The sequence below is a fragment of the Phyllobates terribilis genome, unplaced genomic scaffold (genome assembly GCF_046119375.1).
Source record: "Phyllobates terribilis strain yellow unplaced genomic scaffold, ASM4611937v1 Scaffold_5__5_contigs__length_657084704, whole genome shotgun sequence".
NCBI lineage: Eukaryota > Metazoa > Chordata > Amphibia > Anura > Dendrobatidae > Phyllobates > Phyllobates terribilis.
Window position 1 is genome coordinate 57164834 of NW_027362765.1, and position 129032 is coordinate 57293865.

The 129032-nt window shown below is 43.8% G+C and overlaps 2 protein-coding genes across 3 annotated transcripts; both read right to left on the bottom strand.

Annotated features, from left to right (window-relative positions):
* Positions 1 to 1354: 1354 nt before the first annotated feature.
* Positions 1355 to 84548, bottom strand: LOC141271967 (uncharacterized). Of its 2 annotated transcripts, none has more exons than XM_073682221.1 (7): positions 84490 to 84548; positions 64116 to 64249; positions 63807 to 63986; positions 13682 to 13805; positions 13506 to 13603; positions 13217 to 13307; positions 1355 to 5881 (listed from the first exon to the last, which is right to left on the bottom strand). In XM_073682221.1, the coding sequence occupies exons 2-7, from the start codon at positions 64191 to 64193 to the stop codon at positions 4728 to 4730; spliced, it is 1725 nt and encodes a 574-aa protein (XP_073538322.1). In that variant the 5' UTR covers positions 64194 to 64249; positions 84490 to 84548; the 3' UTR covers positions 1355 to 4727. The 2 variants fall into 2 exon arrangements, with proteins under 2 accessions (XP_073538322.1, XP_073538321.1); XM_073682220.1 differs by lacking the exons at positions 63807 to 63986; positions 64116 to 64249; positions 84490 to 84548 and adding exons at positions 13889 to 14068; positions 14198 to 14336; positions 33394 to 33462 and having other exon boundaries at positions 1356 to 5881.
* A 7820-nt stretch (positions 84549 to 92368) lies between these two features.
* Positions 92369 to 118726, bottom strand: LOC141271993 (uncharacterized). The gene is made up of 7 exons (XM_073682263.1): positions 118655 to 118726; positions 115120 to 115269; positions 114811 to 114990; positions 114605 to 114728; positions 114431 to 114525; positions 106140 to 106227; positions 92369 to 94939 (listed from the first exon to the last, which is right to left on the bottom strand). The coding sequence occupies exons 2-7, from the start codon at positions 115195 to 115197 to the stop codon at positions 93834 to 93836; spliced, it is 1671 nt and encodes a 556-aa protein (XP_073538364.1). The 5' UTR covers positions 115198 to 115269; positions 118655 to 118726; the 3' UTR covers positions 92369 to 93833.
* Between the last annotated feature and the right edge of the window lie 10306 nt (positions 118727 to 129032).

Genomic DNA, 129032 nt, shown 5'->3' on the forward strand with positions numbered 1-129032 from the left:
TCCAGCAGAGCATTGTAAGAAACTCATTGATAGTTACCGGAAGCGGTTGTTCGCAGTTATTTTGGCTAAAGGTTGTGCAACCAAGTATTAGGCTGAGGGTGCCAATACTTTTGTCTGGCCCATTTTTGGAGTTTTGTGTGAAATGATTTGATTTTTGCTTCATTCTCTTTTGTTTTTTCCTTGCAAGCAAATTAAATGAAGATAATAATACCAAAGAATTTGTGATTGCAATCATTTTCAGGAAGAAACTGAGTATTATCTGACAGAATTGCAGGGGTGCCAATACTTTTGGCCACCACTGTATACTGTGTGGAGCACCATGTGGGGCCATGTATACAGTACGGAGCACCATGAGGGGCCATGTATACTTCGTGGAGCACCATGTGGGGCCATGTATACAGTACGGAGCACCATGTGGGGCCATGTATGCTGCGTGGAGCACCATGTGGGGCCATGTATACTGCGTGGAGCACCATGTGGGGCCATGTATACTGCGTGGAGCACCATATGGGGCCATGTATACTGTGTGGAGCACCATGTGGGGCCATGTATACTGTGTGGAGCACCATGTGGGGCCATGTATACTGTGTGGAGCACCATGTGGGGCCATGTATACAGAACGGAGCACCACGTGGGGCCATGTATACTGCATGGAGCGCCATGTATACTGCATGGAGCACCATGTGGGGCCATGTATACAGTATGGAGCACCATGTGGGGCCATGTATACTGCGTGGAGCACCATGTGGGGCCATGTATACAGTACGGAGCACCATGTGAGGCCATGTATACTGTGTGGAGCACCATGTGGGGTCATGTATACAGTACGGAGCACCATGTGGGGCCATGTATACTGCATGGAGCGCCATGTATACTGCGTGGAGCACCATGTAGAGCCATGTATACAGTACGGAGCACTATGTGGGGCTGTGTATACAGTACGGAGCACTATGCGGGGCCATTATACTGTATGGAGGTCTATGTGGGGCAATTATACTGTATGGAGGACTATGTGGGACCATTATACTGTATGGAGAACTATGTGGGGCCATTGATGCTTCAAAGGGTCCAGGTGATTTTATGTATCTAATGTTCTGTTCTGATATTCATACCTTTTGGATGAAAATAGATAAACTTATTTTCTGAGGTCGTCCAAACTGCAGTACTAGTTATTCTTGGGGTATGCCTGTTACATCTTCTTGATGAAGAGCTATAGCAACATGTCGGAATATTGCCATGTGATTAATTTTTTCTAGCATGCAAAACCATAGTGAAGAGATGGATAGTAGACTCCCTAGCCTGTGTCAATTGTCAAGAAAGAATAATTTCTAAACAAAGTGTCTTAATAAATTTTACACAGTCTGGGATCCATGGTAGTCTGGGATCTAATCTGATACAGTTAAAAAAAAAAAAAGAAATATAGATCCAAACACGAGGATATACGTTTAAAAGTTTATTCATTCATTTGTAGTATGTTTTAAGGGTAATGTCCATTGCCTTTTCTTTACCACTTTGATCTGACATCAAACATGGGGAGACATTATGATAAGTGATTGGGACAGTTGCTCAGCTCTTATCATCTTTCATGTGACAAAATAGGCATCAGGTGAATGTCTCGGCTACTGCTCGATCATGTATAGTAGCATCTTTCCATGACTGATGTCAGATAGGGCAAAAGCGTTATTGGACAAACCTTTTAATATGCAGTTAAACAGTATATATAAATAAGAAATGTTTTATGGACAATATTCATAAAAACTGAATGCTGACTTTATGGTAAACATATATCCCCCTTTCAAGATTCATGCAGTTGCTATAAGCTCCGAAAAAGACTACGGTCAACACACATCAACTAATATACTGCTATGCTGGAATTTTTAAAATGTGAAAGTTCAATATAAGTTTACTTTTTTGAAGAAGACAAATTCTGAGCTTTTCTACATAACATGAGGAGCACATTTCAGAACAAGCAGGTCAACCCGTCTCTCTTTGTGTCGGCCTATTTAGAAAACTGCCAACCTTGTGGGGTTTTCACATGCAGTGATGGCATAATTGGGACAAAAATAGTGTAATTGGAAAAAAACACCAGGTGAAAAAGGATCCTGAGGAAGTATAACTCATCAACTTAAGGGGGATGTTAAGAATCTCTCTGATGACCAGGCGGTGTTTAGTGACGCAAACAGCGGATGAACACAACATTGCCGCTCTAATTAACTTATCTGAACACAAAACTCATCTTTCCTTAGTACTGATGGACTATCACAAGAGATGACCTGTTTCAATGCAATTGCTGTTTCAGGGAAGCAGAAAGTAAAGACTACAGTAAGCAATGTCCTAGAAAGCCAATTTTCGCAGCCACTATGAGAAGCTCTCCTTTCGACATGGGCCAATATTCCTGCAGAAAAAAGTTTCCATACTTGAGTAATTCTACTCCACAACAAATTGCTGTTGTTCTGTAGACCAAAAGAGGTCCAACATACTATTAGATGTATCTCTAATATGGTGCCCATTCAGTATCTAAGTGCTTTTTTTTATTCTATTTACTTTTCAATAAAAATATATTTATTGGAATCTAATTCTTAATCATTATTTAACATTCTATATAGCTTTTCCTTTCTTCTGTGTGACACGCAACTTTACTTTGAATTTAACCGTTGTAGTTTTTTTCCAATTTATCAACAAAATGTTAAATTAAAAAAAATTGAGAGAATGGCTACTTTTCTGTGTGAGTTCTTTGATGTTGAATAAGGTGTGGGCTTTGGCTACAACACTTTCCACCTACAATACATAAAAATGGATTCTCCCATTGGTGAATTATGATGTTTAAGAAGAATTTAATTGTGGTTAAAACATTTTCACATTCTAAACATGATCATAACTTCTCCTCCGTGTGACTTTTCTGAGACGTAACAATAGTTATCGTTATAACATTTCAACATTTCTCTCATTCTTCACATGAAAATTCATGTTTTTTACCCCACCCCTCACATGTTAATTCTTTGATAGAAGAAGCGTTGTGTTCCAGGATAAGTTTAAGTAATAAGATTTTACTTTAAGAAGTTCAAAACACCAAGGGCAGCTATGTATTTCGGGTTCCATGGTTTTATGTAACTTTTATTGAAGATGGAAATAAACTGAAAATGTATCACTTTACCTCTCTTGATACAGGGTTGGTGCTGCAAAATTGGAGGATGGCTGACGTGGTACTGATATTTAAGAAAGGTAAGAAGGTGGATCCAGGTAACTACCATCCGGTAAGTCTGACATAAGTGGTCAGCAAAATTTTGGAGCGCATTATAGAGATGACATGCAAAAATATATTGCAGAGAATAATAGAATAACTGACAACCAGCATGAGAAGTCACGTCTAACCAACATGTTGGTTTTCTATGAGGAGGTAAGTGCAAATCTGGATGTTTGTAATGCGACTGATGTGAGTTATCTGGACTTTATAAAGGCATGTAATACTGTACCAGACAACAGCCTTGTACTAAAGCTTCAGAAGCAAGGGCTGGGAATACTGGGTAAAGAACTGGTATAGGGAAAGAAAAAAATGTACAGGTACAGTAAATGGCATAGTCTCTTAATGGGATAAAGTAAGCAGTGGGGACCACAAAGATCTGTACAGGGAACAGTAGAGACCACAAATATCTGTACAGGGAGCAGTGGGGACAACAAGGATCAGTATTTGCTGAGGACACAAAACTATGTAGGATAATAAAAACTGAGTGAGACTGTATATTACAAAATGACCTGGATAAGATGTCTGCATGAGCAAATACATGGCAGATGAGATTTAATGTTGATAAATATAAAGTAATGCACCTAGGACAGAGTAACCATTTTTTCTGCATACACATTACATGGAAATATACTCAGGGCTACAACTACAGAACAGAAGTAGTTGGGCATTCTGGTTACAATAAGCTAAGCAGCAGTACTCAATGTCAAGCAGCAGCTGCAAAAGCAAACAAGATTTTTGGGTGTATAAAAAGAGAAATAAAATAATTTGATCCAAAAATATTATTACCCCTCTATAACTTACTTATAAAGCCACATCTAGAATATGGGATGCAGTTTTGGGCTCCACATTTTAAAAAGGATATTCGGAAGTTAGAGTCAGTTCAAAGACGGGAAACTGGATTATTACATGAGATGGAAGGCCTCTCCTATAATGACAGGTTGGAAAAGTTGGGCTTGTTTATTTTAGAAAAATGATGCCTAAGAGGAGATCTCTTTCGCATAAATAAATACATGTGTGGTCAATACAAAGGACTGGCACATTACTTATTTCTTCCAAATACCTTACAAATGACCAAGGGACATTCATTACATGTGTAAGAAAGGAGATTCCGGCAGCTAAATAGGAAAGGGTTCTTTATAGTTAGAGTAGTCAGATTGTGGAATGCCCGACCACAAGAGGTAGTAATGGCAGATACTATAATAGCATTTAAAAAGAATGGCTGGATGCTTTTCTCACAACAAATGGCATTGTGGGTTATTAATAATCTAGCAATAGAGAGTGTATAACTGATGGAGAAAGGTTCATCAAGGTCCAACACGTTCATTTTCAGCCTATATAAAACTATGTTACTGGTGCTGGACCGTAACAATTTCTTTTTCCGCTATTTAACTGGAGACTGGCCTGAAAATGTCCATGCATCAAACAAATGGCCTTTCACCTGTATTTCTCCTAGAAGATGGGTTGAGCTGATACAATTATTTCTTTATTTATAGTGAATTCTCTGATGTCTAAGAAAAGATGATCTCTGGTTAAAACTTTTCCCACATTCTGAACATGAAAACGGCTTCTCCCCTGTGTGAATTCTCTGATGTCTAACTAAAATTGATTTCTGAGTAAAACATTTGCCACATTCTAAACATGAAAATAACTTCTCACCTGTGTGACTTCTCTGATGCCTAACAAGATATGATTTCTCTGTAAAACATTTCCCACACTGAGAACATGAAAATGGTTTCTCCCCTGTATGACTTTTCTGATGTCTAACAAGCGGAGATTTCTCTGTAAAACATTTCCCACAATATGAACATGAAAATGGTTTTTCCCCTGTGTGATTTTTCTGATGTCTTGCAAGTTGAGATTTGTCTGTAAAACATTTCCCACATTCTGAGCATGAAAATGGCTTCTCCCCTGTATGAATTCTCTCATGTGTAACAAGATTTGATTTTTCTGTAAAACATTTACCACATTCGGCACATGAAAAAGGATTCTCCACTGTGTGAATTCTCAGATGTCTAGCAAGTCTTGACTTAATGGTATAACATTTCCCACATTCTGAACATGAAAATGGTTTCTCCCCTGTGTGAGTTATCAGATGTCTAAGATGATCTGATTTGTGGGTAAAACATTTCCCACATTCTAGACAAAAAAATGGCTTCTCCCCAGTATGTATTCTCTCATGTGTAGCAAGGTTTGATTTCTCTATGAAACATTTTCCACATTCTGGACATGAATATGGCTTCACCCCTGAGTGGCGTTTCTGATGTCTTGTAAGTCTTGATTTAAGGCTATAACATTTCCCACATTCTGAACATGAAAATGGTTTCTCCTCTGTGTGAATTCTCTGATGCGTCAAAAGATTTAATTTCTCATTAAAACATTTCCCACATTCTGAACATGAAAATGGCTTCTTCACTGTGTAACAGCTTTGTTGTTTTCTATCCCTCATGTTATTTTTATTTTGCATTTTGGGTTCTAATGAAACAGAAGATAGAACCTGTTGAAAAGTATCAGATGATAGATTTGGAGACATAACTGGCATAATGGCTTGCTCTTCATATGTATTTGGTGTGATGTCATGATTTTCTTCTTTAATATCTGAAAATATCAGATGTCCCTCAGAGCTCCTAGTACAGTCATCTGCCAAAAATAAAAATGACTTTATTTGTTTTTAATTACACTTTCTTTTGTAAATTATTACACATTTTATAACATTTTTATAAAAATTTCTACACAAAATTGTAAAATAGTAAAACTCAATAAAAAAAATGAACAAGTCAATGATGGCTACTTTTAGTTTTTCACTTTGCTGCTGAAGCCTCTTTCTTCATAGGTTCATGGTTTAGTGTTACCACTACCAATATTTTATAGTGAAATGTTCAGTGGAGACTCGTTAAAGAGCCTGCAGGTCAGTGATGTTAGGTGGTCTCCGTCTCATACCCTCACTGAGAACTGCATGCAGTCTCGCACAGAGCAGCTAACAATGGATGAACAATATCGTCATATATACAGTGGTGGCCAAAAGTATTGTCACCCCTGCAATTCTGTCAGATAATACTCAGTTTCTTCCTGAAAATGACTGCAATCACAAATTCTTTGGTATTATTATCTTCATTTAATTTGCTTGCAAGGAAAAAACACAATAGAGAATGAAGCAAAAATCAAATCATTGACCATTTTTTTGGGGTGTTAAAACAAATTTTTAAAATTTAGATTTCATTAAATGTTTTTCACTCTTTGGCTTTTAAAGGGAAGCTTTAACAGAACACAAGTTATTATTTAAGTCAGGTTATTGTGTTGTATTTTTTAAAAAAATTGTCACTGCTTTTTTTCTCATATCACAATCTTCATTAAATAAACAATCCACCGATCATAATTGGCGATGTCAATGCTAACTCTACTCCCCTCCGTTCACAATGACCTTTACGCAGGCATATTAGATAATTCAACAGAAAAGTTAGGGTCGAGTACTGACCATTCTGGCTATGTACAGGTGTTGTTTCCCGAAACAACAGGAAGTTAGAGTCGAAAAAAAAACAACCCAGAGGCAAATGTGAATATTACAAGATTTCTATTCTAATCTTTATCTTTAATACAGATTGTAATGTGAAGAAAAAAATTGCCAAAAATAATAGAATTTTTTTAACACAAATATGATTTAATTCCTTCCCAACATATGACATACTATTACATCATATATCAGGTCCCCTTCTTTGATGCAAGCTGAGGAGCCTGGTTTTCCCTATACAAGCTGTTTTCATCACGTTCTCCAGACTTTCAGTACATTTTTAAAAAGCGCACTATATACCCTAGGCAGCGCCATATACATTAGAAAAAACTTTTAAGCTGACCAGCGCTCCATTCCATTCTAATGTGCATCTAGTGGTCTGGCGCATGCGTGTCATCCCTTATGCTTGATGTACTCGGGAGAGAAAAGAGCCTGTGTATACGAAAGGCTTTGCTGGTTGTGTGGATGAAGTATATGTCCTTCAAAAGTTGAGGAGCAGAGTTTCAAGGCAAAGAGCAGGTGTGGGGCACATTTAAGAGAAGCCCATTGGACCGATTGGTGCACATTTTAATGCAATGCAGGACAACTTAAAAGCTTTATTTTTAAGGTATAATGCACTGCCTGGGGAGTAATGTAGGCTTGTTAAAAATGTATTAAAAGGCTGGAAAACATGCTGACAACGACTATTATAGGGAAAACCTGATGACAGGTTCCCAGTAAACGTCTACTTTAGTGTATGACCAGACTCCATATTTGACAATATTTTGCAAATCACATGTAAATTACCAGTCAGCGACTCCTCTAGGATTTCTCACCAAAGGACTCCTTGCAGCAAAGACAAAATCCCAATATAGGAATTATAGTATAAATACCAGCTATCCCTTTAACCCCGACTTCTTTTCCTGAATGACAGAATACTCCTTTACCAAAACATGGAGTAGCTCATACAAATCAGGGTTACTCATATCATGCTATTTATCAAGCTACAGTATGGGTTATGCATTAGGAAGAGGACAAGAAGCAATGCTACTATAAAAATAACAATTTTATTAATATACATTAAAAAGATAACAAGTAAACAAAAAAACATCAAGAGAATATAAAAAATGAAATGAAAATGGTCATAGGGCAATGTACAATATCAGTGAAAAAGGATCCCGGAATGGCAGGGTCAAGGATAATGCGAGGCTGCAAATAGTTAATGCTAGCGTTCAAGAAAATAATAAAAATCAGGTGACTATCATGGCATACATAAAGAGCATTAAAGGGAAGTTCTCATGGTTAAGCTAAAGTAGATTAGTAAACATTGAAATTAAAAGATGCCTGTCATTCAGGAGTGGGGGATAGTCAACCACAGAAGAGAAAAGGGGAACCAGTGAGGACCCAGTGCTGGATGTACCTTCCTTTTCTCTTCATTGTTCCGTGCTATAATACAAGACCGTCCGTGCAGAGGAGATCCTCGTTCCATGGGTGAGCTGAATACCAGGTTACAGCAACGTTTCCTATGACTATATATATAGTCAACCACAGTTACAGACCTTAACCCCTTTACCCCCGAAGGTGGTTTGCACATTAATGACCAGGCCAATTTTTTACAATTCTGACCACTGTCACTTTATGATGCAATAACTCTGGAACTCTTCAATAGATCCCACTGATTCTGAGACTGTTTTTTTTATTTTCACAAGGGTAACAAGAGAAATTGTACCCCAAAAGTTGTTGTGCAATTTTTCCTGAGTACGCTGATACCCCATATGTGGGGGGAAAACTACTGTTTGGGAGCATGGCAGAGCTCGGAAGGGAAGGAGTGACGTTTTGGAATGCAGCCTTTGATGGAATGGTCTGCGGGTGCAATGTCGCGTTTGCAGAGCCCCTGATGTGCCTAAACAGTGGAAATGCCCAACAAGTGCCCCCTTTTTGGAAACTAGACCCCCAATGAATTTATCTAGATATGTGGTGAGCACCTTGAACCCCCAAAAAATGCTCAGCATTTCGGGAGCAGGCAGAGGTAAGACAGCCACTCTTACCTAGGATCGGAGACTCCGCGACGTGGATTACAATAAAAGCTTCGACTCAATCCACTAAAAAAGCAAGTCCCCACTCAGGTCCGTCATCTGTTAACGGAAATATAGGGGGCTTCCATGTTACTAGTAGCACAAAGGCTCTGGAAAAGCAAAATGCTTCCCCCCCCAAAAGAAATTCAGCAAATTCTGTGCTCCCAAATACAAATGCCCACCTCCCTTTTGAGCCCCACAGTGTGCCTAAACCGCAGTTAGCGTCCACATGTTTGGCATTTCTGTAGCAATGAGAGCCCACCTAATTTACGGGTACATGTCTCCAGAAGCACAAGCTGGGCATAACGTACTGGTCACTACAACGGCAGTCTGCAATTTTCACTCAGTAGCATCCACTGCTGCTTGTTTCTGGAAACACCCATGTAGTTAAAATCCTCACCACTCCTGTAGATAAATTCCCAAAGGGGTATAATTTAACTTGAGGCGAGATTCTGCTCTTCTAGCACTTAGGAGCTGTGTATATGGAGCCTGCATACTACTCTAGGAAAATCTGCGCTCCAGGAGGCAAATAGCACTCCGTCCCTCCGGAGTTTTGCTGTGTCGCTAGGCAGTACTGCACAGCCACATATGGGGTATTTCTACATTCAGCAAAAATTGTGTGACACATTTTGGTGCCACTTTTACCCATTTCCCAGTGTGAAAATGTGAAATCTGGGGCTAAAACAAAACTTTGGTGGTAAAAATGTAATTATTTTGTGAGGCACATGTAGTATCAATATGCTCACTGCACCCCTAGATCAATTAATTGAGAATTCCAAAAATTCCTGTGAAGCACTTGAAGGGTTAATAAACTTCTTGAATGTGATTTTGAGCACCTTGAGGAGTGCAGTTTTTAGAATGATATCACTTTTGGGTATTTTCTGTCATAAAGGCCCCTCAAAGTCACTTTAAATGTGATGTGGTCCCTAAAAAAATGGTTTTGTAAATTTTGTTGGAAAAATGAGAAATCGCTGGTCAACTTTTAACCCTTATAGCTCCCTAACAAAAAAATGTTGGTTCCAAAATTGTGCTGATGTAAAGTAGACATGTGGGAAATGTTATTTATTAACTATTTTGTGTGACATATCTCTCTGATTTAAGGGCATGAAAGCTCAAAGTTTGAAAATTTCAAAATTTTCTACATTTTCGCCAAATTTCTGATTTTTTCACAAATAAACGCCAGTCATATCAAATTAATTATACCACTATCATGAAGTACAGTATGTCACAAAAAAACAGTCTCAGAATCAGTGGGATCCTTTGAAGCCTTCCAGAGTTATTACATCATAAAGTGAAACTGGTCAGAATTGTAAAAATTGGCCTGGTCATTAGCGTGCAAACAGCCTTCGGGAGTAAAGGGGTTAATAAAATTGTTATTATTATAGTAGCATTGACTCTTGTCCTCTTCCTAATGCATATATTCATTTGAGTTGCTACATGTACAGTATATGGGTATTAGTTATTAATGATAATTACCGTATGTTAAACTGAACTTATTTATATATACTGTACAGTATGGGTTAGCAGAAAAATGAATATACAGCTATATCAAAAAGTTTGGGCACCCCTATTAATCTTAAGCTTAATGTTTTATAAAAATAGGTGTTTTTGCAACAGCTATTTCAGTTTGATATATGTAATAACTGTTGGACACAGTAATGTTTCTGCCTTGAAATGAGGTTTATTGTACTAACAGAAAATGTGCAATCTGCATTCAAACAAAATTTGACAGGTGCATAAGTATGGGCACCCTTATCATTTTCTTGTTTTAAATACTCCTACCTACTTTTTACTGACTTACTAAAGCACTTTTTCTGGTTTTGTAACCTCATTGAGCTTTGAACTTCATAGCCAGGTGTATGCAATCATGAGAAAAGCTACTTAAAGTGGCCACTTGCAAGTTGTTCTCCTGTTTGAATCTCCTCTGAAGAGTGGCATCATGGGCTCCTCAAAACAACTGTCAAATGATCTGAAAACAAAGATTATTCAACATAGTTGTTCAGGGGAAGGTTACAAAAAGCTGTCTCAGAGATTTAACCTGTCAGTTTCTACTGTGAGGAACATAGTAAGGAAATGGAAGAACACAGGGACAGTTCTTGTTAAGGCGTGAAGTGGCAGGCCAAGAAAAACATCAGAAAGGCAGAGAAGAAGAATGGTGAGATCAGTTAAGGACAATCCTCAGACCACCTCCAGAGAGCGGCAGCATCAACTTGCTGCAGATGGTGTCACTGTGCATTGGTCAACTATACAACGCACTTTGCACAAGGAGAAGCTGTATGGGAGAGTGATGCGAAAGAAGCCGTTTCTGCAAGCACGCCACAAACAGAGTCGGCTGAGGTATGCAAAAGCACATTTGGAGAAGCCAATTTCTTTTTGGAAGAAGGTCCTGTGGACTGATGAAACCAAGATTGAGTTGTTTGGTCATACAAAAAGGCGTTATGCATGGCATCAAAAAAACACAGCATTCCAAGAAAAACACTTGCTACCCACAGTAAAATTTGGTGGAGGTTCCAACATGCTTTGGGGCTGTGTGGCCAATGCAGGCACCGGGAATCTTGTTAAAGTTGAGGGACGCATGGATTCCACTCAGTATCAGCAGATTCTTGACAATAATGTTCAAGAATCAGTGATAAAGTTGATGTTACGCAGGGGATGGATCTTTCAGCAAGACAATTATCCAAAACATAGCTCCAAATCTACTCAGGCATTCATGCAGAGGAACAATTACAATGTTCTGGAATGGCCATCCCAGTCCCCAGACCTGAATATCATTGAACATCTGTGGGATCATTTGAAGAGGGCTGTCCATGCTCGGCGACCATCAAACTTAACTGAACTGGAATTGTTTTGTAAAGAGGAATGGTCAAAAATACCTTCATCCAGGATCCAGGAACTCATTAAAAGCTACAGGAAGCGACTAGAGGCTGTTATTTTTGCAAAAGGAGGATCTACTAAATATTAATGTCACTTTTCTGGTGAGGTGCCCATACTTATGCACCTGTCAAATTTTGTTTGAATGCAGATTGCACATTTTCTGTTAGTACAATAAACCTCATTTCAAGGCAGAAACATTACTGTGTCCAACAGTTATTACATATATCAAACTGAAATAGCTGTTGCAAAAACACCAATTTTTATAAAACATTAAGCTTAAGATTAATAGGGGTGCCCAAACTTTTTCATATAACTGTATCTAAAGGGTTCAGATCACTGGCACTTGTCTCTCTTCTGAAGGATCTTCTAAGCCGATTCATGACCAAGTCAAAGCTGAACTTCCCTACTCTAAAAGTTGATACTCCTCATCCTGCGGTTTCTGATCTTTTGGATACTCTTTGGCAAAGAGAATAGAGAAATGGAAGAGTCTGATAATTTAAAGAAGAAAGCAACTGGCAAGGGGAGATCTGGGTATCTTTTTTAGTGTAGAAGACAAGGTGTGGTTGTCTACCAAAAATAGGTGTAAGGTTTACTCTGCTAAAATCAACTGATTTCAGAACAGTAAGAGGTTCTCTACAGAATTTAGTTCACTGGAAAGGTTGGTGGACCAGAGGAACGATTCTGGGTTCTGTCAATGCTGACGTCTTAAAGACGAGTTTTCAATCTAAATATCCTCTGACCTCAGTCCACCGGGTCTACAGTAATCCACTATTTCTTGTAGTTTGTCATGTAATATTTATCAGTTTGTTTCTTGTCCCCGGTGGCCTCCATTAATGCAGAAAAACTATTTTTTCTGTGAAGTGTAAAAGCTGTTGTGTAGAAGAAATATCTTAGGAACCAGTGTAGAAGATCAAAAGGGCTGTGCACTCTTAATTGTTTTTTTTGTGTGCAGCTTTTTCAAATATCACCCAGCATGATTTATATTAAAGGTACTCACCGATCAGCTGCCTAGCACCCTACTGACCTCCGGCCAGGTGGGCATGTAACTGCTGCAGACAATCACTGACGGCAGCAGTGACTGACCCATCTCTGCCATCCCCAGTAATTTACTGCAGCGATCACATGGTAAACATCCAGAACAGAATTTGTAGATTGTAAGCTCTTACGAGCAGGGTCGTTATTTTTGCTTTAATTATTGTATTATCTTTAGCTATGTTACTTATGACTGTTGTATATGAACCTCTGAATTGTAAAGCGCTGCGGAATATGTTGGCGCTATATAAATAAAGATTATTATTATATTATTATTAACAGAATGTATGTAGATCGTCACTATATTTATTTTCTGAGTGAAATAATTGTCATGTAAATTTTACTAATGGAAACATTGCAGTTAAAAACATGTTAATAAAAGGAGTGTAAAACAGCATGTTTTTAATTTACAAATCAGATTTTTCTGATAGGTACAAATGTAACAAATTAAATTTCCAACAAAAAATTGGATCAGCCTGTGAGTGCAAATTAGAGGTTACTACTGACCTGTGCAGCTATCTGTAGGAATCTCCTCTTTACAAAGCTCATCACCCATCACATATGTCTCTGTAGTATTAATATGGGGCAGATCTTCACCCTAAAACAAAGATTGTAAAAGTCATAGACAGATGGAGAAGTCACATCTATGATCAGCTCTAATCCTGCCATCTCCACCGTTCTCATTACACAAGTATAAAACATATAATACTGGTGGATAAAACAAGACTGAGCACAAGACCTTCACAACCATCTACACATCATAGGGGAGATCTCATGAGAACTTCTCTCCATCTACCTGATGATCCTGAGGAACATTGGGATCTTCTTGTTTACAGTCATGAGGAAGAAGAGGACAGGGACATCGCTCTGGTGTTGTCCTCTTACTGAATAGAACTAGAGGAAACACATACAGGACTGAATTCATTCTTTACATACAGATAATTATAGGCCGTGTGTATTTCGTCCTATTACCTGGTGATGTGATGGGCTGGGGAACCTCCATCATGACGTCCTTGTACAGATCTTTGTGTTCTTCTAAATACTCCCACTCCTCCATGGAGAAATAGACAGTGACATCCTGACACCTTATAGGAACCTGACACATACAATGATACCGTCATCCCCCTGATCCCTTCATAGCGTTACTGTATTATGTCTCAGCATTCCCAGCAGTGTCACCTCTCCAGTCAGCAGCTCAATCATCTTGTAGGTGAGTTCTAGGATCTTCTGGTCATTGATGTCCTCATGTATCAGGGGCTGAGGTGGAGGCCCCGAGATTGGGCTCAGGGGTCTTCCCCATCCCTCAGACACAGGGTCCTGACAGCGCTCACTAGAGGTCTTCTTCACTACTGTGTAATCCTGGTTATGGAGAGACACATTAATAAATCTCACTACAGACATTTCCAGAGTCCTCACCTCTCCAGTTCTGTCCATCGGTTATTCCCATAGATAAGAATGATGTAATGTGACGTCATCAGAATCTCTCACCTCTCCAGTAAGCCGGAAGAGGATCTCTAGGGTGAGGTGTAATATCCTCTCCGCCATCTTGTCCCTGTCCCTATCCATCATTGACGGTCAATCAGGAAAATTCTCTTATATAGAAGATCTCCACTGAGAGGATCAGATACTGAATAGAAACAGTAAAAACATTTTCATCCTATACTTGGTTTTTAGTTTGCAGTATAAATTTTAAATATAATTTTTATGGATAACTTACACATATTACATGGCCTCAGTTTGCTATAGATAATTGTAGTATAAATATTATGTTTACATTGTTTTTGTGTATAAATCTCAGCTTGTATCTAATTGTTATGCACAAAAACAGAATTTCTATTTGTCATAAAATTTTGTGAAGTTGACATAGCAAGTCAGGAGAATATCAATTGCCAGCTTGTCTGTTTTCAAGAAATGTATACCTTTATAAAAAGTAAAAGTTGCAATAAATGATAAAACACTGGGTAAATCGGTCTTGGGTAACCGGGTGGACGGCAAACTCAACTTTAGTGAGCAGTGTCAGGCAGCTGCTGACAAGGCCAAACAAAATCATGGATGCATTAATGAGTGAAGCATAGTATGTATTTCCCTTATTGTTAAAATTACTTGATTAGATTTACAGTATATTAAAATACCACTCAACAACACCAAAAAATAGATAAATACAGTATATATAAATCTCTAAGGACCAAGGATCAAACATATATAGGATGAGTAGATATAATGACCTGACCTTAATGCACCCTATTGCTGACAGCTATATAACCGTGGAGGTTGGCACCCTAGTTGTGGACGCAATAGTGGCGCCCCGCTGAAGAGAGGAACCCCCAAAGGGCCATATTTATGTATGAGGAAAAACTGCTCACATAGCTTGTATGTAGAAATCATTACTAAGACTAGATCTTAAGACTAGATTCCTACAGAAAGGTTATCCCATTAATGTCCTTAATTTAGCCTTTAAACAGGCTTTAAGTAGAGATAGGCAGTCTCTTTTGGGAACGTATGAACAACAAAGGAAGGATGGTCCTTTTAGGATAATAGGCACGTTTAATAATCAGGCAAGTTGTGTATCGGCAATCATAATAAAACATTGGGGGATTCTTATGAATTTGAGAAATGTCCTTACCCCTAGACCTAGTATCACTTTCAGGAAAAGACTTTCCTAAGGAACCAATTGGTACACAATTATAGGAGACCACAATAGCCTGGTACCTGGCTTGATCGTAAAATCTGAGGGACTTTCAGATATAGAAACTACTTTTTGTGAGCGAGTAGAACCATGAAAGATATTCTCTGGTGTGTTTTCAGGTAGACCATTCAATATGAGTGATTTTTGCAAATTGTAAAACTAAAGGAGTGGTCTATTTGGCAACTTCTACTTGTCTCCTCAACTATGTTGGAAAGACTAAGCGGGAATTCAGAAAACACATAGGTGAACATATGAGCGTAAGACATTCTAGGGACACACCCATCTCTCGACACATTAGGACTTTACATAAGAGGGATATCAAGGATATATCTTTTTGTCCAAGTGAGGTTGTAGCTCCATCTCCAAGAAAAGGGGATTGGAACAAAAAAATCTTGCAGAAAGAATGTCAGTGGATATAGGTTTGATTCTTTAGCTTCAACAGGATTAAATGAACATTTATCTTCTGGTTGTTTTCCAGAATTTTGGTATTTCATCTTGAAGATACATCATCTGTGCCCCATAGGGGTGTGATTTGTAACTTATCTGTTTTCCTGCTATTTTTCATATATTGGCTTGTAAAAAAACACTGTTATTTGTGCCATTGTTTATAGTGACCTGTGTCACACATGCTAATCTCTACATACATATATACAGGTGCATCTCACTAAATTAGAATATCATCAAAAAGTTAATTTATTTCAGTTCTTCAATACAAAAAGTGAAACTCATATTATATAGAGTCATTATAAACAGAGTGATCTATTTCAAGTGTTTATTTCTGTTAATATTGATGATTAGATGATATTCTAATGTAGTGAGATGCACCTGTATACAGTTGTGCTCAAAAGTTTACATACCCCGGCAGAATTTTTCCTTTCTTGACCTTGTTTCAGAGAATATGAATGATAACAAAAAAACTTTTTCTCCACTATTGGTTATTTGTTGGGTGAAGCCATTTATTGTCAAACTACTGTGTTTTCTCTTTTTAAATCTTAATGACAACCAAAAACATCCAAATGACCCTTATCAAAAGTTCACATACCCCAGTTCTTAATACCATGTATTACCCCCTCTAACATCATTGACAGCTTGAAGTCTTCTGTGGTAGTTGTGGATGAGGTTCTTTATTTTCTCAGATGGTAAAGCTGCCCATTTTTCTTGGCAAAAAGCCTCCAGTTCCTGTAAATTCCTTGGCTGTCTAGCATGAACTGCGCGCTTGAGATCTCCTCAGAGTGGCTCAATGATATTGAGGTCAGGAGACTGAGATGGCCACCCCAGAACCTTCACTTTGTTCTGCTGTAGCCAATGACAAGTCGACTTGGCCTTGTGTTTTGGATCGTTGTTATGTTGGAACGTCCAAGTACGTCCCATGCACAGCTTCCGGGCTGATGAGTGCAAATTTGCCTCCAGTATTTGCTGATAACATGCTGCATTCATCTTTCCTTCAACTTTTACCAAGTTTCCTGTGCCTTTGTAGCTCACACATCCCCAAAACATCAGCGATCCCCCTCCGTGCTTTACTGTAGGAATGGTGTTCCTTTCATCATAGGCCTTGTTGACCTCTCTCCAAATGTAACATTTATGGTTGTGGCCAAAAAGTTCAATTTTGGTCTCATCACTCCAAATTACCTTGTTCCAGAAGTTTTGAGGCTTGTCTCTGTGCTGTTTGTATTGTAGGCGAGATACTTTGTGGCATTTTTGCAATAATGGCTTTCTTCTGGTGACTTGACCATGCAGCCCACTTTTCTTCAGCCTTACTGTGCAACTTGAAACAGCCACACTGTTATTTGTGGGTTTTTCTTTGCATCCTAAACAATTTTCCTGGCAGTTGAGGCCGAAATTTTTGTTGGTCTACTTCGCCGTGGTTTGGTTTTTACAGAGCCCCTGATTTTCCATTTGTTAATCACAGTTTGAACGCTGCTGACTAGCATTATCAATTCCCTGGATATTGTTTTGTATCCCTTTCCTGTGTTATACAGTTCAACTACCTTTTCCCATAGATCCGTTGACAATTCTTTTGCTTTCCCCATGACTCACAATCCAGAAACGTCAGTGGCTGGATGAAAGATGCAAGAGTGAATGGATCCCAGAAACTCACTCAGCTTTTATGCACACACACTGATTACAAGCAAACAGGTCACAGGTGAGGATGTTACCTTTAGTAGCCATTCAAACCCATTTGTGTAAAATTCTGTACATGTTATCAGGCCAAAAACACCATGGTATGTGATCAGGGTCATTTGGATGTTTTTGGTTGTCATTAAGTTTTAAAAAGAGAAAACAAAGTAGTTTGACTATAAATGGCTTCACCCAACCAATAACCATGAGTGGAGAGAAAGTTTTTTTGTTATTATTCATACTCTGTGAAACAAGGCCAAGAAAGGAAAAATTCTGCTGTAAACTTTTGAGCACAACTATGTATGTATTATATATATATATATATATCTCCACTGCTCAAAAAAATAAAGGGAACACTCAAATAACACATCCTAGATCTGAATGAATGAAATATTCTCATTGAATACTTTGTTCTGTACAAAGTTGAATGTGCTGACAACAAATCACACAAAAATCATCAATGGAAATCAAATTTATTAACCAATGGAGGCCTGGATTTGGAGTCACCCCCAAAATTAAAGTGGAAGAACACACTACAGGCTGATCCAACTTTGATGTAATGTCCTTAAAACAAGTCAAAATGAGGCTCAGTATTGTGTGTGGCCTCCACGTGCCTGTATGACCTCCCTACAATGCCTGGGCATGCTCCTGATGAGGTTGTGGATGGTCTCCTGTGGAAACTCCTCCCAGACCTGGACTAAAGCATCCGCCAACTCCTCGACAGTCTATGGTACAACGTGACGTTGGTGGATGGAGCGAGACATGATGTCCCAGATGTGCTCAATCGGATTCAAGTCTGGGGAACGGGCGGGCCAGTCCATAGCTTCAATGCCTTCATCTTGCAGGAACTGCTGACACACTCCAGCCATATGAGGTCTGGCATTGTCCTGCATTAGGAGGAACCCAGGGCCAACCGCACCAGCATATGGTCTCACAAGGGGTCTAAGGATCTCATCTCGGTACCTGATGGCAGCCAGGCTACCTCTGGCGAGCACATGGAGGGCTGTGCGGCCCTCCAAAGAAATGCCACCCCACACCATTACTGACCCACTGCCAAACTGGTCATGCTGAAGGATGTTGCAGGCAGCAGATCGCTCTCCACGGCATCTCCAGACTCTGTCACGTCTGCTCAGTGTGAACCTGCTTTCATCTGTGAAGAGCACAGGGCGCCAGTGGCGACTTTACCAATCCTGGTGTTCTGTGGCAAGTGCCAAGCGTCCTGCACGGTGTTGGGCAGTGAGCACAACCCCCATCTGTGGACGTCGGGCCTTCATACCACCCTCATGGAGTCGGTTTCTAACCGTTTGTGCAGGCAAATGCACATTTTTGGCCTGCTGGAGGTCATTTTGCAGGGCTCTGGCAGTGCTTCTCCAGTTCCTCCATGCACAAAGGCAGAGGTAGCGGTCCTGTTGCTGGGTTGTTGCCCTCCTATGGCCCCCTCCACGTCTCCTGGTGTACTGGCCTGTCTCCTGGTTGCGCCTCCAGCCTCTAAACACTACGCTGACAGACACAGCAAACAGTCTTGCCACAGCTTGCACTGATGTGCCATCCTGGATGAGCTGCACTACCTGAGCAACTTCTGTGGGTTGTAGAGTCCGGCTCATGCTACCATGAGTGTGAAAGCACAACCAACATTCAAAAGTGACCAAAACATCAGCCAGAAAGCATTGGTACTGAGATGTGGTCTGTGGTCCACACCTGCAAACCCACTCCTTTATTGAGGGTGTCTTGATAATTGCCAATAATTTCCATCTATAGTCTATTCCATTTGCACAACAGTATGTGAAATTGATTGTCAATCAGTGTTGCTTGTTGTTGTTTGATTTCACAGACGTTTGATTTATTTGGAGTTATATTCTGTTGTTTAAGTGTTCCCTTTATTTTTTTGAGCAGTGTATATATCTCTTATATATTAGAGATTCACTCTCTCTGGTAGGCATTAGACATTAGGCCTTAGGTAGCGTTCACACAGTGCTGTTTTTGTCCAAACACATGCAATTTTATTGCTTTCCACAGGCACAGCACCAAAACAAAATCATAAGCATAATTCCATAGCCTTGTCCAGTCGCAAACTAAAAAGAAAAGACCCTGGCTACTCATACACTGCTGAGCTAGGCCAAGCTCCGTCAAACAAAACAGCTACTGTCCATTGTAACCACTGATACTTGTGGTTTCTCTGCACAGGACCTGTGCAGACTCTTCTCAGAAAGGGATTCTTGCTTCTGCTACATCCAGCAGACTGATTGACTCCCCAGTCACTCTATTCAAAGAGAGACCCTGCCAAGACCTCTCTCTCAGCTACAGCTATCTTCTTGGCTGGTACCACCAGTAGCACACTCAATTCTGCTTCATCCAGCAGACTCACACTCCCTCAGGAGACGGTCCTTTCATGAAGCTACTTCCTGCTTCTTAGAAAAACCCTACAGGTGGCAAAGCTGGGGCTAGCTTAGCAGTGTCTGAACAGCCAGGGTCCGTATTGTTCAGTTTGCACCTGGACAAGGCTAGGGATTTTATGTTTATGGTTTTATTTTTGGTACTGTACAACCAGTGGAAATAAACACTACTTCCGTGTGTGATATAAAAAAAATCCTGTGGCTTGTGTTCCAAGTGGCTACCCGAGAGTGTGACCTGATATACAGGTGCATCTCACTAAATTAAAATATCATCAAAAAGTTAATTTATTTCAGTTCTTCAATACAAAAAGTGAAACTCATATATTATATTGAGTCATTACAAACAGAGTTATCTATTTCAAGTGTTTATTTCTGTTAATGTTGATGATTATGGCTTACAGCCAATGAAAACACAAAAGTCATTATCTCAGTAATTTGGAATAATTAACAAAGAAAACACCTGCAAAGGCTTCCTAAGCATTTAAGAACACCAAGATTACTTACCGGTAGCCGTTTTTTTCCTGAACCCATGACAACACACCTTGAGAGAGGGATCTGCCCCACCAAGGACAGGAAACCGTCTGAAATAAAAGGGCGGTACCTCTCCCTTGCTTCAGTTGGATTACAGAGCATTGAGAGGACCTCCAGAAAAGGTTAGACACATAACCAACACATTATATATATATTACACACACACACACACATATAGTCACCCAAAACGTAAAGTGTTCACCAGGGTGTGAGAAAGAGACAGGGGGGGGGACTACGGGTGCTGTCATGGGTTCAGGAAAAACCGGCTACCGGTAATTAACCTTGGTGTTTTCCCCTCACCCATGACAGCATACCTTAAGATAATTTTGGAGAATATGAGCACCCTAGGGAGGGACCAACGCCTGAAGTACCCTTCTCCCAAAGGTAAGGTCAGAGGAGGATAGATCCAACCGATAGTGTTTGTAGAAGGTGGATGGTGCAGACCAAGTAGCAGCTTTACATATCTGGTCAATCGAGATGTCTGCTCTCTCTGCCCAGGAGGTCGCTACAGCTCTGGTGGAATGAACTTTAATACCGTCCGGTTCCGGAACACCTGTAGATATGTAAGCTAGACAAATGGCCTCCCTAAGCCACCTAGAAATAGTTCCCTTTGACACCCCGTGACCTTTCCTACTCCCTTGAAAGGCCAGAAACAAGGAGTTGTCCTTCCTCCACTGACTAGTCATGTCTATGTACCGTAGTAAAGCCCTTCTAACATCTAGATTGTGGAATCTAACCTCCCCTGGGTTTTTCGGGTTACTGCAGAATGAGGGAAGCACAATCTCTTGATTACAGTGGAATCTGGAAACTACTTTCGGAAGGTATGCTGGATCTGTACGTAGGACGACCCGGTCATCATGAATTTGGGTGTATGGGGGATTAACAGAAAGGGCCTGCAGGTCACTCACCCTACGGGCCGATGTTAGGGCCACTAGAAGAATGGTTTTGAGGGTGAGGAACTTTGGAGAGATAACCTGCTGGGGTTCAAATGGGTCACCAGAGAGTGCATTTAAAACCAAATTCAGGTCCCAGGGAGGAACTCAGAGCCCGAACTGGCTTAGCTTTGGAACAGGATTTAATGAATTTAGAGACCAACATGTTCCCCGCCAGATTACAATTATATAGTGCCCCTAGGGCGGACACCTGAACTTTAAGTGTTCCCGTAGCTAACCCCAGGTCACGTCCCTTCTGTAAAAACTCTAGGACATCTTTAATTGGAGGTTTATCCGACAACGAGGAGTCTATAAGATCCAGGAATTTTCCAGAGATTCTGCTATAAATCTTAGTTGTTATGGACTTCCTACTACCCAACAGGGTGGAAACTAAGCCTGGTGAAAACCCCCTATTGCTCAGTAACATCCTCTCAAATTCCAAGCAGCCAGATGGAAACCTTTGGCTTGTGCATGGAACATCGGCCCCTTAATGAGAAGGTCCAGTCTGTCCGGCAGGACCCAGGGATCCAAAACCGACATTAGGAGAAGCAGGGAGAACCAGGGTCTTTTTGGCCAAAACGTGGCTATCAGAATTATCCTTGCCCCTCCTCCCGAATTTTCCTCACAACTGCTGGGATCATTACTATTGGTGGAAAAGCGTAGGCCTTCCTGAACTTCCAGGGTATCTGTAGAGTGTCTACAGCATAGGGATTCTCTGCTGGATCTAGTGAACAGAATCTCTCCACCTTCGTGTTCGCCCTGGTGGCGAACAAATCTATGTCTGGTGACCCCCATAGTTGGATAATCTGTTGGAAGACTATCGGGTTTAGAGCCCACTCTCCTTGTCTTCAAGTGTGGCGACTGAGGAAATCTGCCCTTGAATTTTCTACCCTCCGGATGTAAAGAGCACTGAGGGATGGGAGATGCTTTTCTGCTAGTTGCAGGATTCTGTTTGCTACTACCATAAGGGAGAGTGATCTTGTTCCTCCTTGATGATCTATATAAGCTACTGTCGTCCGATTGTCGGACCTGATCTGGACATGGCGACCCTGTATGTGGGGAAGTAAGCCTATCAGGGATTTCTCCACTGCTAAAAGCTCTTTTAGGTTCGATGATGTCCCTATTTCGTGACGTAGCCAGAGCCCCTGAACCGAGAGATCTGCTAGATGACCCCCCCAGCCGGAGCCACTTGCATCTGTTGTAATTGTATGGTCGACTGGTCTGGACCACTGCAGCCTGAGGTCAGATTCTCCCTGTTTGTCCACCATGAGAGGGAGTCTACTGTCTCCAAAGAAAGAGATAGTCTTTTTTCTAAATGTCCGTTGAAGGATTTTTGCGCTGACAGGACCTCCCACTGAAAAAGCCTCATATGACCTTGGGCCCATTTGACTGCTGGGAGACAGGAAGTCATGGAGCCCAGTAGGGACATTGCTCCTCTCAGGGACATCACTGGAGACTTTATGGCCCTTGAGACCAAGCTGATTATTTTGCAAACCTTGTCTTCCGGGAGGAAGCAGGATTGGAGTTGGGAATTTAGGGTCAAGCCCAGAAAGATCTGAGTCCTTGAGGGGGATAGTGTTACGCTCACGCCAGTTAGTCCCACTGGACCATGAACCGAGGAGTGCCTGGAGGGGCGTAACTAAGTATCAACTCGGTCCGATCAAGGTCACACGGCGGCTCAGTCGACTCCGTGAACCATGGAGGAACCGAGCAGAGGGACCAGGTGCTACTCCAGGTCAGAACCCGGTCGCAGCTGTTGACCCACACCGGGGAATGCAGGAACAGGCAGGTTAGGCTGGCATACAGACAGGTGGGTACTGGCAGGCACGGCTGGTATGAAGACAGGTGGGTATTGGCAAGCACGGCAGGCATGCAGACAGGTGGGCACTGGCAGGCACGGCAGGCATGCAGACAGGCGTGTACTGGCAGGTAGGAACGCACGCAGGATAGGGACCAGTAGAGACTGGGACACAGGAACGGAGCCGCAGGTGCGGTGGACAGCAGAGCAGAGCGAAACCGCAGATGCGGTGAACAAGCAGAGCAGAGCGATACCGCCAATGCGGTGAACAAGCAGAGCAGAGCGAAACCGCTAGTGCGGTGAACAAGCAGAGCAGAGCGAAACCGCCGGGGCGGTAAACAAACAGAGCAGAGCTAAACCGCCGGTGCGGTGAATAAGCAGAGCGGAGCAAAAAAGCAGGTGTGGTGAACAAGCAGAGCGAAGCAAAACCGCAGGTGCGGTGAACAAGCAGAGCAGAGCAAAACCGCAGGTGCGGTGAACAAGCAGAGCGGAGCAAAACCGCAGGTGCGGTGAACAACCAGAGCAGAGCAAAACCGCAGGTGTGGTGAACAAGCAGAGCGGAGCGAAACCGCAGGTGCGGTGAACTAGCAGAGCGGAGCGGAACCGCAGGTGCGGTGAACAAGCAGAGCGGAGCGGAACCGCAGGTGCGGTGAACAAGCAGAGCGGAGCGAAACCGCAGGTGCGGTGAACAAGCAGAGCAGAGCGGAACCGCAGGTGCGGTGAACAAGCAGAGCAGAGCGGAACCGCAGGTGCGGTGAACAAGCAGAGCAGAGCGGAACCGCAGGTGCGGTGAACAAGCAGAGCAGAGCGGAACCGCAGGTGCGGTAAACAAGCAGAGCAGAGTAAAACCCGCAGGTGCGGTGAACAAGCAGAGCAGAACAGAGCAGAAGGTGCAGGCAGACAGGACAGGGCTCTGTTCACATGGAGCAGACTGGAAAATACAGGAAGATAGTTAGAACACCCCGGAGGTGGATACGGAGGCAGGGAAACGGGACAAGCAGAACCAGATACACACAAGGTACTTACAATGAAGTAGCGAGTGGACACAAAACTCACAAACAGAAGTACAGAGACAACGAGTTGGAGTTAGGTGCAGGTTCAGACACTGCAGGAAAAGGGAAGGTTCGGACATAGAGACAAACAGGTAACTGGCTAGGACACTGTTCAGACAGGAACTGAACCAGGAACAAGATACAGGAACGAGCCTGGGAACTCAGCCCCCAGGGTGGCGGAAACAGACGAAGTCACAGATACAGGCAACAGGCCTGGGTATACAGCCCCCAGGGTGGCGGAACAGACAAGATACAGGACAGGATCTGGCAACTCAGTTGCACAGAACACACTGAATGAAAGTGTTGCTCAGGCACCCCTTACTGGGTGGAGGGGGTATAAGTATCCAGTGACTCACAGCAATAGGCTGGGGAGGCATTAGGAGTGTGCACACAGTAACTATAAGAATCAGGCAGTAGCCGCATCGCCGCCCTAAGCAATCAGACAAGAGACACAGCAGGTACTGGAGCAAAGTGTGCAGCCTGGATTGATAGGTAAGATGGCGGTCTTGCATGGTGGGAGGTGGTAAGTCATGCCAGCACGCCGCCAGGGATGTTACAGTACCCCCCCTTTAGGCCCCTCTTCTTCAAGCCTGCAAGGATTTTCTGCAGAGATTTTGGAGGCCGATCCTTCTCTTCAAGAAGATTACCTCTTCTGTCCACTAGAGGGAACGAAACTGGTCTCACCATCTTGGTGATTAGGATGCTTCCTCCCATCGAGCCATCCTCAGCAACAGATGAAGTGAGTGAAGTACCAGGAACAAGACACAGGAAAGTCTCTCTCCATTTGTTAAAATCGGATAGCACCCCAAAAGATTCACAGGACAACTGGAGATCCTCCACCAGGTTGGAGGGGTGCAGAGACTCGGGGGTAACCACCGCCTTGACGTACACTTTGCCAAGCTTACTGGATGAAGTGGGCGAAGTACCAGGTACAGGGTGCAGAAAAGTCTCTCTCCATTTGTTATCAGATAGCACCCCGGAGGATTCAGGAGGCAACTGGAGGTCCTCCGCCTGGTTGGAGGGGTGCATAGACTTGGAGGTAGCCACCGCCTTGATGGACTTATTGCCAGATTTGTTAGAGATAGAGGATCCTAGCTTAGGGACCAACTTCAGTCTGGTTTCTGAGATGACACGTCTGCGAGGCGGGGCAGTGCCTAAAGCCAGATCATTGGTACAATCGTCGAGACTGTGTGGGGACAATGCCTCCGCTTCCCTTCCTTCGGAGACTTCAGCGCACAGCGAGTCAGCGACTAGCAGATCTGGTGAAGAAGAAGAAGAAGACACGGCTGACTGTCCTGAAGATATGGGGACTGGACACCCCTTGTACCTCAGCAGTCCCCCAGGAAACACCATGCAGGATCTCCAGACCTGAGCGGGCACTAGATCTCTCGGCTCTGGACGACCTGTGGGTAAACCAGACAGCACCTGGAATGTGAACTTCTTCATGTATAATGCTCCAATCTGGAGCTTAATTTGTACAGACATATTTTGACTGTTTCTGAGTAGGGCTCGTCCTTCCGCTGACAATGCCCAAACCAGATTCTGGAGTTGTCGGACGGGAATCAGACACTGACTCTTCAAGGCTTTACGCCCGGAGCCGCAGGTGCGGTGGACAGCAGAGCAGAGTGAAACCGCAGATGTGGTGAACAAGCAGAGCAGAGCGAAACCGCCGGTGCGGTGAACAAGCAGAGCGGAGCAAAAACGCAGGTGCGGTGAATAAGCAGAGCAGAGCAAAACCGCAGGTGCGGTGAACAAGCAGAGCAGAGCGGAAGAGCAGGTGCGGTGAACAAGCAGAGCAGAGCAAAACTCGCAGGTGCGGTGAACAAGCAGAGCAGAACAGAGCAGAAGGTGCAGGCAGACAGGACAGGGCTCTGTTCACATGGAACAGACTGGAAAATACAGGAAGATAGTTAGAACACAGGAGATAGATACGGAGGCAGGGAAACGGGACAAGCAGAACCAGATACACACAAGGTACTTACAATGAAGTAGCGAGTGGACACAAAACTCACAAACAGAAGTACAGAGACGAGTTGGAGTCAGAAGCAGGTTCAGACACTGCAGGAAAAGGGAAGGTTCAGACATAGAGACAAACAGGTAACTGGCTAGGACACTGTTCAGACAGGAACTGAACCAGGAACAAGAACACTGGTCCTCCGATTTCCCTATTACCAGAAAGTCATCCAAGTAGGGTACAATCACCATGTTTTTGATTCGGAGAAAAGCTGTCACCTCCGCTATAACCTTTGTAAACAATCTCGGTGCTATCGAGAGTCCAAAAGGTAGGGCAGTAAATTGGAAATGCCTCAATTCTCCTAGGATGAATAGGGCTACCCTCTTGTACTTCTGGTAGTCTGGATGGATTGGTACGTGATAATAGGCATCTTTTAGGTCGATAACTGCCATGAAACAATTGTGGTGTAGGAGTTTTACTGTCGAGTTCACTGATTCCATCTTGAAAGTCTGGTTCTCTATCAGCTGATTTAGACTTTTGAGGTTGATACTTCCTCCGAAAGTAGGACCTTTTTGTGTCCCCCGTGAACCCTGGGAAACCTCTCTTCCTGTCGACAGCCTTCTCCAAAAGCTCGTCCAGTTTTTGGCCAAACAAGAGTTTACCATTACGAGGAATGGAACATAGTTTATGTTTAGACTGCAGGTCTCCTGGGCAAACCGTGAGCCACAGGGCTCGTCTGGCAGCATTACATAAGTTAGCAGACCTGGAAGCGAGTTTAACCCTAGAACGCATGACCATAAAAATCTACATTTTCACATACCTGGGACCTTTTAGGCCCGTGTGCAAATAACATGGAATAACTCAAACAAAAATGACAAAACTATATACCTGAGGAATACCTAGAGTTTCAAAATTCTAACTAAAGTAATCTTGCAGAAAATAGAAAACAATGAACAGGGCGGGCCTGCGAGGCCCCAGGTATGCGTTCTAGGGTTAACCGAATCCGCTGAGGAGTCGGCAAGGAAAGCGAACGCTGCTTGTAGTAAAGGTAGATTGGAGAGGATTTTATCTCTGGATATCTTTTTATCCTTGAGCTGGTCTTCTAATTGTTGAAGCCACACCATGAGTGACCTAGCGACACAAGTGCCCGCTACTGCTGGTTTCAGGCCCCCTGCCGCCGCTTCCCAGGTGTGAAGCAGGAAGGAATCTGCCTTCTTATCTAGAGCATCTTTTAGACTGCCCGAATCTTCCAGGGGTAGGGACGATTTTTTGGATGATCGGGCAACAGACCCGTCAACTTTAGGAATTTTATCCCAGGACCCAGAGACACTATCCTCAAAGGGGTACCTTCTTTTAGAGGATGAGGGCAACACTCCCGATTTCTCAGGCTTCCTCCATTCCCGGTCTATAAGGGTCTGAATTTCAGGATTCACTGGAAAGGAGCGTCTCTTTTTTTCCTCCAGGCCTGCGAACATAATGTCTTCCAGGGACCTGGCTGCCTTTTCCTCCCTCAACCCCATGGTAGATCTGACTGCTCTGACCAACTTGTCAGTACCCTCAATAGGGAAACAGGGCCTACCACTGTCTGATGAAGAGGAGGATGATGAATCACAGTCGGAGGAGATATCCTTATGGGATCTCTTTTTCCTCATAAGTAAGTCTTTCAGGGAATCTTGAACCTCTGTACGGATTACGGACCTCAAATTAGAAGCAAAATTCGGGGTGCTCTCCACTATGGTTTGGTTAATACAGCTAGCACAAAGCTGTTTCTGCCAATCTATGGAAAGGGGGACTTGGCATAAGGCGCAAACCCTGTGCTTCTGTTTGGCACTACTCTTCTTAGGTTCCTAAGGAATGAAGCACATAATAACTTTCGATTACTATTAAGTGACATTCACGAAGATCACTCACCCCTGAAGTCACAAAAGGGTACCGGATTTAGAGGCTGTGGCGGGTCATAAGATGAATCCCTTCTGGATGGCCCTGAAGCGTCCGACACCTTACTTCTCCTGCTACCATTGCTGGAGCGGCTGTCCGTGTGAGAGGCGTCCAACTGCTTCTTCCGCTGGAGTTGTTGAGATGGAGGGGTCAGCTGCTGCTGCTCCTGGCTGTCCTGGTCTGCCATAACTGCTATACCGCAAGCATGAGTATAGGCAGCGTTTGACCAGAACAACCCCTCCACCTTAAATAGGGCACATTCGGAACCTCCTCTGGTGCAGGTGTCCTCCCCCCTCCTGACGCCCGCCGGCCGAGGTTTGAAAAAGCCGGCCGGCAAGCGCTTCCAGGGCGCCGCCATGCTAGATCCGGGTGCCGCCCTCCGACTTCATCGGGCACGCCTCTCCCAGCATGCACCACGCCGTGATGTCAGGCGCGTCACACCCGGAAGACGCCGCTCCCGTGCAGCCAGCCAGGAGCCTGTGGCAGGGAGAGGACAGCGCAGCCGTCTGCGGGGAGCCGGAGCCCTCCTCACCGCCTGTGCACGCTCGGACAAGGCTCTAGGGAACCAAGGACGGCGCTTCTGGAACCTGGAACCCGGTGCACAGGCTGGTGCCCGCTCTTCCACACCGGAACAGACCTAGGTAAGTATGGACATCTTCTTCAGACAGGTTCCCATCAAGGACAGGAAACCAAACTGAAGCGAGGGAGAGGTACCGCCCTTTTGTTTCCTGTCCTTGGTGGGGTGGATCCCTCTCTCAAGGTGTGCTGTCATGGGTGAGGGGAAAGGGTCCCTTAGTCTGTTTCAGTAGGCTCCACATTCACGGGGAAGACTGCTGACTTGACAGATGTCCAGAAGGCAGTCATTGACACTAAGTAAATGGAAAGAAAATTTTGCATTTCATTTGGAAATCAAGGTCCCAGCGTCTGGAGGAAGAGTGGAGAGGCACACAGTCCAAGCTGCTTGAGGTCTAGTGTGAAGTTTCCACAATCAGTGATAGTTTGGGGAGCCATGCCATTTGCTGGTGTAGGTCCACTCTGTTTTATCAAGTCCAAAGTCAGCGCAACAGTCAACCAGGAAATTTTAGAGCACTTCATGCTTCTCTCTGCCGACAAGCTTTTTGAAGATGGAAATTTCATTCTCCAGCAGGACTTGGCACCTGTCCACACTGCCAAAAGTACCAATACCTGGTTTAGAAACAACAGTATCACTGTGCTTGATTGGCCAACGGACTCGCCTGACCTTAACCCCACAGAGTATCTATGGGGTATTGTCAAGAGGAAGATGAGAGGCACCAGACCCAACAATGCAGACGAGCTGAAGGCTGCTATCAAAGTAATCTGGGCTTCCATAACACCTCAGCAGTGCCACAGGCTGATCTCCTCCATGTCACGCATCATTGATGCAGTATTTGATGCAAAAGGAACCCCGACCAAGTATTGAGTGCATTTACTGAACATACATTTCAGTAGGCCAACATTTCGGATTCTAAAAACATTTTTTAAGCTGTTTTTAAAAAGTATTCTAATTTACTGAGATAATGACTTTTGTGTTTTCATGGGCTGTAAGCCATAATCATCAACATTAACAGAAATAAACACTTGAAATAGATCACTCTGTTTGTAATGCCTATATAATATAGGAGTTTCACTTTTTGTATTGAAGAACTGAAATAAATTAACTTTTTGATGATATTCTAATTTCGTGAGATGCACCTGTATATATTATATTGTAAAACATTCATAATTTTCAAATGGACCCTGAAATATAATTGTTTATGCGCCCAAATAATTGGTCTCTTTACATTTTATTAATATGAAGGCCTGCCATGTCTGCTATGTGGTGCGCGTGTGCATGCGATTATGGATGCACCTGTATGATACAAACAAATTGGCAGTATTTCTGCGTGTGCGCAGGATCGTGTCATGAACTGAATATCATTAAAGATGGTGGCAATACTCTGCGCATGAGCGAGATTAAGTTACTAATTGAAGAGAGCCACACAGGAGCGGTTTAGTTAGGAGACAAAGTAGTTCAACTAAGCAGTCTCTCCTTGCCCCAAACAGGATTTGATGTAATCTCTTTACTTCCTTTTAAATGATTGTGTCCAGACCAAATTCTATCCTGTTGCAGTAATGGCCTCCAGATGAACCTTAATTTAGAGGGGAAATGTGTAGAGGCGTCACTTGTTTACTGGTGACAATGAACCCAAGTGCACTTAGGTAAGTCTGGTTTCTAATATCTTAGGACCTGGTCTTTTATATGTACTGAGGGGACATTCCTGTGAGTTTGTTCTCTGGAGCATCTTCCCATAATCTTATGTATAGGGTATCAGCACAGGGAGAGACAACAGCTGAGTAGGGGCACCACTATTGCATCTACTATTAGGGTGCCAACCTCCACTGTTAGGTAGCGGTCAGCAATAGAGTTCATTAGGGTCAATATACTCCCTCATCCCATGTATGTTTGCGCCTTAGTCCTGAAATATAATAGATATATATGCATATACAGTACAGACCAAAAGTTTGGAGACACCTTCTCATTTAAAGATTTTTCTGTATTTTCATGACTTTGAAAATTGTACATTCACACTGAAGGCATCAAAACTATGAATTAACACATGTGGAATTATATACTTAACAAAAAAGTGTGAAACAACTGAAAATATGTCTTATATTCTAGGTCCTTCAAAGTAGCCACCTTTTGCTTTGATGACTGCTTGGCACACTCTTGGCATTCTCTTGATGAGCTTCAAGAGGTAGTCACCGGAAATGGTTTTCACTTCACAGGTGTGCCCTGTCAGGTTTAATAAGTGGGATTTCTTGCCCTATAAATGGGGTTGGGGCCATCAGTTGTGTAGTGCAGAAGTCAGGTGGATACACAGCTGATAGTCCTACTGAATAGACTGTTAGAATTTGTATTATGGCAAGAAAAAATCAGCTAAGTAAAGAAAAACGAGTGGCCATCATTACTTTAAGAAATGATGGTCAGTCAGTCCGAAAAATTGGGAAAACTTTGAAAGTGTCCCCAAGTGCAGTTGCAAAAACCATCAAGCGCTACAAAGAAACTGGCTTACATGAGGACCGCCCCAGGAAAGAAAGACCAAGAGTCACCTCTGCTTCTGAGGATAAGTTTATCCGAGTCACCAGCCTCAGAAATCGCAGGTTAACATCAGCTCAGATTAGAGACCAGGTCAATGCCACACAGAGTTCTAGCAGCAGACACATCTCTACAACAACTGTTAAGAGGAGACTTTGTGCAGCAGGCCTTCATGGTAAAATAGCTGCTAGGAAACCACTGCTAAGGACAGGCAACAAGCAGAAGAGACTTGTTTGGGCTAAAGAACACAAGGAATGGACATTAGACCAGTGGAAATCTGTGCTTTGGTCTGATGAGTCCAAATTTGAGATCTTTGGTTCCAACCACTGTGTCTTTGTGCGACGCAGAAAAGGTGAACGGATGGACTCTACATGCCTGGTTCCCACCGTGAAGCATGGAGGAGGAGGTGTGATGGTGTGGGGGTGCTTTGCTGGTGACACTGTTGGGGATTTATTCAAAATTGAAGGCATACTGAACCAGCATGGCTACCACAGCATGTTGCAGCGGCATGCTATTCCATCCGGTTTGTGTTTAGTTGGACCATCATTTATTTTTCAACAGGACAATCACCCTAAACACACCTCCAGGATGTGTAAGGGCTATTTGACCAAGAAGGAGAGTGATGGGGTGCTATGCCAGATGACCTGGCCTCCACAGTCACCAGACCTGAATCCAATCGAGATGGTTTGGGGTGAGCTGGACCGCAGAGTGAAGGCAAAAGGGCCAACAAGTGCTAAGCATCTCTGGGAACTCCTTCGAGATTGTTGGAAGACCATTTCCGGTGACTACCTCTTGAAGCTCATCAAGAGAATCCAAGAGTGTGCAAAGCAGTCATCAGAGCAAAAGGTGGCTACTTTGAAGAACCTAGAATATAAGACATATTTTCAGTTGTTTTACACTTTTTTGTTAAGTATATATATATATATATATACACAGGACAGACCATTTCCCATGTTGTATTTCATAAGTTTATTGTCTATGACAACTTCGTTTGTTTTGATGTCGTCTTATAAACACTGTATCTGATATATGCAACGATTTATGTGATACTTATTGTTTTTTCATCTTTGTAGTACACCGATGACAGTCTTATACGACCGAAACGTCTGCTTTTTGTACTACTTTATTATTAAAAATTCAAAAAGAATATACGAGTCAATTAAGTGCCAGGTTATTTACTGAAATCAGCATGACATGGGCAGCCATGCCCCATCAACAGAGCAGAGCGGAAGAGAAGTGGTTGAGATTGGCAAGTGTCACAGTTTCATAACTGATTGTGGCCTAGGTACGCTGTGATTGACAGATCAGCCGCCCTATGGAATCTGGAGTGTGCTAAGCTGTCAGCATTTTGATTGTCAGCCCTGCTGTCCTATCTGGTTTAGTCTCTGGGCGTTTCCCCCAGGTGTCTACCATCCTTAAATCATTTGCAAGGTATTTAGCTGGCTAGCTGCTTGGGGTATGTGTCAGTTGTAACTCTGCTTAACTGGATGTGGTTACTTAGCTCTGTCTCTTTCCTCTGACCCTGTTGCCGAACCTAGGATTTGTTATGACTATTCTTGTGGATTCCCCTTCGCTTTTGACGTACCCTCCTGTCATCTGACCCCAGATTTGACCTCTGACTATGTGATTGTTGTATTTTATGGTTTTGACATGCTTTCCTTTTAATAAAATAATACACAAATGTAGTATAGTCACAAATTCTAACAAGTGAAAAAGTGAATCTGCACGGTGAACAATATCAATGACAAAAAAACATGTAAAATAAGAAAAAGAAGTCTCCCCCTCCCCCCCCAAAAAAATATATATATAAAAGTTAGTCAATAATTTCTATGGGCCAACTTTTCCCTAAAACTAAACAGATTAATAGATGCAAAAAGAGGAGAGTGCTTAGAGGGAGCTGCTGTCACAAAGCACATCAGTGGAAATGTACAAGGGAGGAGTCTGTGGAAGGAACCAGATGTGTCACACTCATTATTCAACCAGTAAATCATATGATCCCGAGAACAGCGCCAAGATAGAATACCGACCAAGACAAAGGCTCAGACAACTATAACAAAGGAAAACAAACACCTTATATCAGAGGCAATGTGACAATGAAAATAATGACAAACAAAAGCTCCACAGTTAGGACTGGTGCTTCAGGGGTTAATACCCCCTGCCCCAGTAATGGGGAATCTCCACATACCTCCACCTGCAGAGCCGCCACCACATATATGGCTGTTCTGTGCGCACAGGACCTGTGATGAGGTCACAGGAGGGGAGGAGTCAGGGGTCACATGATCAGGGGCCTCAGTGGATGCAGGACTCTGCTGTGCTGGTTGTCATGGTGCTGGATGAGGTGAAGTTTATGAGTGGGGTCAGGAGGGGTTTACAGTGTGGATGTAGCGGAGCCGCGTGTGTACGAGGTGTACGGAGCGGAGCCGCGTGTGTACGGAGCGGAGCCGCGTGTGTACGAGGTGTACGGAGCGGAGCCGCGTGTGTACGAGGTGTACGGAGCAGAGCCGCGCGTGTACGAGGTGTACGGAGCGGAGCCGTGCGTGTACGAGGTGTACGGAGCGGAGCCGCGCGTGTACGAGGTGTACGGAGCGGAGCCGCGCGTGTACGAGGTGTACGGAGCGGAGCCGCGCGTGTACGAGGTGTACGGAGCGGAGCCGCGCGTGTACGAGGTGTACGGAGCGAAGCCGCGTGTGTACGAGGTGTACGGAGCGGAGCCGCGTGTGGACGAGGTGTACGGAGCGGAGCCCGCGTGTGTACGAGGTGTACGGAGCGGAGCCGCGCTTGTACGAGGTGTACGGAGCGGAGCCGCGTGTGTACGAGTTGTACGGAGCGGAGCCGCGTGTGTACGAGTTGTACGGAGCGGAGCCGCGTGTGTACGAGGTGTACGGAGCGGAGCCGCGTGTGTACGAGGTGTACGGAGCTGAGCCGCGTGTGTACGAGGTGTACGGAGCTGAGCCGCGTGTGTACGAGGTGTACGGAGCTGAGCCGCGTGTGTACGAGGTGTACGGAGCTGAGCCGCGTGTGTACGAGGTGTACGGAGCTGAGCCGCGTGTGTACGAGGTGTACGGAGCTGAGCCGCGTGTGTACGAGGTGTACGGAGCTGAGCCGCGTGTGTACGAGGTGTATGGAGCTGAGCCGCGTGTGTACGAGGTGTACGGAGAGGAGCCGCGTGTGTACGAGGTGTACGGAGCGGAGCCGCGCGTGTACGGAGCGGAGCAGCGCGCGTATGAGGCGTACGGAGCGGAGCCGCGCGCGTACAAGGCGTACAGAGCGGAGCCGCTCGTGTACGAGGTGTACGGAGCAGACCTGTGTGTACGAGGTGTGAAGAGAGGAGCCACGCGTGTACGAAGTGTATGGAGCGGAGCCGCTCGTGTACGAGGCGTGTACGGAGCAGAGCTGTGTCTGTGTACGAGGTGTGCGGAGCGGATCTGTGTGTGTACGAGGTGTACGGAGCAGAAGCACATGTGTACATAGGAGAAACACTTGTGTACAACTTATACGGGGCAGAACTGTGTATGTATGACAAGTAGGGAGCGGAGGCGCTGTGTACCAGCATTGGGAGAGGATGGAGCCGTGTGAGGAACAATGTCACTTCTACAAGTTGAGTTAGAACAATCAGTCCTTGTCTGTGTTACACAGGATAGTGTAATGTGCTGTTAGACTATAGACTATACAAATTGTTTCTTCAGAGAGGAAGAGGACCAGAGCTCCAGTACCACCTACAAGAAGCAGCAATCCTATCAATAGTGACCCTTTAACGAGCCTTATCACATGATTTAGGATATAAGCAAGAACCAGAAACTCAATCTGCAGACTGTGTTTCGGGTTACTGCCCCTCATCAGTGCAAAGTGTGAGTTCTGGTTTGGCTGGGTGAGAGGCGTAGACCGGTATCCAAGGGGTAACATTTCTCCTTTCGGACAGCGACACGTTAATCATGTAACAGTGAGGAGACTTTTAAAGCCACAATGCTCCTCTGGGAAATATGCAAATTGACTCTTCAGAAAGGAAAAGCTATGTTCACATGTTCAGTGTTTGGTCAGTATTTTACCTCAGTACTTGTAAACCAAAATCAGGAGTGGAACAATCAGAGGAAAAGTATAATAGAAACACGTCACCACTTCTGTATTTATCACCCACTCCTGATTTTGTCTTACAAATACTGATGTACTGACCAAATACTGAATGTGTGAATGTGGCCTTTGTCCGTCTCTTGACTCTGTGCTTCAGGGCTGATACCAGACTGTCTAATAAGGGGATGTTTGCTCACATTACACGACTGTCTCCTGGTGCACAACTACCCACAAGTTATGATAACACAGTGGCATCAATAATAGAGTAGTGAGACCCCTGGAGGCCATATCACATACAACGTATTGTGATATTTTTTCTGTTTTACCTGTAATAATAATAATAATTTCATTTATAGAGCGCCAACATGTAAGAACATGAACATATAACAAAACAGTACGATGAAGAACATTGACAAATAGGAGACAATTCTGATTTAGCAATAATCCTGTAAGTTAGCTGGATTTCTGATAATTCTTCCCAACATCCATTAAAGGGAATCTGTCACCCCCTGGGAGTTATCAGACCTCTAATATGGGCATACAGGTGATAGAAATGTGAATCTATACTTACCTGTATGGCCCATATTAGAGGTTTTGTGGCTGTGAAATTGCTTTTTATTTCTTGTGCCTACTTGTTTAATTAAAATATTTCTCACCTCCCCTGCACATTACCGTGCCCTGTGACGTGCAGTTCCCATGGCCGGATCCCTAGACTGCACTATTCTACAGAATAGTATATAAATCCCTGTCAAACTGCGCTTCTGCAGTGCGTCCAGAGGTTGTGCTTGAATCCCCCTGAAATAAGGTTCAGACAAATCCCCGAAGGGGCCATAGATTGCAATGACACAACCAGACTTGAAATGAATTATCCAATCACAATATGATGTCTAATGTTGGCAAAGTTGAGAAAAAGGAACTTCAGGAATTACAGCCTTGGAATGATGTTGTCTTTAAGTCTTCTGACAAGGTGGGAAATCTAGTAATTTGGCCTCATAGTATGTATGAAAAACAGGCCAACAAACTTCTGGCAGACAAAAAATGTTATAGAAACTTAACTGCAAACCCCCTTACAGCCTTTCAGAGTCAGCTTTCCAAAATTTTGATTAAGACATTTGGAGACAACATTATTCCAAAGAAACTGATGGAAGCCATGTTAGTTTTAAAACCACATTTACCCACATTTTAGTTGATTCCAAACATACACAAAAACCTCTTGGACCCACCAGACTGGCCCATTGTTGCTGGTAATGCAGGGCTGTTGGCTGTGCGAAGTAACTTGCCAAGTTATTGATTTCTTTTTGAAACCACTAGTTTCCACTCTACCCTCTTTCATTAAAGACGGCGTTGTGTAGGTTAGATCAACTACATTTAGAAAAGCACATGATCATGGTTACTGCGGACATTGAATCCCTGTATACATCCATCAGACATACAGATGGACTTAAGGCTGTCTGTTGGTTTCTTAGCTCAAGTAATATAGAACATCTCATGACTGAGCTCCTTCTAACTCTATTGGAATTCATTGTTACACACAAATGTTTCATATTGAAAAATCAAATGTATGTACAATTACAGGTACCACTATGGGGACGGCATGCGCCCACTCATATGCAAACCTGTTTTGTGGCACATGAGAGAGATATTTTTCAGAGCAACTCCCCATCGATATTGATAAAATACATAATTGAATCAGGTATATACATGAATATTTGGTTTGTCTGTATAACCTTTATTTCTGATAAATGCTGTACATCTGTGTTGCATGGAGTCAAGTAACATCTGACACCTGCAAATAGATATTCCAGTCCAAGCTAACTGAACTACATTCCACAGTTCTTTTGCATTCTTAGGTTTTGTATCAAAAACAAAATATAGATAGCGTAGAGAGTATTCTATAAAACATAACCTTTAATTCAAAAGATAAAATCATCAAACCTCCTGAGAGAAAGGCGGGAATATTTGCCTATCTCATCCTAATTACTCGATTTTAGTCAAGGAAAAGACAAATATTACATGAAGACCCTCTAATTGGGTCCACTAACCTAAATCACTAGAGAAGCTGATCAATAATATTCAGTCACCTCTTATTTTTTAAAATACGTTACCATTTGTCAAGTGATATACATGTGGATAAAAATGTTCCAGTTCAGTTCTTCAGGTTTTTTCTGTCTAATGTGTACAAGTGCATATGAGGGTGTGGCCGCCCTTTCCCTGAGCTGAAAAGTTTATTCATCTTGCTTCCCAGGTCTCTGCTTCCATTAGTGCTTCAGTCTCTCAGCCCTTATCCACATGTATGTCACTTGACAAACGGTAAGGTTTTAAATATTAGGGATAGGACTCTCCCATAAGGGTCGCTGTGATGAGGCGGGTGTTAGAACCCTCCTGTTAGTTCTTTTTCTATTTTGTTGGTCACATGACTTTCTGTCTATATAATCCAGCTCTGGCCTTGCTGGACTACAGTGTTACATTTACTCTTAAGCTAGCCAGGTGCCTTGTACCTTACTCTGTAGTTTGCTTGGTCTTTTGACCACTAGTACTTTTTGTTTGTTTGTCTTTTCTCTGCTACAATTTCTGCTAGGAGGTGTCCAACTATATCCCAGTCCTTAGTTCTTGTAGGGACCCCTCCCTTATATCTATAGGTCTGCGTTCAGACTAGCCGAGGACTTAGGCGGGTCTGTTCACAAGGAACAGGTCCCCCGCTGCATCATAGGGAATCAGCTTAGTCCTATTGTAGGGACAGTTTTCCTATCTTTCTTCAGTACTTGTAGCAGTTCGTAACAGTAAGTCCAGCCCAAAAAACACTCTAAGGAAAGAAATCCAGATTTCAGCATGGTGTCGGATAAGGAGTTGGCTCAACGCCTGCAGGGACTGTCTTTGGAGGTGGCCGAGCTCCAGCAACACGTGAGTAGCTGTTCTGGAGCGCATTTTGTCGAACCGAAGGTAGGACTGCCAGATTTTTTTTTTATGGTAAACAGCAAGATTTTTTTTCCTTTAAAAACGCTTGTTTATTATATTTTCGTTTAAGACCCAGATCCTCGGGGAATGAATCACAGCGCATTGGGTTTATAATGTCACTTTTGCGCAAAGAACCACAGGGATGGGCCTTTTCTCTACCACCTAATGATCTGTGTTTTAGGTCTGTGGAAGATTTTTTTCTGCTATGGGGTTGTTGTATGATGATCCTGATCGAGTCTCATCTGCTGAAACTGAATTAAGACGTTTGAAGCAGGGATCAGGTGATGTGGAAAATTATTGTACATACTTCAGAAGATGGTCAGCTGAAGTGGAATGGAATGACTCGGCATTAAAATGTCTGTTTCTTGCAGGTCTAGGTGAAAGGGTTAAGGATCTGCTGATTGCCTTCCCAAAACCAGGAACCTTGCAGGAGGCAATGCAATTAGCTATACGTGTGGACAGGAGACTGTGTGCTAGGATTAATGAAGAGAAATCTACTGCTATGGCAGCTCCTAGTTTTCAGAGGGTCTGCTCGGAAGGTAGAGAACCGATGGAGATTAGGGCGATGTCACCCCTCTCTCAGGAAAAAGACCGCAGGTTTGCTAAGGGATTATATTTTTATTGCGGTAAATCTGACCACTTTATTAAGAACTGTGTGCTTCGTTTGAACAAAGAAAAAAAAAAGGTCAGTTACGCCCGTATAGCCTGTTTAAACTTAAAAGGAGTATTTCTTTCTGGAAGCACCTCATTCCAGGAGGAGTTGATTTAATTTCGGGTATTTGTGGATTGTGGTTCTACACTCAATGTGATTGATGAGGGATTTTTGGAAAAATTTAAATTAGAATCCAAACTTTTGTCATCCCCTATTTCTGTGGTTGCTGTTGATGGCTCTCCCTTGAAATGTATTACTCACAAGGTTTTTGAATTTCCCCTCACCATAAATGGTATTCACCAAGAGAATTTGGATTTGGCGGTATTAAATAATTTGCCTTCTCCAGTGGTTTTGGGGTTACCTTGGTTAAAACTGCACAATCCTGTACTGGACTGGTCTACCAATGAAATTAAGTCTTGGAGTCCTAAGTGTTATGATAAATGTTGTAACGGTCGCATTGCTGCTGTGGAAAGAGGGGAATTACCTGTACCTATTCAGGATTTTTGGAAGGTTCTTTCTGAGGAGGAGTTGCAAGTTTTGCCTCCTCATAGGGACTATGATTGTACTATTGAGTTTGTCCCTGGAGCTACTCTTCCCAAGAGTCGCTTATTTAATCTTACTATCCCTGAGAGAAAGGCCTTGGAGGAATACATACAGACAAGCTTGGCCGCCGGTCACATTAGACCTTCTAAGTCACCTGTGGCTGTTGGACTTTCGCAAAATTAATAAAATTACAGTACGCAATTCCTACCCACTGCCATTAATTCCTGACTTGTTCAACCAGTTAGTGGGGGCCAAGTGGTTCTCTAAAATTGATCTCCGGGGGGCATACAATTTGTTACGTATGAAGGAAGGTGATGAGTGGAAAACTGCTTTTAACACTCCGGTGGGTCATTTTGAGAATCTGGTTATGCCTTTTGGTCTTACCAACGCACCAGCGTTTTTTCAGAACCTTATTAATGACATCCTAAGACCGTTGATCGGTAAGAATGTGGTGGTGTATTTGGTTGACATTTTGATTTATTCGCCGGATCTGGAGTCTCATTGGCAGAGCGTACGTGAGGTATTGCAGTTGTTAAGTGACAATTCACTTTTTGCTAAGCTGGAGAAATGTGAGTTCGCTGTGCAGAGAATTTGTTTTTTGGGCTACATTATCTCCAGCGAGGGCTTTGAGATGGACCAGGTGAAGGTTCAGGTGGTGCAGGAATGGCCTAGGCCTATTGGTTTGAAATCGATACAGAGATTTTTGGGTTTCGGCAATTATTACAGAAAATTCATTAAGAATTTTTCTATAATAGTTAAGAAGCAGACCGATCTCACCAGTAAAGGTGCGAATACGGTCCAGTGGACTACTGAGGCCATTGAAGCTTTTGTGTATCTCAAGGAGAGGTTCAGTTATGCAGCCTGATGAGACCAAGCCTTTTTTGGTCGAGGTTGATGCTTCTTCGGTGGGGGTCGGTGCTGTTTTGTCTCAGGAAAACAAGGATGGAGTACATCCCTGTGCTTTTTTTTTTCAAAAAAATTTTCTGACACCGAACTTAATTACGATGTCGGTAATCGGGAATTGCTGGCGATTAAACTCGCATTTGAACATTGGCGTCATCTCTTGGAAGGTGCTAAATTTTCCATTCAGGTTTTTACTGATCATAAGAATCTGATCTATCTTGATGCTGCCAAGCGCTTGAATGCCCGTCAGGCTAGGTGGGCACTTTTTTTTTCGCGGTTTAATTTTTCTGTTACTTACATCCCGGGTACCAAGAATGTAAAAGCTGATGCTTTATCTCGCAGTTTTTCTCCCATGGTTGGTACCGAGGAGGAGGAGAGCATTTTACAGGAAGGTGTTGTGATAGCAGCATTGGACTCCATTTTGGAAGATGGGATTCTGAAAGCCCAGGAGGATGCCCCATCTAACACTCCCCATGGGAGGTTGTTTGTGCCTAGGAACTTTAGGAGAGATTTGTTTGTGGAGTGTCATGAGTCTCGGTTGACAGGTCATCCAGGAATTTCGGAGACTAAGAGACTTGTAGGTCGCAGTTTTTGGTGGCCTGGGTGGCAGAAGGAAGTCATTAAGTGGGTGCGTCAATGTACTGTGTGTGCTAGATCTAAGTCTTCACATGCTCCTGCTGCAGGTTTGCTTTGCCCTCTGGAGGTTCCTAGTGCACCTTGGATGCATCTTGCTATGGATTTTATTACTGACCTTCCTGCCTCTGAGGGTTTCACTGTCATCTGGGTGGTCGTTGACCGTTTTAGCAAGATGTGTCACTTGGTTCCCTTCATCAAACTGCCCTGCGCTAAGACACTCGCTAAGGCTTTTGTTAAGGAAATTGTCAGGCTTCATGGCGTTCCTACCGACATTGTTTCCGATAGGGGACCTCAGTTCGTGGCTCGTTTTTGGCGTGCCTTTTGTGACAGGTTGGGAGTTCATTTGTCATTTTCATCTGGATATCATCCTGAGTCTAATGGACAGACAGAAAGAAAGAACCAGGATGTTGAACAGTTTTTGCGTTGTTTTGTGGCTGACAATCAAGAGGGGTGGTCTGAGTTTCTGCCACTGGCTGAATTTGCTCTTAACAACCATACATCCTCTTCTGCTGGGTGTTCTCCTTTTTTTCTGTTGTACTGGGAGACATACGTCGTTTGGGTCATTCTCCAAATTGGTATCGGCTGTGCCGGAGGAGGAGAATTTTTCCGGTGATTTGGAGAGAGTTTGGACTGATGTATGTTGTAACCTTCAAGAGGCTAACAAAAAATCCAAGAGGTACTTTGACAGGAAACGTCAAGAGGTTTTGTTTTCGGTTGGTGACATGGTTTGGTTGTCCTCTAAGAATCTGCGGTTGAGGATTCCTTCTAAGAAATTGGGCCCGAAGTTTGTAGGGCCGTTTATGGTGCTTCAGGTAGTTAACCAATCTGCTGTTAGGTTGGAGGTTCCTACCTCCTGGAAGATTAATCCGGTGTTTCATGTTTCCTTATTGAAAAAAGCTGATGTTTCTGATAGGGACACCACTGTCTCTGTTACTCCGGTGGTGGAAGACAGTGAATATGAAATTTCTTGCATTCTTAATTCTAGATGGCATAGAGGGAGATTGCAGTATCTCGTCGCTTGGAAAGGTTTCGGTCCCGAGGATAACTCCTGGGTAAGGGCGGATGATGTCTCTGCTCCTAGACTTGTCGGAGCGTTTCACAGGTTTCTTGATAGACCTGGGCCTGGAGGATCCGGAGGATCCTCATAGAAGAGGGGGTACTGTTAGAACCCTCCTGTTAGTTCTTTTTCTATTTTGTTGGTCACATGACTTTCTGTCTATATAATCCAGCTCCGCCCTCCTAGCCTTGCTGGACTTCAGTGTTACATTTACTCTTAAGCTAGCCAGGTGCCTTGTACCTTACTCTGTAGTTTGCTTGGTCTTTTGACCACTAGTACTTTTTGTTTTGTCCTTTCTCTGCTACAATTTCTGCTAGGAGGTGTCCAACTATTTCCCAGTCCTTAGTTCTTGTAGGGACCCCTCCCTTATATCTATAGGTCTGCGTTCAGACTAGCCGAGGACTTAGGCGGGTCTGTTCACAAGGAACAGGTCCCCCGCTGCATCGTAGGGAATCAGCTTAGTCCTATTGTAGGGACAGTTTTCCTATCTTTCCTTAGTGCTTGTAGCAGTTCGTAACAACGGGATGGCTTTCGCATTATTTTGATCAAAATTATAACTAAGTACCCTTTATTATTATCATGCACTATTGCGGTTTATTTATTTATTGCAGGGTATTTGTGTATTGTGTTTCTGTCTTTGGTTTTTTCCTTAATTACTTTGCTGTGCCTATTAGATTGTACAAATAACTTTCCTGAAGGTCAGGAGGCAGGGGCGTCCCCCTGTGCCTCCAACACCTCACCCTCCAGTTCAGGATAAAGTTCCGAAATGACTACCCCTTTCTGTAATATCGGGGCAGAGATCTCATGGTCACCACCACCAGGGAGGCTCCGGGACAAAGCATCAGACATTTTTGACCCCTGGACGAAAAGTGACAACAATATTGAACCTAGTAAAAAAATAGGGACATCTGGCTTGCTTAGGGTTGAAATGTTTAGCTGACTGGAGATATGACAGGTTCTTATGATCAGTAATAACAGTAATAGGATGGACAGCCCCCTCCAACCAATGTCGCCATTCCTCGAATGCCAAATTGATCGCCAAAAGTTCCCTATTACCCACGTCATAATTTCTCTCAGCCGAAGACAATTTTTTAGAAAAGAAGGCGCATGGACGCCATTTATCAGGGGACGAACCCTGAGACTACACAGCCCCAACCCCGACATCCGACGCATCAACCTCCACAATAAAGGATTGAGAAACATCGGGTTGACTGAGTATAGGTGCGGAGGCAAAATGATTCTTTAAAGAAGAAAAAGCCTGGAGGGAAGCATCCGACCATTTTGAAAAATCAGACCCCTTCTTAGTCATGTCAGTAAGAGGTTTCACTATAACAGAGTAATTTTGGATGAATTTCCGGTAAAAATTAGTAAAACCCAAAAAACTTTGTAGAGCCTGCAGGTTCTCGGGACGTTCCCAGTCAAGGACTGCTTGGATCTTCTCCGGATCCATCCGGAAACCTGAAGATGACAACAAGTACCCAAAAAACTGCACTTCCTGAACAGCAAAAGCACATTTTTCTAGTTTGGCATAAAGTTTGTTATCCCTTAATATCTGGAGCACCGACTTAACATGCCCCCGATGAGTCTCAAAATCAGGTGACTTATTCAACACATCGTCCAGATAGACCACCACAAACCTCCCCACCAAATGATGGAAAATGTCATTTATGAAATGCTGGAATACCACAGGTGCATTGGTCAAACCAAAAGGCATAACCAGACTCTCTAAATGTCCTCCTGGGGTATTGAACGCTGTTTTCCATTTGTCCCCTTCTCTGATTCTAACCAGGTTGTAGGCTCTCCTTAAATCCAACTTGGAGAATACCTTAGCTCCCACAACCTGGCTGAACAAATCAGGAATCAGAGGAAGAGGGTATGGATCACAGATGGTAATTTGAGTTAATTCCCGGAAATCTAAACAGGGACGTAGAACGCCATCTTTTTTCTTCACAAAGAACCCTGCTGCCACGGGTGAAGATGAGGGTCTGATATGTCCCTTCTCCAGACTTTCCGCAATGAAATCCTTCATGGCTTGTCTCTCAAGGCCAGAAAGATTTATACAGTCTGGACTTTGGTAGTTTAGCTCCGAGGGTCAGGTTAATGGGACAGTCATAAGCATGATGAGGAGGCAAATCCTGACACCCCGTCTCAGAAAAAATGTCCTCAAAACCAGTCAGAAAAGCAGGTAATATTTCCATAGAGACAGTAGAAATGGAAATATCTAAGCAGTTCTCATGGCAGTAATCTCCCTATTTAATAATCTCTCTGGTTTGCCAATCCACCAATGGATTATGGTTAACAAGTCAAGGGATTCCCAAAACAATTGGTGTCCAGAACATAGCAAGGGATTATTTCACAATGAACTGACTCCACCCTCAGTTTTACATTATGTACAATCTGAGTAAATGCTTTCTGTGCAAGTGGCACCGAGTCGATGGCAAAAATGGAAATAGGTTTATCTAAAGTACAGCAAGCAAGACCATGAGTTTTCACAAACTCAGCATCCACTATGCTGACTCCGGCTCCACTGTCAACAAACAGAGAAATTTTCTCGGTTTTGCTCTCTAGCACCACCTCTGCTGTCAGGACAAAGCGGGAACTGCAGTTTGGCCACAAATCCACCCCTTGTTTATCCAACTCCAGACTACCAAGAGGTAATCAAGTCTCCTTTTGTTTAGATATTAAAGGACAGGTCCCAACAAAATGTCCCTTTTTCCCACAAAATAAAAGATGCCTTTTTTCTTGAGAATATCTGGGGAGATGTATTATGTAGAGACACTTGACTTCTAAGGGCTGAGTCATTCCATTTGGAAGCCCATCTACGGAATTCCGAACTGTACGTCTCCACTGACAGATTCCCCTGCTGAAGGTGACGTAGCCTAGACTCAGCCAAAGCGACTCAGTTAGGGTCATCATAGATAAGGTCCAGAGCCCAGAAAAACCCCTCCACAGACTGAATACAAACCGAGACCTGCGGTAAAGAAAACGCCCAGGATTGATGATCGCCCTGCAGTAGAGAGATCACAATTCCAACCCATTGCTCCTCATTACCAGAGAGATAGGGACGAAGTTTAAAATACAATTTCAGGCCTCCTTGACTACAAAAAACTTGTCCCTACCTCCAGAAAACCTGTCCGGGAGGACAACCTTGGGTTCAGGCTGGGCAGGCCTACCTGCAGAAATCCCATGTTGGTGACCTCTAACCACTGACGCTGCTGCTGAACCTCACAGCGGAGGTCATTCACCTCCAGAGACAGACGGCGGAACTGCTCTGCGAGCTCTGCAATTGAACCCATTCCAAGGGAGAAAGAAAAAAAAAGGTCCACGCCCAAACACACACAGAGGGAAAAAAAACAAAATGTCAGGCCCCCCCCCCTTTTCAAAACGTGCTCGGCGATAATGTCACGCAAGGTGTGGGACACAGAGGGAAACGGAGCCCAGACACTAGGGAAAGGGTGTCACCCTGTCTCAACTACCATCCCTATATTGGCCCTTCACCAATCGCCGCACTTGTGCCTCGCCCTGACTATCCCTGGCATATTGTAAGGCTAGGCAAGGAAGGAGATGAGCACTAGTCGATCTCCACTAAACTCTATAGACAACAAGGGTAGACAAAACAGGGGGAAATTGCTTAGCTTTAGACGACTCCAAACAAATGCACACATGGCCTCAAGCTGCAGAGAGGATGAAGTACTGCTCTTGCTAAGCCTCACAAGTAGTAATGAATATCGCCGGCACCTCCCTCTCAAACACACCAGGTATTTATACACCCAGGCCAGGGAGCTAATTAGCCAGAGGGAGGTAGCCGCTGGGTCCTAGAGACAGCCAGCCTCTAATAAGATGTTTGTAATGCCAAACGTAGAGATCTGCAACCAACTGCAGGGCGACTGTCTTGTTACCTCTGACACACCTGTAACAGGCATCTTCTAATGGTTGCAGGACTCACGGGTAACTGAAGATCTTCTTTGATCTCCCTGGGGCTGATCAATGGATGCTTCTTTGCCATTCTTGAGATTCTATGATCTATACAGATGGTAGTATTTTCCTACCACGTCTCGGGATTTGTTTGCAATTTGAAGCACTGGAAATCTTTTTAGTTGAGCAGCCAATTATTTTTTGCACGTCTTTATACTGTATGTTTTCCCCACTTCAATCAACTTTTTCATCAAAGTTATTTTTCCTCGCGTACAATGTGTTGAACGACCTATTTTAGTCACTGAGCAAGGGCTAAAACCAGCTGCGGTCCTTCTTTAAATTAGGGCCATAACTGACACCTGTTTCTTCACAGGATGATTGACCTCACTAATTGAACTCTGCACTGCTATTAATTAGAAAACCCCCTTTCTTAAAATGAGTCAATTACACCCTATTAGCAGTGTGCATGTCATAACCGTTGATAATGTGGGTTGCCCATCACTCACCTACACCTAGGCATGAATTTTTTACCGTGTTGTATTATCTTTAATGTTAAAAACAGTAAACACATTAGTGATGTTAGACTGCTGTTATTTTGCACATAACTGTAACTGACAGTATCACTGAGAGTTCTCAGCATGGCAGCGTCTCTGAATCCACTAGTGTTGAAGACGTAATTCAGTGACATCACCGGGAGCTATGGAAGTCCAAATAGTACAAAGTTCTATGCAATGCGTTTTGAGAAGTAACGCTTCTCTTGCTCAGAGAACAGAGTTCGTGCATCTGCGTACGTTTGGTGTCAATTAAAATTATTGTCTCCTTCCATGTGTGATTTCTATGACATTTAAGAAGATGGGGTATGTTCATAATAATGTTATCGCATTCTGAACTTGAAAATGTTTTGGACAAACACTTTCATACAGTACATGAAAATGGTTTCTCTCCTGGTTGATGGCTCTGATGTCTAAGTAAGGCTGGGTTCACACGAGCCTATGCAAAATTGTCCAGAAAAAATCAAACGACAATTTTTCATTTGCATGCAATCTTTAAGCCATCCATGTGTCCGTTTTTTATATCTATATGCAATCCGTATGTCTATTTTGGACATCTGTATGGCATCCATTTTTTACACGAACAATTTATTAAGTAAAGGTCCATAAGAAATGGATGGCAATCCGTATATGATCAGTTTCTTTCGCACCCATTTTTTCTGGATAAAACACTTCCCACATGAACATGAGAATGGCTTCTCCCCTATGTGAATTATTTAATGTCTAACAAGTTTTGATCCAATGCAAAAACATCTCCCATGTTCTTAACATGAAAACCATTTCTCCCTTGTGTGAATTTGTTGATGTCTAACAAGTTTTGATTGAATGCTAAAACATTTCCCACATTCTGGACATGGATATGGCTTCTCTCCTGTATGAATTTTCTGATGTCTAACTAAAGCTGATTTCTGGGTAAAACAATTCCCACATTCACATGAAAATGGTTTTTTACTTGTGTGTGTTCTCAGATGTTTAACAAGATCTGATGTCTGGATAAAACACTTCCCACATTCTGAACACGAAAATGGCTTCTCCCCTGTATGAATTTTCTGATGTCTAACTAAAGCTGACTTCTGGTTAAAATGTTTTCTACATTCTGAACATGAAAACGGCTTCTCCCCCGTATGAATTCTTTCATGCATAACAAGATAGTATTTTGCTCTAAAACACTTCCCACATTCAGAACAGGACAACTGCTTCTCTGCTGTATGATGTTTAACATTTCTTCTGTATTTTTTTTCATACATAATAGTCCTTGATGAATCAGAATATAGGAACTGTTGAAAAGAATCACATGATAGACTTTTGCTTTGAAGGGTCGGAGTTATATTTCGGTTAATTTCTTGCTCTTTGCATATAACTCGTGTGATACCACAATCATCATCTTTGAAATCGGGGGCTGTCAGCTGTGCCTCTGACCTCCTGGTGCAGTCATCTGCCAAGAATAAAACTAATTTACTATGACATTATAAATTATATTACACATTATATAACATTTCTAAATGAAAAATTTCCATACAAATAGTGGTATAATTCAATTATTAATTGACTAACAGTGGTGGCAACAGTAGGCGTTGAAGCACCTAATACATTATGTTGTATCACCGAATTGGGCTTTCAGCTTTTCAGTTCTCAGTAAACAAAAGTGCTGTCTAATCGATAATAGAAAATTAAGCATTTCTACTATCAGATGTGTTTAAAAATAATGTTGCTGTTCAGAGGCAATCTGATAATAGTGCTCCTCATGTATGCTGTGCAAGGCTTGTGCCCGACCATGTAGAGCCGCTGCTGGTTGGCACATGCGAATTGATCCCACGGGACGGAGGATAGGTGAACATTCTTTACTGAAGCCACTGGCAAGGGCTATTCTATGTTTATGACGTTACTCCTCCCTTAGAGATGGTATGTGCTGTAGCAGAGGACCTTTCAGCTCACCTCAAAAAATCACCAGTAAAAGTACAAGGAGCTCAGAGGCCGAACACGAAGAAACAGTGTGCATGTACAGCTATTGAGCTCATTGCATAGCACAGGTGGGATTTATTAAGGTAAACTCAAAAGTCCTCGGCTTTAGTAAATATCATACTACTTAGATGAAAAGAACAGGCAGGGAGGAGTAATCTGCAAATTCAGGTAGTATTCTGCAATATATTGCAACCACTCAATTAATCTTAACTAGTTCACCCTCTAACTCCGCTCCTGCTTCTTTTCAGGTGACCTCCATCCAGTATTGACCTTTACGTCCACCTATACCTACCTGACCTAGGACCCTTCCCTAAAGCCTTGTTTTTATACGCAATCATCATTTAATTATTTTAATAACCTAATAAAATATTTATATTTTAACCTTATCTCTCCTCAAATATTTCCATCAGCACCACAACTTCACCAGGACTAGCGCAGATATCATATACACTTATATTATACTCCTTTTGCAGTTTTTTGGTTTACTGCTTCTATCCACAGCAGGTCCTGGGCAAAAACCTACCAGTGCCCCCTTCTACACCATATCCTATATCTTTTATTTAAAACCATACAGGAGGCTGCTTAGGTTTACTTGCTTATTGAGGTGTAATACCATAACTATAACTACCTATTTCCCAGAACATACAGTATAAACCATGGGAGACCTGTGGACCGATAGGACAAATAGGATACACAATATCCACAAATTCTTTAACACTACCTACCATCGTCCACCAATCAACCCCAATACAGACAATCTTAGTATGGTTAAGGAATCACTGAAAACCCTTGAACAACTTTTATTGAAAGAGTTGCGTGATCTATGGGAAGTAGCCACACTTGAAAGGTATTTAGCCTATAATACTATTCCCACAGGCGACATAGCTGACCCAATTACACTATCAGAATGGGACGCCATGTTCAAATCATTTTCTAAACAGGCAGTCACATTCATAATAGATAAAAGAAAACAACACTTAACGGACAATAAAGTCCACATATCTAAACTCTATAAGGAAATAAAACCTTACCAAAATCACCCAGAAATCATCAATCTGTCCAATAATATCAGAACTAGAATTCACACAAAAGAAAAAGAAATTATCCTAAAGAAACAGAGGAAATTTGGTAGGGACACCATTCCAGAACCACCTACACTGAACCAACCATCAACCCAAGAAGCTTATGAAATTATTGATGAAGTAGAAGGGAGCCTCCTCTATTCAGAGGACAGATTTTCAACACACCCTACCTCCGATCATGAATCCACACAGGGCCCCCCGCAGTTCCTAGACCACAAACTCCTGCTGGTACATCAACACAGAACCCAACTGCTCCCGAGACTCCTATCAATACACAGAACAGGTCCGATGTATTAGATAACCTGTCAGACACCTTCCCCTGCTCCTCTACCCCAATCAAATAATCAAGAGGCACCTACCAGCAGTTATCATGCCTCCACATCCCACCAAAGTAACTCTCAACATCCACAAGTACGCAAACGACCAGCTAATTCAAATTTTTTTCACAATGCCCCACAAAAAAAAGCCAGAGGGGCTGCAGGGTGGGGGGAGGAACTCACCAAAAAGAAAAAACTGCAATCTCAGGAAATAAATCAGGATCACTCTTCAATCTTTAATCTCAGCCATTATACATTAAAACCAGATGAAATTAAACTTTTCAATAAGGGATTGAAATATGCACCAGCATCTTAATTTGACAAATTTGGGGCCTTCATCGGGGTCAAGAAATTCATGAAACAACTCTCAATTAAAAAACATTTCATGAAGAATGACACAATCAGTACTCCAGCTTCAATTAACACCACTACCCAGAAATTTCACCATACCACTCTAAAAAAGAAATCCAATCCCCTTAATGAATATTCAGAATCTCTTGAAGCCTTCCAGAAAAATGTAATAGACGATATCCGTTGAGTGAAAAATAAAAAATGCTCAAGAATCAAGCACCATCTCACTAGAGGCGAATGCAGGGCTATCCACACACTATCAAATAATCAAGAAATAGTAATACACCCAGCCGCTAAAGGCTGTATTGTGATACAGGACTACACACAGTACGACAATGAGTCCCTAAGACTTCTAAATGACACACAAACTTAGGAAATTTTGCCCTCTGACCCCACCCCCAAGTATGTTCTTGAAATGAAAAATCCATTAAACAAAGGATTAAGGGAAGGCTTCCTGAATAAACATGAGTATGAATACATCCTTACTCCTTATCCCAGGCTAGCCATTTTTTATCATCTTCTCAAAATTCATAAATCATTGACTAACCCACCAGGCAGACCGATCATATCTGGTATTCAAAGTTTAACATCAAACTTATCTAGATCTGTCGACAGTCACCTACAGAATTTAGTCCCTCTCCTACCCGCTCACCTCAAAGATACTAAGCACACCCTGCTACTATTGGATAAAGTCAATTGGGAGAGCCATTATATAATAGGGACTCTAGACATCACGTCATTATACACGGTGATTCAACACCAAAAGGGTTGCCAATCAGCAAAATTCTTTTTAAAGAAACATACCACAATGCCAGACGAACAGAACGATTTTATTGAGGAATGCATGCTTTTTATTTTAAATCATAACTTTTAAATATGAACAAAAACATTACAATCAGAGATGGGGCACGACCATGGGGACCAGGTTCGCGCCCAGCTACGCCAACCTGTATGTGGGAGCACCATACCATATTCCCCGGGGGTAGGCTGCGCGCGAACCTGGTCCTCTGGCGCCGCTTCATTGATGACGTTCTATTTATATGGTCAGGTAATCAGGAATCTCTCGACCGGTTCTTGATTGATCTCAATAACAATGAATTTTATCTCAACTTCACTTCCACAATAAGTACTGACCAGGTGAATTCTCTGGACCTAAATATCTACATCAATCAGGGTCAAATCTGCACTTGCACTTTCTACAAACCTACGGACATCAACAGTTTTATCCATATGGACAGTTGTCATCTCCCTAGCTGGCTCTTGAATGTCCCAAGAAGGCAATATATGAGACTTCATAGAAACTGCTCAAAACCCAATGACTTCGACAGTGAAGCTGACTTCTTAACAAAAAAAAATTTTTGGACAAAGGTTATAACCCAACCCTTTTAGATACTGCCAAAAACCAGGTCAAAACGATACCCCGAGCAGAACTCCTGGACACTAAAGAAACCAATAACCTGGAATCAAGGAAGTCACCCTCTCCTTTCCATCACTTGCCTGCAATTAATTAACATAATGAGGACCAAGTACACACGTATAAAAGGAAGTACCAAGCACTAATAGGACCATCCCTGACAAAGGATTCCGTGAAATCTGAAACGCGTAGGAAAGGTCCTCGGTGCTATCCATCCTAGCCTCATCTCGGGAAGTCACGTGACCTGACATCACGCAGGTCCTCTCCCGCAACAAGAGCTACTGCCGACAATCCTGTGACCACTCTCGCTGGAGTCTCCGGCCGGGACTCCATATGCTGCGAGACGCTCACCCTGCAAGAACCCAAAGCTGGTTTCAACTTGAAAGGTTAGTGAACTTACAGGCTCCCCAATGACCTCAGACCACCGCCGGCATCCACCGCATCTTGAGGTACGTGGTCAGTGTAATCTGGCCCACTGTCATCTGCACTCTTCCACCAGCACCAGTTAGTCCACACACCCTCCAGGCACCACGGACCATCGCCGCGAAACAATGTATCTTTAGGTATGCCATCAGCACATTGAGGACCTCTGCTAGCTGTACATCTCGGCAAGCACTCTGCTAATGTACCCCATTGGTCAAAGCAGACCAGAATTACCATGAGAGCCTACTTATGCACAGCAGGTAGCCCGCTCTGAGTAAGTCACGAACTAGTGGACGCAACCACATTACTAACGTCTTTGGGAAGAAAAACCCTTTTCTGCCATTACCTCGGGCAACCTACCATTATCCGGTTACTACCTCAAGGAATGTACCCCTGGATACAGGGGATTGGAGGGTCCTACCGATCCTCACTGCATCCCTACACTGCTAGGCTAGCACCAACCGGACAGCTGGGTTTATCCCACAAAAATCCAACCCTCCAACCTCAGGTAACTCTACCCTAAAACACCTCAGTTCCGCATCATCAACTTCATACTAATACCTAATTTCCTCCAATCCCTAAACCTCTGTCCTTGGCTCCCAGCATCTATCTTGTACTGCTCATACAGGTTGCCGAACCCGACTAAACTAAAAGCCATCATCCTCCAGTTCAGGTAAACCATTGATGGTCACCGCATTAGTACATAATATAATATCAGTAACCGTCATATTGTCATTCTCTACTGATCTCCACCCTTCTTTTCCATAGTAATCTAATTACTACAGTATTGCACGGACCTGAGCTACGTTTAGCTGCCTCAGACCAATTCAGGTAGTATTCTGCAATTTATTGAAACCACTCAATCTTAACTAGTTCACCCTCTAACTCCGCTCCTGCTTCTTTTCAGGTGACCTTCATCCAGTATTGACCTTCAGGTCTACCTATACCCACCTATACCTACCTGACCTAGGACCCTTCCCTAAAGCCTTGTTTTTATACGCAATCATCACTTGATTATTTTAATAACCTAGTTTTTTTTTTTTATATTTTAACCTTATCTCTCGTCAAATATTTCCATCAGCACCGCAACTTCACCAGGACTAGCGCAGATATCATATACACCTATATTAAACATATAACATCGCCTGCCAGAAGCATCAGTAGAGTATATTGACTTACTCTTCCTCCCTCCTTCTGTGGGACTGATACAAGTAGCATTTGCCAGTCCGCAGCTACACCACCTTTACTTTGTTGAGCACAAACTGTTACACAGGATACAGCAGGAGCTTCATCATCAGTTTCTCTCTTCACAGCAATATTTTTTTTTTTTAAAACATCCAATTGTGAAAATGCTTACTACTGTCCCCATAGGGGCTCACAACCTAAATTCCCTATCAGTGTTTCATTTAAGAGTGGGTGAAACTGGAAACCCCAGAGGAAACCCATGCAAACATGGGGAAAACATACAAACTCCTTTCAGATGTTTTCCTTAGTGCAATTTAAACCCAGGACCCCAGCGCTGCAAGGCAACAGCTGTCACCATAAGTTCCATGGTCCAGTGAGGGTGCCACACAATGCATGCACAATGCAAACAGTTGCCAGTCTGTTTTGCCATGTATTTGTTTAAACTACCAAGCTTTGATCCACAAGTGAATGCTGCTACATGGTTCTGACCCAGCTTGTTCCTTGCTGACCTTACTTCTGGATTCTCTTCTGTCTGAAAGTTTGTAGTTGACCTCCAGACAGTCTGACTTTTATTTTCAAAGTTTTTCTGGGATTTCAACTGCTTTTAGTTATTGTCCTTGGCGTGTTACCTGCTTTCGAATGCTTAGATATCAGCTTGCCTGACTTCTGTGTATTACCCTGCTCTCTACTTGACCATGTCTTGCTCATCTGTTGTAAAATGTCAGTCAGTGACTACTCTTGGATTTGGGACCTGGGAGTCCATATCTATGTACATGTGGTAAAGTATGAATACCAATGATCTCTTCGCCAGCTGCCTGGTTTTGCCAGCACGATGATGACTACTGTTTGTTTGTCTCCTTTGCTGGCAAGAATAATCATAACAGAATAACTACACAATACAGATATAATTGATCATTGGCAACTTCTGGTGGATGAAGTTAATGGATTATCTCAAATTCAGGAAGTATGCTGTCGTTGCACCAGCACATGTTCCAGGTACATTTCAGTGATCAGGTCAAGGTATAACTAACTACCTGATTAACTTTCTAGGGGTCACAAAAAAAAATTGCTCTCTTATGTGAAAGTTGTAAATATTATCTCAAGCTCTGCTCTCATCACTCTGGCTCAGAACAACATGTTAAGGCCCCGTCACACTAAGCGATGCAGCAGCGATCCCGACAACGATACGACCTGTCAGGGATCGTTGCTGCATCGCTAATACATCGCTGTCAAACAGGCAGGCTCACCAGCGATCAGGGGAGCAGCAACATCGTGGAAAGAATTGTTCCACGATGTCCTGCTCCCGTTACCAGCCTGCTGCAAGCAGGAGCAGGCTGGTAACTATGGTAAACATCGGGTTACTAAGTGCGCGTGTGCCCCTAGTAACCCGCTGTTTACCATGGATACCACTCTGCTACGGTGCGCGGGAGCCTCCCGCACCGTAGCAGAGTGGTATCCATGGTAAACAGCGGGTTACTAAGTGCGCGCGTGCCCCTAGTAACCCGATGTTTACCATAGTTACCAGCCAGATCGTTGGTCCAGCTGGTCACACACAGCGATGTGTGCTGGCCAGCGGGAGGCCAACGACCAAAAAATGGTCCAGGACACTTTGCAACGATCAGCGACCTCACAGCAGGGGCCTGATCGTTGCAAAGTGTCACACACAGCGACATCGCTGGTGAGTCACCAAAACCGTGACTCAGCAGCGATATCGCTAGCGATATCGCTATGTGAGACGGGGGCTTTAGACTTAAAGGTTATTTTCAAGTTGTCTCTTGAGCAGCTCAGAGCAATGCAATCTCCTTACTTCCTGGCAGGACGGGCTCTTGATTGATAGATCAGCTGAATAGAACTGTAGTATCTGTAGAACTATATAGCTCAGCACAAGTTCTGCTATAACACATTCAGCTATCAATGGTTTGTTCTAAGTTTGCACTGTTATCCATGTATTTACACATAGAGATAACTGGGCATTTGAACAAGCACGAGTCAGACAGAGAGATGTAATTAGGAGACCTGCTGTGACAGCTGCTAGGTGGGTGATTTATAACTGCATCTCTTCAGAAGGAAAAAGGTAAGGTGCTAACTGCTGGATATAAATCAATGGGCTAGAGAGAGGTGACTGGGATATTAAGAGTTAACTCCTCTCCTGCAATGTAGGAACTGAGCACTCTTGGCCAGTGTCTTGCGTCTAAACTCTATGGAAACGTGCTGTACACTATAAAACATAGAAGCTTTCATTGCAGGAGAATGAAAGCAGAAACAAAAAAACAAGTCAATTGCAAACTTGCTTACTTACATGTTAACTAATTTAAGCAATTTAAGAACACCCCTTTAAGTCCACTGAAATGAACAGCTATTTCCTTTTGATTTATCCAAAATTTCGTAGCAATGTTCAGTTCTTTCAAATCAATGCACATCTTGAGACTCTTCTAGACAGCAAGACATATTATTTAAATCAGAGGCTATTTCAATATGGACAGCTTGAACATCTTCAGAGGCATTTATTTAATTAAATGCATGTAATTTTTTGCTAAAAAAACAATTTTGCTTTTGCACGTTATTTTTAAATGTTGGACCATTTGACCACTATGTATCACAGCAGACATCAGACTCCTCAAATTAATAAGTGATTATGTCTGACAGCTCATGATATATCTCTTCTAACATGATGACCAAATAAAAGCTAAGCTTCTCTCTTCTAGAGGTTGATACTCAGGATGCTGACAAATAGAGAGGAATAAATTCAGTGAATTTCAAGAGTCTGGTAAATCACAAAATAAAGCAGCGGACAAGAGGCGATCCATAGGTCTTTCTCTTAATAAACGAGTCAAAGCGTGGTGGTCTACCAAAAATAATTGGTGGAAGGTTCCCTCTGCTAAACTCGGCCTTAAGTATATAGGCAATATGAAATTATTGAAATCATTGATCCAACTGCTTTACATCTGCAACATCCTACATCTTTCAAGATTTCCAATATACAGTACAGACCAAAAGTTTGGACACACCTTCTCATTTAAAGATTTTTCTGTATTTTCATGACTATGAAAATTGTACATTCACACTGAAGGCATCAAAACTATGAATTAACACATGTGGAATTATATACTTAACAAAAAAGTGTAAAACAATTGAAAATATGTCTTATATTCTAGGTTCTTCAAAGTAGCCACTTTTTGCTTTGATGACTGCTTTGCACACTCTTGGCATTCTCTTGATGAGCTTCAAGAGGTAGTCACCAGAAATGGTTTTCACTTCACAGGTGTGCTCTGTCAGGTTTAATAAGTGGGATTTCTTGCCTTATAAATGGGGTTGGGACCATCAGTTGTGCTGTGCAGAAGTCTGGTGGATACACAGCTGATAGTCCTACTGAATAGACTGTTAGAATTTGTATCGTGGCAAGAAAAAAGCAGCTAAGTAAAGAAAAACGAGTGGCCATCATTACTTTAAGAAATGAAGGTCAGTCAGTGCGAAAAATTGGGAAAACTTTGAAAGTGTCCCCAAGTGCAGTTGCAAAAACCATCAAGCGCTACAAAGAAACTGGCTCACATAAAGACCGCCCCAGGAAAGGAAGATCAAGAGTCACCTCTGCTTCTGAGGATAAGTTTATCCGAGTCACCAGCCTCAGAAATCGCAGGTTAACAGCAGCTCAGATTAGAGACCAGGTTAATGCCACACAGAGTTCTAGCAGCAGACACATCTCTTCAACAACTGTTAAGAGGAGACTTTGTGCAGCAGGCCTCCATGGTAAAATAGCTGCTAGGAAACCACTGCTAAGGACAGGCAACAAGCAGAAGAGACTTGTTTGGGCTAAAGAACACAAGGAATGGACATTAGACCAGTGGAAATCTGTCCTTTGGTCTGATTAGTCCAAATTTGAGATCTTTGGTTCCAACCACAGTGTCTTTGTGCGACGCAGAAAAGGTGAACAGATGGAGTCTACATGCCTGGTTCCCACCGAGAAGCATGGAGGAGGAGGTGTGATGGTGTGGGGGTGCTTTGCTGGTGACACTGTTGGGGATTTATTCAAAATTGAAGGCATACTGAACCAGCATGGCTACCACAGCATCTTGCAGCGGCATGCTATGCTATCCGGTTTGCGTTTAGTTGGACCATCATTTATTTTTCAAAAGGACAATGACCCCAAACACACTTCCAGGCTGTGTAAGGGATATTTGACCAAGAAGGAGAGTGATGGGGTGCTACGCCAGATGACCTGGCCTCCACAGTCACCAGACCTGAACCCAATCGAGATGGTTTGGGGTGAGCTGGACCGCAGAGTGAAGGCAAAACGGCCAACAAGTGCTAAGCATCTCTGGGAACTCCTTCAAGATTGTTGGAAGACCATTTCCGGTGACTACCTCTTGAAGCTCATCAAGAGAATGCCAAGAGTGTGCAAAGCAGTCATCAAAGCAAAAGGTGGCTACTTTGAAGAACCTAGAATATAAGACATCTTTTCAGTTGTTTCACACTTTTTTGTTAAGTATATAATTCCACATGTGTTAATTCATAGTTTTGATGCTTTCAGTGTGAATGTACAATTTTCATAGTCATAAAAATACAGAAAAAAACTTTAAATGAGAAGGTGTGTCCAAACTTTTGGTCTGTACTGTATATTTTATAAACCTTTGCTAAAATTGTATCTCCCTTCTGTACATCCAGTTAAGGGTTTTCCTCATCCAGTTATAGCTGATCATCAGGCATTTGATACACAACAAATTAATAAATCTGGAATGAAAAGAGGTTCCCTTAGCCTTACAACACTTTGTTCATTGTAAAGGTTGTGGACCAATAGAAAGATCTTGGGTTCTGGCAGTGATGATATCTTAAAGAACAGGTTTTATTCTAAATATTCTTTGAAACCTAATAGCCCTGGCCCGCAGAAGGTTTAACAGAGATTTCAACGTTGTTGGGGTTTTCTTATTAATATTGACAATTTATTTCCCATTTCTGGGGAAACGTCTCTGGTAGACCAGATTGATGTTGTAACCAAGAAAATAGTCAACTAAAAAAACTGGACTTTTTCCATTAACCTGCTCACTTCAAGACATTTTTTTGGAAGTGGAAACTTCTTCTGTTGGTGTTGGGCTCGAAAAACTTTAAGCAAAGCTTTTTCCTCCACTTGGTACAGAGATCTGCTTGCAATCATAATGACTTTGGAGAAGCAGAGACATTAGAGGAGGCTCATCACCTGGTGATTATCTATACCAACCACAACTGCTCATAATTGGAATCTTTGACAAGTTTTCCGATTCTTATTGTTTTCCTACTCTTTTACCTTACAGACAAAAATGTGACTATCTGGACATCAGGGTGTGCAACTTCTTACCAAAATCCTGCTATTCTTTTAAACACATTAGACTAAAATCGGCCAAACCCACTGATATTGACAGATTGGCCAACAGTCTAATGTGTATGGGGTGCCCCAGTCAGATGATTTTTGGGGAAATTAAGGATCCAGTGTGTGGATTTCCGACTGATGATCCTTTTGTTCGTTGAAAAATGTCTGGCAGCAGCTCTCATAGAACACCGGAGTGCTTGACTGAACAATAACATGTATGGAGAGGGGTTTCACTTTCTTTGCCCATTTCTAATTCTCTGTAGACCCGTATAACTTTGAATATTTTAACAGATTTATCCAACTCATAATATGATTTATACAACTATTTGGTTCATTCAAAATGGTGACCTTTCTGGTTATTCTATAACTGCCCATGTGTCCTAACATCTGGGGCTACACGTGCTGTGGGTCATGAAGATCATGACGTTGTATGCGGCATTGTATCTAATGATGGGTATTTAGTTTGCACTGCAATCTAACGTGTTGTGACCATCAAAAACGACGAAGACACATGCAACATTGTGTCTAATGATGGGCAATGGGTTTGAACTATGACCTGTGGTCTATTGTTGCATGTAATCTATGCAATCTGCAGCTTGAAAATAGTCATGAGACAATAAGTCACACATAAATTGCACAAATCATTTTTTTCATTTCTGGTTACACGATTTATCTGAGAATTACTGTTGCATAACCCCAGACTTACGTCAAAGTTTTGGCAGGCACTGTTGCAGGTGAAGTTAGATCTCCTTCTAGCCCAAAGATGAATGACTTAGTTCCAGCCTGGGGACAAATGTTGGCTCTACTCAAGATGTAAAAACCAAAGAAATAAGCTGGAGCACAAGTTGGTATAAGTGCAATGTGTTACATACAGCACCTTGTACGTGACGTGCTCTGACACATTGCACATATACCAACTTATGCACCAGCTCATTTCTTTGGTTTTCCTGTAGTTTATTGTATTTTGTACAACAGGGGCATTGCCCTCCATTTTCAGCTAGGCATTTTTGGAAGCTATATAGATAACCTCTGCCCTTATCTATACTGAGGTCGGCTGACACAAGGTGAGGTTTTAATACTAGAGGCAGGATAGGACCATCCTGATTGGGTACACCTTGTTGAAGTGGGATTGCTTTAATGCTTTTTTGATCAAAATAGTGTTAACTAAGTACCCTATGTTATTTACACAGACTATTACTATTTACTTACTATAGGATATATTCTCATTTTGTTTTTTTTCCTTTGGTTTTGTCTACACAAGACATCAAGCAGGGCATCGCAGTGAGCTCCAAGCTGTGCATTCCAGCTTCTTTGTAGATTCCCAATTCTTTTCATGTCTCTTTTCTTAAACCATTAATTCTAAAATGTTTCCTATAATCTCCTGTCTTATTCTGGTTCTCATGTTGAAATGGAGGCCAAAGACATTTTGAATGTATTGAGATCATGAGGTAAACTATGATGTAAGGAAAAAATCTTAGCAACCTGTGGGAAACATTAAAGTACCACTCCAGAAGAGTTTTTTTATTTTATTATTTCATCCCCGATTAGGTATCAGTAATGTATGTTCCGTTTGTGTAGTGAAATACTCACCGATCATTGTCTACTACCGTTTACAGGGCTGCTCCGTCCCTCTCTCCACCATCTTGTGACTCTCCAGCTGTTGCCTTCTCTTTTAGAAGTCTATTAAAGCCCCATTCTCGGTGTCATAAGGTTAGGGCTCATTCAGACATCCGATTTTTTTTCCAAGTACAAGAAAAGCGAACTGATTATTGTGATCAGAGTGTCGTACGAGTGTCTCGCACATGTAGAAATTAAAAAAAACAAACATTTTTTTCACCTTCTCCATTCATATTTCATCTGAATGCAGTCTGAATTTTTACATTGCTGATTTTGCTCCAAGGAAAATAATCAGACATGTGAATGGCCCCATAGACTATCACGAGTACGAGTGCAATCCGTAAAAAACACGGATAGCACTCATACTTGAAAATCAGACGTCTGAATGAGGATATACATTGAGAAAGGACTTCCAGTCCGTACTGCAAACACTAGAAGGAGCTGACTAATCACAACATCGGTCACGCGGTCCAGAAAGAAAATGGAGAAGCGTTGGACATGGCAAAAAGACAACGACTAGAAAAAAAAACAATAAAAAAAAACATGGGAGTTGTACTTTAAAAAAATAAAATCATATTTACCTTTCTGATCTCCCAACAGTGCCCCAGTATAAAGGCAGTCTCTATACTTACACTGCCAGCCATAAAAGCATATGAACACTGCTGCTAATCACTGACTAGGAAAACGCCTGCAAAAAACTAAGTTGCCATGCAACTTTTAGCAAAATGAAATAAATGAACAAGTAAAAAAATACAACCACACTGAGTGTGCTAACATATATGTGAAGCTTTAATTTAAGAATATGGAACTGCATTACTACCAGACAGACTATATTTATAAATCTGAGGTGCTTAGCAGACAGACTCACGTCTCCTTTGTCTAAGCCTTCAAATCCAAAGAGAAGGTAGAATCCATCTCTAATTAAAAAATAGTGCTTGACTAAAAAGGAGTGACCAGCGGATTTCCTTTTTAGACAGTGACTGGCTGCAGCGATCACATATGGCCAGAACAGAATGTATAAAGATCTGCCCTGTAATTTTACTGTGGTGTGAAAAGAAAGAGTCATTCCAATAACTCAAAAACTCTGTGTTATCCTAAAAATACAACACAATTTTATCAGCTAGGAAATAAGAAGAATTTAGAGGCAACTGTTACGCTCGCGCCCGGACTGACTGGCTTGAGCTTGATTAGTGATCCCACTGGACCATGAACTGAGGAGTGCCTGGAGGGACGTAACTAAGTATCAACTCGGTCCGATCAAGGTCACACGGCGGCTCAGTCGACTCCGTGAACCAGGGAGGAACCGAGCAGAGGGACCAGGTGCTACTCCAGGTCAGACCCCGGTCACAGCTGTAGAACCCCACCGGGGAATGCAGGAACAGGCAGGTTAGGCTGGCGTACAAACAGGTGGGTACTGGCAGGCACGGCTGGTATGAAGACAGGTGGGTATTGGTAGTCACGGCTGGAATGCAGACAGGTGGGCACTGGCAGGCACGGCTGGCATGCAGTCAGGCAGGTACTGGCAGGTAGAAACGCAGGCAGGATAGGGACCAGTACAGACTGGGACACAGGAACGGAGCCGCAGGCGCGATGGACAGCAGAGCAGAGCGAAACCGCAAATGCGGTGAACAAGCAGAGCAGAGCGAAACCGCCAATGCGGTGAACAAGCAGAGCAGAACCGTCGGAGCGGTGAACAAACAGAGCAGGGGAAAACCGCAGGTGCGGTGAACAAGCAAAGCGGAGCAAAACCGCAGGTGCTGCGAACAAGCAGAGCGGAGCAAAACCGCAGGTGCGGTGAACAAGCAGAGCAGAGCGGAACAGCAGGTGCGGTGAACAAGCAGAGCAGAGCGGAACCGCAGGTGCGATGAACAAGCAGAGCAGAGCAAAACTGCAGGTGCGGTGAACTAGCAGAGCGGAGCGGAACCGCAGGTGCGGTGAACAAGCAGAGCAGAGCGGAACTGCAGGTGCGATGAACAAGCAGAGCAGAGCGGAACCGCAGGTGCGGTGAACGAGCAGAGCAGAGCGGAACCGCAGGTGCGGTGAACAAGCAAAGCCGAGCAAAACCGCAGGTGCGGTGAACTAGCAGAGCGGATCGGAACTGCAGGTGCGGTGAACAAGCAGAGCAGAGCGGAACTGCAGGTGCGGTGAACAAGCAGAGCAGAGCGGAACTGCAGGTGCGGTGAACAAGCAGAGCAGAGCGGAAGCGCAGGTGTGGTGAACAAGCAGAGCAGAAAAGAGCAGAAGGTGTAGGCAGACAGGACAGGGCTCTGTTCACATGGAACAGACTGGAAAATACAGGAAGATGGTTAAAACACAGGAGGTAGATACGGAGGCAGGGAAAGGGGACAAGCCGAACCAGATACACACAAGGTACTTACAATGAAGTAGCGAGTGGACACAAAACTCACAAACAGAAGTACAGAGACAACGAGTTGGAGTTAGGTGCAGGTTCAGACACTGCAGGAAAAAGGAAGGTTCGGACAAAAAGACAAACAGGTAATGGGCTAGGACACTGTTCAGACAGGAACTGAACCAGGAACAAGATACAGGAACGAGCCTGGGAACTCAGCCCCCAGGGTGGCGGAAACAGACTAGAAGTCAGAGATACAGGTAACGGCCCTGGGTACTCAGCCCCCAGGGTGGCGGAAACAGACTAGATTCAGGACAGGACCTGGCAACTCACAGTTGCACAGAACACACTGTAAGAAAGTGTTGCTCAGGCAGCTCCTACTGGGTGGAGGGGGTTTAAGTATCCAGTGACTCACAGCAACAGGTTGAAGCAGGAAGCAACAGCGCCACCGCCCTAAGCCAGCAGACAAGAGACATACAAACAGCAGGTACTGGAGCAAAGTGTGCAGCCTGGCCTGATAGGTAAGATTGCGGTCTTGCATGGTGGGAGATGGTAAGCCATGCAAGCACGCCGCCAGGGATGTTACAGCTACTACTCACCTGTGCTGCTATCTGTAGGAATCTCTTCTTTACACCGCTCATCACCCCTCACATATGTCTCTATAGTATTAATATGGGGCAGATCTTCACCCTGAAAGAAATAATGTAAAAGTCACAGACAGATGGAGAAGTCACATCTATGATCAGATCTAATCCAGCCATCTCCACCGTTCTCATTACACAAGTATAAAACATATAATACTGGTGGATAAAACAACACATAACACACGACCTTCACAGCCATCTACACATCATAGAGGAGATCTCATGACACCTTCTCTCCATCTACCTGATGATCCTGAGGAACATTGGGATTTTCTTGTTTACAGTCCTGTGGAAGAAGAGGACAGGGACATCTCTCTGGTGTTGTCCTCTTACTGGATAGAACTGGAGGAAACACATACAGGGACTGAATTCATTCTTTACATACAGATAATTATAGGCTGTGTGTATTTAGTCTTGTCTATTACCTGGTGATGTGAAGGGCTGAGGAACCTCCATCATGAAGTCCTTGTACAGATCTTTATGTCCTTCTAAATACTCCCACTCCTCCATGGAGAAATAGACAGTGACATCCTGACACCTTAAAGGAACCTGACACATATAATGATACAGTCATCCACCCGATCCCACCATAGATTTACTGTATAATGTCCTAACATTCCCAACAGTGTCACCTCTCCAGTCAGCAGCTCAATCATCTTGTAGGTAAGTTCTAGGATCTTCTGGTCATTGATGTCCTCATTTATCAGGAGGTGAGGTGGAGGCTCCATGATTGGGCTCAGGGTTCTTCCCCACCCCTCAGACACATGGTCCTGACAGCGCTCACTGGAGGTCTTCTTAACTATTGTGTAATCCTGGTTATGGAGAGACACATTAATAAGTCTCACTACAGACATTTCCAGAGTCCTCACCTCTCCAGTTCTGTCCATCTGTTATTCCCATAGATAAGAATGATGTAATGTGACGTAATCAGAATCTCTCACCTCTCCAGTAAGCCGGAAGAGGATCTCTAGGGTGAGGTGTAATATCCTCTCCGCCATCTTGTCCCTGTCCCTATCCATATTTGACAGGTCAATCAGTAAAATTCTCTTATATAGAAGATCTCCACTGAGAGGATCTGATATTGTAGAAAAGTGAAAGGAAAGACTATTTAAAATCATTCAAAATCCTATGGAAAAAATATAATTACAGGAGACAATAAGTGACACACATGAGAGATATAATTTACCATATATATATTTGACCATAGTCCTGATTACCACTGCATAATTGCACAATATAATTGAAAGTGGCAATCATGTATTATATATTATACCTGGTTATGTAGATTCTCTTTAGAAGATACTTTTAAACTTTTTTAGTATCTTTCACATGATTATTATATTTTTTTGGGGCCAACAATGCATCATTAACACCAGCACACCTTATATTGTCTGTAAAATTATGGCTTGTCCCATTTCACAACATATGCTGCTCGGTATAACAATAATTACTAGCACTGGCGCACTTTCTACAGAGGCCTGTCTTAATCTTGTTTTTTTTTGTCTAACATTACAAGCTGCTTTGTATAATAATTTGTTGAATTGCTATTTATTGTTTTAATCTTGTCAAAGCGCCTTCTCTGCCACCACATGCCCATATACACCATAATGAAGGTATTTTTAATTATATAAAATCTACACTGTGTACAGAATTATTAGGCAAATGAGTATTTTGATCACATGATACTTTTTATACATGTTGTCCTACTCCAAGCTGCATAGGCTTGAGAGCCAACTACCAATTAAGTAAATCTGGTGATGTGCATCTCTGTAATGAGGAGGGGTGTTGACTAATGACATCAACACCCTATATAAGGTGTGCTTAATTATTAGGCAACTTCCTTTCCTTTGGCAAAATGGGTCAGAAGAGAGATTTGACGGACTCTGAAAAGTCCAAAATTGTGAGATGCCTTGCAGAGGGATGCAGTAGTCTTGAAATTTCCACATTTTTGAAGCGTGATCACCGAACAATCAAGCGTTTCATGGCAAATAGCCAACAGGGTCGCAAGAAGCGTGTTGGCCAAAAAAGCGCAAAATAACTGCCCATGAATTGAGGAAAATCAAGCGTGAAGCTGCCAAGATGCCATTCGCCACCAGTTTTGCCATATTTAAGAGCTGCAACGTTACTGGAGTATCAAAAAGCACAAGGTGTGCGATACTCAGGGACATGGCCAAGGTAAGGAAGGCTGAAAAATGACCACCTTTGAACAAGAAACATAAGATAAAACGTCAAGAATGGGCCAAGAAATATCTTAAGACTGATTTTTCAAAGGTTTTATGGACTGATGAAATGAGTGTGACTCTTGATGGGCCAGATGGATGGGCCAGAGGCTGGATCAGTAAAGGGCAGAGAGCTCCATTCCGACTCAGACGCCAGCAAGGTGGAGGTGGGGTACTGGTATGGGCTGGTATCATCAAAGATGAACTTGTGGGACCTTTTCGGGTTGAAGATGGAGTGAAGCTCAACTCCCAGACCTACTGCCAGTTTCTGGAAGACAACTTCTTCAAGCAGTGGTACAGGAAGAAATCGGTATCGTTCAAGAAAAACATGATTTTCATGCAGGACAATGCTCCACCACATGCATCCAACTACTCCACAGCGTGGCTGGCCAATAAAGGTCTAAAAGAAAAAATAATGACATGGCCCCCTTGTTCACCTGATCTAAACCCCATAGAGAACCTGTGGTCCATCATAAAATGTGAGATCTACAGGGAGAGAAAACAGTACACCTCTCGGAACAGTGTCTGGGAGGCTGAGGTGGCTTCTGCGCGCAATGTTGATCGAAAACAGATCAAGCAACTGACAGAATCTATGGATGGAAGGCTGTTGAGTGTCATCATTAAGAAAGGTGGCTATATTGATCACTAATTTTTTTGGTTTTTGTATGTCAGAAATGTTTATTTGTAAATTTTGTGCACTGATATTGGTTTACCTGGTGAAAATAAACAAGTGAGATGGGATTATATTTGGTTTTTATTAAGTTGCCTAATAATTCTGCACAGTAATAGTTACCTGCACAAACAGATCTCCTCCTAAGATAGCCAAATCTAAAAAAAACCCACTCCAACTTCCAAATATATTAAGCTTGGATATTTATGAGTCTTTTGGGTTGATTGAGAACATAGTTGTTGATTAATAATAAAAATAATCCTCTAAAATACAACTTCCCTAATAATTCTGCACACAGTGTACTTATATTCCTCTTTTGACCAGTTCTCGGTTTTCTTCTTTTTCGGTTCCAGCGCTTTATTTCAGTGTATTGCTGCGCAGAGACCGGCTCTCTGCACAGCAATACGAATGCTAGCTGACATCAGCGTCCCGGCGTATGACGTCACTAGCATGCACAGATGTCAGCTGCTGGCCTCTGATAGGCAGACGGCTGGCATTGATATTGCTGAGCCAGTCTCTGCATGGCAATACACTGAAATACAGTGCTGATGTCCGCAGCTGCTGGACTGGGCTGCGATCGTTAAGGGGTCTATGGTGCCTGCGGCCCACATGTGAAGAAAGGACGCCGAGACAACAGAGGACAGGTGAGAAGAATCTTTTTTGTTTTTCTCTTTTATGTGTATGTCAACAATGGCACAGGGGACATTCCTACAATATGGGGACCTGGATGGGGATATACCTACAATATGGGAACCTGGATGGGGACATACCTACAATATGAGAACCTGGATGGGGACATACCTACAATATGAGAACCTGGATGGGGCCATACCTACAATATGGGAACCTGGATGGGGACATACCTACAATATGGGAACCTGGATGGGGACATACCTACAATATGTGGACCTGGATGGGGACATACCTACAATATGTGGACCTGGATGGGGACATACCTACAATATGTGGACCTGGATGGAGACATACCTACAATATGGGGACCTGGATGGAGACATACCTACAATATGGGGACCTGGATGGAGACATACCTACAATATGGGGACCTGGATGGAGACATACCTACAATATGTGGACCTGGATGGGGACATACCTACAGTATGTGGACCTGGATGGGGACATACCTACAATATGTGGACCTGGATGGAGACATACCTACAATATGTGGACCTGGATGGGGACATACCTACAATATGTGGACCTGGATGGGGACATACCTACAATATGTGGACCTGGATGGAGACATACCTACAATATGTGGACCTGGATGGGGACATACCTACAATATGTGGACCTGGATGGGGACATACCTACAATATGTGGACCTGGATGGGGACATACCTACAATATGTGGACCTGGATGGGGACATACCTACAATATGTGGACCTGGATGGAGACATACCTACAATATGTGGACCTGGATGGAGACATACCTACAATATGGGGACCTGGATTGAGACATACCTACAATATGTGGACCAGGATGGAGACATACCTACAATATGGGGACCTGGATGGAGACATACCTACAATATGGGGACCTGGATGGAGACATACCTACAATATGGGGACCTGGATGGAGACATATCTACAATATGGGGACCTGAATGGGGACATACCTACAATATAGGAACCTGGATGGGGGACATTAAGACAAGATGGGGCACATTACTACAAGATGAGGACCAGGATGGGGCACATTACTACAAGAGAGGGATCATGATGGGGCATTACTACAAGATGGGAACCAGGATGCGGGACATTACAACAAGATGGGGACCAGGATAGGGCAGTACAACAAGATGTGGACCAGGATGGGGCAGTACTACAAGATGGGGACCAGGATGCGAGACATTACAACAAGATGGGGACCAGGATGAGGCATTACTACAAGGTGGGGATCAGGATGGGGGACATTACTACAAGATGAGGACCAGGATGGGGCACATTACTACAAGATGAGGACCAGGATGGGGCACATTACGACAAGATGAGGACCAGGATGGGGCACATTATTACAAGAGAGGGATCACAATGGGGCATTACTACAAGATGAGGACCAGGATGGGGCATTACTACAAGATGGGGACCAGGATGCGGGACATTACAACAAGATGGGGACCAGGATGCGGGACATTACAAGATGGGGACCAGGATGCGGGACACTACTACAAGATGGGGACCAGGATGGGGGACATTACGACAGATGGGGACCAGGATGGGGGACATAACACAAGATGAGGACCAGGATGGGGGACATTACGACAGATGGGGACCAGGATGGGGGACATAACACAAGATGAGGACCAGGATGGGGGACATTACTACTAGATGAGGACCAGGATGGAGCATTACTACTAGATGGGAACCAGGATGGGGGACATTACGACAGATGGGGACCAGGATGAAGCACATTACTGCAAGATGTTTGCCAGAATTATTATATGGTGCTAATTGTAAGACAGTATTACTGTATGTGGCCAACTGGGGGAAACAAAATTGTAAAAAATAAAAAAAAATGCAAAATAAAGCATGAAAAAATATTTTGCCACTAAAAATGCTGTTTTATATATTAAATAAACAAAAAAGTGCACATTTGTTATCGCCACATCCGTAACAACCCAAGCGATAAAAAATAAAATAAACACGCAAAAATGTTCAAAAGGTGTATAGAAAAAAAATGGTATCACTAACAATGTCACTTTGTTCTGCAAAGAATGCGGCCCCCCAAATTCTAATTTTTTTCCGTGTGCGGCCCATATACCCAGCCGAGTTTGAAACCCCTGTTCTAATATACTCAGGTGGATCCCGTGATAATCAAAGTAGCGCCTATGATTCTATTTGTATAATATCACGTATGCACATTAATTGCTTGTCTGTTCCTAAAATGAAACTAACGGAATGTGCAAACAGACACAAGAAGTTAGTCTAAGGCTATGTGCCACAATGCAGAAATGCTGCATATTTTTTCCGCTTCTCCCTGGCAGGAAAAATGCATGCGGATTTTACATGTGTTTTTCCCGCCAGGTAGAAGCGTTTGTCAAGCGTTTTTGCATGCATTTCTGCATGCGGGTTATCAAGCGCTTTTCCAAGCGATTTTAGCATCACTTGGAAAAGTGCTTGACAACTTGGTCACACTATATATATCCATGCAACCGGCATGGATTTATAGTAGTGAGACCAAGATAGTTAAAAAAAAGAATAAGAATGGTAAAAAATAAAGAATAAATTTTATACTTACCTTCCGATGTCCTCCCGGTGTTTTCTCCGCTCCGTCCAGTGTCTTGGGCAGCTCGCGGTGGTGTGAAGGACCTGCAGTGACGTCATTGAGTCATGTGTCAGATCACATGACTCAATGACATCATGGCAGGTCCTTCACAACACCGCGACCCATACAGCAGACCAGACGGAGCGGAGAAAACACCAGGAGGACATCAGAAGGTATGTATCATCTTTATTTTAAATTCTTTTTTTTACAGGTTCTATGGTACCCAGAGTCTCGTCTCCTCCAGACCTGGGTACCATCCGCACATAGAAACGCATAATATCCGTGTGTACAAATGTACTGACACGGATATTATGCGTTTCAATGCAAGTCAATGGCGGCAATTACGCAGCGTGTCCGCAAAATTAATGGACATGCTGCGTATTTTTCCGCAATGATAATTCGCAGCGGAAATTTCCGCAGCATGTGCACAGCACATGCGGATCATCATTGGGGACCATGGGGCACGTATTACCAAGCGTTTTTCAAGCGTTTTCGCTTAAAACGCTTGAAAAACACATAGTGGGCACACAGCCTAAGGTCTCATTCAGGCATCCTGGAGTTATGTACATACTCTATCAGTGTATTTCATGGACAGAATACGTACCCATCATAGTCTATGGGGCTGTTAAGATGTCCAAGCTTTTTTACGGACTGAGGGGTCTGCAAAAAATCATGGAGGCGTGGCACTTTGGTTCCAAGTCATGGATCAATATTAGCAATACAAATCTATGGAACTATGAAAATCACGGAGAGCACACGAATGACAACAGTGTACAGTCCGTGTGCCATCCGTGATTAACATTGCAATGAATAGGAGAAGCTTTGTAATTTTTTTTTTTTCATCATTGAATATTACTAATGAAACACTGACAATAAAAACTGACTCTGGCTAAACACTGAAGAAATTACAATCCAAAACACCGAACTCATGCTTTTTTGGATAAGAAAAATCATGGACATCTGAATGAGACCTTAGGTCGGCTTCAAACATCCGACATTCAAGGGTTGAGTTTGGACCACAACATACGGTCTGGCCACTGGTCACTTCACCAGAACTGGACATCAGGTCCACTCCAAAAATTGCCTGAAAAAATAATTGCTCAAAATACACTTCAAAGACTTCCTATTTATTTCTATTACAAAATGACCTGCTGTTCATATGATCGGTCTTTTGAGTGGTTTTCTTCCATTTCAGATTTAGAAAAATGCCTGTTCCCACAAAAGTAAGTGCATGTCACATCTTTCAACCATCCCCTTGTTGTGGTTAATTATTAACATCTAGATATAATTATTAATTAGAAAAAAACAATCTATTCCATGAGGCCTCTGCTTGAGTGTTTTAAGACATACATTGTGAAATGTTTGACTAAGATACTGGTTTCCTGTGAAGTCCGTGAGAAGGTTTTTACGTTGGGTCAAGGGAAATGTGTTTACTACTGATAAGACTATTTTGGTTTCCTGTTCAGCTGTATGTAACAATGAAGTTCCGATTTGTGTCTAGCTAATAAAAATGGTGAGTCTATGTTGCCACACCAGAAGACTCTACCTGCTGACAATGCATGTCGCATGTACTCTGTATCTCTTCCTTCATTGATGAAGTACCTTAATTTAAATCTCACTGGCAATGTGAAGACCCTTTGCTGTCTATTTCAAAGTTCTCCTTAAACCAAAGAGGGTCTCCATAACAGTACATGGTGCCTGAAACCTGGGATTGTCATAACCGGACCTCCTCTGGACAAGTCAACAAGGATCTCTCTGGGAATTACTGAATGAAATCCGCGGTAAGTAATCCCTTGTATTACTACTAATTCAGTATTACCTAGAGGGCTCCAGGACGGGTAACTGGTGGTCCTAACAAGACAATCTTTTTTTTGTACCCTTGCCAGCGATTGATTTTGTTGTCTTATATGTTTCAATGTGGTTTTTAGATGTATAATTGACGATTGAATGACGGTTGAATGATAATTGAATGAAGTGAGAAGTAATCAACCTTGCCCAGCGTGTCGGGATTAGGCACCTTCGCAGTTCTTCTGTATATTTCAGGAGTCGGAGGATTGTTTTCTGTGGTTTGTTTTGTCTACGTCATAAATGTCTGGTATGATATTGTAAACTATGAGGATCCTTGAATGTGGGACTGAATGATTTTTGATTGACCAATAAGGGACTACGGTCTCTGCTTGATAAGGGATCCCGTTAGGTGTGTTCCTTCACATGTGGTGGAGAGGAAAATCGGTCCATAAGAGGATCAGGGAAGTGTGATTGCCTATAACAGAGGAATCCTTCACGGTAAAGTAGTACTCTGAGGGTATTGAATTCCCCTGTAAATTGATAAGGGCACCCTCAAGAAAGGGGTAAATGAATGCAGTTTTTAGCCCGAATACAGCAGGGGGATTAATATCAGCGAATGTGCAGTGTACATTGAATGATTGACGCATTGTTAAGTCGTTTTTGATGAATCAGAATCGTCCTCAGTGTCTGTGTTCTGTTTTGTGTAAGCTCAAGAGAGGGAAAATCATAGTAGCTGAAATTCTTGCTTAGCCTGTATACCCAGACTGGGAAACATATAGTATAAAAAGTAACACTTATTGCAGATATAATTGTCACGCAGTGCCTTTACAAGGTGTAGAGGGAAAACCTTTGAACTGGGAAATGTTATATGATCATGCAGAAATAATTGGAATAGTAGTTGGAGCAGTAGGTTTGGTATTGTTATTTGTTTGGTTGTGTGTAAGAATCTCCCTAGCTCACAGGGCTGGAAAATCAGGGTTAGTACTTCCTTAAAGATCTGTCTTCCGAGGCTCAGAGGAGACTGGGACAGGATCAGATCCGTCTTTCGAGGATCAGAGGAGACTGGGACGGGATCAAATTTAGAGTCTGAGTGGCTCTAGGTGTGCTGAAGAGAGTTCTGCGGTAACTCTGGCACAGTGGTTGCAGACATAGGGACTGGCAACAGTAAGGAATTGACTAACCTAAAGGGCGAGGCCCCAGTTATAGCATGTGAGATATTGGAGAGACTGAAAGGGAAAGAAGCAGTAGAAGGATGTGAAATAATATTGAGGAAATTTGGTAGAGAAGGAATGGGAGAACTATATCTGCAATTGGGAAGGATGGTTGAAAGATAAAAACAAACTAGAGCAGGCTAGGATGTGGTTAGAAGTAGCAAAACGTCTCTCAATGAGTGAACATAAATCAGAGGAAACCAGGCATGGAACTGTCTATGTAATCTACGATAGTTTGAAAAACTCTCAAATCCCTGTAGTCTCTGTACCTGGTGTAAATTCTGCATCCCCTTCAGCACCACCTCCTTATGCTGGGTTAATGCGATGGACTTGCAGACATTGGGGTCATCAAAAGCCCCCTGGGGTTAATTTTTGCAGGTCCTGTGGGTCTTCACACCCAGGGTGCCTCTGTTCCCTATGAGGACCACTAGTCATGTACAGTTTCAACCTCCTAGGATGGTTGATAATGTTCCGGTACACGATACCCCCAAATATGGCCAATAGAAACATATCAGCCTTGGTCCCCCAGTGAACTTATTGCCCTCACTACACAGCTCCCAGATACCCGAAAAAAAACCTTAACATTTAATATGCGCCTCCAGGGTGTTCAGGAGGCATATCGGGCGAAATGGGATGATCTAGTTTATGTCATTCAGCAGAAAGGCAGTGACCCCTTACTTATGGAAATTACTCAGATGCTGCCAGGCCAGGAACCAGCCATTAAAAATACATCAGAGTCGGGTCAGGTGTCTATACAAAGGATGCAAAACTGGGCACGGGCAGAGCAGGATAAAAAACAAGATCCGTTACAAACTGTAGTACAGGATAAGGCTCAGTCAGTCTCAGAATATGCCTCTGTATTAGAACAAACATGGTTGGATTTCGGATATGAGCATAATGATGATAAGGATCGCTGATTATTGTTGCAGTGTTTTATGAATGGTCTTAGAGCTACGGTTCAGACTGCAGTATGCGCTAGTCACCCGGAGTGGCGCAATATGCAATGGGTTGATTTAAAGGAAATAGCCCGAGGTGCTGAACTAGAAAGCATGTCAAAGAAAAGGGTTAACTTGGCTCCTGTGCAGCCCAGGAAAGGAAGATGGGGAGGGAGAGAAGGAAGTAACCACCAAGGAGGAAATAGAGATTACAGTAATGTAGAATGTTGGTCTTGCCAGCAAAAAGGACATCTATCCATCAAATGTCCTGCAAAATCAACAGCCACTGCCCAGCCCCCTCCATAGGAAACTGGCAATCCAGATGTCTCCCTCTGCCAGGTTGTCACCCCCCAGGGACCCACACTCACTGTCCCCGTATCCCTGGGGGAGGGACAAACTATTTCATTCATGGTAGACACTGGAGCAGCCCGTACAGTATTAATGCAACATGTTCCAGAGGACAATTTGTCCCCCGACTATGTGACTTGTGAAGGGGTAGAGGGACGACTTACTAAATTACAAATGACTCATCCTCTCCGGTTAAATTTGCATGACTCAATTTCAATTGTAACCCAGGTTTTAGTTTCCCCTGATGTGCCTTTTAATTTGTTGGGAACAGATGTGTTGCAGAAAATTGGAGCCAGCATAGAATTCACTCAAAATGGCCCCAAGATGACCACCCCCCTGGATGATGACACATTGTGTAGTCTTCCATTCCCTAACAATTCCCACAGTTCTAGACAATACAGACTCTAAACCTTATTCCCATCCTGTTTGGCTTGAGGATATACCCAGTCAATTGTGGGCATGTAACAAACTTGATGTGGGAAAACTACCCATCCCTCCGGTGACTGTAAAACTTAAACCAGGTGCCCAACCCCCCCTGTATAAAGCAGTATCCTTTAAGTGCTGCTCAGGATGCAGCAATACATGAGAATGTCCAGGAGCATTTGTTAAGAGGTCTAGTTATTCCTATAACCTCCCCATTTAACACTCCCCTGTACCCAGTCAAAAAGAAAACCCCACCTGGACAACCAGTAGCCTATCGTATGGTACATGATCTTAGGGCAGTTAATGCAGTAACTATAGTGGATACTCCACTTGTACCCAACCCCCATACTCTCCTGAATTAGGTCCCCTCCACAGCCACCTGTTTCACAGTGATTGATCTGGCCAATGCTTTTTTTCTCTGTCTTCTTCTCCACGGAGTGTACCTCTTATTTTGCCTTCACCCACAGAGGTGCTCAGTATGCATGGGCAGTCCTTCCTCAGGGAGCAGCTAACTCCCCTTCCTTATTTTCCACATCCCTAAAGACAGTACTCGATAACTGGTGCCCCTTTGATTCATCCACCATACTCTTACAATATGTGGATGACCTTCTTATTTGCTGCATCACAGACCAGATATGCCACAATGAATCTCAATCTCTGCTGATATTCTTAGCAGAAAATGGGTGCAAAGCTTCAAAAGATAAACTCCAATTGTGCAAGTCCACAGTTACTTTCCTTGGGCATTGCCTGTCTCCAGGCATTAAGCATCTCAGTCCAGGGAGGATTGAGGCTATACTAAAAAATACCCCTTCCAAGATCTACCAAGTCCCTTCGGGCATTCTTGGGCCTAGTCCAGTACTGCCGTCTCTGGATACGAAATGCCTCTAATATTATGGTCCCATTGTTCCAATGCCTCAAAACTGAGCCTTTTACCATTAATTCTGAGGTTATTGATGCATTTCACACCCTCAAGCTCACTCTTTCTACCTCACCAGCTCTAGGTTTACCGAATCATGACAAGTTTTTTACTTTGTACTGCCACGAACAGGCTGGACATGCGTCTGGTGTCCTTACCCAAGAACATGGTGGTAGGCAGCGCCCTCTAGGATATTACTCTGTAACCCTTGATCCTGTCATTATGGGTTCTCCTACTTGTGTTAGAGCTGTGGCAGCTGCTTCAGAACTTGTTAAAAAGAGAGCGGACATAGTGTTAGGAAGCCCCCTCACACTTTAAGTTCCTCATGCTGTATCTGAAATACTTCAACAGGCTCAGACCCGTCACCTCTCAGCATCAAGGTAGACAAAATATGAAGTTTCACTCCTTACACCTCCCCATATAACTATCAAACGCTGTAACGTTCTAAATCCAGCTACACTACTGCCAGTGGATTTAGAAAAGGGAGGAAAGTATCAGGATGTGGAAGAAGGAGAGACCATGAGCCAAGATTTGCCCCTGTTTTTCAAATTAGCAGATGAGGAAGCTCAGTTTGATATGGCACATGAACATGATTGTCAGGCATTGATGGAAGCTGAAATAAAGGGCTTGGCAAATATTAATGTACCACTCACTAACCCCTCTGCTGAGTATTTTGTAGATGGATCCAGAGCTTGGGACAGTGAACAAGGATGATTCATCACCGGGTATGCAGTAGTCCACAATGGTAAGGCAGTGATACAAGAACCACTCCCCTCCAGCTGATCTGCGCAAGAGGCAGAGCTTAAAGCACTCGCTGCAGCGTGTAATCTGGGAAAAGGTAAAGAAATGAATGTATTTTCTGACTCGCAATATGCTTATGGAGTTGCGCATGACTTTGGCGCCATTTGGCGAAGCCGTAATTTCTTGACCTCTGCTGGCAAATCTATAAGGAATGCACGAGCGGTAGAGCAGCTACTCACAGCACTCACCCTTCCCCGAACGGCAGTCATAGTCAAAGTGTCAGCACACACTCGGAAACAAACTCCCCTTGCAGTAGGGAATGCTTTGGCCGACCAGGCGGCTAAGGAAGCAGCACAATTACCTCTGACAGAGATACTGGCTATCACAAGTGCGGGAACCCCAGGAGACTCAGGGTCAGGGAGTGCAGGAAACCCCCTTTCAAATAAGGAGACATCCCCTGCACCGGTCCCAGTGGCCGTGGACCTCGAACTACTGCAGGTCTTCCAGACCCAGGCTCCCCCCCACGACCAGAATGCATGGGTCAAAGCGGGCGCCGTACTGTCAGTGTCAGGGGTATGGCAGGTAAACAAGCGTATTTGCTTTCCACGCTGCCTGTTCCCTATGATGGCTGCCCTTGCACATTCTCTGGTGCATAACTCAAAGGGTGTTATGTGTGCAGTGGTGCTACAAAACTGGTGTGCCCCAGGGTTCCAGAATATGGCTGCAAAGTATGTTCAAGAATGTCTAGTTTGTGCAAAACATAACCCTGGTAGGCCTATTTGAGTCCCACGAAAATGCACACCAAAACCAGATTACCCATTTCAGAGACTGCAGGTGGACTACATACAGCTACCTAAGGTGGGTAATTATGAATACGCCCTGGTATGCATTGACCTTTTCTCTGGGTGGCCAGAAGCTTGGGCAGTGAGTAAAGCAAACACAAAAACTACTGCTAAAAAATTGATCAGTGAAGTGGTTTGTAGATATGGTCACTCTTGGGATAGAACAGACTTTCCATGTTCCCTATAATTCACAAAGTAGTGGGAAGGTGGAACGTCTCAATGGTACCTTGAAGCTAAAAATCCAAAAGTGCATGGAAGAAACACACTTGTCCTGGGTAGATTGTTTGCCCATAGCATTGTAACCAGTGAGGACCGCCCCAAGGGGGAGGGAGAAGCTGTCCCCATATGAAATACTGTTTGGTAGTGTCCCTAAGACAGGGTTGTATTTCCCACAGCAGCTGCAGGCCTCCTATGGTTCTCTCACTGAATATGTTATAGAGTTGCATAAACATTTGACTGTTACTCATAATCGTGTTCTTTCCTCTATTCCAGACCCTAATTGCCTCAGCGGCACTCACACTTTGGTACCAGGAGACTGGGTCGTGGTAAAGAGACATATGAGGAGACCACTGGAACACAGATACAGTGAGCCATTCCAAGTGCTGTTAACAACTGCCACTTCGGTCAAGCTTCAAGGCAAGGACACTTGGATCCACGCCAGCCATTGTAAAAAGATTTTGAGCCTCAGCAGCAGCAAAGATGATGACCCTGTTTGTTTGGACTATGGTGATAGCAACCGTACCCCTTGCCCTAACTCTCCATGAAGTACTTAAAGAGAACTGGGATAACAAACTGATAAGCATCACCAAGTCTTACTCCAAGACATGAACTCTAATGACCATCCTAAGAACTGTTGGATATGCACCCATAGTCCAATATCCTCAATACTATGCCTTATTTAGGTATTCCAGTGACTTTGAATGAAATGTTTTACTAAAGTAACTACACTTTTCCTATTAGATTAAGAACAACAAAGAAAAAGAAGGCTGTAGGTCTAACTGTAGCTGCTTGGGTGACTGAGCCATTGTTGTTGTTTAACAGGAGTGGTCCGCCTCTAAGTCAGATTGAAATGCCTTTGGCGACCAGTCGTGTCGACCTATCCTGTTTTCCGAACTTTACCTTTTGCAGCTGTATTCAGATAAAATCCAGAGGGTTTCCTTTTTCTACAGCTGACTATTCAGAGTGTAATGGATCTGCTACCACTACTACGCAGTGTATAGCGGTTGATGCCGCTCTCAATACTAGGCTTCATTGTGTAAATGTCACCTTGCAAAATCTAATATAAGGTTTTACCTCAAATGACACTCAGTGTCAGAAAAAAATTATGGAAAAATTAAGCACCACCTTGTTATCTAAATGAATTGCTAGTCTGTTCAACAACACTGTTGTTGGAGCACCAGAGAGTTTATATATTGTATGTGGACATAAGGCTTACAAGTGGTTACCCAACAATTTCACAGGAGTTTGCACACTGGCCTTTCTGACACCTTCTACTTGTATAGTACCACAAAGAAGAGTAGATATTAAAGCAATCCCGCTACACACACTGTACAGACGAGCTGCAGACGACAAGCCCAGACCAAATGTTAAACCACATCTTGTAGAAATGGGGGTGGCTAACAAATTTTTTAGTGTCTTATTCATTTACCCATTCATAATGCAAATGCGGGATAAGTTGGTAGAGGCGACTGATTATCTAGATGACCAGATCTTCCAGATTCTTGACATTCTCAATACATCTAATATTGTACAGAAACAACTAATTGCAGTAACTAACTGTTATGCACACGTCCGGACTGACTGGCGTGTGCGGGTGTTGTGGTTCCACTGGACCATGGACCGGAGAGTGCCTGGAGGGGCGTGACTAAGTATCTGGCCGATCCGACCAAGGTGGCACGACGGCATACGACGCCAGTGCACCAGGGAGAAACCGGGCAGAGGGACCAGGTGCTACTCCAGGTCAAACTCCGGACACGGGGGTTGACCCACACTGGGATTACTGGAACCGGCAGGTTAGGCTGGCACAGACTGGTGGATGTAAGCAAACACGTCAGGTATGCAGATGGGTGGATACAGGTGAGTATGCAGGCAGGGAGGTACTGGCCGAAAGGACGGGCTGGAGCACAGAGAGGTTAAGACCCAGTACAGACTGGGTCACAGAACCGCAGATGCGGTAGACAACCACAGCAGAGAGGGAACGCCCGAAGCGGTGGGCAAGAACAGAGCAGGACGGGGCTGCAGGAGCAGCGAGCACAAGCAGGGCAGGACAGGACTGCCGGAGCAGCGGGCAGAAGCAGGGCAGGGCGGAAACCGCAGAAGCAGTAAGCAAGATAAGAGCAGAGCAGAAACCGCAGGAGCGGCAAGCTAAGCAGGAGCAGAGCGGACACCGCAGAGCGGTAAACAAGGCAGGAGCAGAGCAGAAACCGCAAGAGCGGCAAGCTAAGCAGGAGCAGAGCGGACACCGCAGAGCGGTAAACAAGGCAGGAGCAGAGCAGAAACCGCAAGAGCGGCAAGCTAAGCAGGATCAGAGCGGACACCACAGAGCGGTAAACAAGGCAGGAGCAGAGCAGAAACCGCAAGAGCGGCAAGCTAAGCAGGAGCAGAGCGGACACCGCAGAGCGGTAAACAGGGCAGGAGCAGAGCAGAAACCGCAAGAGCGGCAAGCTAAGCAGGAGCAGAGCGGACACCGCAGAGCGGTAAACAAGGCAGGAGCAGAGCAGAAACCGCAAGAGCGGCAAGCTAAGCAGGAGCAGAGCGGACACCGCAGAGCGGTAAACAAGGCAGGAGCAGAGCAGAAACCGCAAGAGCGGCAAGCTAAGCAGGAGCAGAGCGGACACCGCAGAGCGGTAAACAAGGCAGGAGCAGAGCAGAAACCGCAAGAGCGGCAAGCTAAGCAGGAGCAGAGCGGACACCGCAGAGCGGTAAACAAGGCAAGGGGATAGGACTCTGTTCACAAAGAACAGACGGAGAAGGAAAGGCAGAACCAGAAGCACGCACAGTACTTACATAGAAGTAGCGAGCGTACACTAAATTCACAACAGAGGTACAGAGACGACGAGAAGGAATTTAGGAGCGGGTTCAGACTCTGCAGAAAGACGCAGAAAACAGACATAGAGGGAAAAGGGAGACAAGGTTAAAGTAGAAACGAGGCACAGACAACAGGGAACAGAGGAACGGGAACAGAGACAGCAAGGCAGGAACACAAACAGGACTCTGTTCAGACGGGAACAGATACCGCAAGGCAGGAACACAAACAGGACTCTGTTCAGACGGGAACAGATACCGCAAGGCAGGGACACAAACAGGACTCTGTTCAGACGGGAACAGATACCGCAAGGCAGAGACACAAACAGGACTCTGTTCAGACGGGAACAGATACCGCAAGGCAGGGACACAAACAGGACTCTGTTCAGACGGGAACAGATACCGCAAGGCAGAGACACAAACAGGACTCTGTTCAGACGGGAACAGATACCGCAAGGCACAGACAGGCAGGTCTAGGAATACGGCCCCTAGAAGGCGAAAGAACAGGCAAGAAGCGTGTTCACAAGAACAGACCACAGTTCAGACACAGAACTGGAAAACAGGCAGGAAAACAGGATAGGACCTGGCATGTCAGAGACAAAAAGCCAACTGACAAGAAACAATGCTCAGGCGCCATCTTGAGGAAGAAGGTGGTATAAATACCCAAAGATGGACAGCAATAGGCTGAAGGTGCAACAGGGGCGTGTCCGCAGCAGGTACAAGAAACAGGAAGTTCAGCGGGCGTCGCCCTATGCAGCCAAAACAGACAAACAGACAGCAAGGAGGGAAGCCAGAGAGACATTCTGGACAGGAGATCAAGTGCGCGCTCTTGCACAGTGGGAGATGGACCACTATGCAAGGACGCCGCCAGGTATGTTACACTAACCATCACACCATAGTGCTAGATTACTTGACGGCTAGAGAGGGCGGGATGTGTCAGATAATAGGCCCTACCTGTCGCCACTACAAAGACCCTGCAGGAAATTTCCAGGTAAAGACCAAGATAGAGATAGAGAAATGAGGGATGCGTGGCTCCAAGAACATCATGTCAAAAAAGATTCTTGGTGGAGCGACACTTTCTCATTTCTTAATCCTGTCAATTGGTTCAAGGGTATAGGTGGATGGCTAATGGGTATCCTACAAGGTATTCTACAAATAGGAATTTTGATATTACTAGTGTATATAGTTGCCAGGATTAGTATATTTGCTATTAAGAGACAATGCAAGAAAACACTTAAGATTAAGCATCACAGGCCTGCGAAATATAATACCACTTCTCCTATAAACATATATGATGAGATTTACAAGCAAGATATTTGTCGGTGAACGGGATTCGTCCCCTCCAGGCTTTTATAGCATGGGGAAGTAGCTGATGAATAAATTGTTTTGTAAAATAATAAAAAGGGAGGAATTGTTATGGTTAATTATTAATATCTAGATATCATAATTAATTAGAAAAAAAACTATCTATTCCATGAGGCCTCAGCTTGAGTGTTTTAAGACATACATTGTGAAAAGTTTGACTAAGATACTGGTTTCCTGTGAAGTCCCTGAGAAGGTTTTTACGTTGGGTCAAGGGAAATGTGTTTACTACTGATAAGACTATTTTGGTTTCCTGTTCAGCTGTATGTAACAATGAAGTTCCGCTTTGTGTCTAGCTAATAAAAATGGTGAGTCTATGTTGCCACACCAGAAAACTCTACCTGCTGACAATGCATGTCACATGTACTCTGTCTCTCTTCCTTCATCGATGAAGTACCTTAATTTGAATCTCGCTGGCAATGCGAAGACCCTTTGCTGTCTATTTCAAAGTTCTCCTTAAACCAAAGAGGGTCTCCATAGCACCCTGATGAAAAAATGCTTTAACCCTAGAACGCATGACCATAAAAATGGGTATTTTCAAAAAAGAGTTGTTATACCGAAAATGCCTGTAACATAAAAATAAATGAACAACTGGAAATGACAAACAACTATATTCCTGAGGAATACCTAGAGTTTCAAAATTCTAACTAAAGTAATCTTGCAGAAAATAGAAAACAATTAATAGGGCGGGCCTGCGAGGCCCCAGGTATGCGTTCTAGGGTTAAACACTTCAGACATTGTTCGATCAAAACAAGTTGGGCTTGTTTAGCTTAGAAAAAATATGTCTCAGAGGAGATCTCATTTCCATGTATAAATACATGTGTGGTCAGTACAAAGGACTAGCACATGACTTATTCCTTTCTAGCACATGGCTTATTCCTTCCAAAGACCATACTAAAGGGCCACTCATTACGGGTGGAAGAAAGGCGATTCCCGCAGCTAAATAGGAAAGGGTTCTTTACTGTTGGAGCAGTCAAACTGTGGAATGCCCTAACATAAAAGGTAGTAATGACAGACACTATAACAGCTTGTAAAAAAGGGCTGATTTCCTCAGTACACATAACCTTGTGGATTATAAATAGTTTAATGACAAAAAAATGTATAATTGGTGGATAAGGGTTGAACTTGATGGACCTAGGTCTTTATTCAACCTATGTAACTATTTAAAAGGCCTCAAAAATGGTCCTTCCCGAACCGAAGAAAGAGTGTTTACGGAAGCGAGTTCCACTAGAAAACTTGTCTTTTTGAAAGCCTCCAAAAAAAATTTGGTATGCATGTACCTTTACTTGTGGCCTTAGTCTGGTCAGGGTTAGGTGCCAGAGATAGATGCTGGGAAAGGAAGTTGTTTCTGCGCTCTCTGGAGTCACGACAAACCATTAGTATGGATAAAAATGTAGGTTTATTGTCTACGCGTTTCAGAGTCCACCGACTCCCTTCATGTCAGAGATAGATGCTGGGATAGGAAGTTGTTTCTGCGCTCTCTGGAGTCACGACAAACCATTAGGATGGATAAAAATGTAGGTTTATTGTCTATGCGCTTCAGAGTCCACCGACTCCCTTCACTGTCTGAGGAGCAAGTACAGAAAATGGAGAATCAAGAGAATGAGCCGAGTGCTGCAAAAGAAGGAGTCCTTCTGTTGCAGCGATCGGCTCATTCTCTTGAGTCTCCATTTTCTCTACCTGCTCCTCAGACAGTGAAGGGAGTCGGTGGACTCTGAAGCGCATAGACAATAAACCTACATTTTTATCCATCCTAATGGTTTGTCGTGACTCCAGAGAGCGCAGAAACAACTTCCTATCCCAGCATCTATCTCTGACATACCCATACAAAGCATTTGGAGTCCAGGCTTTATAGGTGTTGTGTCCCACACAACCCTACTAGGTGAGCAGTTTTTAATACTTTTATGTAACATTTATTAATTGGATAAGACCCTATTGCGCTCTTGCATTTTTCCATAGGGTTAGGTGCCATTCACATGGTAAAACCACAAAACTCTGGTTTCATTTAAGTCAGTTTATATTTAAACCTTTAGGCATAGCTCACACTGTCTTCAGCAGTGGTTTGGTGGCTTCCAACCAGGATATCCATCTGGTGTCCATATTTTCAAATGGGCACAAAAGCCTAGTCAACAACACTATCAAACCACTGCTGTATGCAGTGTGTACTGACCCTTAGGTCTCATTCAGAAGTCTATGTTTAAACATGTACCTTAAATAATGGTACCAGTGTCATCAGCGTATTCCATCAGTGTGTCATCCGTATGTAATCAGTGTGTCCGTTTTTACCATCAGTATGTCATCAGTGTTTTTCACAGATGGATAAAGAAATAAAATTACAAAGCTTCTCCTATACTTTGCAGTGTTAAACACGGAGGGTACACGGATGGCATCCATCTGCTGTACGTGTTTTTTGCAGACCCATAGACTGGCTCTTTTCATCTGCCAGAAAAAAAATGGACATATCTTCGTGTATTTTGCATGGACAAACGATCCGCAAAAAACACGGACAGCAGCATAGATTATAATGGGTATGTGTGTCTGTTTAAAAAACGGTTACAGCACATACGTGTGAATGAGGCCTTAGATAGGCTTTAGGGGCTCTTCCAAATCATCCCATGAGTTTGACCACAAGCTTGGAGAAGGTTCTGGTAGAGGCTCTGCTTGATCAAGTAGAGAATAAATAAGCACTCTCTTACTGGTCTTTACCAAGGGGTTATCTGATGGTAAAATATATATTTTTTTAGGTATGGATTGATTAAAAATAATAAACGGAAGCATACCCAACGTTCTATCGCCTGCGTGGTGCAGTGTAGGAAGCGGATTCTGTCCCGTTCGGAAGTCCCAGCACTGCTGAAGCTGTAATTGGCTACAGGTTACTAGAAGAGCGCGTCATCAGCTGATTCTCCAATGTCACGCTGTTCCTATCACCTGAACGGTGCAGACACAGCTCCCGGAGAGGCCTGTGCTGGATCCGCGAAGACTCTAAAAGATGACTGTGCCTCCGTTTATTATTGTTTATCAATTCATGTCTAAAAATAAGTCATTTACTGTTGGACAATCCCTTCAAAGGTTTTCCAGGCTTCACCTAAACCCCTCTATGTGACGGCAGATCGCCAAATCCTGACACGGTGTAATATGCAATGTAATATGGATCCTGCTCCGTCGCCAGCTGGAAAACGCATGTCGCCACACAAAATACAAGCCCCCGAATGGTTAAATCAAACGGAGATATAATTGGCTCTTGGAATGTGAAGTCAAATAAAGAAAAAATTGTTTTACTTAAAGCCCAAAATATGACGGGCATAAAAATGATGGAAAAATTGTACGTGTGAAGGAGGCAAATGTATCGGTATTCTCTTTTATTATCTGGTGCCCCTCGGTGTGGAGTGACCGGACACTATAAGCTTCATACCGTGTATAATGTGTGTGGGGGTCTGTATCTACAGGAGAGGAAAAAGAAAAAGTCCTGTCTTCTGGAATATAGGCACAAACACACCTAAACAGGCTCAGCACTGAGGGGGTTAATAGTAATGGGGAATCTCCACATACCTCCACCTGCAGAGCCGCCACCACATATATGGCTGTTCTGTGCGCACAGGACCTGTGATGAGGTCACAGGAGGGGAGGAGTCAGGGGTCACATGATCAGGGGCCTCAGTGGATGCAGGACTCTGCTGTGCTGGTTGTCATGGTGCTGGATGAGGTGAAGGTTATGTGTGGGGTCAGGAGGGGTTTACAGTGTGGATGTAGCAGAGCCGCGTGTGTACGAGGTGTACGGAGCGGAGCCGCGTGTGTACTAGGTGTACGGAGCGGAGCCGCGTGTGTACGAGGTGTACGGAGCAGAGCCGTGTGTACGAGGTGTACGGAGCGGAGCCGCGTGTGTACTAGGTGTACGGAGCGGAGCCGCGTGTGTACGAGGTGTACGGAGCAGAGCCGCGTGTGTACGAGGTGTACGGAGCGGAGCCGTGTGTGTATGAGGTGTACGGAGCAGAGCCGCGTGTGTACGTGGTGTACGGAGCAGAGCCGCGTGTGTACGTGGTGTACGGAGCAGAGCCGCGTGTGTACGAGGTGTACGGAGCGGAGCCGCGCGCATACGAGGCGAGCGGAGCTGTGTGTACGAGGTGTACTGAGCGGAGCCGTGTGTGTACGAGGTGTACGGAGCGGAGCCGCGCGTGTACGAGGTGTACGGAGCGGAGCCGCGCGTGTACGAGGTGTACGGAGCAGAGCCGCGCGTGTACGAGGTGTACGGAGCGGAGCCGCGCGTGTACGAGGCGTACGGAGCGGAGCCGCGCGTGTACGAGGCGTACGGAGCAGAGCCAGCTAGACTATGAATTAGAATTACCTAGTTTGAAGCGCGTCAGATCTACTGGAGTAACGGTACAGTCCCTGGGGACAGTCCAAAAATGTTTTTTTCTTTTTCGCCTTTTAATAGATTGATAATAAAAAAATGTTTTTAATCACGCTCTCCTGGACCTGTTACTGGAAACTCATATTGCTTCGTCCTGCTGCCGACACAGCTGAATCCTCGCACTGCCAGAGGGCTCCTTTCACATTGGTGAGCTGGAAAAACTTTTTTTTGACAAGTGCTGGTTCAGTGCTGTGTATACAGAGATGGTGAATAAAAACATGATAATAAACCTCTTCTCTCTGGGAAATCTGGCTGTGTCTGACAGCCGATTCCTCAAATCCACAAGTGCTCAATCTAGTGCTAGCTGCTTAGACTGCATTGACATTTTAAAGCAGGGTCTCAAACTCGGCTGGGTATAAAAAAATTGAACTTGGGGGGCCGCATTCTTTGCAGGACAAAGTGACATTTTTAATGATACCATTTTTTTCTATACACCTTTTGAACATTTTTGCCGTGTTTATTTTATTTTTTATAGCTTGTGTCGTTACGGATGTGGCGATAATAAACGTGCACTTTTTTTTTTACCTTAGTTTATATATAAACAGCATTTTTGGTGCCAAAATATTTTTTCATGCTTTATTTTGAATTTTTTTTTATAATTTTTTTTCCCCCAATTGGCCACATACAGTAATATTGTCTTACAAATAGCACCATATAGTAATTCTAACAAACATTTTGTAGTAATGTGTCCCATCCTGGTCCCCATCTATCGTAATGTCCCTATCTTGTAGTAATGCCCCATCTTGGTCCCCCATCTTGTAGTAATGTGCCCCATCCTGGTCCCTATCTTGTAGGTATGTCCCCACCCAGGTCCCCCTATTGTAGGTATGTCCCCATCAAGGCCCCCCTATTGTAGATAATGTCCCCATCCAGGTCCCCCTATTGTAGATAGGTTCCCATATTGTAGATATGTCCCCTGTAACGCAAGGTGTGGGAAAGACTAAGTGCAACACGAAGAGAAGAGGGAAAGGAAGCCCAAACACTACGGAAAGGGGGAGTGGAGACCCCTAGGCCGATCTAATATCACCCAGCCTACCTTACCATCCCTATATAGGGTTCCACACCTATCGCCAAGAAGGATCCTAAACCCTGGATGACCCTAGAGCTTGGCCCTAGATAGGGAAGGGGGGGGGTGAACACAGGTCAGGCCCCACTACAAACTAAAGACAACAAGGTAGACAAACAAAGGGGATCAACTTAGCTTGACCAGACACAAGAGGAGTAACGCCAACTGTCCTCCAAGGGCACCAGAGAAGAAGCCAGCCGATTGCCAGTGCTCCAAGCCTGTACATAGAAGCATCACCGGCAATTCCCTGGAGGAAACTGAATGTTTTTAACTACCAGGCAAGGGTGTGTCAATCAGCAGCATGAGGGAGGTCGCCGCTGGGTCCTAATGGCAGAAGGATTAAGAAGGTATCTGTAATGCCAAGTGCAGCAACCTTCTACAGCCAGATCCAGAGCGACTATTACACCCGTGACAGTACACCCCCTTCTACGAGTGGACTCCGGACACTCAGGATCAGGTTTCTCAGGATAAGAGGTGTGGAATGCATGAACCAACCCAGGAGCATTCAACTCTGATGCTGAGTAAGTAAGATGCCCAATCCTCCTGGTTTTCGGAGACAAAACATCTGAGGTAATTCTCCAGATTCTGGTTAATGCGCTCTCGGTCTGCCCATTCGACTGAAAATGGAAGGCAGAGGAAAAGGACAGTTGCACCCCCAGTCGAGATCAAAACGCTTTCCAGAACTTGGAAACAAACTGGGTCCCCCAATCCAACACCACATCGGAGGGACCCCGTGGAGCTTCACGATCTCACTTATAAACACCTGAGCAAGAGTTTGGGCACTTAGAAGTGCCGGTAATGCGACAAAGTGAACCATTTTACTGAACCTATTTACAACCACCAAAACCACAGTTTTGCCTGCAGATACCAGTAGGTCAGTAATAAAATCCATGGATAAGTGTGTCCATGGCCTGCTAGGAATAAGTAGCGGAAGAAGAGTACCAGACGGACGGGTATGCGATACTTTAGAATGCGCGCAAATACTACAAGCAGACACTTGTTCAATCACATCCTGATGCAACCCCGGCCACCAAAAACAATGAGAAAGGAGGTCCGCAGTTGCCTTACCACCTGGATGACCAGCAAGCACAGAGTTGTGATGTTCCATAATTATTTTGTGGAGCAGATTAGATGGTACAAATAACCTTCCTGAAGGACCGGTGGCAGGAGAGTCCCCCCGAGCCTCCAACACCTCACCCTCTAGTTCAGGGTACAATGCCGAAATGACTACCCCCTTCTGCAAAATCGGGGCAGGGTTCTCATGGTTACCACCACCAGGGAAGCTCAGGGACAAAGCATCAGCATTGATGTTTTTTACCCCTGGACGGAAAGTGACAATAAAATTGAACCTAGTAAAAAACAGGGACCATCTAGCTTGCCTATGGTTGACACGTTTAACCAATAGAAGATATGACAGGTTCTTATGGTTTTTGATAACAGTAATAGGATGGACAGCCCCCTCCAACCAATGTCGCCATTATTCGAACGCCAATTTAATCGGCAAAAGTTTCCTATTACCCACGTCATAATTTCTCTCAGCCGAAGATAATTTCTTAGAAAAGAAAGCACATAGACGCCACTTACCAGGGGACAAACTCTGAGACAACAGCCCCATCCCCCACCTCTGACGCATCAAATTCCACAATAATGGATTGGGGAACATCGGGTTGACTGCGTATAGGTGCAGTGGCAAAACAGCTCTTTAGGGAGGAAAAAGCCTGCAGGGCGGCATCCGATCATTTAGAAAGATCAGACCCCTTCCTTGTCATGTCAGTGAGGGGTTTCACAATTACCGAATCATTTTGGATACATTTCCAGTAAAAATTAGTAAAGCCCAGAAAACGCTGTAGAGCCTTCAGGTTCTCGGGACGGTCCCAATCAAGGACAGCACGGATCTTCTCCGGATCCATCTGAAAACCCGAAAATGACAGCAGGTACCCCAATAACTGCACCACCTGGATGGCGAAAACACACTTTTCTAGTTTGGTACATAGTTTGTTATCTCTTAATATCTGAAGCACCTGTTTAACATGCCCCCGATGTTTCTCAAAATCAGGTGAATAAACCAAAATATCCAGATGGACCACCACAAACCTGCCCACCAAATGATGGAAAATATCATTAATAAAATGTTGGAACACGGCAGGTGCATTGGTCAAACTGAAAGGCATCATCAGACTCTCGAAATGCCCTTCAGGAGTATTGTATGCTGTTTTCCATTCATCCCCCTCTCTGATTCTAACCATATTGTAGGATCCCCTTAAATCTAACTTGGAGAACACCTTAGCTCCCACAACCTGGCTGAACATATCTGGAATCAGAGGAAGAGGGTATGGATCTCGGATGGTAATTTGATTTAATTCCTGGAAATCTAAACAGGGACGTAGACAGCCATCTTTGTTTGTTCACGGAGAAGAACCCTGCCACCACAGGCAAAGATGAGGGTCTGATATGTCCCTTCTCCAGACTTTCCGCAATGAAATCCTTCATAGCTCGTCTCTGTGCCAGAAAGATTATACAGTCTGGACTTTGGGAGTTTAGCTCCGGGGCTAAGGTTAATAGGACAGTCATATGCACAATGAGGAGGCAAATCCTGACACCCCCTCTCAGAAAAAAACGTCCTCAAAACCAGACAAAAACGCAGGTAAGGTCTTTGTAGAGACTGTAGAAAGGGAAATGTTTAAACAGTTCTCCTGGCAGTAATCTCCCCACTCAATGATCTCTCTGGTTTGCCAATCCACCAATGGATTATGTTTCACCAACCAGGGTAGACCCAGTACAATTGGAGTGTGAAGACCATCCAGAACATAGCAAGGGATTATTTCACAATGAACTGACCCCACCCTCAGTCTTACATTATGTACAATCTGAGTTAGAGCTTTCTGTGCAAGTGGCGCTGAGTCGATGGCGAAGATGGGAATGGGCTTAGCTAAAGTATAGCAAGCAAAACCATGAGTTGTCACAAACTCAGCATCAACCATGCTGACTCCAGCTCCACTGTCAATAAGCACAAAAATTTACTCTCTTGCTCCCTAGCACCACCTCTGCTGTCAGGACAAAAAGAGAACTGAAGGTTGATGATAAATGCACCCCTTGATTATCCAACTCCAGACTACCAAGGGTTAATCGAGTTTCCTTTTGCTTAGGGATCGAGGGACAGGCCCCAATAAAATGTCCCTTTTTTCCACAAAAAAAACACATGCCCTTTTTTTGCGGGTCTCAGGGGAAACATACGATGCAAAGGCACCCCCTAACTGCATGGGTTCTTCCACCTCTCCCAGTACTGGTTCACCCCCAGACCGCTCCCCCAGCAAAGGGAAGTTAACCCGAAAAGAGGACTCCGGAGAAGGTGGTTTCACTCACCTATCCCGAAGGCATCTTTCAACACGTATGGCCAAAGACATTGCAGCCTCCAAGGACTCTGGAGTTTCATGCACTGCCAAAGCATCTTTAAACCTTTCAGTAAGGTCCTCACAAAATTGGCTTCTGAGAGCCGGGTCATTCCATTTTGTATCAGTTGCCCATCTGCAGAATTCGGAGCTATACCGACCGATTCCCCTGCTGAAGGCAACGCACCCTGGACTCAGCCAAGGAGATTCGCTGAGGGTCTTCATAGATGAGGGCTAGAGCCCCAAAAAAACCTCCACAGACTGGAGACAAAGAAGAACAGCGTATAATACAGACCACTATTGTCCACGCAGAAGGAGGAGATCATAAGAGATGAGACCCTACGCGTTACGCCATCCAACTCCTTATAGGAGTTCTCCCTGCTTTTCCCTCCTGTTATTTATCTTATATATTATTCTCTTTGATATGGTTGTTGCTTTTGGATAGGGATAAGGGATTTTTTGTTTGGGTTACTATTATACATCTACTGGTCTATATTGATCACTTTTGATAATATTATACTTATTTATTCAGACTTACTAGGTCCACCTGCATTTGTCCACCTATATTATCAATGATATACTCAATATGCTATATATGTGGTGTCTCAAGAGGGTCATCTGATGCTTCTTTGTTTTTAAGTATGTTTTATTCTGTGGTGTCTGTTTGATGTTCCCAATAAAGTTTATACCTTATTCTATAACTGCTGTTTGATATATTATTTATTTGGAATACTTGTTGCCTATTTTTGCACCATTTGTTCTCTTCTTGTCTTAGTATAATTATATGGGGGCTTTGGCACAGTATTCAACTATTATTGTGCTGTGCCAGGTCATTTCTTTTTCTGACCATAAAATATTCCACTGCTACCACCAATTTGTCGGGGAATCGGCACACGCACGATCCTGATTACTCACTACGTAGCTATCGGCAAGCAAGCAGTGAGCGTATGGCGTACACACCTCTGAATTCCAACGCATGGAATATGTGTATATGCCCTGTACGATCACTTCACGATAGCCCAATTAAGATTATTCGCTGCCACCACTGATCAGTTTTAAAATATAATACAGGCCTGATCGGATGCCTGCTTTCTGGTAGCGTATGGCTTTGGGGGAGGGACAATTACAGACCACAAGAAACAGAACTATTAAATTTTATATTTAATCCAATAGGGAGGCAGTGTTTATGAAAAATATACAAAGATTTTACAAAGGGGGATAATACAATACAGAATATATAGTTACACAAAATAAAAAGGGATTAACAAAAGAAACTTACTAGACAGATTGCAGAGATGATTCAGTTTAGTTGGAGGGAGGCGCTCCAATGGACCCGGCATACAAATATGTATCCCCCGGCATGAGTATGGACCCATCTTCAGCTGGATCTTTTATGCCGAAGGGGGTGCCCTGCCCACACACCCCCTGTGATGACCTCACATGGGCTAATCTCCGCCCCTCATGGTTTTATTAAACCTCTAACTTCTGCGATAACTTCTCGCTGGTGGATCGCAGAAGTTAGCAAGTGACACCATATTGTTTATTGCAAATTTACCTTTCTGCAGAGACCAGACATGACATGGCTGCTGTCTGTTATTTTTGTACTTTTGCGTCATAGCTCACCGGAAGGGCTCACAGATCCGGAAAAATGTGCATATTGTTCTTTAGCTAGCCCCTCTGCTAAAAATGTGGGTCCCATCATTATCGGAATTATAGAACTTCCGATATTCCATATTTCGTGTCGGTGCCTATGAGATTGGTGAGCAAAAGTAGCTGCAAATGAGGATGACCCTGCTATTGTACGGAGTGTGATAGAATTCCTTTGAAGCTTAAACAAGCCATTTCCTCGTTCTTTCAATCTCTGGTCCCTGTTCAGGTGTCTATTTATTATAGGTCTCAGCCACTATGAGCTACATTCGTATGATAATTAGCCGGGATAATGGAGTTTGCCATCTTTCCTGTGTACTGCGATTGCATAGAGACAGCTCCATAGATTGCAAGCTCTTCTACTCTGACAATTGGTAGATAGTGGAGGGGGGGGGGGGAGTGAGGGGGGATTCCAGAGGGAGAGAGAAAGTCTTAATATTTTCTATGACAGTCCCCATCCAGGTTCCCATATTGTAGATATGTCCCCATCCAGGTTCCCATATTGTAGATCCTTTCTGCACACGTGGCCTGAAGGCACCATACACCCCTTGACGATCCCGGCCTGGTCCAGGAACTGCGGAATCAGCGTTTTAGCTCAGTTGAATGTACGTCCTTGGACACACATTCTATTGAAGTGTATTGCTACGCAGAGACCAGCTTTCTGCACATCAATACCAATGTCAGCCGCCGGCCTATCAGAGACTAGCAGCTGACATCTGCGCATGACAGTGATGTCATACACCGCTGCGCTGGGACGCAGATGTCAGCTGCTATCCTCTGATAGGCCGGCGGCTGGCATTAGTATTGCTGTGCAGAGAGCTGGTCTCTGCATGGCAATACACTTCAATTGAATGTGTGTCCAAGGATGCACATTCAGCTGAAATAAAACGCTGATGTCGGCGGATGCTAGATCGGGCCGGGATCGTCAAGGGGTGTATGGTGCCTGCGTGCCGCATGAAGCAGCCAGAGTGCAGGCCGCGTGTTTCAGATCATTAATGCATGGACCGCCAGAAGGTTTAAAGTCTATGGCAGTCCAGGAGTAATTAAACAAATAAAGATGTATAAATCCAAACACAAGGATATGTTTTAAAAGTTTATTAATCATTGTTAATACGTTTTAAGGGGGTTGTCAAATGCTTTTCTTGAGTCACCTGATCAGGACAGCTGACGAGCCAATCATCCACTGTCCAGCTCGTTTCATCTAATAAAACACTCAATTGGTTTGATGTTCCAAGCTGGGCATAAAAGTGCGTAAGAGAGAGATAACCAAGAGCTCCTTTAAGATGCAGTTATAATGTTTGATCTACAATGAATGGTAACTTTAATATAGACATCTGCCCTTTCAGGCAACCCATATAAGATGATGTTATAACGTATATATAAATATTTGATATATACATGCACATGGTTGATATACAGCGAACTTTTCTTGTACAACAGTTTCAGGAGTGTGAAAAAAACATTCAGTGAATGAGAATCCACTGAACTGTTCTGATCAACAGGTGGTGCTCAGTCAAACAACACTGCATCTCCAAATAACCTCCGAACACACTAAGAGCTATCAAATGCTACCATGGGCTATCAAAGCAGATGACCAGTCTGAGTGCTATTGCTGTCCAAGGAAAACAGGAAAGACTCAGTTAGTGATCTGCACTAGTGACACATTTTAGAGGCTGGACAAACATCTGTCTCAGATGGTTTAGTAAATCCTGCATTGAGCAGGGAGGTGGACATGGTGACCCTGGAGGTCCCTTTCAACTCTAACATTCTATTATTTCAAAAGTTATCCTGTCAGCATGAGCCAATACTCCTGTAGAAAGTTTTCAATATCTAGTATCTTTATCATGATGAATTTCTGCAGTTCTGAAGGCTGAAAAGTGTCAAATGCTCTACTAGATAGAAGTCTCTAATAGAGTGCCCATTCAGTATATAGGTGTGTTTTGTTTTTTAATTCTATTTGCTTTTCGATAACATATTTATTGGTAATTGCACATAATTCTCATCCACCACTTAGTGTTCTAAATTACATTCCCTTTTTCTGGTATCACATGACTTTATTTGGGACTGTAACTGTCCTATTTTTATAACTTGTCAAAATAAAGAAGAGAATGGCTACTTCTCTGTTTAAGAGAATATGATTTTTGGATAAAACATTTCCCACATTCAGAACATGAAATTGTTTTTCCTCTGTGAGATCTTTGATGTTTGAATTTTAGATTATTTTTTGCCTAAAGCATGATCCACATACAGTGAATGAAATGACTTCTCCTCTGTGTAAATTCTGTGATTCTGAATTATGGTTAAAAAAAATGAACACTCTATACATGTCTTTTTCCCTTTTGTCTAACAAAAGCTGTTTTCTGTTTAAAATATTTCCCAGATTGTTAACATGAATATGGCATTTCACCTGTGTGAATTCTCTGATGTCTAAATAAAACTGATTTCTGGGTAAAGCATTTGCCACATACTAAACATGAAAATAACTTCTCCCCTGTGTGAATTCTCTGATGTGAGATAAGATTTGGTTTCCTTGTGAAACATCTCCCACAGTCTGAACATGAAAATGCTTTCTGTCCAGTGTGAATTGTTTGATGGGTTCTTAGAGTTGCTTTATGGCTAAAAAACGTTCCACATTCAGCACATGAATATGGCTTCTCCCCTGTGTGAATTCTCTGATGTGTAACCAGAGTTGATTTGCAGTTAAAACATTTTCCACATTCAGTGCACGAAAATGGTTTCTCCCCTGTGTGAGTTCTCTGATGTCCTACTAAACCAGATTTCTGGTTATACCATTTCCCACATTCTAAACATGAAAATACCTTCACCCCTGTGTGAATTTTCTGATGTCTAACAAGAATTGAATTGGTGTTAAAACATTTCCCACATTCGGAACATGAAAATGGTTTCTCCCCTGTGTGAATTCTCAGATGTTTAGCAAGGTCACAATTCTGAGAAAAACATTTCCCACATTCTGAACATGAAAATGGCGACTTCTCCCCGGTGTGATTTCTTTGATGTGTAAGAAGTTTTGATCTAGCACTATAACCTTTCCCACATTCTGAGCATGAAAATGGTTGCTTCCCTGTGTGAATTCTGAGATGTTTAGCAAGGTCACATTTCTGAGAAAAACATTTCCCACATTCTGAACATGAAAATGGTTTTTCCCCTGTGTGAAATCTCAAATGTTTAACAAGGTCAGATTTTCGAGGACAACATTTCCCACATTCTGAGCATGAAAATTGTTTCGTCCCTCTGTATGCTCTTTGATGTCCACCATCCATTTTGTTATGTGTATTTTGCTTGACAGTCTGTGATGAATCAGAAGAGAGGAGCCGTTGAGAATGATTGGATGATAAATCTTTGCTGTGAAGAGCTGGAGCTTTATCTGGGATTATGACATAGTCTTCAATTGTATCTAGTGTGATGCCATGATCATCTGCAGTAAAATCTGACAATGTCAGACATCCCTCCAAGCTCTCGGAACAGTCGTCTGCCAAGAATAAAGCCAATTTTATTATTTTTCAGTAATACTGCCATTAAATAATCTGTATTGCATTTATTTAGAACACTTCTATATAAAAAGTCTAAGCAAATTGTAGTAACTTTGAATTTTAAGCTCACTATGACAGTAGCAGCAAAAATAAACTCTGTTAGACATTGGCTTGCTCTTGACCTGATTCCTGCTTCATCACCTGCTTAGACATCCACCTGCCTCACTTTACTGGTAAATATAATCCATTAAAATATAATTTTATTCTTCTGCAAGTTAAAAACAACATAAATACATAAAACACTAAAGACATCAACAGATGGACTAATGGTTTACAAAATCCCCAACTGTAAAGTTCTTATCAAATTGTAGATTGATATTTATTGTTACTTGTTATCATTGTTGGATAGTTCCTATCAGGGCTGTGGAGTCAGGATCGTGGAGTCGGTGCCCATTTTGGTGGAACAGTGCGCACATTCCTAATGCGTCCCCAGCCTATTGCTTTGAGTCACTGGGTACTTAAGGCACCTCCGCCCAGTGGGAGGTGCCTGAGCAACACTTTCTCTCAGTGTGCTATATGAAACCGCTGAGTTGCCAGGTCCTGCCCAGCTATCTTGTTCTGCCACCCTGGGGACTGTACAGTGCCTTGTGAAAGTATTTGCCCTCCCTGAACTTTTCTACATTTCTGGCTTCAAACATAAAGATATAAAATTCTAATTTTTTGGGGAAGAATCAACAACAAGTGGGATACAATGGTGAAGTGGAACGAAATTTATTGGATATTTTAAACTTTTCTAAAAAATTAAAAACTGAAAAGTGGGGCGTGCAATATTATTCGGCCCCTTTACTTTTAGTGCAGCAAACTCACTCTAGAAATTCAGTGAGGATCTCTGAATGATCCAATGTTGTCCTAAATGACTGGTAATGATAAATAGAATCCACCTGTGTGTAATCAAGTCTCCGTATAAATGCACCTGCTTTGTGATAGTCTCAGGGTTCTGTTTCAAGTGCAGAGAGCATCATGAAGACCAAGGAACACACCAGGCAGGTCCGAGATACTGTTGTGGCAAAGTTTAAAGCCGGATTTGTATACAAAAAGATTTCCCAAGTTTTAAACATCTCAAGGAGCACTGTGCAAGCGATCATATTGAAATGGAAGGAGTATCAGACCACTGCAAATCTACGAAGACCCGGCCGTCCCTCTAAACTTTCATCTCGAACAAGGAGACGACTGATCAGAGATGCAGCCAAAAGGCCCATGATCACTCTGGATGAACTGCAGAGATCTACAGCTGAGGTGGGAGAGTCTGTCCATAGGACAACAATCAGTCGTACACTACATAAATCTGGCCTTTATGGAAGAGTAGCAAGAAGAAAGCCATTTCTGAAAGATATCCATAAAAAGTCTCATTTGAAGTTTGACACAAGTCACCTGGGAGACACAGCAAACGTGTGGAATAAGGTGCTCTGGTCAGATGAAACCAAAATCGAACTTTTTGGCCACAATGTAAAACGATATGTTTGGACTAAAAGCAACACAGCTCATCACCCTCAAAACACCATCCCCACTGTCAAACATGGTGGTGGCAGCATCATGGTTTGGGCCTGCATTTCTTAAGCAGGGACAGGGAAGATGGTTAAAATTGATGGGAAGATGGACGGACCCAAATACAGGACCATTCTGGAAGAAAACCTGTTGGAGTCTGCAAAAGACCTGAGACTGGGACGGCGATTTATCTTCAACAAGACAATGATCCCAAACATAAAGCAAAATCTACAATGGAATGATTCAAAAATAAACGTATCCAGGTGTTAGAATGGCCAAGTCAAAGTCCAGACCAGAATCCAATCGAGAATCTGTGGAAAGAGCTGAAAACTGCTGTTCACAAACGCTCTCCATCCAACCTCACTGAGCTCGAGCTGTTTTGCAAGGAAGAATGGGCAAGAATTTCAGCCTCTCGATGTGCAAAACTGATAGAGACATACCCCAATCGACTTGCAGCTGTAATCGCATCAAAAGATGGCGCTACAAAGTATTAACTAAAGGGGGCCGAATAATATTGCACGCCCCACTTTTCAGTTTTTAATTTTTTTAAAAAGTTTAAAAGTTGTCTCTGTACTTCAGCTTGTCAGTGTGTCCACTCGCTACTTCATAGGAAGTATTTTCTGTGTATCTGGCTCTGCTTGTCCCGTTTCCCTTCCCCTGTATTTATCCTCTGTGTTCTAGCTATTTTCCTGCGCTTTCCTGACCCTGTCTGTTCCATGTGAAGAGCTCTGTCCTTCCCGTCCGCGCTCTGCGGCTCCTTTCCTATTGCCCAGTCTGTACTGGTCCCTATCCAGTCTGCCGTGCCCGCCTGTGTCTGCCTGCCAGTCATGCCCGCCTACGTTTGCTAGCCCACCAGCCAAACCTGCCAGTATCTGCATGCCCCGGCGTGGATCAACAGCTGTGTGACCGGGGTCTGCCCTGGAGTAGCACCTGGGCCACCTCCCTCGTCCCTCCTCAGGTCGCGGAGTCGTAAAGCTGCTGTGCATCCGGGGTCGGATTGGGCGAGGCCCCTAGTTACGCCCCTCCAGGCACTCCTCGGTCCGTGGCCTAGTGGGACCACTAACCACGCTCACGCCAGAAGATACAGGCGGGATCGTGACACCATGTCAATTTTTCTGAAAGTAAAATCCACATAAAAAAAACTCGAGGAGGGGCATGGCCAGCCATGGAGTAGTGAAGACTAGTGATGAGCGAGTATGTAAATATGGAATTGTTAAAAAAAACTCTAGAAAGAGATTAATTGTAATTTGTGACACCTAGGGTTAGTTGGTACAAGCTAAAAAAAAAAAAAAAAAAAAAAAAAAGATGCACATATGTTATCCGAACTGGATGTCCCCCACCCCTATTGCAAAAGGGGAAACAAGAAAATGAACTATTTAATATTCATTGTACCATATTTTTCAGACTATAAAACGTACTGGACCATAAGATGCACCTAGGTTTTAGAGGAGGAAAATAGGAAAAAAAAATGTAAGCAAAAAATGTGGTCATGATGCCCTGTTGTGGGGGAGGGGTTCTGTTGCTGACACTGGTATTGGGGTAATGTCCCTCAATTCTGTTAGTATCCTCCATCCTGGTATGTATGACCCCTTCTTCCTGGTATACGTGGCTCCCATCCCATCCTGGTATACCTGGCCCTAATCCCCATCCTGGTATGCATGGTACTCCTTGATCCCCCTTCCTGGTATGCATGGCACCCCTTGATCCCCCTTCCTGGTATGTATAGCACCCCCTGATCCCCCATCCTGGTATTCATGGCACCCCTTGATCCCCCTTCCTGGTATGTATAGCACCCCCTGATCCCCCATCCTGGTATTCATGGTACCCCTTTATCCACCATCCTGGTATTCATGGCACCCCTTGATCCCCAGTCCTGGTATTCATGGCACCCCCTGATCCCCATCTTAGTATTCATGGCACCTCTTGATCCCCCATCCTGGTATGCATGGCACCCCTTGATCCACCATCTTGGTATTCAAAGCATCCCTTGATCCCCCATCCTGGTATGCATGGCACCCCTTGAACCCCCATCCTGGTATGCATGGCACCCCTTGAACCCCCATCTTGGTATGCATGGCACCCTCTGAGCCCCCATCATGCTGCCCACAAAAAAGAAACAATCATACTCACCTCCTCTCTCCTCCAGAGCTGCCCCGCTCTGCTACCGACACTCTCACTGTGTGAGCCGCGCATGGCAGGGCACGCATGGTGTCCCTGCCATGCGCCCTCAGACAGTGTGTGACGCTGTGCTGGAATAGTCACTGCTCCCCACGCCGGGACTCTGTGCATGAGGAGCAGTGACCATTCAGTCTGTTCAATAGTGCGCACACTGTACCGCAGCACGGCTCCTGCTGCCGCTCTGCGGTCAGTGTGCCTGCTATTAAAGACCATGAATATTCAGTACAACCCATGGGCGTGGGGAGCAGGGAATATTAATTTTCTTTAGTAGCTGTGGTAGGCTGCAGCAGGCGGCTCCTGCCTCCTGTGCTACGCTGATCCCCCGCTGCCGCTCCCCCACACCCACCACCACGCACAGCCATGTATATAGTATTTGGACTATAAGACGCACCCCCCCACTTTCCTCCAAAATTTTGGAGGAAAAAAGTGCGTCTTATAGTCTGAAAAGACGTAGTTATTTACCAGTAACGGGATTTCTCAGAGCCCATGATGGCATCAAGGAGAGAGGGGATCTGCCCTTCAAGGACAGGAAACCTACAGATAAAAAGAGCGGCACCTCTCTCCTGCATCAGTTGTTTACAGAGCATAGAGAGGACCCCCAGGTTAGTAACACAAAATTTAACATTTTTAAGGAGTTTACCAGACACACATAAGTAACAAATAAGTGTGTTCGCCCATGCGTGAAGGGAGGGAATGTACGGGTGCCGTCATGGGCTCTGAGAAATCCCGTTACCGGTAAATAACTACGTCTTTCTCCTTCCCCCATGACGGCACCATGGAGAGAATTGCAGAGAAGTGTCGTTTAGGGAGGGACCACCCCTTCCAGAACCCTTCTACCAAAGGTAAGGTCCGAAGAAGAGGTTAGATCCAGCCGGTAGTGCTTAAAGAATGTAGAAGGGGAAGACCAGGTTGCAGCTCTACATATCTGTTCGATTGAAGCGCCGGCTTTCTCCGCCCAGGAGGCTGCTACTGCCCTAGTTGAGTGAGCTTTTAGGTCCTCTGTGGCGGTTTCCCCGCTTGACGAATATGCCAGGGAGATGGCGTCTCTTATCCATCTTGCCAGTGTGCCCTTGGAAGCTTTTTGTCCCTTCCAAGGTCCCTGGAAGCACACAAAGAGAGACCTGTCCATCCTATACTCCTGTGTGACCTCTAAGTAATGGATAATGCATCTTCTGACGTCTAAGGTGTGTAGGTCTTTTTCCCCCCTGTTTTTAGGATTTGGGCAAAAGGAAGGGAGGGTGACCTCCTGCGATCTATGGAAGTGTGATCCCACCTTAGGAAAGTATGCTGGGTCAGTCCTAAGTGTCACCTTGTCTTCTAGGATTTGCATGAAGGGGGGCCCTGCTGATAAGGCTTGTATGTCGCTAACTATTCGTGCCAATGTGAGAGCTACTAAGGGTGACGTCTTAAGAGATTTTAGAGATGGACTTTTAGAGATGCATCCGCTAAAGTTTCAAAGGGATGTTTGGTTAGGGCTGAAAGAACTAAATTTAAGTCCCAAGGAGGAGGGAGGAGTATTTAGGGAGGGGATGGGCCTAGACCTGTGTGATGCCTTGATGAACCTAGAAATCCACCTATTTCTGGCCAGGTCGCAGTTGTATAGGGCCCCTAATGCCGCAACTTGAACCTTTAGAGTGCTTGTGGCCAGACCCCGCTCTAACCCCTTTTGTAGGAACTTTAAGATGGAAGTAATGGGGGCCTCCCCTTGTACCTTTGAACCTGCATATGAGAGGAATTTTTTCGAGGTTTTACCATAAAGTCTGGTAGTCACGGGTTTTCTACTCAGTAGTAGAGTGGAGATTAAATTTGGGGAAAAACCTCTATCCCTTAAGAGCACCCTCTCAAAATCCAGGCTGTCAAGTGTAGATTTGCTACCTGAGGATGGAGGACCGATCCCTGGAAAAGGAGATCCGGGATTTCCGGAAGAACCCAGGGGTCGGAGGTGGACATTATCCTCAGCCAGGAAAACCAGGGCCTCTTTGGCCAGAAGGGGCTATCAAAATTATGTTTGCCTTGTCTTCCCTGACTTTCCTCATAATCGCCGGAATCAGAGCGATCGGAGGAAACTAATAGGCTAGCTGCTGGCTCCATGGGATTGAGAAAGCATCTAATGCTACTGGGTTCTGTTAGAACCCTCCTATTTGTTTTTTCCATCTTGTGTTTTGCGGTCACGTGACCATCTGCCTATATATTCCAGCTCTGCCCTTTCGGCTGTGCTGGACTTCAGTGTTGTTTGACTGTTTTGCTAACCAGGTGCTTCTGTGTCTATCTCTGTCAGTTTGCTTGGTCCTTCTGGACCTCTAGTACCTTTTGTCAGTTTATCTTTTTGTGTTCTGCAACAACTTTCTCTGTTCAGGGGGTGTCCCATTTTTGTTCCAGTCCTTAGTTCTTTTAGGGACCCCTTCCTTTATGCTATAGGTCTTAGTTCAGACTAGCTGAGGACTAAGGCAGGTCTGTTCGCAAGGAACAGGCAGCCCACTACATCGTAGGGATTCAGCTTAGTCTTACTGTAGGGATAGTTTTCACCTTTCTTTGCTTAGTACTTGTTGCAGATCATAACAGGTTCCCCTTGGGGTTTATTGAGCAGAATATGTCCACTTTTTTGTTCAGCCAGTTGGCGAATAGGTCTATGGAAGGGTTTCCCCACATTTCTGTGAGTTGGTTGAACACTAACTGATTCAGCTCCCATTCGCCTTGTCTCAGCTGGGTTCGGCTCAGGAAGTCTGCTGTGATGTTTTCTGTTCCTTTTATGTGGAGTGCGGACAGAGACTCCAAATTGTTCTCTGCTAACTGGAGGATTGATTTTGACACCTGTAGTAGAGAATGGGACCGGGTTCCCCCCTGGTGGTTTAAGTTTGCCACTACTACCCTGTTGTCCGAAAACACTCTTACATGGTGTCCCCATAGGATGTTTAGAAATTTTGAGAGGGCGAATTTTACTGCCAGAAGTTCCTTCATGTTGGAAGATACCCCTTCTAAATCCTCTGACCAGACCCCCTGAGCTATTTGGTCGTTTAGGTGAGCCCCCCACCCCCCGGGGCTTGCATCTGTAGTTAGGACCTGCGACACTGAGATTGCTCATGGAACGCCTCTGGTTAAACGATCCACCTCCGTCCACCATGTTAGGGAAAGCAAGGTTTTTGATGACAAAATTAGCCGACCTTCTAAGTGCCCTTTTAGTTATTTTTCTGCCCCCAAGATTTCCCATTGTAAGTCCCTGGTGTGCACCTGAGCTCAACGGACGCCCGGGATACAAGCAGTGATGAAACCTAGAAGGGACATTGCTCCCCGCAGAGTCATAGAGGGGTGGTCTTTCACGCGGGATATCCGGGCTATCATATTCTGGATTTTCCCTGCCGGGAGACGGCATTCCTGATTCCTCAAATCTAATAAGATGCCCAGATACTCTTGTACTTGGTCTGGCTCCAACCTGGACTTTTTTAGGTTCAGAAGCCAGACTAAATTCGTCAAGGAATCCATGACCCTTGCTAGTTGGTCCTTGCAATGATTGAAAGAGTTGCCTATTAGCAGATCGTCCAGGTACGGGGTGATCAGAATGTTTTGCTCCCTCAGATGGGCCATTACCTCTGCCACTATTTTTGTGAAAACCCTTGGGGCTATAGCTAGACCGAAGGGGAGGGCCGTATACTGGTAGTGTTTGACTATTCCCTTTATCGATATAGCTACCCTTAGGAATTTCTGGTAGTCTCTGTGTATACGGACGTGATAATAGGCGTCCTTTAGATCCAGGACAGCCATAAACAGTCTGGGAACAACAATTTCACTGACAATTTTATTGACTCCATCTTGAAGGTTTGCACCCTTAGAAATTTGTTCAATTTTTTCAGGTTTACGATTGTCCTGAAAGTCCCGTCCACTTTTTTCCTTAGGAACAGAGGGGAGTAGAATCCTTCGCCTTTCTCCTGGGCAGGGACTTCCTGAAGGACTGCTCTTTCTATTAGGCCTAGAATTTCTTGTTCTAGTGCTAGTTGTTCTACCTCTGATGACCTTTTGGGGGTTATAGCAAAGTTCGGACGGGGAATGGAGTTAAAACTGAAATTTTAGCCCTGCTTTTATCAGGTCTAAAATCCAAGAGCTGTTTGATATTTTTTCCCAGGCTGGGAGGAAATGAAGAAGTCTCCCCCCCACCTGGGGCTGACTGGGGCGGGTTTCCTGGTGTCGCTGGGGGGCCTGTTAAACATAAACCCTTTGGCTTTTTTCTTCCTATCCTCCCACCTATCCTGGTCTTTGGGGGGTTTCCTGCGCATAAATTTTCTGCTCCGAAAGGACTTCCTGTATGAAGTACCAGAGAGGACCGGGAAACTTTTCTTGTTATCCCCAGCCTTGTTGAGGATATCGTCCAGAGTAGGTCCAAATAGGAACTGACCCTCGCAAGGAATGGAACACAGCCTATACTTTGTTTGCTGGTCACCCTGCCAGCATTTAAGCCAGAGGGCCCACCTGGCTGCGTTAGAGAAGCTCGCAGCCCTGGCTGCCAGCCTAACAGAATCGGCTGATGTGTCAGCCAAAAAAGCAGCTGCGCCCTTCATTACTGGGATGGAGCCTCGTATGTTATCCCTGGACGTTTTGTTCTTAAGTTGTGTATCTAGTTGATCTAGCCAGACCATCAAAGATCTGGCTGTACATGTGGCTGCAACTGCGGGTTTTAACCCTCCCCTTGCGGCCTCCCAAGCCCCTTTTAGGAAGGAGTCCGCTTTTTTGTCCATTGGGTCCTTTAGTAACCCCATGAAAATTTTTTAGAGGCTTTAGCTATTGCCACGTCTAATCCTTTCCCCAGAAGGAGCATACCGGGTCCTCAAAGGGGTATTTCCTCTTAGGTGACAACAAGCCCTTTCGTTCCGGCTTTTTCCATTCCCTTTTAATCAGGGCGTGGACTTTGTCATTGAGAGGGAAAGATCTTCTTTTCTTTTGTTCCAGGCCACTGAACATCATGTCCTGGACTGATTTCTTGGGGCGAGGATCTACCAACCCCATAGTGGACCTAACTGCCTTAATTAAATTATCCGTACCCGCTATAGGGAAACAGCTACGTCCCCCTCCCTCAGAAGATGACGAGGACGAAGATAAGAAAGACGAATCTGAGTCTACCACCTCCCCGTCTGAACTGCTAGATCCTGATATAGGGGATAGGTTCCTGGTTCCCCCCCTTTCTCCCCCCCCTTCCGCAGGGATTTGAAGGTATCCGCAACCTGGGATTTAATCAGGGATCTGAGTTCTGAGGCAAACTTAGGGGTCTCCTCGCAAATTGTTTGTTCAATACACGAGTTGCATAGTCTTTTTTCCCATGTGGTGGGCAGATCTTCTGCGCAAAGAGCGCAGGCCCTGTGTTTGGACTTGCCTGTATTATTCCTTCCCTGATGAGAGAAAAGGGGGGGTCCAAGTTACAAGTGAGCTTTCATGAAGATTACTTACCATCCTGCTGTAAGAGAGAATACCGGATTTGGAGGGGAACTCGTTCCTGTAGATGGGCCTTTCCTCGAGGTTGATGCCACGCTGGAGTCCTTGCCACGTTGCGAAGACCTGCCAGACCGCCTGCTTCCACCGTCACCTTGGCTGTGCTGGCGTGACAACGCTTTCTTCTTGGCTGGGCAGCATAACATACTCCGGGTTCCCGCGCGAGCGTTCAAACGTGCCACTCCCAGAGAGGCACCATGGCACGCGGCACTTTCGGTGCGCGAGAGCGCCCAGACCGCCGACACCCCAGTGGTGCACTGTGGCTTGCGTCAGGGGGAGGCGCCCAGCCTACTCACCACCCTGGGCCCCCGACACCATCAGAGAATGCAGCGGCTCCCGTCTTCTCCTGCGGCGCGTCTCCCTGTCACCCTGGAGGCCCACTGACCTCAGCGGTGGCGCTACAGGACACCGAACCAGCCGAGGAAGGGAACCCCTGCTGCCTGAGCCGGCTGGCCGGGCCTGGTATGCCCATATTCTTCTTTTTTTTATTCTTTCTTTCTTTTCTTTCCCTCTTTTTTCTTTCTGTAGGTCCCCGTTAAGGACAGGAAACCAACTGATGCGGGAGAGAGGTGCCGCCCTTTTTATCTGTAGGTTTCCTGTCCTTGAAGGGCGGATCCCCTCTCTCCGCGGTGCCGTCATGGGGGAAGGAGAAAATACGGTACTTGCAGCTTATTAACTAATTTTCTAATTAAAGTCTTGAAATTTCTCTAATAAACTTATAAGCAGTCTTGGATAACTGAGATGAGGAATAAGGACATAAAAAGATGAAAGGTGTTTGTGATGACACAGCTTTTCTTCTTAATTATGCCAGACAAATTCAGTAAGCCAGGAGCTATATGCTTTTATCCTCATGTTGACTTTTGCATTGGTGTTTCTACTTTGGTTGATTAACACAGGCTATTGTTTGAATAATCCTGAATGTTGACACTTGAGTTGAGATGTACTGTAACATATTGTCTGCAAATCTTGCAAGATAGAGACATGGAGCAATACTGTGATAATATGCTGATTATGTATTATACCAAACCATGCAAGTCGATTAAATGCTCAAACAGTGAGTCATGAGACCATCCACCTTGATCCCTGACCCTTGACCTGTGAATGATGGCTGCAAGGACAACTGTGATGTATAAAATAGGGGTCTCTGCCTCTATTGGGGATCATTCTACAGCATGTCAGCTTAGGGGACTTTGGCCCCAGCTGGAGGAATACAGATCGGCTCCATTGACCATTGCTGAACTTTCAGAGACGTCTTAAAGAATCCAGGTTGGGACAATCAGGTCACCTGGTCCCAGACCTCACTGCTCTCGGCTAGTTTCCTAAGCTTGTCGTAACCTTCTCTCTTTGGGGGCCCGCCAAAAGCGTGGTGCCACTGGTGGGGGTAGTCGGCCCTGGAAGCCCCGAAATCGCAGCTCTTCTATCCCAGGCAGGCCAGCGGAAGGATAAGGACTGTGTAATGTTGCACCATTTTGGGTACTTGCTGGGACTGGTTCTATATGTTTATTATCCGCTTTGTGGTGCAATAAAGTACTGCCATGCTGTTTTAACCTCACCCTGTGTTGTCTGATTAGTGTTACACCCACGGAAGACACACAGTGTTCACATTGTGGGGGTCAGCCAGGTCTGAGTGTGTTCCATCATTCTCCTACCCTCAGTGAAACAGAGCAGCATCTTTAGATTGAAAACCTTTAGGTATTTTCTGTTATTTCTCCTTTTCTTTTTATAACTGTTTTGCATATTTGTATGCCATCTTATTTTGTCTCTTTTTTTTTTTTTTACACATTTTCCTTATAAGCGCTGTCCTGTTTATATTAACTTTTCTAATAGCTATGATGTACACTTTCATCATAGGTCGCTAAGGAAAATATGAAGCTTGCTCAGGAGCTGAGCCTGCTTTCTAGATGCTCATAGCTGACGTCTGACTAACTGATATATATAGCTGTAGCAGGCAGTAAATGAGTAGAACCTGTGACTTTTCTGTACTTCGTGGTTACTACTTACCATTACAGTTATCTGTAGGAATCTCCTCTTTACACCACTCATCACCCAGCACATATGTCTCTGTAGTATTAACATTCAAATCTTTACCCTGAAACAAAGATTGTGAAAATCACAGAAGGCTGGAGAAGTCATATAAAATGATTTTGAGACCAAAAAAAATAATTTAAGAAGCACTCTCACCAAAAACTGTTTATAGCCCAAATCTGTGTAAATGTATATTTAGTGTAAGGGTTCGTGCAGACAACTGTATTATCAGTCTGAGTGCGATCGGACAAAACATTGGATCACACTTGGACCAATGTTATTCTATGGGGCTGTGAACATGTCTGATTTTTTCCTCAGTGTCTGTCCTAGGAAAATATCGCTGAATGGCCAGGCCATGCAAGTAAATAGGTGTCGGGGGAAACATCGGACTGTACTTGGATGGCATCTGAGTACAGTCAGATTTTTGTGTCTTCACAGAACGGAGAAGATGGAGAAATTTTTTTCTCCATCTTGTCCTCATCCGAAAGAATCAGATCACACTATGCTGACACCCTGATTAAACTCTGATCAGAGTGTCATTTGCATATTTGGCCCTTTTCTCTCATATTTCTACAGCTGTCTGCACCTGTCCCAAGGGCGATAACATACTCACGGATCGCAGTCTTCCCCAGTTTTCAATGCTGCTACAATCTTCTCATTCACATTATAGTTATTCCAATTTACTGACTCAATTTGGGCTCTCTATGTGAGCCGGAAGTCGCTTTTACAATATAAATTTAGAGCCTCGTTCTCACGCTCCATAGGCTTACACTGTAAAAGCAACTTTCAGCTCACACATAGGGGAGCCAGCAAGTCAGAATAGCTGTGACATGACTCATAAAAGGACCAATGTGGCACTGGAAACCGGGGAAGACTGCGATCAGTGATTATATTATCGCACTAACGCTACACTACATATACATTTACACAGCTGTAGGTAATACAAAGCTAATGTCTATGATCAGCTTTATCCTGTCATCTCCACCAAGTATAAAACATATACTGAATGGCCACATTGTGAGAAGATCCAGACAACATCTAATGTCTATGATCAGCTTTATCCTGTCATCTCCACCAAGTATAAAACATACACTGAATGGCCACATTGTGAGAAGATCCAGACAACATCTATTGTCTATGATCAGCTTTATCCTGTCATCTCCACCAGATATAAAACATACACTGAATGGCCACATTGTGAGAAGATCCAGACAACATCTAATGTCTATGATCAGCTTTATCCTGTCATCTCCACCAAGTATAAAACATACACTGAATGACCACATTGTGAGAAGATCCAGACAACATCTAATGTCTATGATCAGCTTTAATCTGTAATCTCCACCAAGTATAAAACATACACTGAATGGTCACATTGGGAGAAGATCCAGACAACATCTATTGTCTATGATCAGCTTTATCCTGTCATCTCCACCAAGTATAAAACATATACTGAATGGCCACATTGTGAGAAGATCCAGACAACATCTAATGTCTATGATCAGCTTTATCCTGTCATCTTCACCAAGTATAAAACATACACTGAATGGCCACATTGTGAGAAGATCCAGACAACATCTAATGTCTATGATCAGCTTTAATCTGTAATCTCCACCAAGTATAAAACATACACTGAATGGTCACATTGGGAGAAGATCCAGACAACATCTAATGTCTATGATCAGCTTTATCCTGTCATCTCCACCAAGTATAAAACATACACTGAATGGCCACATTGTGAGAAGATCCAGACAACATCTAATGTCTATGATCAGCTTTATCCTGTCATCTCCACCAGATATAAAACATACACTGAATGGCCACATTGTGAGAAGATCCAGACAACATCTAATGTCTATGATCAGCTTTAATCTGTAATCTCCACCAAGTATAAAACATACACTGAATGGTCACATTGGGAGAAGATCCAGACAACATCTAATGTCTATGATCAGCTTTATCCTGTCATCTCCACCAAGTATAAAAGATACACTGAATGGCCACATTGTGAGAAGATCCAGACAACATCTAATGTCTATCATCAGCTTTATCCTGTCATCTCCACCAAGTATAAAACATACACTGAATGGCCACATTGGGAGAAGATCCAGACAACATCTAATGTCTATGATCAGCTTTATCCTGTCATCTCCACCAAGTATAAAACATACACTGAATGGCCACATTGTGAGAAGATCCAGATAACATCTAATGTCTATGATCAGCTTTATCCTGTCATCTCCACCAAATATAAAACATACACTGAATGGCCACATTGTGAGAAGATCCAGACAACATCTAATGTCTATGATCAGCTTTATCCTGTCATCTCCACCAAGTATAAAACATACACTGAATGGCCACATTGTGAGAAGATCCAGACAACATCTAATGTCTATGATCAGCTTTAATCTGTAATCTCCACCAAGTATAAAACATACACTGAATAGCCCCTTTATGAGAGTCAATCATTTAGCAGTTCGTTGGACCTCCTTTGACCTTCAGAACCACAACATTTTATAGTGTCAGGGCTCCACTAATTGCTGAAATTTTTTTGCAAGAATATTGGTGCATGAGGATAAGAAATGGAGGTGCTGACATGTTTTGTACAGCCCATTCTATCTGGTCCCAGAGATGCTCTATAAGATTAAGATCTGAAGAAGCAGAACGAAGGATAACTCTAGGAACCTATTGATGACTGTATAACCATTGTAGCATGGTGCATTGTCCTTTGTGCCATGGGGAAAACCACTGTCAAGAAGTAATGACCTTGGTCGTCCACAATGGTTAGGTAAACTTTACCAACCAAAAATCCATCAATGGAATCAGAGAACACAGGATGTGATGAGAAAATTTTCCCTTACACAATTAATCCTTTAACCCCGAAGCCTGTTTTCACCTTCCTGACCAGGCCAATTTTTTTAATTCTGACCAGTGTCACTTAATGAGGTAATAACTCTGAAACGCTTCAACAGATCCCGGTGATTCTGAGAATGTTTTTTCGGGACATATTGTACTTCATGACAGTGGGAAAATGTATTTGAATAGACTTACGTTTACCTGTGAAAAATCGGAAATTTGGAAAAAATGTAGCAATTTTCAAACTTTCAATTTTTATACCCTTAAATCAGAGAATCATGTCACACAAAATAGTTAATAAATAGTATTTCCCACATGTCTACTTTTCATTAGTACAATGTTGGAAACATTTTTTTTTTTTGGTTAGGAAGTTAGAAGGGTTAAAAGTTGACCAGTGATTTCTCATTTTTACAACAAAATTTACAAAACCATTTTTGTTTTAGAAGTGACTTTGAGGTATCTATATGACAGAAAATACCCAACTGTGACACTATTCTAAAACCTGCACCCCTCAAGGTGCTCAAAACCACATTCAAAAAGTTTATTAACTCTTCAGTTGCTTCACAGGAATTAATGGAATGTGGAAGAAAAAAATAAACATTTAACTTTTTTTTCACAAAAATTTTACTTTAGACCCATTTTTTTTACTTTCACAACGGTAACAGGAGAAAATGGACACCAAAATTTGTTGTGCAATTTCTCCTGAGCACACCGATACCCAATATATGGGGGAAAACCACTGTTTGGGTGCACGGCAGGGCTCGGGAGGGGAGGCTCGCCATTTGACTTTTTGAATGTAAAATTTGCTGGCATAATTAGCGGACGCCATGTCGCGTTTGGAGAGCTGCTGTTGTGCCTAAACAGTGGAAATCCCCCACAAGTGACACCATTCTGGGAACTAGACTCCTCAGGGAGCTTGTATAGATGTGCAGTGAGCACCTTGAAGCCCCAGGTGCTTCACAGAAGTGTATAACTTTGAGCCGTGAAAAAAAAATAATAAATCACATTTTTCCTAAAAGAATATTTTTTAGCCCCAAATTTTGCATTTTCACAAGGGTAACAGGAGAAAATGTACCCCAAAATTTGTTGTGGAATTTCTCTTGAGTACGCAGATACTCCATATGTGGTCAAAAACTACTTCTGAGGCATAGCGCAAACTTCAGAAGGGAAGAAGCGCCATATTGGAGTTCAGATTTAGCTGGACTGGTTTTAGGGTGCCATATCACATTGGTAGAGAACCTAAGGTGCCAGATTAGCCGAACGCCCCATAAGTGACCCCATTTTATAAACTACACCTCTCAATGAATTCATCTAGGGGAAATTTTCACACTGGGAAATGGGTTAAAAATGTCACCAAAATTTGTCCCACAATTTCTGCTGAATTTAGAAATACCCCATATGTGGCTGTGCAGTACTGCTTAGCCATATGGCGAGACTCGGGAGGGACGGAACGCCTCCTGGAGCACAGTTTTTCTAGAATAGTTTGCGGACTCCATATACAGAGCCCCTATGTGCTAGAAGAGCAGAATCCCCCCCTCAAGTGACCCCACTTTGGAAATTATACCTCGTTGTGAATTTATCTACAGGTGTAGTGACTATTTTGACTCCATGGGTGTTTTCCAAAAACAAGCAGCAGTGGATGTTGCTAAGTGAAGATTGCAAACTGACGTTGTAGTGACCAAAACATTATAGTGCCCAGCCGTTATGCGCAAGTCGTGCTTCTGGAGACATGCACCCGTAAATTAGCCAGGCTCTCATCGCTACAGGAATGCCAAACATATGGACGCTAACTGCGGTTCAGTCACACTGTGGAGCTCAGAAGGAAGTGGGATATTTGGATTTGGGAGAGCAGAATTCGCTGGATTTCTTTTGGAGGTCGAGGTGCCATTTTGTTTTTTCAGAGTCTTTGTGCTACCAGTAACGTGGTAGCCCCCTATAAGTCCTTTAACAGATGACGGACCTGAGTGGGGACTTGATTTTTTTGTGAATGGAGTTGAAGATTTTATTGAGAACATTTTACATAACATTTGGGATCGCATTTATCCTACGGTCTACGATGAGCACTTATATCGGGGTTTCTATCTAAATCTCCGAGTGACATGATGCAGATGAAACCCCCAAGGGATCCATTCAGTATAATGAGGTAGCAGAGTTACTCTGGACTCCGTTTGGCCTCTGTTCAGGGTCGTTCTTCTTTTCAAAAGTGCACAGAACTGTGGTCGACGGCACTTTTATGCATGCCTAATAAAAAGACGGACACCGCCGAATCACAGGCCAGACGATGTCCACAGTGCCTCTATCTGCCCCATTATAGGGAATCTTCCGCCGGGGTTTCCATCTGATTCACGTATTTCAGAAATTTACACTGAAACCCAGATATAAGCGCTCAGTGCAGAATAAGGCTATGTGCCCACGATGCAGAAATGCTCTGGATTTTTCCTGAGCGTTTCTGCGTCTCCCTGGCAGAAAAAATGCATGCGGATTGTACATGCGTTTTCCTGCCAGGGACAAGCGGATGTGAAGCGTTCTTCACATGCATTTCCGCATGAGGGTTGACAAGCGCTTTCCAAGCGATTTTAGCATCACTTGGAAAAGTGCTTGACAACTTGGTCACACTATACAAATCCATGCAACCGGCATGGATTTATATAGTGTGACTGAAAGAAAGGTAATGGTCCTTTTAGGCAATGGTAGACTAAAGGACCTGCCGACGACAGCGGTCGCGTGACCCGTCACATGCCTAAATTACGTCCCCGGAGGTCCTTTAGTCTACCGCGAGCTGCCGGCAAGCCGAGACAAGGACACCGGGGGCCATCAGAAGGTAAGTATAATATTCATTTTTTATTTTATTCTTTTTTTTTTTTACAGGTACTATGGTACCCGGGTCCGGAGGAGAGTCTCCTCTTCTCTAAACCCAGGTACCATCCGCACATTGAAAAGCATGGAATCCGCATGTACAGATTCAGTGATGCGGATGACATGCGTTCCAATGCAAGTCAATGGCAGCGAAAACGCTGCGCTTCCGCAAAATAATTGGTAGTGCTGCGGATTTTTCCGCAATAATAATCCGCAGCGGAAATTTCCGCAGCATGTGCACAGCACATGTGGATTATCATTGGGGAACATGGCAGACCTTCTACCAAGCGTTTTTTAAGCATTTCTGCAGCAGAGTTGACGCTGCGGAAACGCTTAAAAAACGCACAGGGGGCACACAGCCTAAATGTTCGCCGAGCCTTACTGCGATCTTTGGGAGGCAGAATGAACAAAATCAACAGCAGGTGAAGAATTGGTTTTATTTATTTTTACACCGTTCGTCGTGCGGTATAAGTGATTAGGCAACTTTATTTGTCGGGTCAGTGCGATTTATATCAGGTTTTTATGACTGGCTGCTGTCACACACTAAAATATGCTTTTTAGTGTAAAGACTAGTTTTTGCATTGCCATATTTTGAGAGTTATAATTTTTCCATATTTCTTCCGACAAAGTCATGTGATGGCTTGTTTTTGAGGGACAAGTTGATGTTTTTATTGGTACCATTTTCAGGCAAATGGCGTCTTTTGATCGCTTTCTATTGCTTTTTTTGGGAGGCTGAATTAACAAAATCCAGCAATTCAGGAATTGATTTTTGGGGATTTTTTTTATGCCGTTCCACGTGTGGTAAAATTGATAAGGCAGCTTTATTCTTCAGGTCAGTACGTTTACAGCGGTACCACATTCATATTGATTTTTTATGTTTTGGCGCTTTTACAAAATAAAAACTATTTTATAGAAAAAAATAATTATTTTTGCACTGCTTTACTCTGAGAGCTGTAACTTTTATTTTTTCCGCTGATGGAGCTGTATGGCGGCTTGTTTTTTGCGGGACAAGATAGCGTTTTCAGCTATACCATTTTTATTTATATTCGTCTTTTTGATCGCGTTTTGTTCCACTTTTTGTTTGACAGTATGTTTTTTGCCTTCTTTTTCATTTTTTTTTTTTTTTTTAGAGTGTTCACTGAAGGGGTTAACTAGTGGGACAGTTTTATAAGTCAGGTTGTTCCTGACGTGGCGATACCAAATATGTGTACTTTTTTTTTTTTTTTTACACATATCTGTCTATATTCATTAGATTAATATATTTTTTTGTTCTTTATATTTTTATTAACTTTTTTTATTACTTTATTACATTGTCCCACTATAGGACATCAACTTTCCCTGCCCTGATCACTGATCTAATGCACTCCAGAGCATTAGATCAGCATCTGACAGGCAGGAAGGAGGTGTCTCAGCTCCTGGCTCTCTGAGCAGGCGCTGAGATGGCCACCTTCCTGCAGGTCCCTGAAGTACCCCACAGCCATCTTTGGACCGGAGGTTACCATGGAGACGATCAGCACAACGCGATCGCATCGTGTTGATGGAAGCACAGAGGGAGTTCACACCCTGTGCAATGCCCTGTGATGTCGCTGTCAGCGACATCACAGGGGTTTAACGCCCGCGATCGGTGCTAGCACCAATTGTGGGTGTTGCTGCGGGGTGCCAGCTCTCACATAGAGCTTACACCATCACTTGATCACGGCAGCGCTGCCGCGATCGCAGCACCGTATATACACGGTGCTTTGCGGGAACACAGCTCTCACAGAGCAGTATATATACGGCGCATGTCGGGTAGGGATTAATAAACCTTCACCAGCAATGACTGTTGATGCCTGACAGGAAGGTGGCATGGATTACTGCTGCTTGTGCTAAATTCTGACCCTCCCATCAGCATGGTGCAATGGAAATCTGGATTAATCTGAACAGACAATGTTTTCTATTGCTCTCCAATATACAGTATACTTTTTGTGCTCTTTTGTTCACTGGAGGAGTTTTCAGTTTGCTTTCCTTGAACAACACTGGCACTTAAAGTGATCGTCTGCTGCTATAACTCATCATTTCTAAAATGTACTAAGCAAAGAGTTATGAGTTGAGACACATTAATCAGATCACAAGTTTTTTACATTTTCTATGACTGTTTGATATCCTCCTCAGACTTCTTTCATAGACGAATATTTACAGCCACTCCATCTGCTTTCATTTAATTTTTTCTTGAACAGAATATTTTTAATAAACTCTCCGCACCAGTATACCAGAGAACCTCACAAGGTTGTTGGTTTTTGAATTACTGGAAGTCGCTGAGATTGCTCTATTCCCCAAATCTAGTATGGACTCACACTGAAACTAATTAACAGAAAATTTGCTCACATTTTATGGTGCACTCCGAGGTCACCGATCTAATTCTATACAATGAAGCTCAAAGCGTGAAAGTGCAGGTGTCTCTAATAAATTTGCAATTCAGTGTATAGTACTGGTGGATAAAATAAGACTGAACACAAGACCTTCACAGCCATCTACACATGATAGGGGAGATCTCATGACACCTCTCCATCTACCTGATGATCCTGAGGAACATTTGGATTTTCTAGGTTATAGTCCTGTGTAAGAGGCCCGGGACATCTCTCTGGTGTTGTCCTCTCACTGGATAGACCTGGAGGAAACACATACAGGGACTGAATTCATTCTTTACATACAGATAATTATAGGCCATGTGAATTTAGTCCTATTACCTGGTGATGTGAGGGGCTGGGGAACCTCCATCATGACGTCCTTGTACAGATCTTTGTGTCCTTCTAAATACTCCCACTCCTCCATGGAGAAATAGACGGTGACATCCTGCCATCTTATAGGAACCTGACACATACAATGATACCATCATCCCCCGATCCCTTCATAGCATTACTGTATAATTTCCCAGCATTCCCAGCAGTGTCACCTCTCCAGTCAGCAGCTCAATCATCTTGTAGGTGAGTTCTAGGATCTTCTGGTCATTAATGTCCTCATGTATCAGACGGTGAGGAGGATGTCCCATCAGAGGGCTCAGGTGTCTTCCCCATCCCTCAGACACAGGGGCCTGACTGCGCTCACTAGAGGTCTTCTTCACTACTGTGTAATCCTGGTTATGGAGAGACACATTAATAAATCTCACTACAGACATTTCCAGAGTCCTCACCTCTCCAGTTCTGTCCATCTGTTATTCCCATAGATAAGAATTATGCAATGTGACGTCATCAGAATCTCTCACCTCTCCAGTAAGCCGGAAGAGGATCTCTAGGGTGAGGTGTAATATCCTCTCCGCCATCTTGTCCCTGTCCCTATCCATCCTTGACGGGTCAATCAGGACAATTCTCTTATATAGAAGATCTCCACTGAGAGGATCCGATATTGTAGGGACCTGAATGGGGAGAAGATGACGATGTAACATCATAAAGATCCCATGTAAGAAATCTCCAGTAATATACCAGCGAGCCAAGTCAGAATTAATGTAGCCCACTCACTTATCATTGAAGCTTCTTGTGATAAAGCACTGATCTCATATCTGAACATGAAGAAGATGACGATGTAACATCTTAAGGAATCCCATCTAATAATACAATTACTGGAGATACTAAGAGGAACATGTGAGGATATCTAATGTGTACATGTATTTTCTCTTCTGGGACTGATAATACTTTGGCCCCTAACTGGCAGCAGCTATCCCAAATATTAGGAAAAAAGTGTTGACTGTAAATCAGCATCAGTTCTAGAAGAAGAACAAAACAGACAAAAATCATGACGTTATTTATCTTTTATTTCACAAACGTTTATGTTCTAGATAAACATGTGTTTTTTAGGGATGGCATGGGCAAAGAATCATCATACCCCGGCATCTAAGAGGATTGACTTAAAAAAACTGACTACTTCTTTTAGGCCTTATACACTTCACTAAATAATTGCAGGGTGCCGCTACATTGCTATAGTGGCAGAAGGCCTAGCAATGACCTCTGGGAATGACATGTACTGTATGTACTGTATAGACATAGGCAAGGCCATGCCATGTAAGGTCTATTTGACCCTAACAGAGGCACTGACTAATAGGCTTCTTGTCAGTATAACACTAAGAAGCAGGGATAAAACACAGCACTGAAGAAGTAGTGTAATGTATTACCTGAGGAATCAAAAGATTACACATTATAATAATAATAATCTTTTATTTATATAAATCACTAACATATTCCGCAACGCTTTACATGCATCATCATCGCTGTCCCCATTGGGGCCCAAAATCTAGATTCCCTATCAGTAAGTCTTTGGAGAGTGGGAGGAAACCGGAGAACCCGGAGGAAACCCACGCAAACACAGGGAGAACATACAAACTCCTTGCAGATGTTGTCCTTGGTGGGATTTGAACCCAGGACCCCAGAACTGAAAGGCTTCAGTGCTAACCACTGAGCCACCGTGATGCCCACATTGCATCATTGTATTACAGGCAAAACAAAATATAAAAATGCACATATTGGTTTTGTTGCAATAAAGACTTACAGTATAAAACTATCATGTTATTTATCCTGCATTGTTATTGTGATTTGTCACTGCAAGGGACTAAGGACAACATTCTCCAAGACCGTACGTGACTGGGATCCTGTCAGAAACATTCAGTGGAGGGAGAAATTCTTATTAGTGTTGGGTGAGCACAAAAATGCTCGGGTACTCGTTGCTTGAGTCGAGCAAATTGGAATGCTCAAGTGCTCGACCCGAGCAATGAGCCCAATGTAAGCCTATGGGAAACCTTCTGGTGGGCCCTGGCTTCTCCATCAGGAGAGTTCATAGCGCAAACTTTGCAGCTGCTATGGGGCTCTTGAGCGGGGGGAGAAAGGTGGGCCCTCAGAATCAAATCCTCTGGTGGGCCCAATGTTCTTCAGTCTGACACTGCTTCTCGGTGACAGTTGTGTTTCACCACAGCCATATTCTTTAGCTCGGTGAAAGGAATGGCACAGAGGGAAACCGTATCTACTCAGGCGGTCATTTCTCCACCACCAGGTTCCGGACATTGTCACACACGACCATGCCTGGCTGTATGTTCAGCGGTGAGAACCACAGATCTGCCTGCTGTGTTACAGCTTTCAACAGCTCTGCAGCTGTGTGCGGTTTGTCATCTAAGCATAAGCATATTATCTTCAGCACAGCCTGTTGCCGCTTGGCCGTGGCAGTGCTGCAGTACTTCCAGCTTGTGATAGATGTGGTCATTTCGGAGATGGAGGCCGAACAGGAGGAGGAGGAGCTGCAGGAGCTGAACAATGTGATTACATTGAGGTTACATTGGCGAGTCTGGTTTTTATACTAAAGATCCTACTGTGTTTTTATTTATTTTGAAATTGCTGCATATGCAATAACAGTATAGGAGACCCACTCCTTAATAATGGGAAGGACAATTCAAATAGATTCTATATTCTAGAATATTAACTGTCTTATCTGAAATTCGTTTACGGGTGAGGTATCGCAGTGTGGATAGCGTATTACACCGATCCAGCCAGGTATTATTGCCTTATACTGCGTGCTGCTGCCCAAAAAAATATAAAATCCATTCTATTCCCTGTCAATAACGCTGTTAGATGCATTTACAATAGGTAGAGGTGCTAGGTGGTATCATCAGCTCCAGATGAGTGTTCATTCTGGTCGCCTAAATGTCTTCCACAGTCCATAACTTTTTTTTATTATTATTTCTTTGGCCTTATATACAAGTCATTACCCTGGAAAGACTGTTTCTTAACATTTTTTCCATTTTAGCTTGTTGTTTGTATGTTTTTTTATTGTCAGTCCATAAAAGTGGCGTGATACTCTGACGACATTGTTCACAGATGTGTGTTCAAACCTAACTGCCATACTTTAAATGTAGTGTGATATCTGACACGTTCCAAAACATTTCTGTATTATTACGGCAGTCATATGGGATCACGTCTGATGGCCCCGGTTTAAGGCAGTCGCCTAATAGTATGGTATTTGTCAGAGACCAACTGATAATAGGTTTGAACACACAACTGCCATACTCTAAATGTAATGTGATATCTGACATGTTCCCAAAAATTTCTGTATTATCACAGCAGTCATATAGGATCACATCTCATGGTCACGGTTTCAGGCAGTCACCTAACAACATGGTATTTGTCAGCGACCAAGTTTCAATTGGTTCAACAAAACACAGCTGGCTGAATTTAAATTCAGTGGAATATTTGGCACGCTCCACAAAATTTCTGTGTTATTAAGGCAGTCATATGGGATCACGTCTGGTCAATTTTCAATAAAATAAAAAAAATCTGGCTGTATTCTGCTAACAAGCAAATGGAGCAGTAAAATGGTGTACGCTGGATTGCTTTTTAAGCAAATAATCAGGATTAAGAGCAAAAAAAAAGAAATTAGCCCAGGCCCCTGATATCTGGGGCTATGTTTACGGATATCTGTATGAGCAGGATCAGACAGAACGTGCAATGGACCCTCTTGTGCAGTATACACTGCCTAACTCCTGCTGTCACCACTGAATATATACAGCTGGATTAGTCCTAAAAAGGACTGCTAGTTAAGATGTATATATATATGGGGTTGCAATACCGTGTAAGGATCGTGAAAAGATCGTGCTGTGTGTGCAATACGTGTCCCTCTACCACGTATCGCTTGTGGGAGGAATGTACCTACATCAGGAAAAAAATGTTATGGCTCTTAGTACATAGCAGAATACCTAAACAGGCTCAGATATGAAGGGGTTAATGATAAATGGCCCCCAGTAATGGGGTCTCTCCACATACCTCCACCTGCAGAGCCGCCACCACATATATGGCTGTTCTGTGCGCACAGGACCTGTGATGAGGTCACAGGAGGGGAGGAGTCAGGGGTCACATGATCAGGGGCCTCAGTGGGTGCAGGACTCTGCTGTGCTGGTTGTCATGGTGCTGGATGAGGTGAAGGTTATGTGTGGGGTCAGGAGGGGTTTACAGTGTGGATGTAGCAGAGCCGTGTGTGTACGAGGTGTACGGAGCGGAGCCGTGTATATACGAGGTGTACGGAGAGGAGCCGCGTGTGTACGAGGTGTACGGAGCGGAGCCGCGTGTGTACGAGGCGTACGGAGCGGAGCCGCGCGTGTACCAGGTGTACGGAGCAGAACCGTGTGTGTACGAGGTGTACGGAGCGGAGCCGCGTGTGTACGAGGCGTACTGAGCAGAGCCGCGTGTGTACGAGGCGTACGGAGCAGAGCCGCGTGTGTACGAGGTGTACGGAGAGGAGCTGCGTGTGTATGAGGTGTATGGAGCAGAGCCGTGTGTGTACGAGGCGTACGGAGCGGAGCCGTGTGTGTATGAGGTGTACGGAGCGGAGCCGCGCGTGTACGAGGTGTACGGAGCAGAGCCGCGCGTGTACGAGGTGTACGGAGCGGAGCCGCGTGTGTACGAGATGTACGGAGAGGATCCGCGTGTGTATGAGGTGTACGGAGCGGAGCCGCGTGTGTACAAGGTGTACGGAGCAGAGCCGCGTGTGTATGAGGTGTACGGAGAGGATCCGCGTGTGTATGAGGTGTACGGAGCAGAGCCGTGTGTGTACGAGGCGTACGGAGCGGAACCGCGTGTGTACGAGGCGTACGGAGCGGAGCCGCCTGTGTACGAGGTGTACGGAGCGGAGTCGCGCGTGTACGAGGTGTACTGAGCGGAGCCGCGCGTGTACTGGGTATAGGGAGCGGAGCTGCGCGTGTACGAGGTGTACGGAGCGGAGCCACGCGCGTACGAGGTGTACGGAGCGGAGCCGCGCGCGTACGAGGTGTACGGAGTGGAGCCGCGCGCATACGAGGTGTAGGGAGCGGAGCCGCGCGCGTACGAGGTGTAGGGAGCGGAGCCGCGCGCGTACGAGGTGTAGGGAGCGGAGCCGTGCGCGTACGAGGTGTAGGGAGCGGAGCCGCGCGCGTACGAGGTGTAGGGAGCGGAGCCGCGCGTGTACGAGGTGTAGGGAGCGGAGCCGCGCGTGTACGAGGTGTACGGAGCGGAGCCGCGCGTGTACGAGGTATAGGGAGCGGAGCCGCGCGTGTACTAGGTGTACGGAGGGGAGCCGCGCGCATACGAGGTATACGGAGCGGAGCTTCACGCGTACGAGCTGTACGGAGCGGAGCCGCGTGTGTACGAAGTGTACGGAGCGGAGCCACGTGCGTACGAGGTGTACGGAGCGAAGCCGCGTGCGTACGAGGTGTACGGAGCGTAGTCGCAGGCATACGGAGCGGAACTGTGTGTGTGGGCGCGACGTGTACGGAACTGTGTAAGATATGTATAGTGTTTAAGGAGCGAAACTGTGTGTGTATGATGTGTATGGAGTAGAGTTGGGTGTGAATGATGTGTATGGAGCGGAGCCGTGTGTGTACAAGGTGAGCATAGCGGAGCTGGGCATGTACGTGGTGTATGGTGCAGAGCCGTGTGCAGAGTAGTGTGCATATGATATGTACAGAACAAAGAGACACACTGACTGCTGTACAATCTGTGCTCTACTGAGAACCACTGAACTCAGATGGCCCAGATACTGACCAGACTTGCGCAAGGTATGATAATGTGTCACCCTGGCCTGTATGCCACAAATATAATAAAGCTGTGTCTGAGAGCAAGGGGGAGGTTCTCTGGTCAGGAGAACATTAGCATGCAATACCTCCTGTCTCAGGCCAGTAGGGGGAGCAGGCTGCCCCTATAAAAGCTGGAACTGGGGGCAGGGTTAGAGAGAACTGGACGACCTGTCTCTGGATTGAGAGGTGTCCCAGAGCAGTGAGGGACAGTTGTATTGCACCCTAAGAGGACGTGTGGCAGTAGGAGAGCCACAAGCCAGGGACAGGAGGTGAAGTACGCCTGTCCTGGCAGATAAAGAACCAAATTTACCAGACTTTGGCGTCTGAGGCTGGGAGGATTCCACGTCCTACAGCAGATAACCATTCCGCAGGGGACTGTACGTTCCTTGGCCTAAGAAGCCCGGAGGCTCCGCCACAGCAGAAGGGACCAGCAGAGCCGTACCAGGCCGGGAGTAGAAAGGAACCCACGTTGCAAACCATACGGGCGAGAGGACACGGTGAGCTCGGGACCGTGGGCTGTTACCCTACCAGGAGGAGATAGCCAGAAGGAGCGCAGAGAGCACGGTAGGCTTACACCCTCACCCTGACCAGGGCCAATTTCCCATTTGCTCTCAGACGTCCAGGCCCCCTTCTAGCTGGGCCTGTTTGTGGGTCAGTTCACTTGTTCTAGTAAAGACCCTGGACTGCAACCTGTTGTCTGTGTGCTCCTTGCTCCTCCAGCACTAACGGTACTGGGACGCCCTGCACCCTCACCCCCATCTTCCATTATACTGCCCTGGGGCCGCACTCTTCCCGTGGGGAGTCACACTATCCCAGCTGCATACATCATCAGCCCCAGCGGTCTACCTGGCAGCGGCGGTCCGCACTGACCGCAATCCACGGGTGGCGTAGTCGGACACATCAACAGCGCGTCGCAGACTACCTATGGTCTGACCACCCTGAGCCACGGAACCGGGTTGCCACTACTACCCCCATCGTTTACCGATTGCCCGGCTCCGAGTGCCCCACGGCCCAGGGGGCGAGTCAATAATCCTCTAGATGTCTTAGTTGCAGAGCATTATGGAGATGCCCGTCCGCCCATTAGAATCTCATTGTTTTAATTGGCATGAAACGGCTGGTCGATCCGCACATCGATTCATTTTTCTAGTCCAAGACACAACATAAACTATATGAAAGTTGTCATATTAAAAGACAACTTCAAATCACAAAAAGATACAAGGGTCTGGGAACAAAACTTTATGACAGTCTTTACTACACTCCAGAGACAGTGAGGACACCAGGTCTCTGATCTTGCATCAGTTTAGAGGCAATAATACTTTCACTGCACTTATCTAAATTAATTACGAATTTACTCTGCAAGCTCATTTTATGTTTTTTTATGTCCATTTACTAGAGTGTTGTAGAAAATAATGGACAAGCGGATAGTACAGCCTAATCATTGGCATCAGGCGTAGGTGAATAAAAATTGGCACTGAACCATATCTCATTAATTTTGAGAAATGTAAGGTCCACTTTTGCGGCAGATAACCTGGTCTACTAAGGTGCTATAGGGCCACCGACAGCACTGAATATCCTCTCTGACAGTACACAGGAGGCTCGACATGACATAATGACCATAGAAAACTGGTCCAATCTGCTGAGCCAGAAATCCTTGGGATTGGGTTTCAGGGTATTTGGTGGACAAATGACAAGTATAGGTATTATTGAATCTGGCTGTTCAGTAGAGATGAGCGTTGTTCTACTCGAACTGTTCGCCAATCTCAAATTCGAGCTGTTTTGGGCGGTGTTCGAGCCGTTCGGCGAACACGAACAATTTGAGAAAAATTCGGCTGTTCGAGGTTATGTTCGATAACTGTTCGTGCACCAAAATCATAACTGGATTTTTTCTCAGTAATGATGAAAATTAATGTTAATACGCAGTTTGAGTGTACAGCGGGGTGGGGGGAGGGGCAGGGGATGGATCTCTGCAGGAACAATGAAGATCTCCATTTTTTTTTTCTCTTTCCCGCATTTACAGTGGGGAGGTGCAATCTGTCAGCCTATCAGCAGCGCACACACGGAGCGAAGTGCTTTTTTTCACACAAGCAAGGGCATGTGTCATTGGCAGTGTATGTCACATGTCCTTGCCCTATAAGACCAAGCCATTTTCCCCGTCGCCACCATTTTCTCACTGCTGCAGCTGCGTGTTAGACGGCACCGCTGTTGCTGTGTGCGCTATACCTTGTTAATTTCAAGCCAATTTTCGCACAAATATACAGATAGCTTGGGAGTAGGGAATAGTTGTGATTGCAGTCCTTTTAAGGACTAGGTTACAGCATTTCCTACGACTTTTATCAGGGAGGTCTGTGCTCTTAAATAGATAGGTTGTGGGAGTAAAGACTAATTGTAATTGGAGTCCTTTACAGGACTAGGTTACATGAGTTCCTATCAGTTTTTGCCAGGCAGGTCTGTGCCAGTGCTGTGCAAGTTTTTTTCACAGCATTTGGCTGAATCTAGCAAAGCTAATCCTTTTTGGCCTATTGCAGAGTGTGTTAGTCAGTGGAGTAGCCTATCTGTGTTGCAAGATATACCACCTGTGTATAGAATACCAATTTTTTTACTGCACCTAGTGAAGTAAAATCTTTTGGGCATAGCATCATTCTATTAGTCCATCTATACTGACCTCCTTCAGGTTGCAAATTAAAACTAATTTTTATCTGCATCTACAGTACCTCTGAAAAAATATTTGGGCTTCTAGCAGTGTGTGGGACTTGTTCTATTAGTCCATCTATACTGACCTCCATCAGGTTGCAAACTGAATATATTTTTTTCTGCATCTACCTCTGAAAAAATATTGGGCTTCTAGCTGTGTGTGGGTCTTGTTCTATTAATCCATCTATACTGACCTCCATCAGGTTGCAAACTGAATATAATTTTTTTCTGCATCTAGCTCTGAAAAAATATTTGGCCTTCTAGTAGTGTGTCGGACTTTCTCTATTAGTCCATCTATACTGACCTCCATCAGGTTGCAAATTAAAACTAATTTTTATCTGCATCTACAGTACCTCTGAAAAAATATTTCGGCTTCTAGCAGTGTGTGGGACTTGTTCTATTAGTCCATCTATACTGACCTCCATCAGGTTGCAAACTGAATATAGTTTTTTCTGCATCTACCTCTGAAAAAATATTGGGCTTCTAGCTGTGTGTGGGTCTTGTTCTATTAATCCATCTATACTGATCTCCATCAGGTTGCAAACTGAATATATTTTTTTCTGCATCTACCTCTGAAAAAATATTTGGCCTTCTAGTAGTGTGTCGGACTTTCTCTATTAGTCCATCTATACTGACCTCCATCAGGTTGCAAATTAAAAATAATTTTTATCTGCATCTACAGTACCTCTGAAAAAATATTTGGGCTTCTAGCTGTGTGCGGGACTTGTTGTATTAGTCCATCTATACTGACCTCCATCAGGTTGCAAACTGAATATATTTTTTTCTGCATCTACCTCTGAAAAAATATTTGGCCTTCTAGTAGTGTGTCGGACTTTCTCTATTAGTCCATCTATACTGACCTCCATCAGGTTGCAAATTAAAACTAATTTTTATCTGCATCTACAGTACCTCTGAAAAAATATTTGGGCTTCTAGCAGTGTGTGGGACTTGTTCTATTAGTCCATCTATGCTGACCTCCATCAGGTTGCAAACTGAATATATTTTTTTCTGCATCTACCTCTGAAAAAATATTTGGCCTTCTAGTAGTGTGTCGGACTTTCTCTATTAGTCCATCTATACTGACCTCCATCAGGTTGCAAATTAAAACTAATTTTTATCTGCATCTACAGTACCTCTGAAAAAATATTTGGGCTTCTAGCAGTGTGTGGGACTTGTTCTATTAGTCCATCTATACTGACCTCCATCAGGTTGCAAACTGAATATATTTTTTTCTGCATCTACCTCTGAAAAAATATTTGGCCTTCTAGTAGTGTGTCGGACTTTCTCTATTAGTCCATCTATACTGACCTCCATCAGGTTGCAAATTAAAACTAATTTTTATCTGCATCTACAGTACCTCTGAAAAAATATTTGGGCTTCTAGCAGTGTGTGGGACTTGTTCTATTAGTCCATCTATACTGACCTCCATCAGGTTGCAAACTGAATATATTTTTTTCTGCATCTACCTCTGAAAAAATATTGGGCTTCTAGCTGTGTGTGGGTCTTGTTCTATTAATCCATCTATACTGACCTCCATCAGGTTGCAAATTAAAACTAATTTTTATCTGCATCTACAGTACCTCTGAAAAAATATTTGGGCTTCTAGCAGTGTGTGGGACTTGTTCTATTAGTCCATCTATACTGACCTCCATCAGGTTGCAAACTGAATATATTTTTTTCTGCATCTACCTCTGAAAAAATATTGGGCTTCTAGCTGTGTGTGGGTCTTGTTCTATTAATCCATCTATACTGACCTCCATCAGGTTGCAAACTGAATATATTTTTTTCTGCATCTACCTCTGAAAAAATATTTGGCCTTCTAGTAGTGTGTCGGACTTTCTCTATTAGTCCATCTATACTGACCTCCATCAGGTTGCAAATTAAAACTAATTTTTATCTGCATCTACAGTACCTCTGAAAAAATATTTGGGCTTCTAGCAGTGTGTGGGACTTGTTCTATTAGTCCATCTATACTGACCTCCATCAGGTTGCAAACTGAATATAGTTTTTTCTGCATCTACCTCTGAAAAAATATTGGGCTTCTAGCTGTGTGTGGGTCTTGTTCTATTAATCCATCTATACTGACCTCCATCAGGTTGCAAACTGAATATATTTTTTTCTGCATCTACCTCTGAAAAAATATTTGGCCTTCTAGTAGTGTGTCGGACTTTCTCTATTAGTCCATCTATACTGACCTCCATCAGGTTGCAAACTGAATATAATTTTTATCTGCATCTACAGTACCTCTGAAAAAATATTTGGGCTTCTAGCAGTGTGTGGGACTTGTTCTAATAGTCCATCTATACTGACCTCCATCAGGTTGCAAACTGAATATATTTTTTTCTGCATCTACCTCTGAAAAAATATTTGGCCTTCTAGTAGTGTGTCGGACTTTCTCTATTAGTCCATCTATACTGACCTCCATCAGGTTGCAAATTAAAACTAATTTTTATCTGCATCTACAGTACCTCTGAAAAAATATTTGGGCTTCTAGCAGTGTGTGGGACTTGTTCTATTAGTCCATCTATACTGACCTCCATCAGGTTGCAAACTGAATATATTTTTTTCTGCATCTACCTCTGAAAAAATATTTGGCCTTCTAGTAGTGTGTCGGACTTTCTCTATTAGTCCATCTATACTGACCTCCATCAGGTTGCAAATTAAAACTAATTTTTATCTGCATCTACAGTACCTCTGAAAAAATATTTGGGCTTCTAGCAGTGTGTGGGACTTGTTCTATTAGTCCATCTATACTGACCTCCATCAGGTTGCAAACTGAATATATTTTTTTCTGCATCTACCTCTGAAAAAATATTGGGCTTCTAGCTGTGTGTGGGTCTTGTTCTATTAATCCATCTATACTGACCTCCATCAGGTTGCAAACTGAATATATTTTTTTCTGCATCTACCTCTGAAAAAATATTTGGCCTTCTAGTAGTGTGTCGGACTTTCTCTATTAGTCCATCTATACTGACCTCCATCAGGTTGCAAATTAAAACTAATTTTTATCTGCATCTACAGTACCTCTGAAAAAATATTTGGGCTTCTAGCAGTGTGTGGGACTTGTTCTATTAGTCCATCTATACTGACCTCCATCAGGTTGCAAACTGAATATAGTTTTTTCTGCATCTACCTCTGAAAAAATATTGGGCTTCTAGCTGTGTGTGGGTCTTGTTCTATTAATCCATCTATACTGACCTCCATCAGGTTGCAAACTGAATATATTTTTTTCTGCATCTACCTCTGAAAAAATATTTGGCCTTCTAGTAGTGTGTCGGACTTTCTCTATTAGTCCATCTATACTGACCTCCATCAGGTTGCAAATTAAAACTAATTTTTATCTGCATCTACAGTACCTCTGAAAAAATATTTGGGCTTCTAGCTGTGTGCGGGACTTGTTGTATTAGTCCATCTATACTGACCTCCATCAGGTTGCAAACTGAATATATTTTTTTCTGCATCTAGCTCTGAAAAAATATTTGGCCTTCTAGTAGTGTGTCGGACTTTCTCTATTAGTCCATCTATACTGACCTCCATCAGGTTGCAAATTAAAACTAATTTTTATCTGCATCTACAGTACCTCTGAAAAAATATTTGGGCTTCTAGCTGTGTGCGGGACTTGTTGTATTAGTCCATCTATACTGACCTCCATCAGGTTGCAAACTGAATATATTTTTTTCTGCATCTAGCTCTGAAAAAATATTTGGCCTTCTAGTAGTGTGTCGGACTTTCTCTATTAGTCCATCTATACTGACCTCCATCAGGTTGCAAATTAAAACTAATTTTTATCTGCATCTACAGTACCTCTGAAAAAATATTTGGGCTTCTAGCTGTGTGTGGGACTTGTTGTATTAGTCCATCTATACTGACCTCCATCAGGTTGCAAACTGAATATATTTTTTTCTGCATCTACCTCTGAAAAAATATTTGGCCTTCTAGTAGTGTGTCGGACTTTCTCTATTAGTCCATCTATACTGACCTCCATCAGGTTGCAAATTAAAAATAATTTTTATCTGCATCTACAGTACCTCTGAAAAAATATTTGGGCTTCTAGCTGTGTGCGGGACTTGTTGTATTAGTCCATCTATACTGACCTCCATCAGGTTGCAAACTGAATATATTTTTTTCTGCATCTACCTCTGAAAAAATATTTGGCCTTCTAGTAGTGTGTCGGACTTTCTCTATTAGTCCATCTATACTGACCTCCATCAGGTTGCAAATTCAAAATAATTTTTTTCTGCATCTAACCCAGCCAATAGTTTTGGCCTAATACCACAGTTTGGCCACTCAGCTCTGCTCGGTTACCATCCATTGTTTTTTTGTGCAAACAACTCCAGAGTTGTGAATTAGTTAACCACCAAAATGAGTGGAAAAAGGTCTGCTGCTGGTGGAAAGGGGAATAGGCGTGTTGGGAAGGGGAAAAAAGGTTGTGTCCGTGGGGTAGGTGTTAAAGCAACAGTAACATCTGCAGAAGAAAGACCATCTTCCAGCCAAACTAAAATGTCTACTTCTTTTAGCGGACAATGTGATAAGATCCCTTTCTTACGGCAACGCCAATCGCTACAAATTCCAGATGAGGCACAAAAACAGCAGGTGCTTCAACGGATATCAAGTGCTCCTTTAAGTGGGCTCTCCTCCACATCAACTTCAACATCACAAATACTCCAGTCCTCAAAGGTGTCACCCAAATCGCACTTGCTTCCTCACAGCTCCCAAATCTCCAGCTGCCCGTCTGAGTATGAGGTAGAACAGATGGTTGAGTCTGCAGAGCTGTTTACTCATACTATAGCCTGGGAATCAGAGGTCGACTCCAGCGCTTCTGTGAATCCAGACGAGGAAATGATCTGCACTGATGCCCAGAATCTTTATGAGTCGGATCCAGGACCAGACGCAGAAGGTTCTGACCATAATGTAGACCCTCATTCCCAAACTGTAACTCCTGTTGGTGGAGACAATGAGGAAGACGATGATAAGATTCAAATACCTGATTGGAGCGACAACTTTAGTTTTTTGTCAGGGCAGGAACAGGTTGGCTCTGAGGACGACGGGTGTGATAACGCACAGGGTGATGATGATGAGGTCGGAGATCCCACTTACTGTCAACCCACAGTCAGCCAAGAGATGAGGTCAGCAGAGGAGGTGGAGGAAGATGCTAGTGACGACGAGGTCAGGTTGCGCCTTCCTGGACAGAGACGTAGTACTGGAAGCACGTCAACAACTGCATCCTCAAACACAACTCTGCCTCTCACCACAAGTCGTGGTGGCTCTTCAGGTCGCATGGGTGCTAAGCCTTGCATAGCCTGGGCATTTTTTCAGATCGATAAAGATGACCCAACTCGTGTTATCTGTAACATTTGTCAGCAAAAGCTAAGTAGAGGCCAAAAAATACATAGTTTGAGTACTTCATGCATGAACCGACACATGGACATGAAGCATAAGTTGCAGTGGGAAGCTCAGTGTGCTACAATGCGGCCTAGCCGGCCGGGCCAACCACCGTCTGCCATATCTTGTGCATCCGCGGCCTCTTCATCCTCTGTGACTGGGGGGACAGCAGTCACACCTGTTTTGGGGCGCAGACCTGCCACCTCTTTACCCGCAACAGCCAGCGTGATTGGCAGGTCATCATTTTCTTTGGAGGTGGTAACACCAGCTGGTGTTGAGCGCTGTCCGACATCGATAGCACCACCTTTGGATGAAGGCAACCTAACATGTCCGCCTGCATCTTCCTCACAGACCGGCAGTTTGCCGGGGACACCCTTATCAACCCCGTCTAAGCACAATAGCCAGCCCTCGGTCCCTCAGATGTGGACAAGTAAAAGACCATTTCCTCCTAGCCATGAGAAAGCTAAGAGGTTGAATTTCACCATCTGCAAGCTCTTGGCTACAGAAATGCTGCCTTTCCG

Excerpts from the sequence above, each read along its gene's own strand:
- LOC141271967 (XM_073682220.1), bottom strand. The coding sequence starts at position 14,278 with ATGATGGATAGGGACAGGGACAAGATGGCGGAGAGGATATTACACCTC. Across the intron at positions 13,806-13,888 it reads TTGAGCTGCTGACTGGAGAG|GTTCCTATAAGGTGTCAGGA; the intron begins GTGACACTGCTG and ends TGTATGTGTCAG. Across the intron at positions 13,308-13,505 it reads ATGTTCCTCAGGATCATCAG|GGTGAAGATCTGCCCCATAT; the intron begins GTAGATGGAGAG and ends TCTTTGTTTTAG.
- LOC141271993 (XM_073682263.1), bottom strand. The coding sequence starts at position 115,197 with ATGGATAGGGACAGGGACAAGATGGCGGAGAGGATATTACACCTCACC. Across the intron at positions 114,991-115,119 it reads TCTTCCGGCTTACTGGAGAG|GATTACACAGTAGTGAAGAA; the intron begins GTGAGAGATTCT and ends CTCCATAACCAG. Across the intron at positions 94,940-106,139 it reads TCCTACAGATAACTGTAATG|ACGACTGTTCCGAGAGCTTG; the intron begins GTAAGTAGTAAC and ends TATTCTTGGCAG.